The following is a 144,179-nucleotide window of genomic DNA, read 5'->3' as shown; positions in this document are numbered from 1 at the left end:
TATACAATCCAAAAACACAGGTGGAGCAGATCAATGAATCTAAGAGCTGGTTTTTTGAAAGAATAAATAAAATTGATAAACCCCTAGCCAGACTTCTCAAAAAGGAAAGAGAGAGATGGGGCGCCTGAGTGGCTCTGTCGGTTGAGCGTCCGACTTTGTCTCAGGTCATGATCTCACGATCTGTGAGTTCGAGCCCCGCGTTGGGCTCTGTGCTGACTGCTCAGAGCCTGGAGCCTGCTTCCGATTCTGTGTCTCCCCCTCTCTCTCTGCCCCTCCCCTGCTCATGCTCTGTCTCTCTCTGTCTCAAAAATAAATAAAACATTAAAAAAAAAAAAAGAGAAGAGAGAAACTAAACAGATCAAATCATGGATGAAAAAATAGAGATCACAACCAACACCACAGAAATACAATTATTAGAGAATAGTATGAATAATTATATGCCAACAAACTGGACAACCTGAAATAAATGGAAAAATTCCTAGACACCCACAAACTTCCAAAACTCAAATGGGAAGAAATAAAAAACTTGAACAGACTCATAACCAGCCAAGAAGTTGAATCATATATCAAAAATATCCCAACAAATAAGAGTCCTGGGCTAGAAGGCTTCACAGGGGAACTCTACAAGACATTGAAAGCAGAGTTAATACCTATTACATTGAAAGCAGAGTTAATACCTATTCTTCCCAAGGTGTTCCAAAAAATAGAAATGGAAGAAATCTCCCAAACTCATTTTATGAAGCTAGCATTACATTGATTCCCAAACAAGACAGGGACCCCACTAAAAAGGAGAATTTTAGGCCAATATCCCTTGTGAACACAGATGCAGAAATTCTCAACCTGATCCTAGCAAATCAAATTCAACAGTATATTAAGAGAATTATTCACCATGATCATGTCAGATTCATTCCTGGGATGCAGGGCTGGTTCAATATTTGCAAATCAATCAATGTGATACATCACATTAATAAAGAAAGGAAATGATCCTATCAATAGATGCAGAAAAAGCTTTTAACAAAATGCAGCATCTTTTCTTAATAAAAACCCTGAAGAAAGTCGAGATAGAAGGAATATACTTAAACATTATAAAAGCCATATATGAAAAGCCTACAGCTAATATCATCCTTGATGGGGAAAAACTGAGAGTCTTCCCCCTGAGATCAGGAACACGACAAGGATGTCCACTCTCACTGCTGTTGTTTAACATAGTGTTGGAAGTTCTAGCATCACAAATCAAACAAAAGGAAATCAAAGGCATCAATATTGGCAAAGATGAAGTCAAGCTTTCAATTTTTGTAGATGACATGATGTTATACATGGAAAACCCAATAGACTCCACCAAAATCTGCTAGAACTGATACATGAATTCATCAAAGTCACAGGACACAAAATTAATGTACAGAAATCAGTTGCATTCTTATACACTAATAATGAGGCAACAGAAAGTCAAATAAAGAAACTGATCCCATTCACAATTGCACCAAGAATCGTAAAATACCTGGGAATAAATCTAACCCAAGATGTAAAAGATCTGTATGCTTAAAACCGTAGAAAACTTATGAGAGAAATTGAAGAAGACACAAAGAAATGGAAAAACATCCCATGGTCATGGATTGGAAGAACAAACACTGTTAAAATGTCAATACTACCCAAAGCAATCTACACATTCAATGCATTCCCAATCAAAATTGCACCAGCATTCTTCTCAGAGCCAGAACAAACAATCCTAAAATTTGTGTGGGACTACAGAAGACCTCAAATTGCCAAAGTAGTGTTGAAAAAGAAAACCAAAGCAGAAGGAAAAAGAAAACCAAAGCATCAACCAATAGAATAGAGAACCCAGAATTGGACCCACAAATGTTTGGCCAACTAATTTTTGACAAATCTGGGAAGAGTAGCCAGTGGAAAAAGGACGGTCTTTTTAGTAAATGATGCTCAGAGAACTGGACAGCAACATGCAGAAGAATGAAACTGGACAACTTTCTTACATCATACACAAAAATAAACTCAAAATGGATGAAAGACCTAAATGTGAGAGAGGAACACACCAAAACCCTACAGGAGAAAACAGAAAACAACCTCTTGACCTTGCCACAGCAAATTCTTACTTGACAGGTCTCTGAAGGCAAGAGAAATAAAAGCAAAAATGACCTCAACAAGATAAAAAGCTTCTGCACTTCAAAGGAAACAATCAACAAAACTAAAAGGCAACTGACAGAATGGGAGAAGATATTTGTAAATGACAAATCAGATAAAGGGTTAGTATCCAAAATCTATAAAGAACTTACCAAACTCAACACCCAAAAAACAAATAATCCAGTGAAGTAATGGGCAGAAGATATGAATAGACACATTTCCAAAGAAGACATCCAGATGGCCAATAGACACATGAAAAGGTGCTCAAAATCACTCATCATCAGGGAAATACAAATCAAAACCACATTGAGAAACCACCTCATTCATACCAGTCAGAGTGACTAAAATTAACAACTTAGGAAACAACAGATGTTGGTGGGGATGTGGAGAAACGGGAACCCTCTTGCACTGTTGGTGGGAATGAAAACTGTTGCAGCTCTCTGGCAAACAGTGTGGAGGTTTGTCAAAAAATTAAAAATAGTATCACCTTGCTACTCAGCAATAGCACTACTAGGAATTTATCCAAAGGACACAGGAGTGCTGATTCATAGGGACACATGCACCCCGATGTATATAACAGTGCTTTCAACAGTAGCCAAATTATGGAAAGAGCCAAAATGTCCATCAGCTGATGAATGGATAAAGAACACGTGGTTTATATGTACAATGGAATACTACTTGCCAATGGGAAAGGATGAAATCCTGCCATTTGCAACAACATGGATGAAACTCGAGGGTATTATGCTAAGTGAAATAACTCAGTCAGAGAAAGACAGATATCATTTCTTTTCACTCATATGTGGACCAAGGGGGAAGGGAAGTGGAAAAATAGTTTCAAACAGAGAGAGAGGCAAACCATAAGAGACTGTTAAATATGGAGAACAAACTGAGGGTTGATGGGGGGAATGGGGGAGAGGGGTAAATGGGTGATAGGTATTGAGGAGGGCATTTGTTGGGATGAGCACTGGGTGTTGCATGTAAGTGATGAATAATGAGAATCTACTCCCAAAGCCAAGAGCACACTCTATACACTCTATGGTAGCTAACTTGACAATAAATTATATTTATAAATAAATAAATAAATAGCATCATTTTAACTGAAAAATAAAAAGAAAATAGTGAACTTGATTCATATGGGCTAACTATACAGATTATATAATTAAGGTTACCATATATAAGCTTGATTTTTTTCAACAACAGGATATTTCTAGATATGTAATCTGAACATTAGTGAGACTGAATTTTTTTTATTTCTCTTTTTTTTTAATCAAAGAACACAAAGATACCAGGGAGCACCTACTATATATTTGGGTGTACTATGTATTAACTTATCAAATCACATGTTTGTGACCTTCCCTCCTATTCTAAATATTTCTGTTAATTGTCTTAAAAAGAAAAAAAATTCTTTGTTTCCTTAAATATTTAAAAGGAAAAAAAAACATGTTAATGTAATTATTTTTACAGTTTTTATTTAAATTGTACTTAGTTAACACATAGTGTAATATTAGTTTCACATGTAAGGTATAGCGATTCCAGTGTTCATCACAAATGCACTCCTTAATCCCTGTCCCTATATCCTCTGGTAACCATCAGTTTGTTCTGTCTATTAAAGAGTCCATTTGTTGAGTTGCCTCCTTCTCTCTCTTTTTTTTATCCTATGCTCATTTGTTTTGTTTCTCAAATTCCACATATGAGTGAAATCATATGATATTCGTTGTTCTCTGACTGACTTATTTTGCTTAGCATAATACTCTCTAGCTCCATCCATCTTGTTGCAATGGCAAGATTTCATTCTTTTTTATGGCTGAGAAATATTCCTCTGTGTGTGTGTGTGTGTGTGTGTGTGTGTGTGTGTATGTGTGAATGTGTGTTAAACATCTTCACATCATCTTGGGATGCCTGTGTAGCTCATTTAGTTAAGCTTTCAACTCTTGACTTCAGCTCAGGTCATGATCCCATAGTTCATGGGATACAGCCTTGCTTGGGATATTCTCTCTCCCTCTCTTTGCCCTTTCCTTGCTTACACGTGCCCTCTCTCTCTCTCTTTCAAAAATAAATAAATAAACATTTAAAAAATCTTCTTTATTCATTCAAGAATCCATGGATACTTAGGCTGTTTCCATAATTTGGCTATGATAGACAATACTGCTATAAACATCAGGGTGTATGTATCCTGTTGAATTAGTATTTTTGTGAATGTAATTACTTTTTAAGAAGAAGCAAATATGACGTTCCAAGAAGCCCAATTAAATAACACCTACAAACACACAGGTTACACACGTACACTCATTTAACTCTGTTTATTTTACTGGTAATCATAACCTAAACTTTAGGTTTATGTTACATTTTAAACAAATTTTAACTTAATGACAATAGTTAAGCAACCATTTTTATTATAGCCAGACTTTTCACAGCTAATAAAAATGGTTGCTAGGATAATTTAATAGAATATTAAAAAAATTTTTTTTTAATTTATCCCAATAATCATTAAGCCTTGTTAATATTTTTCAGAATATACTGTACAATCAGGATCTAGGATATGTCTTAGATCAGATAATGTCACGGCAAGACATTAAAAAGACAATAAAAACCAAAACTTTGAAAGATAATGGCATGAGATAGGAATGAGGAATTCTGCTCCATTATTTATATAATTTAGATCCAACATCGCATTAAGAACATCCATTAGTCACTAAACTTCCACTTTTATTGAATTTTGACAAATTAAATTAAAGGCACATTTCTGAAAGTAATGATAAATTAGAACCTTTATATATTTAAAAAAAATTATGATGCAAATTGACGAATTGCTTAGCCTGATAATTCTTTTACTTCACCCTTCAGGTATTCATAGATTTAGCCATCATGGACCATATTTTAAACAAGTATTATGATAATTTTGTATGGCGCTTTGTCTCTTATCTCCCTTTATCCTTTAGTTTATTTTAGATAAATGATTAAATTATCCATATCTACTTCCTATTTCAAATTGATTATGCTATTACTCAAAATAATATGGTGCTCTCTAAATATAAACTGCAGAAAGAATATTGACAACTGGTAACAGTCTTTTTGAGAATGGTCTTTTTTGAGACTATCTATGGTTTTCATTCTGATAGCGCTCACTGAATGGCGAAGGAATTTATCCTGTTAGGATGTGTGTAAATCAAGAACGGTTTTCCTTTGACACTATCATTTGAGACAAGTAGAATCCTCACAGTGTAAAATGTGTTCTGATTTAAAATGTAGAAGCTTAGTTTAATTAAAATGCATACTTTTTATCAAGATTTGAATAAAAATCTAAAAAACAAAACTAAATACACTAACCTAACATCAATTAATGGGATGTCCTATCGTTGCTTGGGACATTAACACTTAAGAATATGCCAAGTGAAGAATAACATGACAAAAACAAAATAAAACAAAGGAACAGCAATAATTTCTGTGTGTATTCATGTTTGCATGATCATATAGAAAAGTAAAGGGAAGAAACACACAAGGAGATTAATCAGTCATGTCAGTGGAAACAGAATGGAAAGTGTATAAATTTTTTCCTTAAGACATCTTTGCTTGTTTCAATAGAACGAAATTTATCTAAAAAGTAACTTTAAAATAAAATAACATTTGTGTCTGTTTTTATAAGTCAAATGTTCAGGTATTATAGTATAAACCATTATTTTAGCTACAGTTTCAACTTTGCAATTTTTATATAATAGAAAATTCATGTCAAAATGACATCAGTGGAATTTTAGGTCATTACTCTCCCTGTTCCTCTTTTTATTATAAAAATATACCTTGCTACTCTATGTATATCATTGTTTTTAGATTGATCTCACTCTTTGTTAAGGATAATATTTATATTCCATTACACGAATATTGTATGCTTTGTATAAACAGTATTCTTTTGTTGAATACTTAGTTTGCTTCCAGATTTTTTGATGTTACCCAAAGTGCTGCAATGGACATCTTCCCACTTACAAATGAACTTTCTTTAGTAATAATATCAGATGGCCCTCCAAAATATTGCTCTAATTATACTCCTATATCTCTTATTTTTACCATACTGCTATAAAACTTTAAAAAGGGTTTGCTTTTGGATGTCATTAATTACTAATAAATGAAGTATGTTTTCTGATGTTTATTTCTAATTTATTTTGCACTGTTTATGAAACTTGTTAATAGTTTGTACTATATTTTTTAATTTAATTTTTTTTAACGTTTATTTATTTTTGGGACAGAGAGAGACAGAGCATGAATGGGGGAGGGCCACAGAGAGAGGGAGACACAGAATCTAGAACAGGCTCCAGGCTCTGAGCTGTCAGCACAGAGCCCGACGCGGGGCTCGAACCCACATACCACGAGATTGTGACCTGAGCCGAAGTCGGACGCTTAACCGACGGAGCCACCCAGGCGCCCCAAGTTTGTACTATATTTTTAAAAAACTGAGTTGTCAATCTTTCTTACTGATTATTGGTATATTGTAAATTATTCTTTTGTCCGAATTGGTGGCACTTTTTGTTTTAAAATAATTTTCCATTACTATATGTACTAATGTTAATTAAGCATTTCCCTTAAGACTTCTGCATTTTGGTCACATTTTGAAATCATCATTGGCAACGTCTGTTTTCCAGATTTTTGAAGGGACCAAATACACTTCTATAGAACATAGCAAGAGTGAAAATTGTTCTGTTCTCCTTTTCAACAAGTGTCATTTAGACATCAATGTATTCCCATAATAGTCTTAAAACCTGGTTATAAAATGCTTAGGTCATCATTCCAAAGTCCTTCCTACTAACTTAAAGGTGACATTTTAAAAATTTTTTATAGTTTTATTTATTTATTTTGAGAGACAGAGAGAACGAGTGGGGTAGGGGGAGACAGAGAGAGAGAGAGAATTTTCCAAGCAGGCTCAGAACCTGACACAGGGCTCAAACTCACAAACTGTGAGATCATGACCTGAGCCCAGATCAAGAGTCAGACTCTTAAATGACTGAGCCACCCAGGCTCCCCAAAGTGATATATTATTTTTAGATACAGCTGAGTAAACAAAGTAACTTCATCTTTAGTGTCTCTCCATATGGTGTGTGTAACCATATATATATATAATGTATATATGTATATGTGTATATATATAATATAGATGTATGTATATATAATATATATGTATATATGTGTATATATATAAGGTATACTATTTTTTACACATTATATGTATTTACATGCATACTTCAACTCTAGAGATAATAGACAGCATCCTTTTTTGTTACTGACTGTTTTCCCTTGGAAGCCGAAGTGTTGAATAGATTTCCTATTAGTGAAGTTTGGTCCTTGCATGTTACCCCATCAATTTTGCAAAGACTAGAAACACAACTCTCATAGTTTTTACCCATTTCATCAGAAATACATCTCACGTTTTAGTTTAAAATATCTTACAGACTTTAAATAATATATACGATTCTGACTATATTTGTCTTCTATTAAAATTAACATAGGAAGCATCGGGTATTTACTGAGTTTATTGTAAGTATTTCTGAATAATTATTTGTCTTCCTTCCATAATAATAGAGAAAAAGTGATCTTTGAAAATTTTTATACTAATTTTGCTTCATATAGATTGAAGTATTAAAATCAACCCAACACACTTTATTTTTAAACCTAATGTTTCCACTTAAATTATGTAAACTATCTTGCTGCGACCTTAAGCAAATCTGTTTTATTTGCTATATATTGGAATAATGAGTTATGCAAACAATGACCTTACATTTAGGTTTTTTTTACTTTCTAATTTACAAGATTCCTGATCTCACACCTCCATATCATTGATCATTTTCTCAACTGCATTTTTATGTTCTTTGTGTGTGTGTGTGATTTTAAAAATATGATAAAAGTCACTTTTGTCTGAGCAAGCGAATGACTAAGAATATTATATTTTTTTCATTTAAAAAATCTCATTTGTAATTGTGGCTCATTTATGTATTTTTCTCTAACTTTTCTCTCCCATTTTCTCCAACAGATATTATGTTATATTATGCAATACAATCTGAGTTCAGCAGTATGGTAGCAATCTTTATATTGGGTTGAAATTATTTACTTATGGAGCTCCCTCTTTCATCAGTTAAGACACCAAGTTATTCAAGACTAAAGAACCATAATATATTTCATGAAATGTAATGAATTCTTTAATGGATATAAGATTAACTCTATTCATTAATTTCTTTTGATTTTAAATAAGAGGAAAGAGTTCTATATTGCTTTAAGAAATAAAATAAGTAAATAAGTAAACTGAAACAGCAATAGCAAAGGCATCAATAAATATAATGGAATAATCTAGGATTAGGTGAGCAATTCTAAGGCCTCACTGATTAATCAAACCTGAGAAGACCCAGAAGTAGGCCTGTTCTGAGGATATCAGATAAATTCACCAAGATTCCTTCTAAAACCCAATCATTAAGTGATATAAATCCAAGCTTTGAGTGTCTTGGATTAATATTCTACTTTAATGGAGATGAATAAAAGAACAATGATAAGCATGGTGCAGTATAAATTTCTACTTTTAAATTGTCTATACCTGTGTTTTATCCATATAGTTGAGAAAAAAGCTGCTGGAGGCACTTTCTGGTATATTAAGGGTGATTCCCAGAGAAGATGAATTTGGAATTAAATAAGCAGCCAAACCAAGATGTGTTTAACACGTTTAGATTCCAGGGGATTCCAGTGTTAGTTTTGAGGATTACTAAATGTAATACTAATCAGAATATATTGAGACCAGAATCTGTGCCAGATGATGGATTGGATACAATATCCTGTTAAATCCTCAAAGCCACCTTGCAAGGTAAGTAAGATTACAATAATCTCCATTTTATAGGTAATGAATCTAAGGCTTAGATTATTTCCTTAACAGTGTTCTAATATTTTTCCATGTGCATATTTTCCCCTTGGTTGTCACATTCATATTAAAGAGTTGCACGTTTATTATGATGGATTGGGTTTGGTAATCTTTCAATAATATCATTGTATGGTAAATGATTGACTAAATTTATTAAAAATAAATACATGAAAGAAATTTTAAAGGCTATGCTTATTCTTTATAATGGAAAAATGTACAACGTTGCTTTGACTTGCTTTGATAATTTTAATGATTAAGTAAGAGAATATGACCTTACATTCAGTATGAATCAGTGTATCATTATTTGTATCTATACCTTTGTAGGGGAGGCAGATTTTTCTCTCTACCCTCCTAGGGTTTTTCATGTGTGCCTGAGAATTAAATGGAGATAACACAGATTAACAGGAGAAAAACATACAAATTATGTAAGTTTTACATGACATGGGAGCCCTTATAAGAAATGAAGTTTCAAAAAAATGGTGGAGCCTATAATGCTTCTATAGTAGGTTAAACATAGAGAGGCAATTGGTCTCTTAGAATGGAATTCTCTCTGTCTTTACTTTTTGTCCTTTACAGTGAAAACATTACTGGGGCACCTGGGTGGTTCAGTGGGTTGAGTGTCTAACTTCAGCTCAGGTCATGATCTTGCGGTTCATGAGTCTGAGCCCCACCTCAGGCTCACTGCTGCTAGTGGGAAGCCTGCTTTGGATCCTCTGTTCCCCTCTCTCTCTGCCCCTTCTTCACTTGCACCTCTCTCTCTCTCAAAAAAAGTAAAAACAAAAAACAACAATGAAACAACCTTTTAAAAATATTACTCTCTTCTGGTACAGGGAGGACATCTTTCACATGGGAATCTCATCTATGGCCTCTAAGGGAAAAAAAAATAAAAGGGAAGGTCATAGTTTTGTTTTGTTTTGTTTTGTTTTGTTTTTATGCAACTGCTATTTTTCAAGTGTCTTTAATTCAAAATAATCTTTATGCCAAAGTGGCATATTTTGGCGTGGGCTATCCTGTCACCCTTCACTTACACCTATGCTTATATCTATATCTATGCTCATGCTTATCCATATATCTGATTTTACATCTGCGTCACTATCCATATATATATTAACCTCTGTAATTGTGTCTGTTTATAATTTACTACAAAAAATAAAACTAACTTCTTACTTTTTTCTTGCATCAAAATTTTTTTTAAAAACGGAAGAACTTGAAGAACTCTAAGCTAAGATTATCAGAAAGCAAAAATTCTATAGAAATCTCTGTCGCTTTCATATGTGATAATGTTAGGCATATGTTAGCAATAAGTCTGAGTCCAAAATTGAATATTACCAAAAATATTTTAAATTTTATTTCTTAGTTAGAAAAAAGACTGTGTATGTGTGCATGTGTTCATTTTTGTTTTTTAAACTATGAAATGCAGAATGACATTTTTTTCGAATCTTAAGCTAACCCTTACTAGAATAATAAACGAGTATGAAGTAAAGGATGAACAGCTCACTCTCCAGAAAGTTCTCTTTGCATGTACTATTTGTTTTCTGTATTATTAATTTTTTTACTCCTTAAAGTAATAGCATGACTTGAATAGAAAAAAAGCCTTTAGGGATATGGTATAAGAAAAATCCTCTTAAAGACCTATGTTTTAAAGGGCAAATGTATGCCCTGGTCAAAAATTGTGTAGGTTGGCCTCATTGTGAGTCTGAGTTAATCAAGGATTCTTCACTGCTGCTAAACTATCCTTTTGTTGATGTTTTGCTGGCACTCCTTATTCCATAAATTCTTATGACCTAAGCTCTAATTTACGTTTAGGCAGTATATTAACATTGCTGTTATCTGGAGTTGGGGCATACTAGTTCTTTTAGTTTGTGTGCCTATTACTTCTTACCTATCATATCCTATAGTCCAGATTATGAGCCCTTGTTCACAGTGGTTTTTTTTTTTTTTTAAGCAGAAATACTGAAAGCCCTGCATTGTGGGCATGTCCCTACAGGACAGGCCCATGTACACTAAGAGTCTTACTGCTCTGGAACCAATTTGGCAGGGGGTCGGGGAAGGGTGGATTTATTGTTTGGGGGATTTCTGGAACATAGTATAAATTCCAACCTCAGACCCCTATGATACTCAGTTTAGTAGTTATGAAATCTAAGAATGAATTAACTTTGTACCCATGCATCGGATGAAAGCAGTGAATATTCTTTGTGCCACTGGGCAGATTTTTTTCTCAAATCTAACTTTTCTTTTACGGTGCACCTTTATTTATATAGTGGTCATAGCCCCAAATCCCCACTAATATTTTACCTCCTATTTTTTGTAAGAGAGTATATAAGTATGTACCATATATGTTTCCATATATACACTCCATTTTCTGTAAGAGTCTATATAAGGAGTATACATATTTAAGGTATATAAAGTATATAAATTATAATTGTTTGTTTTAGTAAATACTGGGGTTTAATAAAATTTTACAAGGCACATATAATTATAGCCTTTTTCTATGAATATTGGAATTTTCATCAAAAGAAATGACATAATATCAATACTGTGAATGTATGTAACAATGCATGTATGTATGTATATAGTAAGACTCACTTTAGTCCCGTACCCCAAGGTTTGTGATAGCTCAGAGTTCTTCCAATGATTTCTAGGAGTTCCACGACTTCCTTCATCCTGTGTTTTCTGCTTCCATACTCAGCAACAAAGTCGCGAGTCCAGTGCAAAATCCACTCCTGCATCACTTCCCATAGGCGATCCATTCAAACTAAGCACTTCTTTAAATTAACTTCACTGAATATTTTGTCTTTCCCGGCAAAGCTTCAGATCTCTAAGTGGGCAGGCTACCAGCCATCTTGCAAATCTTACTATCCTACTTCCTCCTTCTTTCTCTCCAAGTTAGAACACAGTCTCATCACCCACCACACTCTTGTCTCCATCCAAGAATTATTTTCATATCTAGGCCTCATACAGGATAAGTTTATGTGTCCAAATGTTTTTCAGGATATTTGACAAACAAACACAGATTTGTAAGACGAATTCTAGTGACAAATATTGATGGGAAACAATTTCTCACTTCTGGCAAGTGTACGTACAGGTATTTTTTTCTGTTGTCTCTTTTTCTTCTTCCTAGGAGCAAAGAAAGGAAAACCCAGTAATATGAAGGTCATTGTGGTTGTTAGGTTTCAATTTAAATCAATAATATATTTCAGTAAGTGGTGTTGTTCTAAGACTAATGCAATCCCCTGCTTCCTCTGATGCCTGATCCATCTCAACCGATGATACTAGCAATGTTTTTTGATAGTGAATATATCTTTGTTGGTAGAATATTATTCTCAGGCACAGTGGTAGACAAATGGAGGAGGCTTTTCCCCATTAGCACATGGACCACAACTCTGAAAACTGTTGCAAATATGCAAATAATCAGGATAGTAACTCCCTCAATCCAAATTTGTGCTGATTCAGTAAAGATTAGCATTTCCTCCGACCGTATTTCTAGATATAAAAGAACAGATGGGAATGTGAGTCACCCTAAACCTTCTAGGGTAATTTTGTGTATGAAGGAGATGTATAACCCATTTCTGGCTTCCCAGTTTATGATTCTGTTGCAATTTGGGGTGGCACACATTTGTTCCTAAATTTACCATGTTTATTTACAGAGTTATATTCTGCTTTAAAATATATATAATCTTCATTTACCTTGGAGTGATTGCTTAAAAGAGTAATGTTAACAAAATTAATAGAAGCTGCTTTGACCATTGTTTCATAGACATGGCTTTCTTAGGATTGTATTCCTTTTCTAGAGATTAATGTAACTAAACGTTTTTAATCTGAAACAGTAAGAAAATAGGGAAATGGAAATTGTAGTTTATATCACATATATTAATAAATCCAATAGAAAAATATTTCCTAACATGATCCTACAATTTTTTTAAACAAGCGATTCTGTTATATTTGCATTTTACGTTCTGAGCAAAATGTTACCGCTTGTGTCCAAAGAGTGTCCTTTGAAAGGTGTCATTGTCAAAGAAAATTAATTCATGGCTCACACTATGCACTGTCAGCATCTATTGTTATCTTTTTTCTTCCTCCCTGTCATTCAGATTAATAACATAAGTGGTGCTATATGCTTACAGCTTTCTTCCCCTTGTCATTTGACTCAGAATCTCCTTTGCACAAGTAATTTTTCTTCAGCGAATTTAAATGTACTGCAATATATCTATGTTTGGTTAAAAGTGCTATACAATCATTTCTCTTCCGACTACTCTTATTAAAACTAATTTAATAGACCTCTTCATGTTGTAGGTTTTTATTTCCTAAACACTTCATTGCAAAATAACTTTGGGGTCTTACAACCATTTTTGGTTATAGTTTGGGACTAAAAGTATTTTAACATTGTTTATGACACCTTTTAAAATGAGCTTTTTATTAAAAATATTAAATCACTAACAACATACACAATAGAGCCACTTTTCTTAGTCTCATGGTTATGAAATTCTTGCCAGCTATTTATGGAAATCATCCACACAATGTGAATTCATGCATAAATAGAGTGAAAGTGGTAAATTGTTCTATATTGAAACATAAATGTAATCTAAGATGTTCAATGTTTAAATGTGTAGGTTTTATGCTCAAAAGAAATTAAGTGCTTGTTCCAATGAACAAAGAAAAGACCATAAACCTTGGAATCATCCTTGCTTATAAACCTGGAAGCTAACAAAGCAAGGCAGATAAGTTCTAGAAGATTTATAGGTTAGACTTGCATTTTGAAGATGCTTATACAAATTTTAATGCAAAAAATAAAAACCTCAATAGGCATTTCAAACGCATTATAATTGCTGGAAGATCTGGGTTTGAAGTCAGGTCGCTGCCACTAGGTTTCAGGCTCATGCCATCGGAGCCATTGCTGCAATTGGAAATCATCAAGCAGCTCCTGCAACCACTTAGGGTTCAGGATGCTGCTGGAAACCATTGCTAATTTCATAGCTGCCCTACACCCATAAGGCTTTTCTTACACATTGAAACATAGAGGCTTCCGTTCTACGAATTCGTATCACTCTCCACTGCAGCTTGGGGATGAATAGATTCTGCCTTCGCAATCTGGCACCCGCTTGATTCCTTGGAACAACCTGAATCACATCTCCAAGTTAAATGGAAAGAGAGTCTGGGATTGTAGTTGATTGCGTCAGTACTTGCAGTATGGCGAGAGTAGGAGGAAGGGGTGGTGACAAATGCTGTGTGTCTGTGACAATAACTAGTATACTAGCCAGTGTTTCACTGACACACAAGATACTGTTAGTTGAGGTGTTGAAAGTGTCCACTTTACAGCCTTATAGGTTGGGTATAGTTGGAGTCATAGGATGTGTTCTTCAGCATTATATTGTCTTATCCTTCCAATTACCCTCCTCACCTTCATGTGAATATTCTTCCCTAGAGAGGGAAATGAAAATTTGGACATCTAAGCTATTTCATCAGGGTCCTAGAGAGAGGGAGCTGAGGTGTTTGATCTTTACAGTTCTGTATTGTGTCCCAGAGCCTGAAGAGCCCTGGTTTCCCAGAGCAGGGAAGAATGCCAGAGTACTTGTTGGTCCCTCATAAATCCTCCTTGGTGACACCTGGGTTAGACAGAGACACATATTGGTACTCACCTTTACTCTTTTGTAAAATCTTCACTTTTGTGTAGGCAGAATCTGTGACTTTCTTTTAACCAATAGAATATGGTAGAAGCGATTAGATGTCATTCCAGTGATTACATAACATTACATATCAAAGGTGATAGGCTATCACTCCCACGATTATGTTATGTTACACACAATTCCATCTTGTTTACTGACTTGCTCAATAATCTTTCTCTCTCCTTCTATTGCTGACTTCGAAACCTCAAGTTTCCATGAATTTTTGAGTTGCAGAAAATGAATCCTACCAATAATCTGTATGAGTTGGAATTGTACCGTTCTCCAGTCAGGCTTTCAGATAAGAACTGAGTTCTGAGTGACACCCTGTGGAAAACCCAGATTGGTGGCCCACAGGTACTGTGGGGTACTATAGGATGTTTTAAGATGCTAAAATTGTGGTGGTTTGTCATATAGCAATGTAAAACTAATTCAGGGGATATGGAGAATTGTAAATATACTAGAAAAAGAGCAATTTCAGAAGAGGAAAGCTTCAGAAGAGCACATCATCTTAACACAGTAAATAAAATACAGTGAGTGGTGTGCCTGGTGGCTCAGTTGGTTGGGCGTCCGACTTCAGCTCAGGTCGTGATCTCACAGTTCGTGAGTTTGAGCCCCACATCAGGCTCTGGGCTGACTGCTCAGAGCCTGGAGCCTGTTTCGGATTCTGTGTCTCCCTCTCTCTCTGACCCTCCCCCATTCATGCTCTGTCTCTCTCTGTCTCAAAAATAAACCTTAAAAATTTTTTAATAAAAAAATAAAAAATAAATAAAATAAAATACAATGAGTAAAAAAGTATTATATAATAATTATATAATAATATCTAAGTTATGACATTGTGAATAGCAAACTCTTCACCTTTTCCCCACAATCTCTTCTTAGGGCAAGATAAGGGCCAGAGATTTTGACATTAGTGAAAGGGATGATATCATGGTCTTTGCCCTTAAGGAATGAACATAGAATCATTTGGAAGAGCACAGAGCTAAGTGTGAATATTACCACAAAATGTTAGGCCATTAGCATTGACCCTATAATTGTTTGCTTGTTGTAATTTAAGTTAACTTAATGCTTAGTCGAATGAAGGATTTAATCTGTGCTGATTGAAATTAAGTAAAAAATAATAACAAAATTTTGAAAAATCTATACCATTAAAAGTTACAAGTGCGTCAGAAAACATTTTGGGGGTATTAAAAATAATAGGTATCATGTAATAAAACTATGCTTATTTTAATAGTTCAAATAGTAACAATAAAAATGCTAAAATTATTCCCATTTAAAGGTGAAGAAAGTGAATTTAAGTAAACTGATTTTTCATTTTCTACAATGTATAATTTAATATTTTAAATCTCACTTAGTCTCCAAATTGTGCTTTATAAAATAAATTTTATAACGTAAAGAAATTCCTTAATCACATACACTTGGTCAACACAAGGTTAAACTGTTTCTGTCTGTGTGTTTGGTTGTGATGTTGTCGATAAAGTTGTTGCTGAATTATATATTTGATTGTTTTACCCCCAGCAAGGCTCGGTGAGCCTTGACTATGCTTCAAGAAGGGTGAGCTATGTGAAGATTAAATTTCTCAAACTTATTTGACTAGACCAGGTTTTGATCACAGAACACCTACTATTACATTAGAGCGAGAGTTCACCAAAAACATTTCTGGCAAATCCTTTGCCTACATAAATGTACAATTAATTCTTTCCAAAATTCCTAGAAAAACTTAAAGATTAAAAAAAAATGTATTAGGAGCACCTGGATGGCTCAGTTAATTGAACATCCAACTCTTGATTTCAGCTCAGGTCATGATCCAAGGGTTGTGGGACTCTGCTTGGAATTCTCTCTTACTCCCTCTGCCCTCTTCCTCTCTACGCAGCTCAGGCTCTCACTCTCTTTCTCTCTCTCTCTCTCTAATATATATGTGTATATATGTGTGTGTGTGTGTGTATATATATATATATATATATATATATATATATATATCCTATTTGCCTAATTAAATATAGAAACAAGCAAGGCAGTTTTACTACCATGTGCATCAAAGCTATATAAAAACTATACATATTTATTTGGTTACATGTAGTGAAAGCCATTTATTCAACGAAGACAGATATATGTTGCACATGTATGCATGAAGAGTTCGGAATATTGATGATAAGAATATAATGCAAGTTATTTTTCACATTTTCTATACACATATGTGGAAAATTAATATAATATTCCTACAATAATATTCCTCTAGTACAATGGTAAATTTATTTTGAAAAATTTGAGATTAAAAATAGAATAATACAATAAAATATACTATTTCAGTTATTGTGTAAAATATGCCTTGAATGGCATGACTCGGCTCACAGTCTATACAAAAATCTAACATAAAACAAAATAAGTTGCATTACATCTTCACTTGCTTAATAATTTTAGAGCTTTCTGAGTTTTTATATATTTAAGATTTTCCACCCACCTTAAATAAATTAGAATTCATATTGATCTGTGTTACAAATGGCTAACTGAAACTGAATATTATACCATGGTGTTTTTTGGAAAAAAAGGCTAAATATAAAGGAAAAATACACATAATACAAAGGGTATAAAAGAAGCAGAAGAGGAATGGGTAGCCATTATTAATAGTTATGGAAAAATCAGATCAATTTTATAACTGTAATGATGCCCACTCAACCCTAAAATTGAAGTACATATAAAAGCTTTTCAGTTCTATGTATTATTTTTATCTTAGGTTTTATTATATATTGGTCAGTCTGAGTTATTCTGAACAAAAACAACAACAGAAGTTAATCTCTATACAAGCCATTGATAATTTTCATTTAAGTATGTTTATATTGAAGACATTTATCAATGAGAGAAGTTTCCTTTCAGTGGAGCTAAGGGACCATCAGGAAGCTTTGTTTTTTGTTTTTTGGTCTTTTTACTAATCAAATATGTAGTTTTGCATATAATCCAAAGCTCTAGATTAGCATTTCAAGGAGGGAAGGCTATACAGAGTGCATTATGACATTTTATTGCAAAATTATGTCTTAGATATTGACACTGACCATCCCTTAGAAGAGTAAATGTATGGGCTTTTAAAACACAAAGATATTACTAAGTGAGAATTTTTGGATTCTGAAAAGTAAAAGATATTTTTTGAGTAAAAAGACCCACCACTGAGTTCCCTTCAGGTTGTCTCTTCCATTTTTTATAAAATATTGGTTCCACTGAGAATATTTCTACAGTTTTCAGAGACTGGTTGTCATTTTATTCAAATTAGATGCAACTCTAATTGCTTGGAGTTAAAACTCAGTTAACAACATAGTGAGCACATTAATGATTCTCTCTTCAGGGAGTTATAAAAATTAACATAATACCAATAACATTAATAATAATAATAATAATAATAATAATTTTAACACATTAATATATATTCCACCATATATAAGAATATCTTTAATAGTGCTGAATTAGTGAATGAATGATTTTCTTATATGAGTTTTGTTTTGAACCATTATTTTAAATTAAGACTATTTTGCATCTAAAGGATATACTGGAGGGCAATTTGAATTCCTAAAACTGATTATTCCTACTGTATCTCTCAGTTACAATCTCTGTGTCTTCTTCTATCCTTTCATTTTTATGGGTTAGGCCCACAGCTAGTAGATTGGCTTGTGGTTTATGAAAGATTGTGATAAAAATATCTGTGTAAACACAATAAACTCTGTATTGGGAATTTGATTAAAACACAATGAAGGAATCTGTTAAATAGTACTGGGATATTACACAAGAGTAGCTGATCCACATTAATAACAATGTAACAAAATTATAATTAATAAGTAACTTCTAGAAGTTTCCTCTAAAGTGCCCTGAATTCAATTACAGTCTGTATGAATCCCATGTATAACCACAACCACTGCCCTCAAGCTCTAGTGAGAGACTTGTCTTTTTTTTTTTTTTTAAGTTTATTTATTTATTTTGACATAAAGAGAGAGAGGCAGAGCACACAAACAGGGGAGGGGAGAAAAAGGAGAGAGAGGGAGAATCCCAATCAGGTTCCATGCTGTCAGTGCAGAGTCCAAAGTGTGGCTCAAACTCACAAACCGTGAGATCATGACCTGAGCTGAAACCAAGAGCTGGAGGCTTAACTGAGCCCCCCAGGTGCTCTGAGAAACTTATCTATCTTTGGTAATAAACACCTCTTTTCTGTAACTAGTCTGATGCTTACAAAAAAATAAAAATAAAAAATAAAGAAGCAAAACCCATAGTAAAACATTTTTAAATCTCACCATAGCCAATTACTGTGTGAATCTTGTCAGCGATACGTGCTATGTTGTCCTACCCGACTACCAAATTGGATGATACTAATTTTTAAAGTTCTTGTCTAGTATCTGCTTGAAAAAATAAAATACTTTGAGAATTCATTGAGGAAAGATTTAAGAACTGAACATTGAACATGGAGTTCCATAAGACACATTTATAAGATCAAATTAGTGGAAGTCTAGTGCAGTTTACTTTGAAATGAGTGCTTTGTCAGGCATGTTTATCTGTTATCTTGTAGCACAGCAATTGTGAAACAGTAGGTATTTTGGTCACCGTATTACTGCAAAAGGGAAAACATCCAATTAACATTCCACGGAAATGTGTTTTACTGCTGCCAAGAGCTAACACAAATGTATAATACTGAAAATAATTTTTCAAGATTTTTCTAAGGCATTCTGTCTCTAAAGAGGACAGAAATCACTTTGCCATATATTAATTTGCTAATTTCAGTTTCTCCTGCTACTCGTAGTCATTATGATTTGCTATTCTAGTGAAGCTGATTAGGTTAGGTGGCTCAGAGCCAGCAAGCTCTATGAGCTCTAATTTCTCCTTGTCTCAGTTAGATTCCTTGGAAGTTAAGTAGGGAGACCTGATGTGTGTTCTCGCTAATGGTACTTTCAGAAAATCAACCAATATGTTGCACTGAATTTTTAAATTTAATTCTGCCATTCCTTCTGTCTAATAGTTAAGAATTAGTCTTGTAAAAAATGAAATCCTTGTCTGACAATCAATACAGTGGTGTTTCGGAAAACTGTGAACCAAATCTCATGATACTGCTCATCATGATCCACATATATTATAATTTAGGGAATTTAACAGGCTGTGAACAAACATAAGATGTCCAGCAAAATATATTAATTTTTCATAATGTATTGGGAGAATTATATCAGGTAGCATTTAGAAAAGTACTTATTTAGTACATGTAAAATAAATGTTTATTCTCATTTCATATTAATCAACATGCATCTAGGTTATTACTTATTTTAGCTGAACTCAGTGAAGAAAGATGTTTTATTGGAACAAAAAGGTCATTTTTATCACTGTATAGATATTTACTACTATTCCATGGAAGAAGAGCTTTCCATATAAGCCATCTATTTTTATCTCCTCACTAAATATTGTATAGATAAAAACCGTGATCTCACATGAGATTTGAATTCAGGCAAATTAACATTGCACCCTTCTTTGCTACATAGAAACAGTGACTTTGAACCAGCCTCACATCCAAATTGCACTGAGCCCTGCATCCATATGCAAAGAAAAATTAGTAAATGTTAAGATGATTATTATAAAAATTGCACAAAATGATATGACGCAAACAAGGTACTGTGTACATTGTGTCTCATGGTAAAGGTTCCCAAAGAATTTTCTTTCCCCATATGTACACTTGACTTGTTCTCTTAATTCCTTCAGCATACTTCATCTCCTTTCCTTACTTTACTTTTCTCCATAGCTCTTACCACGTTCTGACATACTAGATAGGCTCATTGTAACTGACTTTATTGTCTGATTCCTCCCAGTAGTACATGAGATCTGTAGGCATATTGTTGTATACCGTGATGCATGCTGTGTCTCTACCACCTAGGGCAGTGCCTAAACATAACGGATATTGAATGGTCATTGAATCAGTGGGTAATATTTCTGAACATCTTTTTTATTTATTTATTTTAAAAAAATTTTTTTAATGTTTATTTTTGAGACAGAGAGAGACAGAGCATGAACGGGGGAGGGTCAGAGAAAGGGAGACACAGAATCTGAAACAGGCTCCAGGCTCTGAGCTGTCAGCACAGAGCCCGACGCAGGGCTCGAACTCATGGACCGCGAGATCATGACCTGAGCCGAAGTCGGCCACTTAACCAACTGAGCCACCCAGGCGCCCCTGAACATCTTTTTTATTGTTATTAAACAAAAAATTGTTAGATGAATTTCATTTATGTGTTTCCCATTCTCAGTAATCCAAATTGTCTAAATGTATAACCCAAAATGCCAATCCTGTTTTTAGACATAAAACTGTTTTAGACATAAAACTCATATGAGTTATGATTTTTAAAACTCTGTATCTAAATAATAATTACCTAAATCTTATTTGCCTTTATTTGAAATTTGGATAGACTAAAATATACTAACTGCAGTATGCTACAGCAAATATCCATGCATCCTAAATTCATACAAGCCTTTCTTGCAGGCGCTGGAAATATAGTAGGTGCAAAAAAATTTCCTCTCCTTGCATAATTCACATTTTACATGGGAGATGAACAATAGACAAATTAAAATACAAAAAAATTACATAAATACAAAAGAAGATTTCAGGGGGTTAGTAGTGATGGTAAATAAAACAATTAAGGAGATAAACACTGATGAGCCACTTTTTCATGTGGATTGTTCAGGATTGATCTCTCTGAAGAGGTGACAATTGAACTGAAACCAGAGGAAAATGGGAATGTTATCTCTGTGAATAATTAGTGGGAATGCTTCCTGAACAGAGGGATCAGTATTTGTAGAGATTCTAAGGTAAAAACAAAATAGAGCAGTTGAGAACATTAATAAAATTATTTTGATTATAACCAATTGAAGAAAATGAAGTTCAAAAATTGCTGAAGAGATTTTTTGGCATTGTGAACAATTTCAATTTCATTTTGAGTATAGTAGGGAATCAATGAACATTTTAGTTCAAGAAATAAAATCATGTTTATTTGTTAGGAGTGTACATTTTAGGAGACAAGGATAAAAACAGAAAGATTAGCAGGAAAGTACTGCAGTAGTTTAGGTGACAGATGACTGTATCTTGATTTGAATTTTACGATTGATTTGAGATGGACTTAAAGATAAAGTTGAAAGGAGTTACAAATGAATTGGATGGAAGCATGAGAAAAGAAAGGACATAGTGAGAATCCTCAAGGTTTTTAAGCCAAGCCATTCTGTAAATAGTGTCACAACTGTGGTGGTCAGGGTGGTGGTAGTTGAAATCCAAGAGTTCTTTTTGGACATATTAAATGTGATAAGCTTTTAAAATTTCCAAAGGAGATGTCAAGTATTCAGGTGGCTATCTTATTCTGTGTCCAGGACAGAAATCGGGGCTAAAGGGTAACGTTTTGCGAGTCACCAGTAGAGAGACATTATTAAAGCTGTGGAAGTGGATGATATCACCTAGAAAGTGAGTGTAAATAGAAAAGGCAGAAGATCTAAAGACTGTGCCTTAGGCTATGGCAACATTTATACTTTAGGAAGAAAAGGAAAGACCAGCAAAGGAGACTGAAAAATAAAGGCTAGAGTAATAGCGCCAAAACCAGGGGTGTGTGTTCTATAAACTCAGTGCTGGAAGTGTTTCATGATGTAGGAACTGATCAGATCCACTTTATGAGACTGTTGAGGGATTAAGTTGTATAATGACTAAAAATTAATGTTTGAAATTTTAAAATTTAGGTCAGATTATCAAAGGCAGAAACATTTAATTGGAGTAAGTTAAGGAAGTATTGTGTGTGATTAAGTATATATATTTTAGGCAATGATTATAGACTTTTTTTTTTTGGAAAGACATATAGACATTGGGCAGAAGGCAGATGATGACACACTTTAAGTGAGTTCTTTATTTTATTTCCTTTAAACATAGTATATAATCCAGTATGTTTGTGTGCTAATTGGAGTTGTTGAGCAAATAAAAAATACTGTAATATATAAAAGAGAGAAATAAGGACATGGTCTTTGTCCTTACTGTCTGGAATGGAATAAAAGCCAGTGTACCTTAGAAAGGTTGGTTTTGACTCGAAACACAGGTCATTGTTTTTATAGTTTATATATATATGTATATATATATATATATACATATACACACATATGAAAGATCCACATAACATGGATTGAAGTTCAAGTAGCCTTGGGACACCTGGATGGATCAGTCAGTTGACTGTCCAACTTCAGCTCAGGTCATGATCTCACAGCTTGTGAGTTTTAACCCTGCTTCAGGGTCTGTGCAGACAGCTCAGAGTCAGCAGTCTGCTTCAGATTCTGGGTCTCCCTCTCTCTTGTGCTCTGTCTCTCTCACTCTCTCAAAAATAAATAAACATTTGAAGTTCAAGTAGGCTTGCAGATTAGGAAAAAATGGTGATGATGATGGTTATGATGATGATAAGCACTACTGCACTTTTCTTTTCTAAGTGATGTAAAAAGAAAGATAATTCCCTGGGAGTCAAGAAGGGAGAGTTTGATGGTGGTATAAGGGGTCAAAGATACTTTAAATAGTTGAGTAATTGAGTAGTGAGTAGGAGAGTAAGATCATTTGGAAAAATAAAACAAAACAATATTACATAGGTAACTTTTCCTAGATTTTTTAGCTATTTGTAGGTGGAAACTGACGTATAATCATGGCTGGAGTCTTAACTAGATAAGCATATGAAGGGTAATGACAAGTGAGTTTTGAATATGTGCTGGAGTGATTATATGATAATGGGCTTTGTAATCTAATGTGGATAAGAAGAATAGAGATAGAAGTAAAGCCATGGAGAATGGAGAGTCAATTGACAGGATATCCATGTAGGGTCAGAGAATGTTTAGGAAGAGCTAATAGCGGCAGAAAGCTGGGGTTGAGAGAAAAAAGTTATTACAATTAATGCAGTAGTTGAAGTTGACAAGGTCTAATCTGTTGCCTGAAGTTCATAGAAGAAATAGATTGTTAAGAGTGAGGAGGTCAAGGGGCGCCTGGGTGGTGCAGTCAGATGCTGGGCATGCTCAGCTCAGGTCATGATCTCACAGTTTGTGAGTTCGAGCCCAGCATCGGGCTCTGTGCTGACAGCTCAGAGCCTGGAGCCTGGAGCTTGCTTCAAATTCTGTGTATCTCTCTCTCTGTGACCCTCCCCCACTCACACTCTCTCTCTCTCAAAACTAAAGATTAAAAAATAATTTAAAAAAAAAAGAGTGAGGAGGTCAAGGAATTAAAAACCCAGGTCTTGGATAAACTGACCATGTGATTGAGGAAGCTACAAAGAATAGGTGGTAATAGGATATGATGGAATATTCCAGCATCTATTTAGGAAAACTCAATATTTCTGGAGACAGATCTAATCTAAGTTTCTATACATCATTCTCATTCTCTTACACTCCTTTATTTTCCCTATTTCCTAAATAATCACCATTTATATGACTTAATAATTTCTAAAACATACTTTAAATACATTCATTTATTCAATTTTTACAACAAACTTACTTACAAAAGAGCTAATATATTAATTTTAGAGAAATGAAAATTAAGACTGAGTATTTGACTCTACAGAGGCGAATGTAGTTTTTTTTTAATGACTATCTATTTTTGAGAGGCATAGAGACAGAGCACGAGTGGGGAAGGGCAGAGAAAGGAGACACAGAATCTGAAACAGGCTCCAGGCTCCAAACTATCAGCACAGAGCCCTATGAGGGGCTCAAACCCATGAGCCATGAAATCATGACCTGAGCCGAGGTCAGTCATTTAACTGGCTGAGTCACCCAGGTGCCCTTAGTTTGTTTGTTTTTAATCTTTGTAGGTTACCTGCTTCTTAATATGCTATTGCTTAGTATTCCCATGTTAAGGTGTTATCTTTTAAAGAATCATGTTATTTTGGATATACTTTTGCGGGATGGTGCTAATTAAATTAATCTAATCAAATCTTCTCCAAACCCTGAACTCAAATTCCTGCTACTTTCTTTTTTTTTTTTTTTTCATTTTTAAAATGTTTTTATTTTATTTTTGACAGAGAGAGACAGAGCATGAGCAGGGGAGGGGTAGAGAGAGTGGGGGACACAGAATCTGAAGCAGGCTCCAGGCTCTGACCTATCATCCCAGAGCCCGATGCGGGGCTCAAACTCACAAACCATGACATCACGACCTGAGCCAAAGTCGGGTGCTTAACTGACTGAGCCACCCAGGTGCCCCAAATTCTTGCTACCTTCTTAACACCTCCACTTGCATGTATGCCAAATCTCAAACAGTAGGTGTCCCAAAATGCAAATATTTGCTCACAGGCTTTATTTACCATCTACCCATTTCTTATCCCATTTTAAGAAGCGCATCCTCATTTACTCTTTTGTTCAAGACATAAGTCCAGGAATCATCTTTGATTTCTCCATTTACCTAGCTTTCCACTCAGGGTCTGTTCCAAAAATACCTAAACTTAGATAATCTATCTGCATTGCTACCATCCTAGGCTGGGCCCACATAACATAATTTCTGTATTGTACAACAGCTTGCAACTGGTCTCCCTGGTTTCCACTATAGTCCATTCACCACTCATAAGTCTGAATGAGCTTCTTAAAATGAAAATTGAATTGTGTACAGTTAAGATAAAAATTAGACTCTTTGGGGTGTCTGGGTGGCTCGGTTGGTTATGTGTCTAACTCTTGATTTCGACTCAGGTTATGATCTCACGGTTGTGAGACTGAGCCAAGTGATGGGCTCTACGTTGGGCATGGAGACTAAAATTCTCTCTCTCCCTTTCCTTCTGCCCTTCCGCTGCCAGCACTTTCAAGAAAAAAAAAAAATCAAACTCTTCACCATGGTCTTAACGTCTTACATAATCTGACACCAATTCTATAAACTTTGCTTAGAAAATTGCTCCTCACTCATCAGCCTCCACCTAGATAGGATTTAAATTAGTTGTTCAAACATATCTTTGTACCATTTTAAGACTTCTTACATTTTATTCTCTACCTAAAATTCCTTCTTATTTTATGTTATTTGAATAAAATTTTCTCATCTTTGATGTCTGCCCTTCAATATCATCCTTTTAGAAAAGCTTTTAATACCCTATTTAATGAATTCCTGTAAGCATCGATCTTTATCACAAATATAAAAACACAATAACATAAAGATCTATAAAGAAGAAAGAAAATTTATCTATAGGCCCACTACTCAGATAGATATTATTGATGAATATCACTCTATACACAGTATCTTTTAAGAGGAAAAGCATAGAAAATACACACAGATTTAATAGACATATAATATGCTATATGGACATTTTGTTCACTACTTACATAATTCTACATTTTTCAACCTTCAGAAATAAAAATAAAAATCATAAAAGACAATCTATAGAAATAATAATCCATAAAAGCAAATTTCTATTTCAAGAGACACACAAAGCTTTGGTCTCATCTCTAAATTTCTTTTAAGAATTTTTGTAACTGGGTTGCCTGGTTGGTTCAGTCATTAACTGACTCTTGGTTTCAGCTCAGGTCATGATCTCATGGTTTGTGAGTTGGAGCCCCATATCAGGCTCCTCGCTGACAGCTCAAAGTCTGCTTGGGATTCTCTCTCTTTCCCTCTCTCTCTGCCCCTCCCCCCTCTCTCTTAAAAGAAATAAACAAAATTTTTAAAAAATTTTTGTAATAGTCTATACAATTATGAGTTAAACCAGACAAAGACTCCACTAAAAAAGAGAACTACAGGCCAATATCTCTGATGAACATGGATGCAACAGTTCTTAACAAAATACTAACAGATTAAATCCAACAGTACATTCAAAGAATTATTCACCACAATCAAGTGGAATTTATTCCTGGGCTGCAAATGACATTCAATGTTGACAAATCAGTCAACATGATACACCACATTAATAAAAGAAAGGATAAAAATTATATGATCTTCTAAACCAATGCTGAAAAACATTTGACAAAGCACTACATCCATTCTTAATAAAAACCCTCAACAAATAGGGATAGAGAGAACATACCTCAATATCATGAAGGCCAGATAAGAAACACCATAGCTAATATTGTCCTCAATGGTGAAAAAAAACCCATTTCCTTGATGGTCAGGAACAAGACAGGGATGTCCACTCTCACCACTATGATTTTGCATACTACTGCAAGTCCTAGCTTCAGTCATCAGACAACAAAAAGAAATAAAAGGCATCCAAATCAGCATGGAAGAAGTCAAACTTTCACTAACACGACATGATACTCTATGTGGAAACCCCAAAAGACTCCACAAAAATTGCTAGGACTGATACACAAATTTGGTAAAATCATAGGATACAAAACCAACGTGCAGAAATCTGTTGCGTTTCTATACACACACTCATGTGCACTTTGAAACATTGATTGTAATGAATCCAGTTCTTAAATTTGGGAGCCTTTAAAGTCTTCTTGTAAAATCATCTTTCACACACATATCCCCCACTGTATTATGGGAAATATCATCATGTAATCATCCTGAAGGAAGAGGATAAGGCATACCACTTCCAAGGACTAAACATTGCATACACAGAGAGGTCTCCTATTTAAAATGTCTCTATCAATTGGGGGCACCTCGGTGAATCAGTTGGTTAAGCATCCAGCTTTCTTGATTTCAGCTCGGGTCAAGAGCTCATGGTTCACAGGATTGAGCCAGTGTTGGACTCTGCACTGACAGTGCGGACCCTGCTTGGGATTCTCCTTCTCCTTCTCTCCTTGCCCCTCCCCTGCTTGTGCTCTCTTTCTCTCAAAATAAATAAATAAACACACAGAAAATTAAAATGTCTTTATTAGTTGAAACTAGATATTCTCCCTTCACTGACACCAGTTCTGCTGTTTGGAATGCTACAAAATAAATCTAAACTCCTTCTCTTTTGGGAGAATTTTAATTATTTGAAGAGATATCATGCTTCTGTATGTATAAGTCTTCTCTCTTCCTTATTATATATCATCAGGACTTTAAACATTTGCTTATACATCTTGTTTTACAAACTTATCATTGTTCTGACTCCTCTTCTAATAATACAGATTAAAAAGTTAGTTATTACACCTCAAAGTAAATTTGAAATGGTAAAAGATAAAATTATGAGAGTCTTTAGGAATTGTACTATAATTTTGGTTGTTCAAAACACATGACATTTATTTTGGGTTCTTCTATTCCAAAAAGAAAAAAAAATTCCAAACTTCTCCTAAAGGGAGAATTCTGTAATAAACAGAATGATAGATGGGGCGCCTGGGTGGCTCAGTCGGTTAAGCGTCCGACTTCAGCTCAGGTCACGACTCGCGGTCCGTGAGTTCGAGCCCCGCGTCGGGCTTTGGGCTGATGGCTCAGAGCCTGGAGCCTGCTTCTGATTCTGTGTCTCCCTCTCTCTCTGCCCCTTCCCCGTTCATGCTCTGTCTCTCTCTGTCTCAAAAATAAATAAACGTTAAATTTTTTTTTTAAATAAACAGAATGATAGAAAAGTCAAAAAGTATACTTATTAGGTGCAAGAAATACCCACCCTCCTGGGTACTTAATGTTTTCTAAAAGTAGGGGCAAAGTATGTATAATTCTAAATAGCAAGGAAATTTGAAATAAGAAACATCTGTGTTCCGGTAACTTAAAAGATTCCAATTGGAGTAATTTACTTAATATATTTCTCAAACTCTCAACATTTTTATGGATAAAATGGAGGTAATAAGAGAACCTAATTGGTAAGATTTTTATATAACACTCAGCTCCCTGTTTTTCACAGAGTATGCAGTAACTATTGAATATTTTTATTATGTTATGTGATGTTATGTTATATTATGTTATGTTATATATTATATTATTGTATATTATATATTATTATATATTATATAATAAATGCACCACACTGGCATTCAGATTCTTTTTATTTAAGTTTATTTATTTATTTTGAGAGAGAAAGAGAGAGTGTGTGTGTGTGTGTGTGTGTGTGTGTGTGAGTGGGAGACGGGGAGAGAGAGAATCCCAAGTAGGCTCGATGCTGTCAGTGCAGAACCCAACACAGGGCTTGATCCCATGAATAATGAGATCATGACCTGAGGAGAAATCAAGAACCCAATGCTTAACTGACTGAGACACCCAGGTGCCTCTAAATTCTTTTATGGGAACTACAGGTGATAATGTGGGCTTGTACTGAGTTCCAATACTTGTTAGAAACTTTTATTATGAAATAAATATTTATTGATATATTCTGGATGATAGAAATGTGTCAAGCATTGAGATTGCAACAGTGAGCAACATAGACATTACATTTGTGAAAATTGAGTCTCCCTATCCTAATCATTTCCTTATTCTTAAATATTCAATTTAGATATCATCTATATTTCTAAACTTATTTTAGTGTTTTCAATATTTCTCTTCTTTCTGCATCTCATTCTGTTTTTAATTCTTTGTTCTACTTATTCTGTAATACAATTTAGTTATTCTCTTTTCATTATATCTGTTCACATTTCTACAATTCTGTTTGGTTCTTTTCTTGTATTATTTTAATGTTTATTTTTGAGAGAGAGAGGGAGAGAGAGAGAACTAGTGGGTGAGGAACAGAGAGAGACGGAGACACAGAATCTGAAGCAGGCTCCAGGCTCTGAGCCGTGGGCACAGATCCCCATGCAGGGCTCAAATTCACCAGCTGTGAGATCATGACCTGGTCTGAAGTCAGAAGCTTAACTGACTGAGCCACCCAGGTGCCCCTGTTTGGTTCTTTTTGAAATTCATTTGTCCTCTTCTCCTTTTGTCTTACTCTTATCTTATATTTTTTAATTTATTTTTCTATTGAATATTTAAAATGAATTTAATTTAACTTTCTGTTAGATTATTTCATAAACTCTGATTTATGCTCCAAAACAATGGCATGAGTATAACATCTTTTTAATAGTTCAACACCATGACTACAATTGGCAATTGCTATTAAATTTCTCCAGATTCTTGGTATTATAACTATAACCTTAGATTCAGATATTCTTAATCAGTTTGGTTCTGTCCACTATGTATTCTTATGTGCTTTATCACATTCCTGGGATCCCTGAAGTTAGACTAGAAAGTGATAAAATTTAACAAGAGTCTGTGTGGTGGTTAATTTTATGTGTCAACTTGACTGGTCACATGGTACCCAGATTCAACATTATTTCTGGGTGTAGTTGTGAGGGTGTTTCTGGATGAGATTTGTATTTGAATGAGTAGACTCAATAGATGGTCCTCTCCAATGTGGGTGGGCATCATCCAATTCATCTAGGTGTTGAATAGAACAAGTGGCCGAGGAAGGAGAACTTTGCCCCTTTTTGCCCACCTGACTCCAGCGTCCATCCTCAAAATGGAATGTACATCATTGGCTCTCCCAGTTCCCAGGCCTTTGAATCAGACTGAATTACACCACCAGATTTATTGGGTGTCCAGCTTGCAGAAAGCAGATAGTGCAGTGAGACTTTTCAGTCTTGTATCATGTGAGTCAATTTCTCATAATAAATTTTGTTCCTCTGCTACGGAATAGAAACACAATTATTTTTTGTGTTTACCTTGTTCTCTGCAACTTTGTTTAAAGTACTTATCAGCTCTAGAATTTTCTTGTGGATTCTTTTCCATTTTCTATATATCAGATCATGCCATGTGTAGAGATTTTAAAGAATTTCTTCCTTTATAATTTGGATATCTTTTATTTCTCTTGCTTATCTAATTGCTCTGGCTAGAACTTCCAGTACAATGTTGAATACTAGCTATGGAAGAGGATATTGTTGTCAAATTATTGATCTTAAGGGAAAAGCTTTCAGTGTTTCACTATTGAGTATCATGCTAGCAATGGGTTTTTTCATAAATACCATTTATCATGTGGAAGTTCTCTTTTTTTCTTAGGCTTCTGAGTGTTTTTACCATGAAATGTTGGATTTTTTTTTTCAAATTACTTCTTCATCAGTTGAGATGATGATTTTTTCCCTTCATTCCATTAATGTGATATATTACATTGTATTAACTTTCTTACATTGAATCACCCCTGTAATCTTGGAATAAATTCCACTTTGCCGTGGTGTATAATAATTTTTGCATCCTATTGGATTTGGTTTGCTAGTGTGTTGTTGAAGTTTTTGACTCTGTATTCACTAGGGAAAAGGTTTATAAAGTTTTCTTCCTAGGTAATGCTGGCTTTACAGAATGACTTAGGAAGAGTTTTTTCCTCTTCTAATGTTTTTGGAAAAGTTTGAGAAGGATTGTGGTTAATTTTTCTTTAAATGTTTAATAGAATTTTACCAGTGAAGCCATATGGTCCTGAACTTTTCTTTGCTGGGAATTAATGGTTAGTGATTCGATCTGTTTAGTTGTTTTAGCTCTGTTGAAATTTTCTATTTCTTCTTAAACCAACATGGGTAATTTGTGTATTTCTCAGATTTTTTTCCATTTTATCTCGTATGTCTAATTTGTCATCATACAGATCTTTAAAGCCTTTCAATAGTGTCTCACAAACCTATCATCAGTTCCATCTTTGTCATTCTGTTTTTCCTGTCTGTGATTCAGTTCAGAAAATTCTTATCAACCTGTCTTTGATTTCACTGATCCTATGTTCAGTGTTCTGCTGAATTCCAATTAAGTCCTAACAATGATTTCTTGGTTTCAAATATTTAATTTTTCAATTATAGAATGTTCTTTTAGTTTTTTTCAGAGATAATTTCTTTGTTTAAATGTATCCTTTTATTCACTCAGACTAATATCATTTATTTGTTTGTTTGTTTATATTTTACTAATTCCAACAATTTGGCTATCTTTTATCCTGCTTGTGTTGTTCTATTTATTTCCGGTATTCTGAATCTCATTTATTTATTTCTTTATATGTTAACCTGTCCATATGAAAGAATCCTGGCACCAAATTTATGTTTTTTTTTTCTTTCCACAGAGAAGGCAAGGGTCTTTCACTATTAGAAAAATAGAGTAAGGGCTGAATACTTAGATCCATTTGGAATTGAACTAGGTCAGGGCTGGGATGTATATTTAGTTGACCTAAGTTCACTTGTGATTTTAAATGTCTTGATGACAGAACTGTTGGATAATTGTCTCTTCCTCTTCAGCCCAGTGTCTACAAGCGTCACCTAAGCACTCAACAACATTGTCAGGGTGAAAACATTGGATGGGGAAACCAGTCATGTGTTCTAATCTGGTTACAAGGCCATTGAAACTTCCCTCATTTTATTTTCACCAACCCAGTTCTTTTACAGATGGCAACCCCATCTTCCAAGAGGGCTTAGAATCACACATGCTCATAAACAGGAAAATAGCTACTGCTCTCACTGTGTGCAATGGTCTGGTGCAAATTTCCACATCCTGAACAGAAGCAGAACTCCTTTTACTTTTCTCATATCCATTTTTTTTTCATATTGTAACATCTCTGACCATGGGATACATCTGAAAACTTTGGCATTGCACAAGTATTGTTAGTTGTCAGCCAGAATATAATTGTATGAGCCATGCATGCGTACAATATACAAACTTGACCATGGCTTTTCATATTTTTGACATTTCAATTGAATTATGTTATTGTTGTTATACATCTTCTGTATTTAATTGCTTTTCAAATGTCTTTGAAAGGATGACATTATAAATTAGATTGAGATACTAAGTCATTTTAGTTCAGAAAGGCACTAAAACAGAGAGCAATAACTTCTATGAGTGAAGCAAATAATCATTGTCAGAATAATAATTACAATTTAATTATTTATTTCAAGGAAACAACCAAGTGCTTAATGAAAACCAAGGACAATGCCTGCAAGCAGATAAAACTTTGTTATATTTTGCTACTGAGGTATGTGCAAAAATATGGATAATTACAAACTGAGCAAAGAAAGTCAAGACAGAAGAATTGACCAAATCCCACAGAAGAGATGAAAGGTATTTTAAAGTAATGAGAGGCTGGTCACATATTGTTCAGTAGCATTATGAAAACATGAATATCAATTTGTCAGAGACTTCCTATGCCTTAAACAAACAGGGTTTAAAATTTAGATATACGTGAACTTACTGAGAGAAAGATGAAAGGTCATTTCAGAAATAAGGAAGGAGCAGCAACCAATTTATAGAATAGGGGTCAGTGTCTTGGAAAAGCATTCTGGAAAAAGAATAGATGGAACAATATTTCAAGAAATGCTATATCATCAGCAGGTTTTCGATTGTGCAAAAAAGGATTGTGCCAACAATCCGTTGATGCTACAAAAGATCATATTGTGTGGGAAAAGATGTTACTGATGACAATAAGTAGGAAGCGACTTAGAAAAGCCAATTTAAAGAGTTGCCATTTAATGTGTATATGCGCAGGAGTTACATGTTAAACAACTGTCTAAATGCATCTAAACCACTCAACAGTATGAAATAAAAATTTTAAATAATAAAAGATAGTGGTAAAGTTTAACTTATATACATTTTATTTCTTGGTGTATAAAATAATGTTAACTCTTCATATTTATAGCATCAGAGGATTGATTAAATACTGTATAAATTAACACATTAAATACCTAAAGAAGGTTATTCCAACATCCTTGATAATGTGAAATTATCTACTAAATATATAATATTGTGCATATACATTTCATATTATCTTCTACAGTTAAATTTCCTATTTTCTATTAATGTCCATCTCAACTAACTATATAACTTATATGACCATAAGCTCTGTGAGAGTAGAAACGAAGTGAAAATATTACCATTGTATTGTCACCATATTATCACTACGATTTAGCACTTTTCTGGAACATTGCAGTTTCTTTGTAAATATGTATTTGTTGAATGACTATACATGTTAGAGAGGTTTAAAGAGGATGGAGAGTCACTCATATGGAGGGAAAAGTGAGAATAAAAATACAAATTTAGGGGATAACTGGTTGAGTACTAGAAATTGAGAAGCTGAAGTTCAGAAACTCTAGAAGATGTTGACATGATGACTAAAAGCTAAAATTAGGGAGAATATGTAGAGAATGAGGTCTTAAAACAATATTTAAATTTTTAATTAAGAAAATAAAATTATTTCCTAAAATGTAATGCATATATGATGCATGTATGATTTTAAAACCAGTCTTTCCAAAAAGTGTTACTAGTAAATTAAAATCATTAATCTGTACTCACATGACTATAGAAATTACTTATTTATTATTGCCTCAAAATTCCTGTAAAGTTTCACAGTAGTTTAGAGATTGTGTGATTTCATTGGGTAACCTGACAAGGAGGAAGATCTGTTCTGATTCCTAAAATGGAGGTTCTAATGCTGTTTGAGTCAAACACTTCCCTTTCTTTTTTGATGAATTGCATCAAATTTAATTTCATGCAAAACCATGATGCATTTATGTATCTGAACCGGCTCATATTTCATTTGTTCAATAGGCTTTTAAAATTAATTCAACAAATATTTGTTTAATACTTATATATCGAGCACAGTACCAGGAACTAATGTTAAAATGCAAAATAAGGAAGACAAAGTTTCTTATTTCATGGTCGTTTTATATTCTTGGGATAAGTAAGACAACAATAATGCCATAAAAGTCATGATACACTTTATTAATGAAAGTGACCAATATCTGAGAAATATAACTGGTAGGTGAGAATCTACTTTACTTAAAACTTATGCCAGAATAAGTCTCTCAATGACATTTTAAATTTCAGCTGTGATCTAAAGGATAAAATGCAAAAAGCTATAGGTAGAGCCAGGTATGGAGTTATTTCCAGCCTCACACAGGCAAATGTCCCAATATGAGAAAAGCCTAATACGTTCAAAGAACTTAAACAGATCTAGCTAGAGAACAATGAGCCAAAGAGACTATCACAAAATTAGTTGGGTTAGGGAGAAGAAAGATAACAAAACAGAGAATCAGATGGTAAAGCCATCATAATGGATTAAAAGTTCAGTAGCACTTCAGCTGCTACTTAATAGGAAAAAAGTCTGAGAAGACTAAAATTTCCATCACTGAAGCATATTTAAATAGAGAAAACTGGGGCTCCTGGGTGGCTCAGTCGGTTAAGCGTCCAGCTTCAGCTCAGGTCATGATCTCACGGTCCGTGAGTTCGAGCCTCACATCGGGCTCTGTGCTGACAGCTCAGAGCCTGGAGCCTGCTTCGGATTCTGCATCTCCCTCTCTCTCTGACCCTCCCCCGTTCATGCTCTGCCTCTCTCTGTCTCAAAAATAAATAAACATTAAAAAAATTTTAAAAAACACTTAAAAAATAAAGATAAATAGAGAAAACTGTCTGAATACAACAAATATCTTGTAAGGCAGCCAGATGCCAATGAGAACAGAAGAAGCTCATTGAGCCAAGTGGAATTTTTTGCACACCACTCTTCCTCTTGGGAATCTGCTGATTCTTCTATGGAGAAAAAGACTGATGAGAATCTGGACAAAGGCTTCAGGGAGACAGAAGCCAGAATTGTTTAGGCAATCCAAGGGGAGATAAAAGTTGCAGTTTAAGGTTATCAAACAGCCAGGTCCTTAGTGACCAAGGCACAGGAGCTAACAGAATGCAGAGAAGTAAGCCTGATATTCAGTATCAGGTTTCCCCTTAGAGTTAGCTGATTAAGTTCCAAAGACAAAAAGTTTAGGATAGTTAAGATAGCTAGAACTTTGCTATTGTGAACATAGAAGTGGTAGTTTGATTTCTAAGAATTATCTGCACATTAATTAGTTGATATATCATGTCGCTGTATATTGATTCACACAGCACTCCTCTGCTATATGTTGTAAGGCTCTCCTTAAGTTTAACTTGCCTGACCGCCTCATTTAAGATGACAACCTTTTCCTTCTGTGCTGTATTTTATTTCCAGAAATTAGCATTGTATAATATACTATGCATTTTACATATTTGTGTATTACTTATTTTCATCCTTTAAGAGTTTTTGCTGATTGTATTAGTGCCTGGAAAACTTTGTGTTCTTCCTGGAACCTTAGAATGTGAAATTATTTAGAAATGCAGTCATTACAGATATAACTGGTTAAGTCAAGATTAGGTTACACTGGAGTAGGGTAGATGATTAATTCAATATCCATATAAGAACAGGAGAAAAGGCACAGGTAAAAGGTCATGTGAGGAAGGAGGCAGAGGCTGAAGTTATACTGCCATTAACCAAGGCATGTTAGCGATGGCCAGTGACCACCAGAAGCTGGGAGAGAGGCATGAAGCACAATATTCTTCTGATACCCCCAAGAAAGAATTAACTCTGCCAGCATCTTGATTTCAGACTTCTATCTTTCAGAACAGTGAAAGAATGTATTTTTATTATTTTAAGCTACTCAAATTGTGGTACTTTATTCCAGTGGGCCTGAGAAACTAATAATACAGTATAAAGTCCTTGAGAGTGAAGATTTTTATCTTTTTTTTTTTCATTGCCGAAACACAACCTTCTAGTTATGGACTGTATTATTATCATTATTACATAGCTTTCACTTCTTGAGATAGTGTCCCAAGAGTTTATTGATACAGTCTTTTAAAATTCACATAACACCTATGAGCTATTTATAGATGAGGAAAATATTTTTTTTGTTTTTTTAAGTCACATAGTTTAATGTTGGTTTATAATTCAAATTAGACTTTATGTTTTTTTTCAAAGTCTTTGTTTTCAAAAAATGCTGAACTATAGTCTTAACATGTCTTTTCTCTTCCTTCCTCCCCATTCCTCTCTCCCTTCCTCCTCCCTTCCTTCCTTCCTTCTTCACTGTCTACTTCCATCTGTCTTTTCTTTTTAACAAAACTAAATAAGAGAAATTTACATTTAAAATTATCAACGAATTACAATCTCTAGCATTGCTGATAAGCTTCAGCACCAATACTGAAATTTTCCTCAATGTTTTCATAGTTAGACAAAAGGCATGCTAAGACCCCCTTTACTCTCGTCAAATGACTTTTACCAATAACATTCTACATAATGAAAGATCCAGAGTTTTAAATTAAGCTCATCACCATCTCAATTATATTTTCTTTTCTTTAAAAAATTTTAAGTTTATTTTTGAGAGACAGAGACAGAGTGTGAGTGGGGGAGGAGCAGAGAAAGAGGGAGACCCAGAATCCTAAGCAGGCTCCAGGCTCTAGACTGTCAGCACAGAGCCTGACATGGGGCTCGAACTCATGAACCTTGAGGTCATGACCTGAGCAAAAGTCAGCCACTTAACTGACTGAGCCACCCAGGCACCCCTCAATTATGTTTTCTAGTAATATATTATTAATTCTTAAAAATTTGTTATTTGAGTAAATGTTAGTGTTTATGTATTAATTATGTGACTATGCCATAGGTTATATTTTGAATTCCTATACATCTTTCCTAGGATCAAAATACACATTTTAAGAAGTGCAGTATTTAATTTTTCACTTTTAATTTCAACACCTTGTCATCTAAAGTATGTAAATGTCTTGTAAGACAAATAGGTATTTTTTCAGAAGTGTTAATGATAAAATCATCATCTGGTTTAAATAGATTACATTTCATTTTATTTAACAACATACAGTGTAATTTTTCAAATTTCTGTTGTGTCGTGGTCAACCAACCAATATTCAAATGTAAACAACCAAATTTATCTTCAAACACACTTAAAATTACAGTACAAGCAATTGACCAAACATTTAAATTGGCCAAGAGTGCATTTAGCAGACTTCTATGTTATCTGGCTAAGCTTGCTCCACCCATTATTAGAAGCAAGTGCTTAGTCATTATGTATGTTTAATTTATTTTTTGGTATTATTTTAGTTGCAGTGAGGCTGCACTATGAAGATAAACTTTGGACATCCTGGCTTATAATGTGCTCTACCTGATTTTTGTATTACCTTTTATGCCTACAGAGATTTGCATTCATTATTATTGTAGAATGCCTACAGATTACCTTTGAATATCTAACAAGTGCTTTTGATACATTATGGGTGTGAGATTTAATAGTCTTGGGAAGCTTAAATTGTATTAAACTTTTATTAACTGAGGATTTTCTCTATATAATTGAATAACTCAAAGCTTGACAGCTAACATGACTTAAAGATTAAATCTTCACATTAAGTTAAAAATAACTTTTATAATTTGAGTTAAGAAAGTAAATAAGTGAAAATAAAGTTTCAGTAAACATCATCTATATTTTTTGCTTACAGTTATATTTACTTATATTACTCATGACCTAAAGAAGTCTTCATAAAAATAAGTTTGAAGATTTTTTTCCCCCGGGTACCTGGGTGGCTCAGTTGGTTGGGTGGGCCACTGACTTTGGCTCAGGTTATGATCTCGAGGTTTGTGAGTTCGAGCCCCACATCAGGCTCTGTGCTGACAGCTCAGAGCCTAGAGCTTGCTTCAGATTCTGTGTCTCCCTCTCTCTCTGCCCCTCCTCTGCTCATGCTCTGTCTCTCTTTCTCTCTCTCTCTCTCTCTCAAAAATAAACATTTAAAATTTTTTTTAAAAAATTAAAGGATTTGTCTTCCTTGAAAATAGTCTTGTATTATAAATTCTGATGCACCATAACATTAAAAATTCATTTTTATTTTATATTAAATCATTTTTTAAATTTTTTTTGTTCATAAGCACATGATATTTGCATACTTCAATGCAAATCATATTACCATATCTTCAAGACTAATTTTTTTGGTATTAGCCTTTAAATAAAGTAATTCAAACATATCGCCTTATTATGTTCATTGACATTACTTCCCTCAATGCATTTTATGTTACTTAAATTCTTATACCGTATGTGCATGAGGCCAGGAAAGCCTTTGCAAAAGCTTAATATGCTTCACTGGCTGATTAATTTCTGAAATTTCATGATAAGTGTAATTTTACTACAAGATATGACTTCTTTATTAATTACTAATTGCCTTTTAGGGATGAGGTGATATAATTTGATACATAGTACAAATCAGGAATTATGAATATCCATGCATATTGTACATATATAAGATCATGAAATCACATTGAAACTACTTCTGTAGTGCTTTTTAATGGATTTAATTTTCTTTACATAAAGATGAAATCTCCCAATTTTTCCTCCTCTTTCTCACTCTCCTCTTAATCTTCATATTTCTCTTTTTTCCTTTTCCTTTGTTTTTAATCTCTTGGCATTTAAAAATTAGCCAGTATTAGCACAGACATTGATGTCAGACAGCCCTGAGTCTTTTCTCCACCAATATTTATCTGTGTAAACTTGGAAAAGTAACTTTATTCCTATAAGATTTGAATTTCTATAAAATAGGAATTAGTATAGATTTTAACCCAAGGTTACTAGGAGGAATATGCTAAAAATATAGGAAGAGTGTATATTATATCCACACACATAGCACTAATGTGTTAATATACATTGAATATATTGCATAATGAAATTAATGTATTATAACATTTACTATGTGTTAACTGGGTTTCAGTGAAACTTATCTGATATTGATGATAGTGCCAATGGGAATAATCACTTTATAGTGATTATTTACTATGAGACAATAATGTGAAATACACGCCACAGTTCAATGTTAATGTTATCCTTTAGAGGCATATATTATGACTATTTTGCGGATGGGGCTCAGAGAGATAAAGTGACCACCTCATGTTATAAAGGTATTAAATAACAAAGCTGATTTTAAGATCTATACTGTATTAAAAATATCATGTTCCACATAGTAAAGGATTTTTAATTATTTAAAATTAAATAGCAATTGGAGGATGAAGAAAAATTATATATATATTCATGGGATATATAACAAGACATTATTGGGCATTGGCCATGTTTTGAATTCTGAGTGTAGTGGAGAATACAAAGACAGTCAAGTTGTTTATTTCTGTGCTGAGGTGGATTAGCAGAGTGACAAGAGAAGAAACTGGAAAGAGACTCAGTTCCAGTGATGGTATGGGCACCAGACACAGACCAATGAAAATGAGATCCATATACAGGGCATAGTGTTCAAAAACAAGATAGTGACAGTTGAAGCAAGAAAGGGGTATTAGAAGGATGAAACCAAAGATAGGGTTCTTGGGTGGCTCAGTCGGTTAAGCATCCGACTCTTGATTTCAGCTCAGGTCATGATCTCTTGGATCAGACCCCACATCAGGCTCTGTGCTGACAGCACAATAGCCTGCTTAGGATTCTCTCTCTCCCTATTTACCCCTCACCCACTCTTTCCCTCAAAAATAAATAAATAAACATTAAAAAATAAGTGTGTTCCTAGACAGATGAGTCACTTAGTGATTGAAATTTCAGGACCATTTCAAAATCAGATATCCAGAAAGACAACTATGCATTTGCAGTTTAGGAAAGTCTTTTAGACGTTAGCAGGGATTATGCTACATGGTGGAGGACACTCTCAGTCTTCTTGAGGGAGAATAGCTTGAATTTAGGAAGTACTAGAAATAAATACCTGGAACACTTCATCCACATGAAGAAGGGAGCATGAACATGGGCAAATGAGGCCATAAATACGGTGACAGAATCAGAGCAAAAGATGGACATCATGTGAATTGACCAGATAATGAAGCTAGCTAAAGTTCCTTGATTTACCCTTCCCTGAACTAGTGTTGGCCTGAAATCTGAGCCTACCCACACAGCTACTTTTCTTTGTGCTCAGACCATATTAACTAATTAAGGGACACATACTTCATTCATTAGTTTTCCATTCATTTATTCACTGATTTATTTACAAATATGTTTTGAATAACTTCTTCCAGTCAGGCATTGATTTACACACCAGGAGCTTACGAATGAATTAAATGCAATACTTTCTTTTAAGAAGCTTATTATTTAATGAGATATTCAGATAAGTAAACAAATCATTACAATATACTATGATGTATTTAAATACAAGTTTTCAGGAAAACTAACTTAATCCAATCTTGAGGATGGCAATGTTATTTGGAGAGGATGAGGTCTAACTTGCCTTGAGAGTAAATTATCAGTTTTCTACTTGAAAGGTCTAGAGAAGTCAACCTTTGAAAACATCTATAAATAACAGAATATACTTATCTAGGAATGCCAAGATGTTCAGTAAGACTAGACAATGGTCTGCTAATGATCAGAGTATGGGTATTGGCAAAGTACAATGATCAAGAACCAAAAAAAGGCCTATTTACCATACAAGTTTTCAATCTATCTGAAAGCAAGGGGAAGTATATAAGATTTGGGTCTTAGAAAGGTTGCCATTACTGATGTGTGAAAGATAAACTGAAGAGGGATAGGATTGAGGAAGCAGAGCAAACAGTATATAGTTACAATCTAAAATGGTGTTTAGAGGCGATGACACTAAATGAGATAGTGAGATAAGTGATTGACAGATGGATGATTGATAGACAGACACAGAGGAATGAGGCCTGTCTGTACAGAGGAATGAGGCCTTATTCCTCTGTGCTGAGAAAAATAAGGTCCCATTTCCTTCCATAACCAAGATATAAATACTTGAGCCTCAGACAGCCTACTTGTCAAAAATAATTTCACCAACACCTTTTACCCAGCAATTTGTGAGAGTTTTCAAAGATTTAGCCTCATATGTTTTCAGAAAAAAACCTTTCAGGTTATTATCAGGCTTTCTCGTCTTCCACAAACTTGATGTTTTTGTTGTTAGCCAACAACCTAATTTCAGCAACCTTCTCTGTAACTACGACTTTCGTCTGCCTGAAACCAGAGGAGAGGCTGCCCTCTTCTGTACTTCTCAGTACAATAGGAAGTCTCTCCTAATTCTCCTAAGCACAAACTGATAACTGCATGTACATTTTAATGAGTATTTTCTTACAGTCCAATAATAATGAGGCACAGTGCAACAAGGACCAGTAGTCCAAGGTCAGCGTGCATAAGAATCGTTAAACAAACATGGAGAGCTCGTTAAAACATACATGCCCAGACCCATTCCCAGCAATTTTGATTCAGTGGGGCTAGAGTAAACTCCAACATATTACATTGCTAGTAAGCTTCCAGGTAATGATGATAATTTTAGTCCACAATTCTTACTCTGTATAACAAAGGTCTATAGAACTTCCCAAACTAAAGCATAACCTCATGTCTCTTAAAAGATCTTGTCCTCTTATTTGCATCTGCCTTTAAATTGCTGACCCCTCTTCTAAATGTAACTGACCCTCTCTATTTTGGAAAGTCCTTGGCGGGGTGGGGGCGTGGGAAGAGCAACCCCTTGTCTTGAGAATTTTCCTCCCATTCCATGCAAAGAATATATCCTCAATCCCTCACATAGAGCCTAAGATTATTATTTAATAAAGAAAAACACTAACAGAATACTTAATTTCCTTTAGGAAAACTTCTTCTAAAAGGTACAGTCTGTTGTCATCAGTACAATTTGTATTCCATTTATTTAAGTATTTGTTAATACTTGTGTGGGACTTACTATGTACTTCTAAACACCATAAAAAGATGAATTAATTTAATATTTGTAAATTTATAGAAGGCATACAATGCTATTAGCCCTCTGTACAAATATCAAAACTGAAATACAGAGTTTAAGTAAATTTCTCATCCTCACACAACTAATTACAAAGAATGTGATCTAGTTATAGACTCCATCCTCCTGGCTACTATTTTGTGTTCTCTCTCCATTTTGCTCTACAGCCACTCAAAATCTGTATTATTTTATCTTTTCATGTCTACCTTGTTTGTACCAGAAGGTAACTGTAAAGTTTGTGCAGAAGGCAGGATGGCAATGGCACTGGGAACAGGGATCAAAATGTTAGAACAAGAGAGATAAGGCCACAAGTGCAACTTGCATCTTTACTGTGTTTCTGGCATTATAAATGTTGATCTTTTCTTTGAAAGGGATCATTGTGACATAGGGGATAGAAAGGAAGGCTGATCTCAGCTTCAGTCAAATAGACACATGTAAGGTCAGAGAATGAATTATAAACCATCGCTAGAAAAAAAATAAAGAATACCTTGGGGTCTGGGTTGGAATCAAAATGGGAAGAAATAGCAGCACAGAACTGAATAAACAGGAAGGAATTTTGATAGAGATTACATGAATTTGTACATTGCTTTAGGTTAAAATGGACATTTTAACAATATTAATTTGTCCAATCCACAAGAATGGAATATTTTTCCATTTATTTGTGTCTTTTCCAATTTCTTAAACTCTTGTAGTTTTCAATATAAAGATCTTTCACATCCTTGGCTGAATTTATTCCTAGATATTTTATTCCTTTTGATGCAATTTTAAATGGGACTGGTTTCTTAATTTCTCTTTCTGATAGTTCATTTATCAGTGTATAAAAGCACAACATATTTTTGGGTATATTTTTATATTCTGCAGCTTTACTGCAGTCATCGATTAGTTCTAACAGTTTTTTGGTGGAGTCTTTAGAGATTTCGATATATGTTACCTGCCGATAGTGGCAATTTTACTTCTTTCTTTCTAATTTGGATGTTTTTTATTTCTTTTTCTTGCCTAATTTATTGGTCTAGGACTCCAATGCTATGTTAAATAAAGGTGGCCAGAATGGACATCCTTGTCTTGTTCCTGACCTTAGAGGGAGAGCTTTTGGTTTTTCACCATTGAGTATATGTTAGCTGTGTGATTGTCCTATATAGCTTTTATTGTGCTGAGGTATAAATTTCTTGATTTTTTTTTTTTAGTTTTACTTTCTAACAGTGTATCTCTACACTGATAATTCAGGGTTTTTTTTTCTTATTTTGTAAATTTTACTTTAATAGTTGCTCTTGGTTAATACTTCTATGGAATATACTATTTCTAATTTTTACTTACAATCTGAGTGTATATTTGGAAATGTATTTCCAGTCTCAAGATGTCTTTTCATAGAGTTTTTACAGCATGTTTTTAAAGTACTGGTATACAAGCATCCATCACTATTTGAATGCATTAACTAATTAGTTTAGATAAGTGGTGAGAGCTAAGATGGAAAATATGATCCGAAAGTAATATCTTACAAGTTCATCTGACTTTTGTATTATTTAATCCCAAGATTGAATAGCCAGACTTTGAATACCAAGGGTTCGGATGATGAAAAATCCATTTTAGTTTTAGTTTACTGTCTCACTAAGTGATTTCTTCTTGCTTTAACAGTTTGATATTTCTATCTCCTTGGCACTTTTTTTTTTTGGATTAAATATTTTTTGTTGCTGTAGAGCTCATTATGGTATTAGTGCTAAATTTTTTTGTTATTCGTCATTATCATGTTGAGAGATTTTCCTTCTACCTACGTGGTGTTGTTTTTTCTAACTATGAATGGGTTTTGATGTTTGTCAAATACCTTTTTTGTTTCTTTAAGAAAGGGATATCATATATATTTTTCTCTTTTATTTACTAAGTAACAAATTACACTGAATAATTTTCAAATGTTAAAACACCCTTTGCATCTCAGATAAATCCAACTTGCAAAGTTGCATTATATTTTGTACATCTAGCTGGGATTAATATGTTATATATTGCCACTTTTGTGCAGCTTAAAGTCAGGGTTATGTTGGCCTAATAAAATAAGCTTAGAGTTGCTCTTTCAACCTTTATTTTTCTTAAAAAAAAGTGTATTTATTATTTCTTTCTTCAGTGTTTTATAAAATTCATAAGTGAAGTGATGTCAAAATGGAGTTGGACAATTTGTTTGTAATGTTTAATTCAATTTCTTCAATCACTGTAGTGGTGTTCAGATTTTCTAATTTTTCATGGTGTTAACTTTGTCTTTTCTTCTTCCTTCCTTCAGTCTAGCTAAAAGTTTGTCAGTTTAATTTTTTTAATGTTTATTTATTATTGAGAGACAGAGAGAAACAGAGCATGAGCAGGGGAGGGGCAGAGAGAGAGAGAGGGGGAGACACAGAATCCGAAGCAGGCTCCAGGCTCTGAGCTGTGAGCACAGAGCCCGACACAGGGCTCGGCTCACAAACCGAGAGATCATGACCTGAGCTGAAGTCGGATGCTTTCCCGACTGAGCCACCCAGGTGCCCCTAAAAGTTTGTCAGTTTAATTGTACTTTTCAAAAACTAACTTTTCATTGCCCGTATGTATATGTGTTTTAAATTCCTTTTATTCATTTGCCTTCCAGTTTATTAATTTCTGCTCCTATAATTATTGCCTACTTTCTGCTGAATTTTGCTTAAAATGCTCATCTTTCTCTAGTTTCTTCAGGAAATCTTGGTCATCATTTTACCTTTTTTCTTTTCTAATAAAAGTATTTATAGCTATAAATTTATTTCAAGCATTTCCTCAGCTGTATCCTACAAATTTTGACAGGTTGTGCTATTATTTTCTGCTTAAAATGTTTTCTTATTTTATTTGAAATTTCCTCTTTAATCCATAGATAATTTAGAATTTTGTGGTTTAGTTTCCAATTATTTGAAAATTTTGTGGACACCACTTGATTATAGGTTTCTAATGCAATTCCAGTGTGGTCAGGGTATACACTCTTTATACTTTCAAACTAGTAAGATGCATTGGGCTTCATTGTTTTATGAACCCATCATGTGGTCTATGTAGTGCACTTGAAGCTTAGCACAATGCACTTGAAAACTATGTGAATTTTGTTATTGTTGAGTGTGACATTTCACAAATGTCAAATGGACCAAGTTGGATGATTGTACTATTTATGTCTTCAATATCTTACTAATTTTATGTCTATTTCTTCTATTACCTTCTGAGAGTAGAGTAGCGATATCTCCAACTGTAATTGTGAGTTTATCTAGTGTCCTTCATTTCTGTCTGTTTTTGCCTTATATATTTTGAGTTACATCCACAGTCATGTCCATATCATTTTGTTAATTACTGCAATTGTTTTATGATATACTTTTAATGATTGTTCTAGAGCAATAGATTACTGGCCTTTCAAAGATGTCCATGCCCTAATCCCTAAAAACGTTGAATGTATTAATTTTCATGGCAAAAGGAATTTTGGTGATGTGATCAAGGCTAAAGATCTAGATATGAGGAAATTAGCCTGGATTATACAGGTGGGCACAGTTTAATCACCTGAGTCCTGACTACTGAGAAACTTCTCCAGCTGGTCAAAGCGCTGAAAAAAAGGAAGAGAGTTAGATTATGTGGATGAGAAGGACTCAACTTGCCTTTGGGCTTTGAGAAAGGCCAAGGAGGGCATAAGCCAAGGAAGGCAGTGACCTCTAAAAACTGGAAAAGACCCTCAGATGACAGCAAGAACATGGGCACTTCTTTTCTACAACCACAAATATCTATAGTCTGCCAACAACCTGAATAGGCAGAAATTAATTCTCCCTTAGAACTCCAGAAAAGAATGGAGTCTTGCTGACACCTTAATTTTAGTCCAATGATACCTGTCCCAGACTTCTGGATCACAGGTATGTAAGATAATAAATATGTGTTGTTTTATAGTTTGTGATTTGTTATGGGGGCAACAGAAAATGAAACATCTTAAATTCATAATGTACATTTGTATCTTATTACAGTACACCTTCAAATGATATTACAGCACTTGATATATAACAAGACCCTTCCTTTGTGCTTTTTCCATGATTTGTCCTATTTTTGTCATATATTCTACTTCAACGTGTTTTAAACCTAGGACACATTTTAATATTTCATTTTTGTTCAATCCATTTTCTCACTCTTACTTTTCATATTTTCCAATGTCTTTTTTAAGTTCACTGTTCTTTTGTATTTCACGATTTATCTAATATGTTCTTAAGCCCTTGCAGTGAGTTTATAGTTTTAAGCATTTTTTTCTTTTATTCTAGAACTCTTGTTTGATTCTTTTAAAATATAAATATATTTCCACTTTTCGTTAATACTTTCTTTCCTTTTTGCCTTTATCTTATTGAACAAATATAATAGATGTTAGAATAGTAAAAATCCTGGCCATTTCATTACATTGTCTTTATCACTTGTTAGTTTTCCTTTCAACTCATTTTATTCCTTGTTTATTGTCATACGTTTTACATATTTGCATTAGCAAAGATTAATGATGGAATGCTGGAGTTGTGAACATTATGCTATTGAATGTTTGAATTTTATTGCCTTCTTAATAGTTTGGTTTTGTTCCAGCAGGTAGCAAAAGCCCTGTGGACCATATTTTGTAGCATATTTTAGAACTGTGTTCATGCATGTGTTGAGCATCCTTTAAGCCTAGATTAGTACTTCCCCTAAAGCATAGCCTTTCTTTAGATTTTACTGAATGCCCAGCTTGTTCAATAACGTCTCTCATTGCTATGTATTGGATAGTATCCCCCCCAAAATTCATGTCCCCCTTGAATTCCAGAAGGTGACCTTATCTGGAAATAGTCTTTAAAGATATAATTAATTAAGGATCGCAAGATTAAATCCTGGATGAGGGTGGGCTTTAAATCCAATGACTGGCATCAGAAAAGGAGAAGATACGGAGAAGAATGCCCTGGTGAAGACAGAGTCATAAAAACAGAGACAGAGGCAAATTGCAATGATATAGCTACAAACCAAGTCATGTCAAGGATTTCCCTGAGCCACTTACAGATAGAGAAAATGAAGGATCCTTTCTCAGAGTCATATTTACATATTTCTACATATTTGCATTGTGGATAGCAGATGATATAGCTTGACTTTGGACTTCTGGCCTCCACAACTGTGAGAAAATAATTTTCTGATGTTTAAAGCCACCAAGTTGGTGGTATTTATTGTGGCATCCCTAGGAAATTAATACAATCTTCTAGCTCAATAAGGCATATCACGCTGATGATATTTGGGTCACAAATGAACCTCTGAGCTGACCATTTCTGAATTTCTAGCCCAAAACTTGTGAGCAAAATAGAATACTTGTTTTAAGCCCTACCTAACTTATACCTTATAGATTGGCTCTGTTAATAATAAACCTTCTAGGAATATTTAAAGGTGTCATATTATCATAGATTTTTAGGGGACCATAGGTAGAGAAGAGCTTTGTTTGAATTGATTTGTATGTTTGGCTTTTTTCTAATAGAGCTCATTATAAGTCATTGATATATAGGGAGCTTCTAATATTTTAAAGGCAATGCATAAGAAAATTGGACTGAACATGACAAAGGTTGTTTGAAATCAAAAGAGCCTTTGTACTCACAACCTGATACAGATAAGGTGCAGACTGAAATATTATGTATCTGGGGGGAAAAAAAAAAGAGTTGTTCTTACTAAAGGAGGACTTAGAGAATGAAAGAAAGACCAGAGGAAACAGCCAAAAGCTGTGGCAAATCATTTCTACGGAGGTGAATGGAGTTCAAATGAGGGAATTGACAATGTAGCATATGCTGGACTGGAACTGAGAACTTTTATGAATCTGTAAACTCTTGAGGATTTCTTTTTTTCCCCTTATTTTTGAGTAGGATCATCAGTACTCTCAAACCCAAGTTGACATTTCCATTTCAAAATAAACATTCTCACACTTTTCTGAGCTTTTAAAATTTTATGTTTGCAATTTGTTTTTATCATTTAAAAATTTTACTTTCAAAAAAGACTCCTCAAGGCATCTGGGTGGCTTAGTCGGTTAAGCGTCCAGCTCTTGATTTCAGCTCAGGTCATGGTCTCTTGGTTCAGGTGTCTGAGCCTCGTGTCGGGCTCTGTGCTGACAGCATGGAACCTGCTTGGGACTCTTTCTCTCTTTCTCTCCCTTTCCCTCTCTCTCTCTCTCTCTCTCTGTCTCTGCTCCTACCCTTCTCATGTTCTTTCTCCCTCCAAAATAAATAAATAGATGTGAAAAAAAAAGAAAACCAAGAATTCTGTCTTAATTACTTTAATGTGTGTATTTGTTTCTATTATATAAGCATAAATATTTTTAAAACCTCTAATATCATTCCTGATTCTAGAAATAAAGTACCTTGGTGAAATTCAGTATTTTTCTGCAGTTGTTTTTGTGTGGAGAAAATATCCTGGTTTAAAAAAAAGCAAAAAAAAAAACTACTGTATTCTAAAGTTACTTGAAAAAAATATTTTCTATATGGTTACATTTTCAGTTTGATTTAGAATTAAGTATATTGACTTCTGTGTACAGTTACAGGATTTGCTTTTGTTATTGATTAATGTTTAATAAGTTATTTGCATGGCTCAAAATCAAAGCTATGTTAAAAAAATCTTACTTCCATTCCTATTTTCTCCATTCAGTTTCCATTCAAAACCACTAGGGAATCATTTTGATTAGTCTCTGGTTTGGTTGTCCGTATTGTGATTACCTAAGATGAAAATAAAATTTGATTATTTAAAATATTTAAATATTTTTAATAATTTAAAATATTTCAAATATTATCCTCAATTATTTATTTTAAAATTAATATTGTAGGGGCACCTGGCTGGCTCAGTCAGTGGAGCACACTGTTCTTGATCTTGGAGTCGTGAATTCAAGCCCCACCTTGGGTGTAGAGCTTACTTAAAAAAATAGTTAAAAAAATAAAAGGAATACAATTAATGTTATAGTATTAATATAACATATTAATATTACACAATTAATATTACACATTTAATATTTAAAATTAATATTTTATTTTGCGTGCATGTGTTTGTGTACACATTAATATGTATGTGTACCTGCACGTGTTATTTAACAAAACTAGAACATCCATATCTACATAACTATATACCTAGATATATATCTTGTTTTCTAAAGAGGATTAATAGGTGATAAATTAAGCAAATATTTTGCCATGGCTTGTCATGAGCTAACACTGTAAAAATCCTATTTTTGTGACTGCATATTGTGATGATTACAGCCATTACTACTTTCATATCTAAACCTGTAAGATAACAACTAGTCTGAAGTTTTCGTTTTTAAAGATCTGCCTCTAGAAAAACATATTGTTTGAAAACCATGTCATTAAGGATTTCCACAGAAAATAAAAAAACACTTCAAATATTTAAGGACAATAATTTTTCATCAATTGATTGATAATGCCCCTGAATAGATGTGTGTGTGTGTGTGTGTGTGTGTGTGTGTGTGTATAGTTACATATATATATAACATATATATATATATATACTGTATTAAAAACAAAACTGAAAAAAAGTAAATATTTTACTCACTTAAAAACAAAAATAGGGGCACCTTGGTGATTCAGTTGGTTAGGCGTCTGACACTTGGTTTTGGCTCATGTCATGATCTCACAGTTCATGAGATTGAGCCCGGTGTAGGTCTCTGAGCTGACAGCGTGGAGCCTGCTTGGGATTCTCTTTCTTCTTCTTTCTGCTCCTCCCTCCCTATGCTCTATCTCTCTCAAAATAAATAAACTTTAAAAATAAACCCATTATATGTCAACATAAAAACATATTTTTAAATAAATGACTGCATTTTTTCAAAACCAAAAAAAGGAATTAATGAGAAGAGTGACATCGCTCCACATTTTGCAGATCTTTTTAACGTCTGACAAATAGAAAGCAGCTTGATAAAAAGGAGGAGTATTATAATAATTTTCAGGTAATTGTTAATAGTTTTGTTACCACACCAAAAGGTGGCAGAAGGTAGGTTCGTAAGGCTTAGCTGTCATGTAGAATCTGAGAATATAACAGTGAACATTTTCTATTCTTACACATTAAAATCCATTGGACTAATTTGAACCCTGAAAAGCCTTTGCCCATATGTACTTTTGTATCTTCATGCAATGGTCATTTGGAAGTACTGGTTCACAGAATTACGGAGATGCTCTGAAATTTGACACGTATAATTATTTAATACAAAAATACTGCCAGTCTCATTAGATGTTTCTTAAGTATTATGAATCTGTCAAAGTTATAGTGGCAGATACAAGCTTTATAGAATTATATTGCTCCTCAAAGGTTGGATTTTACAATCGGCAGCAAATACTGTCAGTTTTCTTGAAGTGGATGGCTTACTTTGTTCATTTTTAAGATACTGCCTAACACCCAAATCTGATAGCTCTATTTGTCACTCATTCTTTCAAATAAAACTGGTGTTTTATGGGGAAAAAAGCAGCTACTTGAGCTTGTAATTCAATCACAAAAATGTTCTTCCTGAAAACAGTCATTGCAATTTTATAAGTACTTATCTTTAGTCACACAGAATATTTCTGTAAAGTATTTCAGAATCAAGATATAAGAAAGTTAATAATTTCACTGCTTCATCAGGGAATTAAATGAAACTCGATCCCCTCACTCTCCCACTAGTGAGTTCAAGATAGTGCAGAATGTATACTGCAAATCTAGTGTAGAAAGACTGCCTTTATTAATGTCAAGATGTAAGCAGTTTTATCCCTGATTTCATGACAATTTTATAAAAATCAACATAGTGAAAAAGACAAATATTGTCTTACTGTTAGTATGAAAATGATCTTGACCTTTTAAAACCCCTGAAAGTGCCTCAAGGAGATCCAGGGATGCATAAACTATATTATGATCCCATGATTTCACTGATTATATTTCTGTGTGTGTATGTGTATGTATGTGTGTGTGCATGTGTGTATTTGAAATCCATTTTTCATAGGTAGCACACTTTCTTATTTCAAACAAAGATTGCCTTACTTGATTTATATGTGGCTTAGTCTCACAAAGTTGTCATTTTTAATTTAATCACTCTCATCTTAAGCTGACAATGATTTGTATAGATCAGTTAGTTTGTCCTTCCCAAAATATTTCTAATCTGTAAAAATTCAACTGCCTATGACCAATTTGAAAGTGTTACTTATTAATATTCCACTAGCAGAAATTGCTGTTTTCTAAAATAATTTAGAATTCACAGAAGCAAGGTGAATTGCAAATTTTCAAGGTTTCTGCCAGAAAAAAAATTAAATTATTGACTGACTTTACTGTATTAAGTTCATAACTATCTTCTCAAAGTCATTGGTTTATCTTTCGTTCTATTACGTTATTGCTGTATGTGTTCACATGAAGTGTATCAGTGGAGAATATTTTTAAACTATTTTAAACAAAATGCTTATGAGAATTAAATCCTTGGGTATATATTTCTCTAACATTAGTCTGTGAAGATGTGTTATTGATTTTTGTGTTGTTTCTTATTAGTATTATGGTTTTAAAAAGCACATGGTTCAATTGAATAAATACATGAGAAGACAGTTCAGGAGAGTCTTATTCTGTTGCCCTGTCCATGTGGATCACAAGTTGTTTCTGCATGAAATATTTATCTCCTATTTTCACCTAAGTAAGCACAAATTTGGAATGCTAATCCTAAATTTTGAAAGCTGATGGAAAACATGGAGGGATTTTTATTACGTGATTGTTTTTCACATTATTATTTATTTAATAATTTTTTTGGTTAATGAGTCATTCAGTTAATTTTAAAAGCTCCTCGTGAAAATTTATGGTCTAGGATTTTAGAATTTAAAGATTGGTCTCTGGAAGAGATTTATAATATACTTTCTGCTTTTTTACTTTAACAGTCATATGTTTCAATAAATACTATTCATAATGTTAAGATTTGGTATAGCTTGAAAAAAAAAGTGTTCCCTAAGACTTTGTTCATAAATTTGTAAATTTGCACCCTATAGTCCGTGAAAGTATTCAGAATAAACTCAATTTTATGATTAATTTTGCTTTTGTACTCAGTTTGTATTTAATGCTGATAATAATGATTTATGTTTATTTTAGATATTAACCCCTTATCTGATACATAATTTGAAAATACTCTCTCCCCTTCTGTAGGTTGCCTTGTTAGTCTGTGACTGCTGCTTTCTCTGTGCAGAGCACTTTACTTTGGTATAGTTCTACTGGTCTATTCTTGCTCTTGTTGCCTATGCTGTAAGTGTTATAATCCAGAAAATCATTACCAAGACCAAATGTCAAGGAACTTTTTCCTCTGTTTTCTTCCAAGAGTTTTAACGTTTCAGTTCTTATGTTTAAGTATTTAAGTATTTGACCCATTTTGTTTTGTTTTGTGAGTGGTTTAAGATAGGAGACTATTTTCTTTCTTTTGTATGTGGTCATCTTGTTTTCCCAACACCATTTATTGAAGAGGCTATACTTTTGCCTTTAAGTATTCTTGCCTCCTTTGTATTATATTAGTTGACTGTATATGCATGAATTTACTTCTGGGCTCTCTATTCTATTTCATTGATCTTTATGTCTGTTTTTATGCCAGTAGCATGATATTTTGATGACTATAGTTTTATAGTATAGTTTGAAATTAGGAAGTGTGATGCCTTCAGCCTTGTTCTTTCTCAAAATTTCTTTGGCTATTCAAGGTATTTTATAGTTCCATATGATTTTCTGTATTGTCTTTCCTATTTCTGTTAAATCTGCTATTGGAATTTCAGTAAGGATTGCATTGAATCTATAGATCACTTTGGGTAATATCAGCATTGTAACAATATTAATTCTTCTAACCTGTCACATGAGATATCTTTCCATTTATTTGTGTCTTCTTTGATTTCTTTTGTACAATGTTTTATTGCTTTCAGAGTAGATATTTCACCTCCTTGGTTAAATTTATTTTATTGTTTGGGTGCTATTGTAAAAAGATTGTCGCTTTTTGGATAGTTTGTTGTTAGTTGTTAAGGTAAAGAAATGCAATTGCTTTTTGGACAGTGATTTTTACATTCTGAAACTTGACTGAATTCGTTTATTAGTCCTAACATTTTACTGGTGGAGTTTTTAGGGTTTTCTTTATACAAGATCATGCTATCTACAGAGACAATTTTACTTCTTCCTTTCTGATTTGGATGCATTTTATTTCTTTTTTTTTTTTTTTTTTTTTTTTTTGCTTGGCTAGGACTTTCAGTACTGTGTTGTTTAAGACTAGTAAGAGAATTTCTTATTCTTAATTTTAGAGGAAATTCTTTCAGTGTTTCAGCATCAAGTATCATGTTCACTGTGGGTTTACTTTACATGGCCTATGTTATGCTGAGATATGTTTCTTCTATACCCAGTTTATTTGGAGCTTTTTTCAAGAAAGAGTGTTCAATCTATTTCTGCATCTATTGAGAGGATCATATGATTTTTATTCTTCATGTCAACATTTTGCAAATGTGTATTAGTAATTTGAAAGATTATTCACATTTACTGTTGAAACATTTTATCTTTTTAATGTTTGTTTATTTTGAGAAAGAGAGAGAGAGGTTGAGAGAGAGAGAGAGAGAGAGAGAGAGAAAGGTAGAGCATGAGGGAGAGAGTAAATCCCAAGAAGGTTCCATGCTGTCAGCGTGGAGCCTGATGCAGGGCTCAGTCCCATCAATCATGAGATCATGATCTGAGCCCAGACCAACAGTCGGATGCTTAACCAACTGAGCCATGCAGGCTCCCCAGTAGATTTATTTTTAATAAGGAAGGAATCCTGAAAAATCCTCAAAGGGGATCCTGCATATTTACTGCTAATAGATGTTCACTTACAGTAAGAGAAATGTTAATACTTTATTTTCTAAAATATCGAAGAAAAGAGTTGTCAGAAATTAACAAAATATTCATAATACAGCACACTGAAGAATTTTATTATGAACCAAAGTATCAAATATGAAAAAAGTCAATAAATGAAATTCAAAATATTATATACACTTTGAAGTTATTGCATTTTATTATTAATTACTTTGCTATAGAATAGCACATTACAATATGCACACAGGACAAATGTTTTGAACACAGCAAAAGATATTGACTGAAATAAAGAATAATGCATTACCACAGAATATATAGATCATTTTGAATGGATCATAAATTGTCAGTCAAATAAATCAAAGCTGCAAACATTTTCTTGGTTTGAAACAGAACTATTCAGCATCCTCAAATGTATTAACCAGAGTTGGCAAAGTGTTTTAATATACCTCTATCATTTATGCAATAGTTATTGTTAAGTAAAAGTCATTATATTATGTTCAACATCACAATTTTAAGCTCTGGGACATCTGGGTGGCTCAGTTGTTTGCGCGTCTATCTCTTGGTTTCAGCTCAGGTCATGTTATCATGGTCATGAGATTGAGTCCCGTGTCAGGTCCCATGCTGGGCATGGAGCCTGCTTGGGATTCTCTCTCTCCCTCTCTCTCTGTCCCTTTCCTGCTTGCACACACAGGCGCTCTCTCTCTCTCTCTCTTTCTCTCTCTCTCAAAATAAATAAATAAACTTAAAAAAAAGAATTTGAAGGTCTGGTATGATTTAGCATATAAAAATAAATTTAATAAATATAACCATGATTTTATTATTCTGTATTACTTTAGTGATATTAAGACCATTAATGCTCATTCTTCCACTTAGGTAATGAGTATATCAAAAAATCATTAAAAATGCCAGCTTTCAAATGACAAAAGAGGTGAAAACATCTTTGAAAAAGACAGATTCTACTAATACAATGTAAAATGAATTGAAAATTTGAACATGAGATGAAATGTGAAATGTTCATTCTTTTTGTTTAACTTACAGAGTTAAATATAACATGTACATGAGATTTTTAGAAGGATCAGAACTGCATAAATGTTAAAATGTATTCCCTCTTGCTTCTCCTGACAAAGCTCGTTACTGCCATGTTGAGAAAATTTATTTTTGAAAATAATTTTCTTCAAAGGTGAATCCACAGACGGATCTTTTCTAGACTTTAAGAAAAGATAAGGAAGTAAATGGGGAAGAAAAAAAAAGACATTCCAAGAGAGGCATATGAAAGTCGAAATGCTTTATAAAAGTTAGGTTTCAGGATCTAGTGTAGGCAAGTTTTATAGGTCTCAGGGGACATTTCTTCAGCCAAAAATGTAGTGGCCTTACACTTTAAGGCTCTAAACTGAGAAGAAAGAGAGTTAATAAAACTTACATTCTTTTTTCACAGATCTTGAGACATTCAATAAGTGTGTACATGTGCGTGTGTGTGTGTGTATGTGTATGTTTCAAGACTTCTTAAAAGTCACACATAAGAAATCAAGCAAAATGGGAGGAAAATAGAGATCAAGGTAGAACAAAATTAGTGTTTGAGTAAACTTACAATGTTGCCTTTTTCTACTATTAGCATAGTACTATTAGCATAGCTTGAAGTAACAAACATTTTAGGAAGTTTATTCATTAACATGAACAACAACAAAGACCAATGCAGAATGACCAATTGGGTCACTGCTGTAAATTTGAATTAAAGGCAAGCTATAGATATTGCTCATCACAGTTCTCCATGTGAGCACTAAGGATAGAGATAGAGTGAATTCTGAGCAAATTAAAGGCACTCTGGGGAAATGATAAAGGAGAAATGGACATAGGTCATATTCTCTTAAAACTTTTTATTAAAGCAAGGGACTTTTGCAAGAAAAATCTATATTTGAGAGAAAGTAAAAAAATACTTGTCCTTGAACTTAATATTTCAACAATGAAATTGGAAGAAGAAAAAGTTTTAGCTTGGCCACCGAAAAAAATCCATAAAATTCTGCTTCAGAGATACAACATTAAACAGCAATTTTGAATTTAAGAATCAGTGTACATGAATTCTCACATGACTTAAACAGCTTAGACAATTGCATCTATAAACTCCTATTTGTCTACAGAGAAATCATCTTTGCATTGAATTAAATAAATTGGAGATGATTTAATATGTTTTTGGCAAAATTTTGAAAGATTTGAAGACTAAAGAAAAACTCATTTACCTGAATATTTCTAGTGACTTGAATGTATTGAACCAATAGAAATTATTACTTTATTATTACTATATATTATATATTATACACACACACATATATATATACTATATACTATATATTATTATTATTGTTATTTACTATATTCTAGGCCCTAGAAATGGAAATAACAAAAACACTTCTCTTGGAGCCTTACCATCAGAAGCAGCGTAGCACAGTGGAATTACCATGATCTTTTTTTTTTTTTAATGTTTATATACTTACCTTGAGAGAGAGAAAGATGTGCGTGCATGTGCATGCACAAGTCAGGGAGAGGCAAAAAGAGAAGGAGACAGAGGATCTGGAGTGGGCTCCACACTGACAGCAGAGAACCCAATGTGGGGCTCAAACCCACGAACCGTGAGATCATTACCTGAGCTGAAGTCAGATGCTTAACTGACTAAACTGCCCAGTTGCCCCAAATTACAATGGTCTTTGAAACCAAAAGAACCTGAATTCAAATATCTTTTCTAAGTTAAATAGATATGAAACCATCAGTTCACCTAAAGTCACTGGGACTTAGTTTGCCTTTTGGTAAATTGGGGACAATAATATGTATCTTTCAAAGTGGTATAGGGATTATATAGAAAACTCTCTTGTGCATAGTTACTGCAACAATGCTATTTCATCAAACTACAGTTGGCTTTTACTAGATTGTGAATATCTTGAAATAAGAACCATCTGATCTTTTATTATCCCTGTGTCTAAAACATTGTTAGAGTATGGAAATGTTTTGAACTTAATCAAGCACTCTATGCATTTGTTGAATTCAATTATTCACTATAGCTTGGTTTTGCATATTACTGGAATACAAAAACGAAGTAAAGAAACCCAAAACAAACTCCAAATGCCATGAAATCTTGGCAATACAGCAAACACGACAAATGACTTACATAAGTGTATGCTGGTTATCTTTCCATGTTTAACTACAAAGACACAGAAATGGACTGGGGTAACAATATTACCAATAACTCTATCCACCTCTAGTCCCTGATTCCCTAAGGGGCAAGCCTGTTACCCAATTAATTAAATTTACAATTAAATAATTATTTGTCTCTTAGAGGAGGGTGGATTGGAGATGATGGACTATCACTTTTAGAAATGTATTATTTTCCAGTCTGGACGCAGAGATAATTATGGATAAATTGTATTCCTTGCCCTGACATTAGTCTCTGTTCTCCGAGAGCCTAATTGAAGTGGCTCTCATATCTTATCTGTGCGTTGTCAGGGAAACTTTAAAAAGTTGCTTTTCTTTCCTTCAGATCAATTAAATAAAAATTTCTAGAATATTAGGATGCTGATATCAAAAGTTTCACAAATCACTCCAGTGGATAACCAGGTTTGAGAATTACTGGACTGACAAAGTCTTCTTTTTCAGTTGTCTCCATTTCTTTAGATGAGCTCAAGATTATCTGGAGAGGTGATATAGTAACAGTTGCTGTCATAACTAAGCTCAATATTATTGATCTTAGTTACCACCGGTAATATAACACTAAATCTTTACTGCCAGTTGAGTCTCACGGTTTGCCTGCCCAACCTTGGTATTCTTGGCATTGTGCTGAATAATGTACTGGTCGCTATGTATGTGTTATGACTTTCATTGACATTGGTGACCTGAAAGTAATGGGTACACTAGATTTCCCAGGAAGACATATGTGTGCCAGGGGCTTTCCCACAATGGTGAAATTTTTAGGAATCAACTGATTTGGAACATTCCAGGATAATTCCCTAAGGGTAAAGGAAGAGTTTTTGTATCTCATACTTCCTACCACTAAGGATGCCCAACAGTCTAAGGGTAACTCTGGATTTTAGAGGCAGCATGACAGCACTGAAAATAGTTCTGAAATCTGTTCATCAGTTGAGGTCACAAAAGTAGAATTTGTAGCATATGTAGGTTAGGGCGAAGAGATTTTTCCACTTTTTCTAGATAGTCTAATATATACAATTATTGAAGATGCTTCTGGTGGATAAAAATGCTTTGTGGAATTTCTAGTAAGTCCTTACAGAAGACATATGGGTAGATCCCAGTGACTCTGGAACAATGCTATGTCATCTGCAGCAGAGAACTACACTCGATCAGAAAAATAGTTTCATAGTGTCATAGGATACCAAGTGACTATATCCAGTCATTAATTATATAAAAAGTTATCTAACCATGAATCATAAAGTCCAGCCAGGTCAATTTAGTGTCATCCTGAGCTGGTCCAAAACACATGAATAAATTGCCTGAAGAAATGGCCTAGACTCCCACATCACCCATCTGTGTGACACTGGCAGTTTTTTCTCAGTCAAGTTCTATGGTCCCACAGGTGATTTTCTTTGATAACAAGGAGGAGGAAAGAAATTGAGCATGTCTTATAAGCAGATTGCTGTAATTCATTAGCATTAGCTGAAACTACACAGTTGCCACAATATAGCCACATTGTGAGCTAGACCTAAAGAGATGTGGTAAAGGGGAATCTTCTCAGTGGGTAGAGCTGCAGGTGGTGTAAAGTGCTTTTCCATTTGTATAAGTGAGATCTGGCCTGACCTGGGGATATTCACTGACTCCTCTGCACGAAAAAATGGATTGGCTGTAGTTCAAGAGTCTGAAAGGAACAAGACTAGAAAATTCAATGTCAAGGGGTCTGGGGAAGTTTCATGTGGGAATTAGGAAAAGTATATAAAGTTTTTGTGTGTCACATTAATGCTTTCCAGAAATTATCCACTGCAGAGGATGGTCTCGTCAATGCAGTGCACATATTAACTCCTTCTAGCAAATCAACCATCCTCCCTCTTTAACAACGATAGTGCTAGTGCACAGGGCTTGTGAAGAAAGTGGCCATGATAGAGACGAGGCTCTTTATAAACTCAAAAGCATCCATTTCTTCCCATTAAACCTCATTTAGCTAAAATAACTGCTCTAAGATTTCTACTTGTCAGCAGCAGAAACCAACACTGAGACCTCATTCTGTCACTATTCCTCATGTAAAACTGCTAGGAACCCATAATGGGTTTACTACACCAGATTTCTTCCATGTTGGTGGGAGAAGTAATTTTCCTTAACAAAATCAATATATGCTATTGACATGGGTTTGGCTTCCTTATGCACTAGGTGTCCACCTACACCAGTACTTGTAGAATGCCTAATGAATTGACTTAGTTTCCCATACAAGTTGGCATCAAACAAAGGGACCCATTTTATAGCAAAGAAGGACTAATATCAATGAGTGTCTGATTACAAGTTCACTCTAATATGTTCTAACACCCCAGCACCGAGCGGTGACCAATATAAGGTTTGTGTTTGGGAGGATTCAGAGTCTGGAAATCAAGGGGTATGGCTGACTCATCACCATTCCCAGTGCAAAGCTTGTGCATACACTTTGTGTTTCTCATCTCCACAACTTGAGGTCTTATGGTGAAGACAACCTGGTTCCTCTTTGGTAAACTGTCCTTCCAGGGGAAATCATGAAAATTTCATTGAACTAGAAGAGACAAATGCAATCTCACCATTTTGAATTCTTTTAGCCAGAAGACTAGTATGCAAAGAAAGGCATTATGGTACAGGCTGGAGAAAATAACTTTAAATACAGTCAGTGTTTAAGTTTACTGATAAATAGTAGGAGCAAGGAGGAATATTTCCAGAACCTAAACAATGCTCTCAGGTATGTTTTTGTACTTATTATTTATGCCTCGCAGTAAGGATGAAGAGGCAACGGCAGTGAGCAAAGGCAGATGGAGTTCTGGGTCATCCCAACCGAGAGATTGGCTGAGGTGGGGTGATGACTAATATTTAAGTTCTTGTCCTAGCAATGATTATATATTAGTTTACTCATCCTTTTCAGTCTTTCAAGAGAATATAACTGGCCTTGATGTTGAAGGATTGCACTTGTACCAACCCTCTTAGGAAAGAAATGAGGACCTCTTGTTCTCATACAACATTCATATATTCTAAAAGGATGTGAGTGAATACAAGCCCAAGGACAAGCTATGATTCACTCAGGATATGCAACATCTTGGGTCTTGAATGCTTGCTGTCCTACATTGCCTAAATGCCATTACCCAGGGCTCACACAGCTTCAGCATCTTAAGAGCCAACTACTAATCAAGGATCCATGCATTCTGCCATCTGATGTGGGGAGGACTCTCTGCCTTTTCATTTACTGGGCAATAATTTTGGAAGAGCAGGCTACCCAGAGACATGCAAGACATGCAAGACATCCATATCCATGGATTGGGCCTTAACAAAAGTTTTTAGGGATCTGTGGGTTAAATTCTTCCCTTGTCTTCCATTTAGATAGACAGTTCTAAGATCTAGTCAGCTCATTTGGCCTCTGAAAAAATGTGGTCTGAAACCAAGAAATCAGTCATTTATTACAAAAATAAGAGAAAACAAAACAAAAAAACCAAACAGAAAACAAAAAAACCCACCTTTTTTCTCATGTGTTTCTTACTTCTCTTTTGCCCTTTTTTACTCCAGGAGATCATGTGCCTCCACAAAGTTTAAACTTGCAAGTTTTTCCTCAGGTTCTATTTTCTAGAGAACCTGACCTAAAACACCAATCATGTACTTTCTCAAAAAATGGATATTTATGAATAAATTATAATCCAAATAATAACATAGAACAAAGAAGTAATTAAAATGTATCTTGTCATTACTTATTGTATTTAATTGGTCTAAAGCAGCTAATATACCTGTATTTAATCCAAAAAATTTAGGAAATCAGTCCTCTATAATTAAGATATTTTGTTTTTCCTCCTCTTTTAGAATCTATATGCATTTTAGGATCTCACTCTCTCTCTCTCTCTCTTTCAAAATAAGACCACATCCCCTCTTCATGCATTAATCACTAGGAGAAAAAAATGGGAGCCCCAAAACACTGAATTGCTGTGTTAGCATCACCTCTCCTTTGTACCCTTAAGATGCACAACCCTGTCACTACTGAGCCTATTAGTAGTAACTTCTTGATAAGTGGCCACAATAAAGCTGGTTTCTCATTGCTGAGACTCTAATTATCATGTGGTCATGCACATCTCCTTCTCTTAACCTATTTTCCAACTGTAATCAACTTTGAAACCTTTCACTGTGCTTTCTTTTGAGAAGAAGAGCTGGTAAATAGTGAATTTCCTTACAACCTGAATATATTCTCTGAAAATTTCCTTTGTTTTCTTGTTTTAACTGAAATGTAGCTTTTCCCAGGACACTGCTTCCCCATTGTCTTCCCAGTGTTGGATGTTGTTACATTCACCCTCATATACATGTGTTGCCGGATAAACTGGGGAGACCACAAGCCCAGAGGCCTCGACCCAGCTCATGCTAAAGATGTTGCTGAAGATTCTTGTCTCCTTATGAGAAAACTCAAGGACAAACAACACAGAAGAAAAATGATACAAATTGGAAAGTTTATTAAAGAGAAAGTACACCCTCAAGATATGAGAGATAGCCAGAGAAAGAGCACACACACACGTGAGTTTAGGGGTTTGGGTTTCTATCTCCTACTGACAATTGTTAACAAGGGGGTGGAATATTCATTACTTTGGAACAGGATTTCTTGGAAGCAAGGTTTCAGGCCTTTTCTTCCTAATTTTTGGTCAGAGGTTTCCTGTCATGGCTGTGGCTATCTTGGGCGTGTCTGGTTTGATCTGGCTTTTTGTGAGATGCTGCCAGAAGGCCTCTGACTTTCCCAATAGCTGACCTTGACTTCTGCTTTGCTGGCCTCCAGGTATCCTGTTAGAACCTAACAAACTACCTGCTTTAATGCTTGGAATGGGGTTGGTGTCTTCTTTAATCTTCACTGCCATTTCCAGACAATTCTTTTTCTCTCCTCTATAAAAACTTCAGGTTTGAATTTTATGACATTAAAATATTTTAAGTGAAGTAACTATTATTCTTAGAGCCACTCCTTTTTATTCCCTCAAGCCTGTAGCCTCTGATTTATAGTCACTCTCTCAATTGCTAAGCCTATAACATCATTTGTGATTTCACTTTCTATCTAGATTCCAGAATAAGCAGGCTTTTCGGTTCTGTGAACACCCAGATGGTAATAGTCTCATCCCCTCTCTCACTTCATCCATTTACCTCTTCAGGCATACCCGAGACTTGTCATTATTTATAAATGAAACTTTATGATTCTGATTTCCAGCATCTCACCCTCTAAGGCAGTGTTCTAGCTTATCCAGAAGTAAATAAAAACAAAGAAAGATATAAAGTTTAGAGGTAAAAACAAAAACAAAACCCAAAATTAATGTCGATCCTGATGGGGTTCTTGAGCAAATGGCTAAGAAAGAATTCTTGAGATGTTTTTGGTGCAAAAGGTGATTTCATTAAAGCATGAGGACAGGACCTGTGGGCAGAAAAAGCTGCACTGGGATTGGGAAGAGGGACTGATTATATACTTTTAAGTTAGTGGGAGTTAGAGATAGCGTTAAGTCTCTAAGGAATTGAAAGCAAGGCTTTCAGGACCTTGAGAGGTTAGATACTGTTAACACAGGGTTACTCTTAGACCCATAAATCAAAAACATGAAGGAAGTAAGGCAGCCATCAGTTGTTTGAGGAAGGTCACACTCTGCATGTTTCAGGTGTCTATCGGTGTGCTACAAGTTGTAAGAAGATTTAATTTATGTTACATTTCTCTTGCCTTTGTTTCCCTCATCGTTTTTCCCCTGGAACTACTTTGACCCTTAAATCTTTAAAGCTGTTGAAGGCAGAAGGTCTCATCTTCTTCTTTTTTTTTTTTTTTAATGTTTATTTATTTTTGAAGGAGAGAGACACAGAGCGTGAGTGGGGGAGGGGCAAAGAGAGAGGTAGACACAGAATCTGAATCAGGCTCCAGGCTCTGGGCTGTCAGCACAGAGCCCGATGTGGGTCTGGAACTCACCGACCGCAAGATCATGACCTGAGCCAAAGTCAGATGCCTAACCGACTGAGCCGCCCAGGTGCCCCTTGAATGTCTCATCTTCTATAGCTTCTTCCTGCTGAACTGGAGCATAAAGATGTCCCTACCAATGGGTCAAGGTTGGTAGGCTACAAATGGGTGCCTGGCATATGGACGAAACTGCCACACCATGCCTTGAAAGCCATTCTGTAGAAGGCCATGCTGTACAAAGCCGTGCCTTAGTTTACTTTGTTTTGAGGAGCATGTCATGAAGGCTATACCTTAGTTTCCTTGAAGGGTGTGCCATTTTTTTTCAATCCTATGGAAAACACTAGAAAAGTTTTACAAGTGGTAATTACCCAATTTTGTAATTTAAGCAGTTAGTAGAGGGCATTGAGAGAAAACAGTAAAGATGGAAATCCATCCCATCATGATCTAAGCAACATTTCAACACATACAGTCTTTACAGCCAACTTCCCTAGGAAACAGTCCCTGTTTGGGGTTTAATTTAATCAGGTACTGGTTTCAGCCGGCTCCCAGGGGTGGTCCCATTGCCAGAAGCAGCTAGACCAGAGATGTGGAGGGGATCACATTAGACCAATGAGAAGGAAACTTCACACGGGAGTCTTAAGATTGACAGCCATGCCAGTCACTTATGTGGCTGTGTCCTGCCCTAGACATATTAGTTGGTATAAGAACAGGAATAAAGAGGGCATCAAGTTTCTGGGTCTTATTACCATTCTGGCCGGGGTACTAACTTCCAGCCAAAAGGCAGGCTTTCTCCTCCCCACAGAGTAGCCACAGGCTAGAGGAATGCAGCCTGACCAATCAACAAGAAAGTGTGCCGATAAGATCATACCTCTTGAAAAACCCGTGAAATGAGAGTAAAGGAAGAAAAGAGAACGTACTCACCAAGTTTGCACCAAGGTTCAGAGTCTAGATGAAAAGACTCAAAGGACCACATAAAGGGGCCAAACTGATGCGGTTCTTGAGCAAACAGCTAAGAAAGAATTCATGAGACATCTTTGGTGCAAATAGGTGGTTTTCTTAAAGCACGTGCACAGGACCTGTGGGCAGAAAGAGTTGCACTGGGGTTGTGAGGAGTGACTGATTATATGCTTTTAAGTTAGTGGGAGCTAGGGATAGCATAAGTCTCTAAGGAATTCGAAAGCAAGGCTTTCAGGACCTTGAAGGACTAGCTACTGTTGAGATAAGGTTAATTTTGGTCTTTAATAAATCAAAAACATTAAGGAGGTAAGGCAGCCATGTGTTGCTTGAGGAAGGTCACACTCTGCATGTTTCAGGTGTCTATCAGTAGGCTGTGAGCTGTAAGGAGGTTTAATTTATGCTACATTTATTTCTCTTGCTTTTATTTCCCTCATCAATCCCAGTTGATGTCATTTTGTTCACAGAAAATCCAAAATAAAATCTACTACCAAATTACTAGAATTAATAAGAAATTTAGGTGATTGGATATGTGATCTTAAAAATAATCAATTTATTTTCTTGGCATTGGTAAGAGTAATTAGAAAATACAGTAAAAATAATGCATATTTATAGTAACATAAACATAAATATTTAAAAAGAAATTTGTAACATTTATGAAGGAAGTTTATGAAGAAAATGTAGTTTTATGGAAAGACATTTTGTCTCTATGAATTGGGAGGCAATAAGGTAAAGTTGTTAATTTCTCCCACATTTATCGAAGTAACTTGCTTTAAGTTGTACATCTCATAAAAGTTGTCCATATTGTATCTACTTAAATTGGATCCCAAATTTAGTCAAAAGGCCAGAAGTCCAATAAAATAATGAAAACAGTGGTTTTGAAAAAACAAGTGGTAGACTATCAGGAGACCTGGAGTTAGCACCAGGATTGTGATCATGAGAATTTTATCAGTGGTGAAAAAATACAACCCCTTGAGAAGAACAGTACATCTACTACATTTCTATTAGTTTCAGCTGATTTTTTTTTTATTACTCAAACAAACTAACAACTCAAGTTATCCAACAAGTAAATACTTTATTTACTTTTAATTTAGTGGCCATAGGAAAATAAACTTTCATTTCATAAAAAAAAATGAAATGCAATACCATGATTTCTTCAGGAAAACTAGTAACATCCATGCAAATTATCCTTTTAATATAAAGGAATTCAGTCTTCATAGTTACAAAGCATAAATGATTAGTTTACTAATATTATAATGTCTTCCTTTACACTTTTTTTAAAAATAATCAGTTCAGGTTGGTAAGAAATTACGTGCATTTTTGTCATGGTTTATTTACACTGCTATGGAATATACATGCAGGGAAAATAAAATATTAAGTGATACTGGTTTCAATTTAACATAGTATAACTCTTGTAGATGGATGATGTAGCCATTATTTAAATAGATAGAATAAATGAATATTTCCATTCCTAAAAATGGGGTCAAGCTCCATATATAATGTATAATTTTTAATATTGCAAATGACCAAGTCATTCCTTGGCCAGTTTCTATTCTCCATCAATATTATGATGTAGCATCCTAATAAATCATTACTGAGACACTGCTCTGAAGATATCCTATACTAATGCGTCATCAGAACTACTGTGATAAAAGCAGCCCTTGTGGTGGCACATTGGTCTGACTCATACACACCCATTTAGAACATACTTGCGAAAATTAGAAAGGTTTTTTAAAGAACCCAAATCAGCAACGTGCATAGATGATAAGGAATACTTCATGTGCAACTGCTGTACAATTATTCATGCAAACAATAGCTGAGTAGAGAGATGACTGTATAAGGGCCATTGAAGAAAAGTTCTCTATAGTGTGTTTTCTGAATGAGTCACATTTAATTTTTTTTCATTTTAAAGATTACCAGGAAAAAAAGAATAGAAAAATTTTCACTCAGAATATTTCCTAAGGCCTCAAAGTTTCTAGCACCTAAGAAGTCTATTAGATATAAGATAGTTGACTGATTCATAGATTTTGTTTCTTCTACAATATTTAAACAAGTTAGTAGATCATTTGTCAGTAGCCGAATCATGATTCAAATAGTGGTCAATCTAAATCCAAAGCCAATACTTGAAATGATTACTCCCTAAAATCTGTCAACAGCGTCATGTAAAGAAACATAAATTGCTTCTGTTTTGTGCTTCCCAATGGAATTCTTTATTAGTGCAATCTCTGGAGGACATTATTAAATCAACTATCTCAGCTTATTAGAATCTCAACTACTTGCTTAATGAACTTGGAATATAATAAATATCTTTGATTTTTTTTAAAAAAAATTTAAACATTTATTCATTTTTGACAGAGAGAGAGAGAGAGAGCATGAGCAGGGGAGGGGCAGAGAGAGAGGGAGACAGAATCCGAAGCAGGCTGCAGGCATCGAGCTGTCAGCACAGGGCCGGATGCGGGTCTTGAACTCACGGACTGCGAGGTCATGACCTGAGCGGAAGTTGGTTGCTCAACCGACTAGCCACCTAGGCGCCCCATTATCTTTGATTTTTAAGTAGGCTTCTTGAGTGGTAAGAATTAGGGGAATATTCACATGTTATCCTTTCTGCTTAGATGTCCCATCTCTTTAGAGATACTGCTAGCAAGATTAAAGGGTAAGAAATTTAGGAAATTTGTCAGTTTTCTGAGAGGTTGATGCTAACCAACCTCATAGTAGATCTATTCCCTCCATTATTCTGGTAAGTGCTTGCTTTTTGGTTGATGAAAGATTGTCTAAATCCTTCCTTACTTTACTTAAAATGTTTTTGAAACATTTTCTATATGCCAGTAAACATTTTCTATATGCCATTTTCTATATCTCAGTATATGAAAAGCTGAGAATAGCAGAATGGAATGAACTTGGTTCTTTGCTTAAGGGTCTCACAGTCTATAGGAAGGAACAGATAAATAATTCCAGAAAAGTCAGAAACTATAAAATGAACACTTAAGCATTAATTAATACAAAGACTTTTGCTTTCCAAAGGTTAAATTCGGATTTTTTTGTAAATAAAATTATCATATTTTTCTTATTTCAATATCAGACATTAAGTTTACTGTTTCAAGCTGGGTATTTTTTTTCTACTGTAAGAAAAATCTAACTTTTACATTTTTGATAACTTGGTCCTAAATTTCTACAAAGATATTAAAACATTATTGCATTTTTTACTATTACTATAGGATGTAGTATATTCACCCATAGGAGTATAGAAACTACCTCCATAGGATAAGGAGACAGACAAAGACTGGTTACCTTTTTTCAGTTTACTTGTTCTTCTGCTTAAGATGGTCCCTATTCTGTGCTTGGAAATAACTAATCCAAATGTTTAAACTATGTTTTTGCTGCAGTTATTTTTGTTACTCTTTATCTTTAGACTTAGTTCCCTATTCCACTCATGTCCTTTGTAGTCCCTTCCACACACAGCAGACAAAAATGCTAAAGTGTTAAGTGAAATTGTATGAGGGTCCATGGCTCACTATCCTCCACCATTTCCTGTATTGCTCAGGTTAAAGCAAATACTCTATAGTGGCCTCAAGACTCCACGTGACCTCCTATATCTCTAACCTCATCTCCTATGATGCATTCTCTTGCCTTCAACATTCCAAGAATACTCCCCACTTCTTCTTCTTTCATTATTCAAAGTAAACGTTTTTCTCAGTGCCTATGCCCTTGCCATTCCTTTGACCAGGGAGAGGATATGAAAGAAACTTGGTAGGAGTTTTCCATAATCAAGTACTACCAATTACATATTGTGAAACAAAAAACACTTTTCTAAACTAGCAATTAAAAAATAAATAAAGTTTCATAAACTATACTAGGGAAAAGACAATTATTTTTCTGTCTTTCAAGAAAATTCTATAAAATTTTTAATCAGAATAAAACATATGCAACAAGTGTTTTATTGGTTCAACATACAAACAGTAGAGAGTCAAAAAATGTACAGAATAAGTATTATAGAAATGCATCAGGCAATTAATTATAAATATTATAAATATAAATTATATCTACATGCAAATCTATTCATAACATTTAAATTCATAAATATAGTATGCTACTTTTCTGGATTTTGACATGTCTGTTATTTCCAGCTTACTTAAATTTATAACTGGCTGTGATTTATTTTCTCTATCTAAAAATTTGTTTACTTTGTGACTAATTTTGTGTTATTTTTCTTGGAAAGAATTTCTATAATTGCCTGAACTTCAAATCCCATGACCCTGAGACCTACCCTGCTTTTAGCCCACACAGAGGCAGTAACAATCCTTTCAATTCCTTTTTAATTAAGGTTCCTGAACAGCCTAAGTAAAAAATGACCCTCTCTCACTTGTGTGCTTTCTATCTCACCCCTCATTTTCTTTTTCTGTTACTTTTATATTTGAAAATCCTATAAATCCAATCTATGGCATATTATTGGAATTGAAGCTGAAAAATACTTTCATAAACTGTGTAAAACTAACTTAGAGATATAAGGCAAGAAAGAAGCCCCAGATATTCTAGCCATATTTGTTTTCGAGAAAAAATGAACATGATGTAAACATACCATCTGTTTCTTCCCTTAAACCTTACTGTCCATATTGTGCTATATTTGGCATAGTAGTCACATGTATGGTTAAGATTTTAGAGACAACACATTTATCTTTTTCTTCTTTGTAATACTGACTTTCCTAATAATTGCCAATCATGTCTTCATATTTCGCCAATTACTTTCAGAGGGCACAGAGTTCTAGTCAAAAGACATTTTTTTTTTTTTCAGTGAAACAATGTGTATACTATTTGGCCCTTGGTTAAGAGGCACTTGTATGGTCACATTAATCAAGCCCAATTACTTCATAAAAGTTTCCATGCTAAACCTCCCGAAGAGAGAGAGCTAAAGGAAACAGGAATTCATTCAGTGTCAATATATTAAATGTTTGCTTTTAATTAAATGTTGTGTCATTTAGCATTTGTGGAATGAAAAATGCCATGGCAAGTATAAATCAATAAAAATAAATAATTTTTTTATTCTCTCACAGAATGCTCACTGATAAATTAAATAAATATGAACTAGAAATAAAAGCTTAAAAACACATTTTGCCATTTAGAGTAAAACCAATCCATCTGGCCAATGAGAAAAAAGTTTTTTTTTATATTATTTATTACAGTTTTCTAACAAATTGCTGCTTTTAGAATTTGACTCAGTGATCATAAGAAATTAAAATGTTGCCATGATATCATATTATACTGATGCTTTGCTATTCCCTCAACTCTTATTTGAATAAAACAATAGTTCAGCTATAACAACGTGCCTAGCTATGATTTAAGTTTAAAATTCATGTTGAGAATTTTATGCTAATATCTACTTTTTAATTGGTTTGCACTATTTTTCTTACTTCTTATACTGTATACAATGTTGAACTTTACCCAAGCCCTTGACTTTGGAAAACACCTATGGTTAGAGAATCCCCCTCCCACCACCCTTTTGTGTTCCAGAAAATGACTCACTACAAAGAACCACCCACATTCATAAGACTTGGATAAAACTTTACCTGTGACAAGGCCAGACATGGTCCCTCTAAATTCCCATTTGTCACCTTATAAATTATTAGATGAACTGTTTTGCCACTAGTTATCAGTCAGAACTAAAACCAAAGTTAAGGATCTTCTTCTTCCCCTGGGATCCCTGAACTTTGGTCCGCCCTCAAACTGACTCACCACAGAGCCTTTCCATAAGGGCCACTCTGGAGCAAGTGCCTCAGCATCAAACATTTTTTCATATAATTTCCAATTATACAACAGTTTCCTTTTACCCCTCAACCCCTAGTTCTTTCTAGCCTTGTTTACTCTCTATAAAAGAAAAACCCTTTTGCCCAACTCTTGTGAAACTAACAGATCATATTTCAGAGTGTTCTCATTGTTCTTTTTCAAATGAAGTCCCTCCTCATCCAAGTCTGCATGTATTATTAATTTAACTTTATATAACATATTTACTTTAGAATTCTGTGAAGGGTATGTGACGTCAAACTTAAAAGAAAAACAGCTAGTTATTTATTCAGGAATAGGAGGGAAATCGCGATTTGAGACATGCAAGATATGGCCAAACCATAGGCAAGCCCAGAGATCAAAGGAGTGAAATACTACCTTATCAAGAAAAGAATGAAGTTGTGAAGAACTGCTTTGAATGAAAATCCATTGGAAGAAAAGGAGAGTTCAGGGTAGTGAGAGTTTCTTATTGGCTGACTTGCGGTATTTCTTATTGGCTGTGCTTGTTGCTAGGCAAGGAGAAATTCTTCCTGTTGTTGGAGTACTGAAGCCTATTTCTCCCTGTTGGGAATGTGGCATGCCCCTCTTGTCGGGGTCTGCAATTGAGGGGAAGTGGTAGTGTGTAAGAGCTTTTCCTCTGGCCTCCCAAATCCATTTCAAGCGAGGTTTCCTTTATTCAGTTTTACAGTGGGGACTAAAAGTCCTTGTACAATCTTTAGATCTCTTAAATTTCTTGAAAATGAAAAGTTAAAGAAACCAAAGTACCTTTTTCAGTGTACACATTATAGACCTCTTGGAACTCATTTTATGAAACTGATAAGTTGATAACTGCTGAGGAAGAAAATACAAAGAAGTCAGTTTAAAACATGGCTCTTGCTATTTATTCAGCGTCTGTGTAAAGACATTAATGAGCGGAATGGTTGAAGCAGGCTTCTTGGAGAATCTCACCTTAGTTCTGGACACATTTGTATTACAGGTTCTCTTTTCTCTTTTGTATATTTGTACATACAGAAAGAGCACTCAAAAATCATGACCAAATGATTGAGCCCTTATATCCCATCCTGAGCTAGGAAAAGGGTAGGGCTCTGCACTTCGAATGGGAGAAATACAATTCAGGAAGGAAAGAGGAGAAGTTTAGTAAACAAAGTTTGTCCTGCCATGCCGATAAGTTTCTTGGGTGGAAAAGTGATATCTGATACTAACTCTAGTCCTGGTACAAGCTCCCTTTCTAATGTAAATTTCCCTTACAGAAAACAGTAACTTCTATTCTGTTTTCAGAACTTCTGTGTCTGTAGTTTCTCAAAATAATCAGCTCAAAATAACCCCATGCCAAATAGCCAAATTTTGGGGAGGCATATTCTACTACCTTTCATTAGTTTCTTACAAAATTAAACACACTTTCCCATCTTACCATATGATGCAGCAATCATGCTCTTCGGTATTTACCTCAAAGAGCTGAAAATTGTGTCCAAACAGGAACCTGCACACAGAAGTTTATAGGAACGTTTTTAATAACTGTCAAAGCTTGAAGCAGCCAAGGTGTCCTTCAGGAGGAGAATGGATAAACTGTGGAATATTCGGACATTAGAATATTATGCAGCACTAAAAAGAAATGAACTAAAACCCCATGAAAACACATGGCGGAAACTTAAATAGGTACAAGCAATGAAAGAAGCCAATCTGAAAGGCCACATAGGGTATGAGTCCAACTGCCATAGTTCCACCTCATCTGCAGTTTCCCTGTCCGAAGTTTCAGTCCAGGAGCCAAACCTTCCTGATGTATAGGTGGAAAGTTAGTAGTAGCCAAATGCTGGGTCTCAATGCCTACGTCACTCATCTCACTTCATCTCGTTACATAGGCATTGATCATCTCACATCATCATCAGAAAAAGCATGAGTACAACACAATAAGATATTACGAAAGAGAGAGAAAGGGAGAGACCACATGCACTGCACATGTTATTTTAATAATTATTCTTTTATTATTAGTTATTGTTCTTAATCTCTTGAAGTGCTTAATTTACAAGTTAAACTTGATCATAGATGTGTATGTGGAGAAAAAACAGTATATAGAGGGTTCTGTACTATCTGTGGTTTCAGGAATCCACTGGGAGTCTTGGAACATACCCCCAAGATAAGGGGAGACTACTGTAAATAAAATTTTGGAAAAGGCAAAACTATAGAGACGGTAAAAGATCAGCGGTTGTCAGGGGTACATAAGGAGATAGGATTGAATAGGCAGAGCTCAGGGGATTTTTAGGGCAGTGAAAGTATTGTGTATGAATCTATAATGATGGGTACTTGTCATTACACATTTGTCCAAACCCATAGGATGTACAACACCAAGAGTGAGGCTGTAGGTAAACTATGGACTTTGGATATTAATAATGTGTCAGTGTGGGTTTGTCAATTGTACAAATGTACCATTGTATGTGTAGTGTTGATTGTAGGAGAGGCTGTGCATGTGTGAGGGCAGGGTATATATGGGAAAATCTCTGTACTTCCCAGTTTTGTTGTGAACTTAAAACTACTATAAATTTAAGTCTTTAAATATGAAAAAAATCAATTATTTTTAAAGCGATAGAAATAGCAAAAAGTTCCAACCACTGCTATGATTATAGAATTTGTATTCTATGTATTTCTTAGCTACAATTTGTTTTGAAATATAGGTGATTTTGTTATTGTTGCTGTTCAGAGCACACATGGTAGATGCTAGGGAGATTTTCTTTAACACAAACCAGATAAAAATGTTCATTACGAAAAGAATTTAAAGGAGTTGTTCAAATTTGAAAAGCTTTCAAATGTCACACACAGTTTACATGAAATCATGAAAGGTGATTTATATTTTGCTATTGTTACATCACTAGTCACTTTATTTTCTTAAGAAAACAGGATGATCATAAAAGCAAAAGATCTACAGGCTGTGACTGGCAGACAAGAGGCAAGTTGACAATGAAAATTTGAAGTGGAAAGCAAACGGAATGCCTGAGGCTAGGTCCCAATAATACCCGAAGTGAGAAATTTCAGAAAACGTTATTTAATATAAGCATGCCAGGGTTGAGAGCCTCTAGAGGTATGCTTTTATGTCAGGCTTGAGGTACTTCCCCAGGGAATTCCCTAGAAAATTTAACAGTATTTTAAAGCTTAAACTGGTAGTCATTTAACTCAAATGCCCCTAAGCCCCTAAGGGAAAAGGAAATTTTTTTTTTAATTTTTTTTTCAACGTTTTTTATTTATTTTTGCGACAGAGAGAGACAGAGCATGAACGGGGGAGGGGCAGAGAGAGAGGGAGACACAGAATCTGAAACAGGCTCCAGGCTCCGAGCCATCAGCCCAGAGCCCGACGCGGGGCTCGAACTCACGGACCGCGAGATCGTGACCTGGCTGAAGTCGGACGCTTAACCGACTGCGCCACCCAGGCGCCCCGGGAAAGGGAAATTTTAGGAATCAACTTGTGCGTAGTGAAAGGAGACTCAGGAATTAAAACGTTGAAACTTATTCAAGACAATCTAGCCCTGATCATTGTTCAATACATACTTCTAATTAAATGTCAACAGTGGCATTCCAAAACATCTTTGTGGGATATCAAAGCATATAGGAACAAGGCAAGAGGTTGTCTGGCCAGTGAAGGGTAGTAGAATATGCCACTCCAAATGCCATCTCTGTAGGCCTGCAGCACATGCTAAAATGAACCACTTTGTCATGTTGATTATTTTGAGCTGTAGGCAACTGAAAAACAGCAAATGCAGGGAGAGGCTTTCTCTGAACTCCCCTTGTCTGCCTAAAGACACATCCTCCAAAAGGAACTCAACTGTCATAAATCTCCTCTGCAGGAGATTCATCAACCAGAGAAAACTGACTTTTATCACAGGAGAGGAGACTAGATGTCTGCACCACACCCTGACGTACTGTCCCAATCTATTCTACCTCCCATCTATTCTAAGGGCCTATTCATCTTCTCTGAAAATCATTCACTCTTCCCTAAGAAGCCTACATCCTTCTCCCTTTGCCTCTTAAGATAGTATTTAAGCCTGAATTCTAAGCCACCTTGGGGAGTTACTCATTTTCTTCTGCATAATTCCCATGTACACATGAGGTTCCATGTTAACAAACTTTTGTTTTGTGGTTTTGGTTTTGTTTTCTCTTGTTAAGCTGTCTTTTATTACAGGAGTCTCAGCTAAGAACTCAGAAAAGTAGAGAAAAATTATTTCTCCTTCCCTACACCATCAATCATATTTAAAATCTAAAATTTTAAAAGTTTATTCACCATTTAAAACCAAATGTATAAGAAGGTAGAGAATATGAGAAAAGAGAAACACATATACCAGAGAGTAATTTTTTTAACCATACAAACACAATATTAAGTACCGTTGAAAAGAAGAATTGTAGTGAGCCATTTTTGTATTTCTAAGAGCTGCAAGCTGAATAAAAGTAATGTGAAACTATTAAATGAGATGACCTGACCTGCTAAAAGCAATTTAAATCTCACTAAAGGAAACATTCAGCACTTTTCACATGTAGATAGAAATAGTTGTCTTCCAAAGGGTCAGTTATGTTACAAAGACTAAAACATATGGGGGAATATCAGAAAATTGCCCTTTGGATACTTAATGGAGAACATTATAAATGACCTTGTGCCTAGCGAACTGAGTCTGAAAAGATTCAATCAGCTGGCACTGGTGAGCATAATATAATTTTTTAAAACTTTAATACCTAGTTATTTTCAGCCAGAAGGCAATTATTTTTTTCCTAGTAGAGTAGGCATTTTGTGGATCCTGTTTTAATTTGTGACTCCAGAATATATCAGTTTTTTGAATTCCAAATTTGACCAAAACCTGTCATGAATAAATACATTGATATACTTACCCTGAATATATCATAGCTTATACATAGAAATATATATGATGCAAAATTATATTGTTTTGTGTCAAGTAATATATGATAGTCTATAATTCAAATTATGAGAAAGTAGTGTTCATTAAAAATTTATTCTAAGGGAAAGGTAAAATAATGGGTTGTAGTTGTAAAATACATAATAATATAGCTACTCAGGACAAGAATCAGAAGGAAAAAAAAAAGAGCAAGAGAAATGAAAACATTTCTTGACAAATACCTATTTCATAGTGGATCTGCAAAGCTAATTGTGAAAGCTTTCTTCATCTACATGAAAACAGCAAATATCAAATACTGGGTTTCTCTATTTTACATGTCCTCATATTTTATGTATGGCAAAGTATGCAATGTGAAATACATTTACCCCCTCTGAGACATGTCTAGCTCTTTCAAGTTCAAATATGCATCCTAGATTATGTTTCTAAAAGTGTTTACTGTTTTGAACTGATTCATGTGATATCTTAAAACAAATGTCACTTTATTCAGGATACCAGACTATAACCTCTTAAGGGCAAAGTATTTTGTACATATCCAGGAGATGTGGGACACAGGAGGCATTCAATATTTATTGGTTGAATGTAAACAGTATATTAATTAATTTTAAAATATGTAAAGATTGTCTTATAATATTAATGTTTCTATTTTTACTCTGAGAGTTTATCTGAGAAGATATATCATCATGTAATAACAGAAAAAATGAATTAGGATGGTTTCACTCCTGATAATTATTACCTAGGGGACATTGGGCAAGTCACATAGCCATTTGAATTTTAGTTTCCTCATTTCTAAAATGTAGTTCGTATTTATTTTTTTTAATTCTATTCTGTCTTCCCTGGGTTCTTATGGGTATATGTGTAAAGTTACCTTTTAACCAAAAGCTCCAATATTTTTTGGAGAAAATACTCAATTTGAAGATCTTTGAAATTAAAGCTTAAAATACAAAATTTTTGAAAATCTTCATTTTTTATTGCACAGAATAATTACATCTATGTGTTATGTAAAATTTCTTTTTACCAACTATGTTGCCTGGTATAATTCTGAATGTAGTTATTTATTAAAAATATGCTTGCTTGGCATGTCTTCGAATGTTTGCCTGAGATTCAAAAGGCTGTTTTAAAACTAATTAATTTTATATACTTTCCCACATTTTGCCTCATCATGACTGATGTATTTGATAGCAGTTCCACAGTTTGAAGAAATAATGCCAGATAAAATTCTAGTGTTATTATTCTGCCAGGTTATTTAGTACATCATGTACAAAATCTAACATTTTAGTTCCTGAAGTAACTTATGTAACCTTACACCCATAAACTTTTTTTACAAGCATAAGTACATAGAGACAAGTACATATTCATTCTCTTAGTTCTGCCTTTAAGTGACTGTATTCTTCACACAGCCCTGTGATTTTCTTTTATGAACTGCTATCCTGTTTGATTCTTAAAGACTTTCATACACAATAAACTTATTTGTTCCAAAATTTAAGCATGCTTTTGTAGGAGTTCAATGGAAGGGAAGATAAATGTCTGTGTTGCAAGAACAAACTTATCCATATCTCAATGAAACCTTAAAACTCATCAATCTGAACAAAAACATCTTCCCCTCCCTCTATTAATGGTGAAGCTCTTGGAGGCTTGGAGGGGGTTTAATTATTGCACTGCTGACTAAAATAGTACATTTGACTAGTAATTATTCATATAATTATATTTGTTGAGTATCTTCTGTAAGCCAGACACAGGGCTAGCTGACAGGAGTAGATTGATAAATGAAAGAAACCTGATCCCTACCTCAAATGGTAACCCATAGTTTCCTGTGAAAGACAAATAGTATGCAAAGAATTAAACAACTAGCTGTAACTGTAGTAAATTCTATAAAGGACAATATTACATGCTTAGAAAATGTGTATTAGGACCATATGGCCTAGTCCTAATAGCAGGGAAAGTTTTCGTGGAAAAGTGGCATGTAAATTAAGATTTGTATTGATTCTTATTTTGTGATGGAGATTATTACAGATGCTTCTTTTAAAATGATATGTCATTTTCTTCCTCAGTTTTAATTGTTCTTTTATCCAAATTTAGTTATAAATAAATAATTTAAAAATATTATTATTTAGGTAAACCTTTAAGGATGCTATAATACTTTACAAAAGCATTAAAACCTCCATTCTCAGGAGCCAACAAAACAAAGAAATTTAAAAAAAGAGGCAGATAAACTGCACCAGATTTGGTGTATTATTACAGTGATGGACTTGGGAAATATCCTATTCCTGATTGTGAATCTAGACCGTTAACCAATACAATGATTCAATGATAATAATCAGCAGAAAGACCATAGATATTTAATAATTGACTCATTTAAATGTGTGCACCATTGGGGCGCCTGGATGGCTCAGTTAGTCAAGCGCCAGACTCTTGATTTCCACTCAGGTCATGATCTCATGGTATGCAAGTTCGAGCCCTGCGTGGGGCTCTGTGCTAATGCCACCCTGCTTGGGATTCTCTCTCTCTCTCTCTCTCTCTCTCTCTCTCTCTCTCTCTGTCTCTCAAAAATAAATGAATAAACATTAAAAACTGTGTGCACCATTAACTTTACATAACATTTAAGATTAATTTTTCCTCTTTATCCTCAAAGTTAATTCTAGTTCCTGAAACGTGTGCATCGTATCTGTTTATGTACTCTGTTTGTAAATTGTTCTTTGCAGAAAACATACATTTTCTACCATTTTAAGTGGATTATATAGTTGTACTGTCTTTGGATTTGTTCGTGAATGGTTTATTATGTGTTTGACAGTTTATATCCTTAGGACTATATGTTGACTTCATGTATTTAACATGAAAATCAAAATATTAATTATTTTATTTATCTAATTAATTATTTCATCACATGGATTTATTATATTCATTAAGAATTTGAACTCACTAAGTATGAATTAATTGGAGTTAACATTTGGATAATTTGCAAATCAAATTGTTTTATTTCACATGCTTTTTATTTAAGAATTTTAATTTTACATTGAAAGCGCTGGTGAAAAGCTTAACTTTTAAAATTAATTGATTTGCTATTATTTTAGAATAATCCAACAGAAATCTTTTTTTTTAATTTTGAAAGCCTTCACATAATTAATAGCTTTAGCTAATGGGCACGAATGACTAAAAATGGTTTTTCAAGTAAGTGCAGCAGTTAGGTGAGAAGACAGGAATAGCTTGAAGCACATTTGCATCTGGACGGAGAAAAAAATTGATTCATATTCTCTGCACTTGTTCTAATTCCTCATTTTCTCCTCCTCCTATATGAGGTTGATTAAATTATGCCCTAGTGACAAATAGTCTCTTTAAGCCGTCATTCATTTAATGGGATAAAATAGTCCTAATAAGGGATATGGGTCATTTGTCATCTTCTCCAAACTCCCATCTGTGTGAGGGGCTGTCCCGTAGGATCTGCATGCTTGTGAGTCCTTGTGATGAAGGGAAAGTGCAGGCTGAGAGAGGGTGCTGGTGGATTACTCTTAGGTGGCTGACGGCATTATTAGAGAATATCAACGAATATGGTCAGGCTCTGTCTCAACCCTAAGACAGAGGAAGTCTCTGATCAAACAATCCATATGTTTGGAGGCTCTGCTTTCAGACCAATGGACTGGGAGCACTGCTTTAGGAGTCAAAGCCATTTGCATGGATTTGAGATATGATTTTTAGTGAGTGGAGAAGGGTGGATTCAGTGCTTAGTTAGAAACATACTTAAGACAATAAATAGGAAAAAAAGGAACACAAAGAATTAGATAAAATGAGAGGAGATTCTAAAATCAATGGCAAATTTTGATGACCTATTATGTTCTCTGAATCAAGTCCAAGAGATTTTTAACTCAAATTAATTTTCATTGGATGTATACCATATACAAATAACTATAATAAGCATACATCTATAAAACAAACACAAAGCATGAACTCTCCTGGAGTTTATGATCTGCAGAAGAAAGCATACTTACAGAATAATCATTAGGCCAGAGTAAGAGCTATAGAGATTTACGCAGAGGCCATAAGCTTCATGATTATAGGAAATATGTCTCTTTGGTCATCAGTGTATCTCCAGGACCTGGCACTCTTTGGACTTACAGTGATATTCACTGAGTTAAAATGAAGATATTTGGGACACATTGTGATACCAAACTTTATACCATGCTAAGGAGTAATAGTAGGGCTGGGGATGGATATAAGAGATGGTACTTTTTCATCTTTTGAATATACAGTCAATTCAAAGGTGGCTTCTGAAGGCTTGACTGACACTGCCAAGCCCCCGTTAATGTCTGTTGTGCAGGATACTGCATTCGTGTTGACACATGCCTTCTTCCTGTCGTGTGGTGTCACTAGAGTAATCCCTGGTGTTATTCATAGCCTTGAGCTGACTTCTTTCATTTGTGGGTTCGTAAGACCACTCCTTTACCATATTTGGCTACACACTTTAATATAGCTCATAAAAATTCTAATTTATCTATCAATTTTATACCAATTTTTATAACAATTTTACTAACAACCTCATTTTTGTTAAGTCCAATTGCTCAAGCAAATGTTCTTGAGCAGGAGCTGAGAGAAAAGCGAAGTGATAGAATCAGAGCCTTGCAGAACAATACGATCTGAAATCAGATGTTCCTTTGCATCCTCTTTGGTCTTGGGTCCTTCCATTTGTGTTGTTTTATCTATTTATTTATGTATTCATTCATTCATTCATCCATTCATTTTACTTTTCCAGGACAAAAATTATTTATCTTGTCACCATGGGTGGGCGATAGATGGTCCATGAACACTTTGAAAGATACATAGAGATTAATATGAATATTTTATGAGGAAGAGTAGACAAGGATATTATAACTTTCTCAGGATTTCTGTGATTCGAAATTTAAGAAGTAAAAGGAATGAAGGAAGAAGTAAAGGAAGAAAAGGAAGAAGGGAAGGGAGGGGTGGTCCAGAAAAGAAAACAGCCACAGAATATAAGAAACCCTATACAGGATAAAGTAAACATTTTAAAATATGATGTGATCAGTTATAGCAAATATCTCCAAGTTTTAGCTAAATCTCAAGTAAGAAGGTTATTTGTGAAATTTAAAGCAATTTCACCAAAGGTGAGAGGAATGTTATTGAAAGGAATTTAAAAATGTAAGTTATTATATCACTTTAAAATATCCCTTCAGTCACTTTTTATTATTAAGAAATAGTTCAGTTATGATCAGGTAATTCCCATTTTTTTGTATAGGAAAACAGCATTTTAGAAGAGTTTAAAAACTTATTCAGGATGTGTATGAAAATGTAAAGCCAGAAACAGAACTCTAGTCATGTGACCAGCAATTTCTTACTCATATCACTACAACTCTCATCCTGTTATTACAGTTAAATTTGGTTTATTCACATTTTTCTTTGGTTTAATTCACTTTACTTAAGTTCACAGTAACTTTCACTATTGGGAATGTGTGCCAAAAAACAGTCCACTTTTTTGGCTGTACCGATATGAACAGACTGCTTCTTTGATAAAACAGAACAAATCAAAAGAAAAAAAAAAAAGCACGACTTGATCAATGTACACTTGGGAGAAGTTCACAGTGCACAAATATAACTTTAAACCAGGTATTCAAACTTGTACAAATGAAACCTCAGTAGCATTCACTCCATTGAAGATAAAAATCAATAAAATATGTTTAATCTGGAAGAACTGTGCCTCTTTGATTGTGTTACTTCAAAAGGTGTTGAAATTATGCAGAAGCAACAGTTTCATACATTTTTAAACTATTTTCAGAAGTTATGCTCTGGGATTATCTGTTCTTCTTCAGGTTTTTTGAATCATTATCCAAAATGTTTAGTAGTTTTCATCTTTCATCCTCCTGCCATGACAGTTACTTTATGACATAGTTAGACACCTGCTCCAGGCATGGCTTTCCTCATGAGTAAGCTGACACCTAAGAATTATTTTAAAGGTAACAGGTAGGCCATCTTTGTTTAAAAAAATATCTTCATTCCTTGTGACAAATACTTGGATTCCATTAAATCATTTACTCAAATTAAACATTGCTAGAAATGAAAACTGATGGGCACATTTACAAATCATTTGTCCACTAGCATGAAAGAGTACACGTATTTTTCCCTGAAAATGTATCTTTTATAAGAATTAGGAGGCCTGGCATATGTGGAGAATGGGGTTGGAAGTTATTTCAAGGTTTAGTGTGTTTTTGAAAGCTATGAGGTATCAATCAGCCACACACACAGACACAAACACACATACACGCAAAGTCCACAAGACATTACGTGGAACAGGAAATAAAATGAAAATGAAAACAGAATATGAACCGATGTTTTGATAATCTTATTATCATTTTATTAAAATTTTTCTAGTCTCCCCAAACTCCAAGAATTCGTTTCTTAAGAGCAATAAGCAATATCAACTCTATGGAAATAAGCAGGAAGTCAAGCATAAAACAGACTTTGGATACACCCAATTTGTCAGCATTAATCCATTTTTATATAACTTTGTCAATTTAACTCATACACAAGATTTTTCAGAAGCTATAGAGTTTGCAATCCACGTTACCCTCACATTCTTCAGGACAGTACTGCAACACTGGTGTCATACCCCATTCTTTTTCTACTTCAGGGTTATCTTTATTTGGGTGTAATACCAGGCAGGAATGCTTTAATCACAAGTCACAGAAGAACTGAGTAACAGAAACTCATGATTTCCTCATGTAGGGAAGGAAAAACAGTTTTCCCTCACTCTTTTTAATTCTTAGCTGTGAAACCTATAATAAAACCAGATTAACAAGAGAAAAGCAAACAGAAGATTGTTAACATGTACACCTAATGTATACACAGTCAATATCCAGAAAAGAACAGGTGTAACTCTCTGAAGTGACTTACATTTAAGTTTAAATATCATCTTAAGAAGGACAGGGGGGATGGGAGATGTACATAGACCTCTTGGGGGAGAGTAAATGATTTTTAAGAGACACAAATCACCCTCAGAAAGCAGATGGGAGATATGATGGCTTGTGACAAAGTCTGTCTAAGTGTGGTGTCCATTTCTGGTATCCTAGAAGCTGACTATGATGAGAGTCAATCTTCCCTGGTTGATGAAACTCTTGAGGAGGGGATTTATGACAACTTAGTTTCTTTTGGAGGATCTGTTTTTAGGCAGATAAGGGGTATTCAGAGAAAGCCATTTGCTCCATTTTTTTAAAGTGCCTACAGCTCAAAATAATCAGTACACCCAAGCAGCACATTCTGGGGGTGGGAGGCACATTTTCCTACCCTTCACTCACACAAAATTTTCAGGCAGTTGTTTGTAGTTTGGATGCAGCAGCCTTGCGAAGTAGTTAAGGTACCAGATATCCCGTATGTGTTTATTCTGAAATCTTCAGAGACTTGAAATTTGTTCTATTATTTCACGATCACATGAACATTGTAATTATCCTCTGTTATTGCATCCTTAAACAGTGTTCAAAGAGAAGAAAAAAAGTGGACTGCAGAAATTATTTATCCTCATGATATGTCTGCTATCAGAAAGCAATAACTTCCTACAAACCACTCTCTATGCCCTGCAGATTTCCCTTTATGCTGTATTTGCCAGAACTTGGTCACGTGGCCACCCCTGGCTATAAGGGAAAGTGGATACATGAATATCTGGTAGAGGAGAATGGGCTTACTATAATTGCTCAAGATTCATCAAGATATATCCCTGTGGTGAGGGAATTAGTGACCTTAAATGAAACTGGGCTTTAGTTGGCAAGGAAGGGGAGAGAGAGCAGCTTAATGTTTACCACAAATGAATATAATTCTTTAGAGGAAACTGATGGTTTTCCATTCTAAATATTTGTGATATATTACTCTGTTCTCTTGAAACAAATATAAAATATGAATAAATACATTGTCTCACTAAAATTTCAATGGTAAATAAAGCTGACCTAGTATTGAGGCTGTGGCAGGAGTGTTCTGCCATATCACTCCATCGCATTCCTTCATGGAGTTTTATTTCTTTGAGATGAGGAGACATCTGGATATATGCATTTCAACCTAGAAAGGAGAATGGTATTTATTTGCACCTACAATTTGTCAGCCAGTAAGATAGTAACTTGAACATATGTTTCACATTTAATTCTCAAAATAATAAGTTAGACATTTATGAGCATACACATTTTGCATAGCAATAAATTGAGATTCAGAAATGTTAAGTAATGCATCCTTATGTAATGTTTTATGAGTAAAAACATCAACAGACCTTAGAAGAGTTTCAATACATGAGTTCTTCTCACATCATTTGGAACACTTTCATATCACTGTACCAGATTTCACATTAATAGAGATTGTTTTCAGATCACACGTTTAATGATATCTGCTAAATGAATTAAGGTACGATTGGATATTGGTGCATAAACAAATATGAGCAAATAAGAAGATACGCTCCTTTGTTCATATGATAAATGACTTTTGAGCATGTAGTCGACTGTTTTAAACACTCAAAATACTAAAAGCAATAAAAATATATTTGATAAAATCCCTTTTCCAAAAGGCCTTCAGGTTAGAGAGGTAGACAAAGGGCACTGCCATTTTTCATAAATATTATGGAAGGTATGTTCTCATGGTAGCATCAAAACAATGAGAGTACCTTCTAAGCCTGCCATGTGGTTCTTGGTTATTTACATATCTGAACAGAGACAGCTCTGTGTGTGGCAAGGATGGGGTGGGGTGTGGAGTTGCAGGTGGGAGAGGGCACTATAGTGGTATGTCCTGGCCATGGCAAGAATACTTGAAAACAGAAAGAGGCTGGAGATTGCATGGTCTAGAGACCAAGAAACATTAGGATTTAAGTACAGCTCAAATATAACTGTACAAATTTTGTACAAAATTTGTACAAATAGGGATATGAGTATGGACAGGCATAGACGATCTAATACACTGTGTAGAGATTTTGGACTTTTATTTTTCAAGGTTATGTGAAATCACAGGAGTGAGCTCTATTATACTTGTTTATTAGCTAGATTATTCCTGGTGTTTAGTAGAAAATTGATATGTGGTTAATAAGAATATAGGCAAGGAGACCAGTTGCAGAAAAGTAGATAAAGGCTGTTGAAAATGACATGTGTGGGAGCGCCTGGGTGGCTAAGTGGGTTGAGCATCTGACTTCGGCTCAAGTCATGATCTCACGGCCTGTGAGTTCAAGCCCTGTGTCGGGCTCTGTGCTGACAGCTCAGAGACTGGAGCCTGCTTTGGATTCTGTGTCCTTCTCTTGCTCTGCTTCTCCCCTGCTCATGTTCTCTCTGTCTCTCTCTCTCAAGAATAAATAAACATTAAATATTTAAAAATAAAGAAAATGAGATATGGGGGTGGATTCAGAGAGGGTAAAATGTCTAGATATAGGAGATTATCTCCACAACTCTATTATGCTTATATTTATTATTATTTTAAAATATGTGTTATATGTGAGTTTATAACTCTACACTCTAGCACTGTTATTGTTCTTGCATTAGCCCTAGCTCAGAGTTCCTGCTCAGGATCCTATGTGTGACTGAAACATAAGCAGTCACATCTTCATTAAGTTCTGAAAAATTCTCAGCCTTTAACTCTTGTAATGTTGTATTTCCCTCATTCTGTTAGTCTGAAATTCCTGCTCCACAAATTTTTGACAGAGACATTATGAGGCTTTCTAATCCTGCAGTAGATTTTCATAAGTATACTGTGATAAGCATTGAAATACCAAAATTATTTTTTAATTGTCAAGCGGGTAACTCTTGAAGAGGTGTATATTTTGATAATTTCTATTCTTCCCCTTTATGATAATATTAGGTCCCATATAATTTGGAGAGAGGTCTAGAAGAGTTAGCGTTCTAACTTTTATTAGGAATTGGATTAACACAATTTCAGCGCTTTGTAACATATAAACAATGGGCCCTACCATTATTTGAGCTTCTGCATAAAGGATATAGATCACGAAAATCTGACCAACTTCATGTCTACTTGCCTGGGGAAATAGTTTACATATATCAGAGTTGTGTTATTAGTGTGGTCATCCATTTTATTCTACTTGGGTCTAAGACCAAGTGCTAGTTCTGAACTAGTGCTGAATGTGTGGGTTCTTTTATAATCACATATGCAAATTTATAGAAGTAATTCACAACATTTCAAGTTTACAAATATCATGTAATCAAGATACATACAGATTTCTCTACTCGGAATGAATAATATCAATCCACACAATTATTATAATGAAATGTGGTTTAAATAGTAGCCTCCAGAAAAGAGTTTCCAAGTGCTATTACTTGATATCCACCAGCACCACTACTCAACACCAATACTATGTGCTTCACCAAGCCATGTGGTTTTAGGGTTAGAACATTCACCCGACATGATTTTATTTTTGTGAGTGCCAGACCCCTTTGCCTCTTCCTGAGATTTCTGTAATTTTCTGCAACCATAGGAAGCTTGGTATGGTTTTCTTTTTAGCTCTAATATGTTTGCATATAATCTTTTGGTTTTCTGGGTCACTTATATTTTTCCCAGCTCTCTGGGCCTAAGAGCTAGCAAGAAGCAACCCCACTCCCCAACCTCCCCACACCCATACACACATGTATTTTCCTTGAAAGCCTATAGAGCCAGGGGCATAGTTTCCAACCACTGAATTAAGTCCTCTGTAATAGCCACTATTCTCTAGTAGTACCTGACAGAAAGTCGATGCAAACTAGCTCAAGTTCAAAATGAGATTTATTGGTCCACATATCCAGGAAGGGCAAAGGTGATACTGAGGTTGAATGGAACTGGAAAACTGAATGTCTTCAAGATTCTCTCTGCATTAGTCTTTTATGATTTCCTTCCTAGGTTATTTTAGCTGTATTTTAGAGCAGTCAAGGCTATCTGCATTAGGATATGTTGCTGGTAGTTCTGAATTCACACTAACAATTTCATGGCCTGCCAGGAAAAACCTTTCCCACTAGTTGTACTCACTAAACCTCGGAGAATGAATCAGGTATTCTAGTTTGGATCCTGTTCATCTCCTGAATTCGAGAAATGGTTGGCATTTTTTTAACAGAATAAGAATGGACGACACGTGAGACAAACCACACAAACACACAAGTGCACACACATGTGTGCTTACATGAGTTCAAGAAATCTCCAGCTCCATACTTCCAGAAATTATCAGAGCTTCTGTGTCATCACCTTATGTTCTCTGGTTTGGTTTTCAATTTTCATTTACCTTTTGCATGTGGTAATACAAGTATTATAAAGGCTGTCTGTGGTGTGGGAACTTGTTTCAATAAAACATACCTTTCAGGAATACTGCTCTTAATATTAATGCTTCCTCAAACAATCCTTCCCTTTTATCCTATCATCTGTTACAGTGTCTTCCACGTAAATACAAAAGAGACTTGACTTTTGTCTACTCTCTTATTACTGACATTCCTACATACAAGGGTGCCAAATATATCTGTGCAAGTTGGAAATGCCACATTTCTAGGGGGTGCTATTTACCTAGAGTATGAAGTAACTGGTTTCTCCATGAGTTCAAATATAATCAAATATTTATCCATTGTTATTGAAAATTGTTTAGTACAAGAATATAATCAACTCCAAATGTTGGGTATTTAAGCTTTCTATTGAACATTCTTAGCCTTTGATACTCATGATACTCAAAGTAAGTTAAAAAGTTATTTCACTTATTGCCCAGTATTGGGTCTCTCATTCTTATAATATGCCCAAGGTTAAGGTCTTACACTTGAGTTCTTGGGTCATACCTGTTAACAGATACAAACCTTGTAGGAATTAATATTAAAAGTATGAAGGCTAAAGAAATTCTTCCCAATCTTTCTTTATTTTCATAAGGGATAAAGGAACAACCAGTATCATCAGGAAATTCTACTAAGGCTGTGTTCATTTTTCTGTATTTCTGAACATTCAGTGAAACCCTGGGGATTTAAACATGAGTAGTGTTTTTGCTTTGTTTTATCAGCAACCTCAATATTTTCCAATGGCACTATAAAGCTAATAAGTAACTCAAAGAATACTCTGGAATATTTGTTTTCTCTGTTGTTATCATTTTCCTACTTAATAATGTAGCTTTTGGTAATTAGAACGTGGTGAAGATATGCACCATATAATTATTCAAAAAAGTTCTAGATTTGTACCTCAAATTTACCTGTATAAAGTTTTCTGATCCAAAGATTGGATAGTTCCTTTATGTTTATTTTAAGAATTAGCCTCTTCAGGGCGCCTGGGTGGCTCAGTCGGTTGAGCGCCTGACTTCGGCTCAGGTCATGATCTCACGGTCCGTGAGTTCGAGCCCCGCGTCAGGCTCTGTGCTGACAGCTCAGAGCCTGGAGCCTGCTTCAGATTCTGTGTCTCCCTCTCTCTCTGACCCTCCCCGTTCATGCTCTGTCTCTCTCTGTCTCAAAAATAAACATTAAAAAAAATTAAAAAAAAAAGAATTAGCCTCTTCAAAAAGGTCAGATATTGACAAATGTCAGCAGGTATATCAAAGGTGTTCAACATCACAACTCATCAGGGAAATGCAAATTGAAACCACAATGGACTATCACCTCCTACCTGTTAGGATGGTTATAATCAGAAAGATAATAGATAACAAATGCTGGCAAGGATGAAGAAAAAGAAGAATTCTTATACACTGTTAATAGGAATGTCAATTGGTACCACCACTCTGGAAAGCACTATGGAAGTTCTTCAAGAAAGTAGAATTGAATTGCTATGTGATCCTGCAATGTCACTTCGTTCGGGTATTACATCTAAAGGAAACAAAATGTCTTGAAGAGACATCTCTTATGTTGAAGAGATATCTCTACTCCCCTGTTCCTACTCAATTGTTCATAACAGGTATGGTATAACCTAAGGATCTGTTTATGAATATACCAATGAAGAAAAAAAAATATATATATACACACATACATATGTAATGAAATGTTATTCAGCCTTAAAAAAGAAGACTATCTTGCCATTTGTGACAACATGGATTAACCTGGTGGGCATTATGCTAGGTGAAATAAACCAGACAGGGGAGATAAATACTGCATGGTATTGCTTATGTGTAAAGTCTTAAAAAAAAAAAAAATACAAGGGAAATAGATGAAGTGTTGGACATGTTAATTAACTCTCTGGAGAAAATCCTTTTATAGTGTATGGATACATGAAATCATCATGTTGTAAACTTTAAATATGTTATAATTTTATTTGTCAAATATATCTCAAGAAAGCTGAAATAAAGAAACTGAAAAGCAAAAAACAATGCATAGCAGGTAAGTTTGGAGAATTTTATATCTAAAATATCTTCATTTTACCTTAATATTTGATCAATGATTTAGCTTCTGGGTATTCTGAGGGTAGGTCAAAGGAGACTAAGCATGTCTGGCCACCTATTTGTGTTAAAAAGGGGTTTTCCTTGTTCATATGGAAACAGAAAATGATGGAGACCTCTGGGACTCTTAACTTACAGCGTTAGAGTGCTTGCAAGGAGGACTTTTAGAACCTTTGGGTCTGGAACATTGACATGATCTTTGTTATTCTTAATCTATCATTTCTATGTTTTAGTTTTCTCTCTTTAATGATTTAGAAAAATATTATTTTTCTCCTACAGTTGGGTTGATTATGAAGTAGGATCATATTTGGCACAAACATAGCATAATTGGAGGTTGGAGGGATATTGGTTAAGAACTTGGGTGGAGGAATCAAGATTTCTGGATCTGAAACTCAGTGCATCATGTGCTTGGTTGTTATGAAGTTTGAAAAGTTACATAACGTCTCTAAACCTCAATTATTCACCTGGAAAATGAGGATAACAGTAACTTCCTCATAGTATGGTTGCAAGGTTTGCATATGAAATAGAATTGTTTATAAAATATTCAGCATACTGCTGAATATTGTATTACCCACTATTACCATTTATAAAAGCAGTCTAGTCAAATATTGAGGAGATTGACATAATCACTCAAATATGTGAAGTTTTTGGAGTTCTCACATTCTATTTGCTAATATTTTAAGTCCCATGGCCATAACCTAGCTAGGTAACATCCAAGATTTTTTTTTTTAATGGTGACATTAATTGAAACACTGCTGTGAACATTCTTGTCAGTATTTGATGTGGAATAATATCAAACGGAGAGACCATTTCAAATGTTTGAACCAAATATACCACCAGAGAGCTACATTAGACATATATTGCAAGCAAACTGTAGCATTTCATGACTAGCATCATGGAAAAACTATGAAACTGGTTTTTAACTACCCGTCATTATATAGTTCTTTTTCGAGGAAATTGAAGACTGACAACCTTGTTTCCATCTGGAAACATCTAACATCTGTGCTTATAAACATCAAAACACAGCTGTTGTAGCTCTGAGTAACCACTCCAATTTATTTATTTTTGACTTTAAAAAATCTTCAGTTTTCATCAAACATCACAGTTGTTAAGCCATGTTCTTACAGCGGGAGGAAAAACAATTACGAGAAATCACTATATCAAACATTTTAAGAACAATACTCTTTCTTCTATTTCATTTAAAGGAGATACAATCTCCCATCAATTAAAAAATGTATTTTTTGTGGGTGTGCCTTTTTTTGGAAACCACACTATTTAAAGCCACCAGGAGGTCAGAGATCCCAAGTGCATTTTATGGTTAAAATATTATAAAACGTTTTCAGTGGGGCCAAATTGGGCAACTCGAAGTCAGGTGGTGACAAGACCAAGAGCAAAAGAATCTTATTCTAGTGTTTTTGCATATAATACATAGGTATGCCACATTAATTTTAATAAGGTAACTTTTTACTAAAAAATAAGTGCATTTTGGTATAATACTGAGTTTTAGTTGTATATGATTCTAAAAATGATTTCATATGAAAAATATGTTAAAGTTAATTTTCCTATATTATACGTGTGGAGAGTATTAATAACACTAAAACTTGAATTGTTTTTACAATTGTTAATCATAGTTCTAATTCTGTTTCAGCTACATTAGCTCCCTAACTGCTCGCTCACCATCTGCAGCCAGTGAGATGGGGAAAAATGTCCTTCAGCTATAGTCCTTCCAGGATGCCCACTGGGTTCGATTTCCCACTCTCCCATCAAAGCCATTGAAGGTGTGAGGTTTCTGATGATATCTTACCTTATGCATTGCCTCTACATTTAAGTCCAGGCTCTTCAGATGGATTCCTTGTTTGGACTTCCTATCTGTTTTGCTTCAGTCAAGCATACAGTCATCTCAGGCCGCGGGCGCCACAGTCTGCAGGCAGGCACCACCACATCCAGGGCTCAGCTTAAATTCCTGTTTCCAGGCTCTAGGCTGCATACTAGCATTTGTCTGGAAGGGAGAAAGGGGTAGAATTTTCTTAACTTGAAGAACTTGGGATCTTTTCGTTGTTTCCCTATTTAGGATACAGTTGAATAGTGACACCAGTCCAGAAAATATGGGTTTTGTTCACCAGAATTATTAATTTAGAAGTATGCAGAAATTATTTCCAAATTTTGCGGTATGGTTTAAGCCTCTGTCCTAACCTTTGAGGCTCATAAGAAACCAAGTTTAAAGCCAGAAAGTTTCGTCCTATGGTGCAAGAGTGCCTCCAAGCGGCAGAAAATTAAGGTGCGTTGGGTAGCCCTGAGGATTAAATGCCATGCTAAAGTCACCTGAGTGCCACTAGCCTCTAGGCATTAGTTATTCCTGACACAACTAATATCAGATAAATTTTTATGTGATGTAATAGTATTTACCCCTATCTCAGATTTTTAACTGTAATTTTTTTTGGCATAATAATAATATGGTAAGAATAATATGCTCTGTATAGCTAGTCTCAATCTTCATCTGTAAGATTTGGACAATAGCTATTAACTCGTAACAATATTGTAAGAAATTAAATGAATTAAAATGCATATACAAGTGTCTAGTGTATATAATATGAAATTTATAATATATATCATATTATATGTGTCATAAAATATGTTGCATACATTAAATTGTATGATATATAGTATATATTCCATGTGTAAATACATAATATGTTACACACAATATATAGTAAAGATATGTGGTATTTGTAGTAGGGAATATAATATGTAACATACAATTGATACTATCATGAATTGCAAAATGTGCTTTTTCCTCCTTTCTGGCTGGAGATTGTGCTACAAAAAGCTTTGCCTTTTCTTTGAGAGATGTCCAATGGAGCTGTCCATCAGCAGAGATAGATTCAGTGACCCAATAAATTATGGAGCTTTTTTGAAATCTTAACATGGAAACAAAGTGGCATTAAGGTGACTTTCCTGTATAGCTAAAGATCCCAGGTAGAAGCCCAATGTTATGCAATGGCAAAGATCCAGAGCCCTTCCTCTCTGGATCAACATTCCGGCAGACTAAAAGGAATTTTCTCAAATCTCTTGGAGACATGTGGCACCCCTGTTTCTCAGCTGTGGCCATGGATGAATGAAAATTTCTGAGGCTACTTGTCTTTATCTACTACCCAGTGGCAGCAATAAAGCAGGAGACAGCTGGACTGAGTCATTATGCTATCTGTGCTGATTCAAGGTTGTCACTAACACATGGATAACCAGTTTGTGAAAGCCCAACTCACATTTCCAGGTGATACACTTGCTTTTATCTTATATAAAATTCCAGTTCTCAGTTCTAAAATCAGTATCTGTGACCAAGTAAAACAGTTATTCTGTTATTTATGGAAAATTGAATTGCTGTTTTGGATTGAGACTATACTAACTCTCTGGGCCTCAGTTGACTTCATAGACGTTCTTTCTTTCCCGTACCCCACTTTCTCTAGATTAATACTTTTCTGATGTGGTAGATATTGATGGTAGACAAGCTATTTTGTGAATTTGGGAAGAGGAGAATCACATCATGAGGATATGATTATCTAATTCTGTAGACTAATACTCTGTCACACTAGAGCTTAGTCTGTGTAGAGTCCTAATTTGGCTCACTGTTCTGAAATCCCAATAGATTAAAAATTCCTATTCTTTATATTTTTAAGAGCTTTATATTAAAAGCCATTTGATTTTATTGGCCTATGTGGGTAGTTTAATTTCAATAGAAACTCTGAGGTTAAAAGGAAGACATGGATTTTTGTCTTAGGACATTTAGAAGTTACCACCAAAGCTCTGTTTAATAAAAGAGGATTAAAAATTTATGGGAGTAATAAAAATAAAATTATAAAGCCTATCCTTCATTTTAATTATGTATTTCACTTGAAAAATATGTTTGTTTCACTGGAATAAGTTGCTCTCATTAATTCAATTTCAAATATTGAAAATTTATTATTGATATGCCTTTTTCTACTAAAGCTGATTCAATAATTTTAAAAAACAGAAAATGAAAGAGAAGGTTCCCCTTGTCAAAAAAAAAAATATTTGCCTTACAAAGAATTCACCTTGGAATTCACTATAATAAAGGATCTAGCCTTTAATTTAATATTCTTTGTAGTAATTTAATAAATATGTACTATAGTTTCCCATTTTGTACACCGAAGAGCAGTGATGCGTGAAATTGAAACAGATGTTGGATATTAAATAACAATCCATGATATACTTTACAAGGAAGGGAAAGAAATAATATTTATTGAATGCTTACATGGCACTACATAAATAGCAGTGCCATTTAAAGCTCACAACAACCCTATAAAGAACATGTTATTATCTGAGACTTTCGGTGAAAGAAACTAAAATCCAAGGAATGCAACTTAGTCCAAGGTCAGTCAAGAAATTTTAGATGGTTGAAGACTCCCTATCATCTGTCCACTACACCCTTCTATTTTATATCAGAAGGGAACATTCTTTTCTAAGATAGTAGCACAAAGGATAATAATAAGGAATATTTTAGGTATGTAGTGACAACAATGTTGCCACTAGGTGCTTCTGTTGGTGGCATGTTGGGGAAAATTTGGTTGTAATGAAGACAGGTTCCCAAATTTCAAGTTATTAATTTGGATGCTACTTCCATAAGAGTAATGAGAAAAATTTGACCTTGGAATTCAATTTTTGAATTTACTAACTCGTCAAACCAATGCCTTCTAGCCTAATAGTTAAGAGATTAAATACTTGAGCCAGTCTTCCCCAGTTTAAATCCTAATTCTACCAGGTACTGCCTGTATAATTCACTTAAAGATGTGTGGAGATTATAAGGATAGAAGTTATTATTCAGAAAAATGTAAAACCTCTGTTTGCTACATGGTAAGGATATACATGTTATCTACAATTAATATTTTCATATTTTATGCTTAGAGAAAACACCTTCTGATGTTGATTCTTAGGTGCAAGGTGTTTAATATAATCATAGTTCTACAAAATAGCGAATTTGATTTTAGCCTTGACTTCAAGAAAGAAAAGGCTAATCTGCAAAATATCTACCATGAAAGAGAGAACATAATAAAGTAGATAGCACAGTACAGCAGAAATCATAGATCCAATAAAAATAGTAAATGTGTAAGAAGGAAGCTGTAGGAATAAGCAAGTAATAAATAAGCTTTAGGATACATATTAAAGACATTAAGAGTAATTCATATAGAATAGCTGATTTGGAGAGAAGTAGTTCTATTAAGAATACCAAAAATAAACTTTGACCATTAACAGGTGAAAAAGTCTGAGAGTTTAGGAATTTAGGAGGAAAGCAAAATTTCACAAATGTAGATGTGGAAAAAGATAAGAAACAAGGAAAAGGTGATTAGCAAAATTACAATAATGAAAAAGACAGTGCCATCCAGATGATTGTATTTTGAGCCATAGTACCAACTGGCGGGTGAAATGTTATTCATGAAAAAATATTAAAAAGATGTTTGAAACTTAACAGAACTGTACAATGACATGTATTTATATTTTGTGCTCAAATTAAATTTTGGTAAAATTTATAGTCAAGAAGTCAATTATATCAGAACTCGTGAAGGTTTTGAGATCTTATCCTACTTGCAAACTAACATGATACTTATGAAACTCTTGGATCAGAGAGGAAAAAAGTACAGAATAGCTAGGAGATATGCATATATGCACTGGTTACCTTGTCCACCATGTCTATGGAGTGATTTGATGGACCCCAGTGCAGGCCCCCCACTTTCCTGTGAGTTTTGGAATAGCTGAGAAACTCAGGGTCAAAAGTCCACCGGTTTTAAGCAAGCAGCCTACCCCAGAGCAAGCAGGAAATAAGTGAGTCTACTTTCCTCTGGAGAGTAAGCAGCTCTCACTGTAGTTGTCTTGACCTACTAGATGACTATGTAACCAGGCACAGAACTGTTCAGTATCAGAGGACAGAGAAACCTGGCCATCTGGCACACTCCTCAAGGCTGTGCAGGGCCCATGGTAGACTGCCTCTCCAAGCAAATCATATTCAGTACTTACTTTCATTACCTTGTTGAAATAGGGAGTTAAAGACCCCTCAAAGAGTTGTCAAAAGCGATGCATCAGCATTGATCGAACCTACAGTTAAGAATTTCATTCACTGCAGGGATAATAGGAAGAAAACCACCAACTCCCCAAATTTGATTTAACAGACTCTTATTTTTCCTTTCGTGAACTACCTATTACACAGAGAAGAATCCTGAGCTTTAGCATAATTCAATAGTCAAACTGATTACGCAAAATCAAACAGTGACCCTAATCATATTTTAATGATTTATTCTTGTCCTCATTTTACTACATATGTTCTAATATTGAGGCAGAGGCTGGATCTGTATTCATATTCTATAAAGAAGTAAAGCCTTTATAAACATGCAAACTTAATTTTCATAACCCAAAGGAATGTGAACATTTCCCATTGTCTTCCTCCTTTCCATTCTTTGTGATTTCTTAAAAATACACATTACCAACTTTCAGTACACATCCTTGCTTCATCCCTTATAATTGAAATGTGTACTACTTAATCATATTGAATATCACATCTGTGAGCTCAGCCATAGTACAAATAGTGTGGCAGTTATTTATGTGAAGATAATACATTCAGTAAGAATCACTCACTCTGGTCATAGAAATTTACTTATTTTGTTTATAAAGATTATAAATGCAAATGTATATATTTAAATAAGCACATATATCACTATAGGATAATTTTAAAGCTTAAAGAACATAATTCATAAATAAAATATCTGATTTCGAGAAAACACTTATGAGTTCATTGTGAATTATGACTCCAAGGGAGGTTGAAGATACAAATTTTTGTGAAATTACATAAATAATGCCATGTCATAAATTGCATTGCTATATTGGTATAGTTTTCATAAATTGTAAATATCATTGTCATTTCCAATGAAAAACAGTGAAACAATAAAATAATACAGCAATTCAAAACATTTTAAGTGTGAGTTCTAGTTCAATTTTTGTTAATGGATGTATATTATAGTATGTCATAATTATTGAGAATTTACTATTGCTTACACAGGTAGATAGATTCGTGAGAAATCTGGAGATTCAAAATCCATATTTTCTATGTGCTTAAATACGTCTTTTTTTTTTTAACATTTATTTTTTTTTTGAGACAGAGAGAGACAGAGCATGAACAGGGGAGGGTCAGAGAGAGAGGGAAATACAGAATCTGAAACAGGCTCCAGGCTCTGAGCAGTCAGCACACAGCCCGACGCGGGGCTTGAACTCACATACTGTGATATCGTGACCTGAGCCGAAGTCGGACGCTCAACCGACTGAGCCACCCAGGCGCCCCTTAAATATGTCTTAAAATACATATTATACAAGGTAAAATATATATTTACTATATACTTACATGAATGGTAATAATATAGTCTATTAATATTTATGGCAATATTAAAAGTAATAGTGTAAACTATTGATGGATATTAATAATATCAATAAGTTATTTTAATTATTTAGAATAATAAACTATAAAATACTTTATATTATATTTTATGTTAATATAAAATGTAAACCTCAAGTTTATATTAATATCAATAGGAATTATAACATTTAAATTCTGTGCGTTTTTTCCCTAGTTTTAGGCTCCCCCCTTCCCCATCTAGAAACAATCATTTACTCAGAAGTATACTTAGAGCAAAAGCTTGTACCACAGAGGTGTTTCACCGGTGTTGATAGGGGACTACTCAGTAGCCATGATATAACACATTGTTGACTTAAAAGAAATCACCTTAAAGATTAAGGATGTTTCGGGGTGTCCTTAACTTTTCCAGATTGATTGGCTTGCGTTCTTAATCATAAGATAGCAACTTTTCCATAATATTTAAGAAATGTTTCCCTGTTATAATTGCCAAAATGTAAAAATGGTAAGTGTTGATTATACTATTCCACTTTACAAATGGATTTATATTATGTAACTGGGTATACTAATATGAATTATTTTATTAACATATTCACTTATGGTATAATTATATGACTGTAATATTATCAATGCAATATATATTAGTAAATGAAATATTACCTGTTTATATTAAGATTAATTATTTTATTCATATTATATCCAGGATTTATTTATTTATTATTTCTTTCCAGGATCTATTTAAACTGCATTACAGTATACTATTAAATTATAATAGCTTATTATATTAGGAATAAAAACTTATTAAACAACAAGTAGCTTTGATTATTCAACATGCCAAATAATTGTGGAGAAAATCAGTATTCATATTGAACTTAAAAAAAACTTACATTGCTAGAATTGCACATCATGTAATATCCTTAGGATAATATGTTGCAAGTTTGGAAGTTAAGAAAAACTATAGTATAGCACATCATGTTATTTAGTAAGATTTATTTTTGATGAAATTGCATTAGGAGAACAGTGATTCTTTTATGAAAATTGTAATGATTTCTAATGTAATATATTCTATCTGAAAATCAAATTATTGCTGTATAAAACAGAGAAAACAATCCTAGTCTTTTTAAATGAAAAGTATTGACATAATATATTGGAATGATTTATTTCATTTCATGGAAATTAAAATACAGCACATTTAAAATAAAAATGACTACTTACAGAAGTACATAATAATGTTAGCCTCAAGAAACCATGTACCAGGGCCCTAAACACATACCAGGCCTCTGTGCAGTCTTCTTAATATGCCTATGGATTAGAAAAACTATATATGATTACTTTCCCTACAGACAAAGAAAATAAAGAAAAAAATAAAAAGAAAAGATTGAAACACAATTGGGTATTATTTCAAAACGGCATTGAAACCAAATATGCTAATGAAACAACAGAAATAGATGTCACTGGGCATAAATTTGCACCAGTTACTTAAGCCGTTATGATTGTTCCTATTTTTCTATCATGTGGCAGTCTATAAATATGCATAAAGAAAATATTGTTACATCCCAATTAAAAAATAACTCATTATTGGGGCACCCGGGTGGCTCAGTCAGTTGAGCGCCTGACTTCGGCTCAGGTCATGATCTCGCGGTCTTTGAGTTCCAGCCCCGCGTGGGACTCTGTGCTGACTGCTCAGAGCCTGGAGTCTATTTCAGATTCTATGTCTCCCTGTCTCTCTGCCCCTCCCCCGCTCATGCTCTGTGTCTCTCTGTAAAAAATGAATAAACATTAAAAAAAAATAATGCCTTATATATGTTAGCTAGTCTGGTAGAGGAAGTTAGTTTTTGAGTATTCATAGTTTCCTTCTATTTACTACATATGTATTCCTGATTTCCAAATAATTTTAGCACTGTGAAGTATATTAAATACTATACATGTATTGTACTGAATTTTGTATTTTAATGATTTTCAAGGTACGTATCTCAAAACTCATTTCAAAATTGATTTCCTACTCTGGATACTTCCTAAAAGTTTCACTTTTTTGGAGATCTTTTGCACACGAGCAGTTTCAACTGTCACCTCTATGTAAAATATTTCTCATCAGTGTATTCTGTCTTTATCTTTATTACAGGCCTACTCCTGCATTTCTAACTGCCAAGATTTCTTACACCTCAAATTTAACATGAATTCATAAAATGACAATCATCCTTATTATCTTATAAAATATGTTCTCCAGGAAAGTTGATCAAAGATGTCATTTTTAAGCTGAACTGTGAAGACCAAGAAGTGTACAGCAAAGTGGAGAAGAGACGAAAAGACATTTAAAAACTGAGAAAAATACAATTACAAAGAGAAATGAGATAAAACAGGTATTAAAAATAAATGACATATTTAAAAACAGGTTTGGGATTTTGAGTAATTGAGACTTTCATGATTTCCCAGTCCTTTGAGAAAATTTCCTGTGGGAAATTCAGTGCCCTTCCCCGGATACCTGAGGATATTTGGAGCTTAAAAGAATGTGACCATTTCTGGCTCTCAATTTTCTCCATTCTCCACTTAATTGTATTTACTGTGTATTTCCACAGCTTCTCTGTCTCCTTGTTCTCGACTCAGATACAGGACAAGGATCCTTTCTATTAATGTTTCCCCACATCATTCACTCAGGCATATATGTAGCAAGACATGCACCAAAGAAGGTGATATTGGAAAAATAAGAAACTCTTAAAATGTAATAGTTTTACAGAAAACTCTGATCTTTGGAGTGAATTGGAAACTCTGCAACTAAAACTTTGTCTCTTGCCATATTTTTTATCAGGCTTCATTTTATTCATTTTTTATCTTGCCATGCTTTCTCACTGTACCTCCTTCTGTCTCCTTTCTCCTCTCTCTGTTCTTCCTCCTCCCCTCCGTCCTCCAGTCCTTGGTGATCTTAACATGTCCATAACACATAAAAGGTAACCATTTGTGTATGATTGTGGAACTACCCTTTATTTCACTGTGTTCTTAAAAACTTTATTGGAGTCTTACCTTCCTTAAGAGTCATTTGAAAGCTCTGCAACTGAGAAATTTTCCCTAGCCATACTTTTCTTCAGGGTCAAGTTCTCTATCATGCTCTCCCTCATGCTTTCCTATAGCGTACTAAAATAGAGATTGAAATTGCATACAGTTTATATCTAAAATAAACTGCAGTGAAAGCTATTTAAATAACTCTGTGTGTGTGTGTGTGTGTGTGTGTGCGCGCGCGCATGCGTGCAAAAACAAAAAAAAAGTTACCCTCACTTTTAAAGTTCTAATCTTAATGTATTGGCCCATAAATTTGAATCAGGATCATCCAATGTCATCAGGACTCTTCCAAAGAAAATATTTGCTAGTTCTTAATTGAAAGTTAGGGAGGCAATGAATAGACAGCTTAGAGAAGAGCTGGGCCAAATTAAAGAAAGAAAGAAAAAAGACTAGCAGATGAAAATTACTACTCAACAGACAAATTTTTAAAAAACCAAGTAAATATGCAATATAGTTTCATATTCTTCAGAATATCAAAAATTATAATTATTAATTTAACATGATTTTCTGGCATCTATGTGAGAATAAGTTACCTTTGTATGTATTGGTATTTTTGGATGGGTTGCAGCTTTTCAGAAAGAAGTTTTTTATATTTCTTTAATATTTAATGAAATTAACTTAATAACATCACTGTGTTAATAATATATAATATCATATTATTATGTGATATATATATATAATTATTATGTGATTATGTATAATCTCCTGTAACTTGACTATCTCATACATGTGAAGTATCCCATAGAGAGATTCCTGATATTCAGGGATCCATAGAGAAAGATATATGTCTTAGCACTCTTTAAAGTATCTAACAACTGAAAAATCTCTTACTGCTACTATCTAGCTTGAGAATCCAGTAATAGAAATTCTAGAGATTATTATCTTCTCTCACTCTCTCATTTTGAAGCTCAAGAAATGAAGATGAGATATTAAAGTCACACAGCTGGTAATTTGCTCAGTCATCTGGAATAGAAATCCATTGACACACAGTTTCATTTTTACTGACAAGGAATTTATGTACTGACATAAAATTCTATTTTCAAAAGTAATCTCTGAAGGTCAATGAGACATATACACTAAGGATTCTTATCAGCATCTAGGAGAAGAGAAGATGTGGGGTGGGGGGACAGCGCTTCCTCAGTGTGAGAGAAAGTACTTCCTTTCCATGCCACGTTAGTTAGTAAGATGCACAGATCATGCATGCTTTCAGAAAATAGCTGAATAAAAATATTTTATAATAAATATTTTATTATGAAAATAATATAGTCTTAATTAGGAACTTTGAGAAATACAACAACGTGAATATATTTTAAATATCATGAATCATATTTGGTTAGGGATAACTTCATAGATAACTACTGTTAAAATGCTTTAATGTATGTGTGTAATTGTTTTACTTAAAAATGGGCTCAGGGCTCCTGGGTGGCTCAGTCTGTTGAACATCCAACTCTTGATTTCAGCTCAGGTTATGGTGCCAGGGTTGTAGGATCAAGCCCCACATCTGGCTCTGTGCTGAGGGCAGAGCCTGCCTGGGATTCTCTCTCCCTCTCCATTTGCCCCTCTACCCTGTTTGCTCTCTCTCTCTCTCAAATAAAAAATACTTTAAAAAAATGGACTCATGTGCTATCTACCAAGTTTTTCAATAAGTTCTGATCATTTCTTCATACTATTAAATACTTTTAATATTTTATGTGAATAGTTACATAGTATCTTATTGAGTAGCTGAGTTTATTTATTTATTAAATAAATCATCCATATTTGAAATTTACATATTTTCCAATTGAAGTAATTCCCAAGAATACATTGCATCTATCTATTACGTCTTCAATATATATCCATAGAAATAGAATTTAAGATGGGAAATCCGGGAGTTTTGTAAGTTTCTTTTGTTCAATTTTAGTTAGTTTAATTTTAGTTTTCAAAAATACAAATTTTACAAATTTGTTTTTCAACAACTTTGTTTTTTATATTTTTTGTTTCAAGTTTTTATTTAAATTCTAGTTATTAACATATAGTAGTAATATTAGTTTCAGGAGTAGAAATTAATGATTTTCTAGCAACTTTATAAATATCTGTTTATCCTGAAAATACACGAATCCTACTTATTATTAAATAAAAATGTGTCAGCAATTTGATAAATGAACTGTGATAAATCATTATTTTTTCCTATCTGCTGAGATTGAACACTTTAAAGTAATGTATCTATCTGTATCTGGTCTGTGCTTCTTGCAATTTTATTTTTGGTAACAATTTTATGCTTTCCATATTTCACTCCTATTTTTAAAGTTTAACATTAATCACTTCTTGGCCTTTTGGCTAAGATCAAGTGTAAAGTTTAACATTAGTGTTAGTTTTTTCTTTCTTTTTTTTTAAGTTTATTTATTTATAAATAGAGAGAGAAACCATGTGAGTGGGGGAGGGGCAGAAAGAGAGAGAGAATCCCAAGCAGGCTCTGTGCTGTCAGTTCAGAGTCCGTCACGGGGCTCAATCTCACAAACCAGGAGATTATGACTTGAGCCAAAATCATCAACATCCAGGAACTCAACTGACTGAGCCACCCAGGCACCCCAATGAAATAATCTTCTTAAAAGATATCATTATGGAAGAGTTCTATCAATAAGATAGTACAATAATATTTTGAAATTACCTATAATTTAAAATTAAACAAAAAATTCAAAGTGAGATGAGCTCATGTCTGTAACAAGGTGAGACAGAAATAAAGCATTAAATAAAAACAAGATTTAAAATACCTGGATCCTACCCTATGACCCAGCAATAGCACTGCTAGGAATTTATCCAAGGGATACAGGAGTACTGATGCATAGGGACACTTGTACCCCAATGTTTATAGCAGCACTCTCAACAATAGCCAAATGATGGAAAGAGCCGAAATGTCCATCAACTGATGAATGGATAAAGAAATTGTGGTTTATATACACAATGGAATACTACGTGGCAATGAGAAAGAATGAAATATGGCCTTTTGTAGCAATGTGGATGGAACTGGAGAGTGTGATGCTAAGTGAAATAAGCCATACAGAGAAAGACAGATACCATATGGTTTCACTCTTACGTGGATCCTGAGAAACTTAACAGAAACCCATGGGGGAGGGGAAGGAAGAAAAAAAAAAAGAGGTTAGAGTGGGGGAGAGCCAAAGCATAAGAGACTCTTAAAAACTGAGAACGAACTGAGGGTTGATGGGGGTGGGAGGGAGGGTAGGGTGGGCGATGCGTATTGAGGAGGGCACCTTTTGGGATGAGCACTGGGTGTTGTATGGAAACCAATTTGACAGTAAATTTCATATATTAAAAAAAATAAATAAAAATAAATAAAATAAAATACCTGGATCATCAATAAATTTACACCAGGATAGTAGAATTATGGCTTATATATTTATATTTTCCACTTTCCAGAAATGTATTTAAAGTCTAAATTAATAAATAAAACATTCAAACTAAATCAATTTTTCAACTCACACTAAATTAAAAATTCCTTTAAAATACTGGGAGTTAGATATCAAATTCAAAACTTCCTTCAGTATTGATTTCACTCATGTGGAAACATCTAAGTAAGTGAGGCCAGGATAAGAAATTTTATCTATCTATCATCTATCATCTATCTATCTATCATCTATCATCTATCACCTATCTATCTATCTTTGGCTTCTAAAGAACTGAGATTTATTTCTCACAGTTCTGGAGGACTGACATCTGAAATTAGGATCCCAGCATGGTCAGATTCTGATGAGGGCCCTCTTGAATGTGCACACTGATGACTTCTCATTGCATCCTCACACGCTAGAGAGAGGGCTAACTTGTTCTCTGGTGGAGACAGCTGCCTCTTCTCTTTCTTCTTACACTCTCCTCCTCCTCCTCCTCCTCCTCCTCCTCCTCTTCCTCCTCCTCCTCCCCCTCCCCCTCCCCTCCCCTTCCTTCTCCCCCTTCCTCTTCTTCCTCCTCCTCTTCTTCTTCTTCTTCCCCAGCTTTACTGAGATACAATTGACCCAACATATTATATAAGTTTAAGGTGTACAGCTATTGATTTGATGTATTTATATGTAGCAAACTTATTACCGCTAGCATTAGAAACCAAATCCATCCCATTACATAGTTAACAGTTGTGTGTGTGTGTGTGTGTGTGTGTGTGTGTGTGTGTGGTAAGAACAATAATGTCTCCTCTCCCCAACATTCAAGTGTATGGTACAATATTATTAGTTATAATTACCATGCTGTACATTAGATCCCCAAACTTGCTAATCTTATACTGCGAGCTTGTATACTCTGTCTAAGATCCAGCTTCTTTCCCATTTTTCATGGCTCCATTCCCATTTTCATGGCACTATTCCCATTTTTCATGGCTCCACCCTCATGATCTGATTATCACTCAATGGGTCCACTTCTGAAAACCATCATAATAGGATTAGGGTTTCTTTCAACATATATATTTCAGAAGGCACAATCAGTTCATTGCAAACTTTGAGGTACAGATTTTACCTCACATGTCTAGAAATGTATTTTTGGATCTGTAGGATTCGTTGTAGATATGTGGCTTAGGTTCTTGCTATATATTATTTGCTCCTTAGAACATCTGGTGAGGAAATTAGGGCAGATGAAATCTCATGCAAATGCAATATCAGTTTCTCTTTCTCTCCCTCTATCTCTCAGACATTGAGAATAAAATGCTTTGTCCAATATCACACAAGTGGAATATTGAAAAGCCAGAATTGTAACCCAAGATTCCTAAGATTCTTGATTTTAAGTTAAATGTTATTTCTAATATACTGTATTGACTTCTTGTGATTTTAAAAATCTCTATTAGAGGGGCTCCTGGTTGGCGCAGTCGGATAAGCATCCGACTTCAGCTCAGGTTATGATCTCAAGGTTCATGGGTTTGAGGCCTGCATCCGGCTCTGTGCTGACAGCTTGGAGCCTGGAGCCTGCTTCGGATTCTGGGCCTCCTTCTCTCTCTGCCCCTCCCCTGCTCACGCTCTGTCTCTCTCAAAAATAAATAAACATTAAAATTTTTTTTAAATACAAAATCTCAATTAGAAAAATATTATCCAAATATGTATCCTGATGTTGCACTAAAACTATATCATTTTTATATCTCATCATTTTTAAAACATCTTACCTAAGAAATTTGTAAGAGTTTTCTTCTTTGACTTCAAGATTTCTCCACATAATATTATTCTTAGTATTATTCTTTTTTTTTCAATTTATTTGAGCTATAATTGACATATAATACTATATTTCTTTCAGGTGTACAACATAATGTTTGATATTTGTATATATTACAAAATGATTACCACAATAAGTCTAGTTAACACCTGTCATCATATATAATTAGACAAAGTTTTTCTCTTTTGATGTGATCTTTTAAAATCCACTCTCCCCATAATTTTCAAACATGCAATATGGTATTATTAACTATAGTCACTGTGTTGTATATTACATAGCCAGGACTTTATTTTATAACATTGCATACCCAAGGATATTTACTTTTTAGCTTCAATTCTGTACTTTTCGACCCTCTTCATTTTGCCCATTCCCACCCCCTGCCTTTGGCAACCACCAATCTGTTCTTTGTATCTATGAGCTAAGATTTTTGTTTTGTTTTGTTTTTAGATTCTGTGTGTGAGACCCTATGGTATTTGTCTCTGTTGACTTATTTCACTTACTGTTGTGCTATCAAGGTTTATTCATATTGTCACAAATGGCAAGACTTCTTTCATTTTAATGGATGAATAATATGCCACTGTGTGTATGTATGTCACAATTTCTTTATCCATTCATCCATCAATGGACACTTAGATTATTGTTTATCTTGGCTATTGTAAGTAATGTTGCATGAACATCGAAGTGCATATATCTCTCCAAGTTAAAGTTTTCTTTCTTTATTTCTTTTCTTTCTTTCAAGTTAAAGTTTTCTTTGTCTTCTTTCTTTCTTTCTTTCTTTCTTTCTTTCTCTTTCTTTTGAGGCATAAATACCCAGAAGAAGAATTGCTGGATCATATGATAGTTCTATTTAAGATATTTTACAGAACTTCCATGATGTTTTCTACAGCGGATGCACCAATTCTCATTCTCACAAAGAGTACACAAGGGTTGGTTTTTTCCACATTCTCACCAGCACTTGTTATTTCTTATACTTTTGGTAATAGCATACTAATGTGTGAGGCGATACCTCAGTGTGCTTTGGATTTTCATTTCACTGATGATTAGTGATGTTGAACATCTTTTCATTGGACTGATAGCTATCTGTATGCCTTCTTTGGAGAAATGTTAATTCAGATTTTTTTGTCCATTTTAAAATCAGATTATTTGTTTTCTTGCTGTTGAATTGTATGAGCTTTATATATTTTGGACATTAATCCTTTATAAAGATTTGATTTACAAATATTTTCCCCTATTTGGTAGGTTGCCTTTTCATTTTTTTGATGGTTTGCTTTCATATATAGAAGATTTTTAGTTGGATGTTTTTGTTTATTTTTGGTTTTGTTGCTGTGGAAACAATTTTTAAGAAATAAAAATCTGAATGTTGAAATTGAATTAATACTTTTTGCATATGTTAGGGGGAAATTATTCCTGGCTCAACTTTATAAATTTATAATATAAATTTATAAAAATAAATTTATAAACTTTATAAATTGGGTTTGAGTTAAAATTGTCTGATGTCCTTCTCTCCCATTCTCTCTCACACATAGCACACACACACACACACACACACACACACACTTTTTTCCCCCTTATAATTTCATGAAATCTTCTAACTTTTCTATTCATTGTGGTTACCTATTTGCCTCATAGTGGGTCTGGGATCTAGCCTTCTTCTGAGATATTTCCATCTAGTTTTTATATTTCAACTCTAGCTCAAAATGAACTTCCCTCCAAGAATCATGATCCCAAGTGTAATGCATTCCATACACGCTTCACAAATATAAGCCATTAATACCTAGAGAAACCTGCGCCATTGAACCTTTCATGATTTTATGATAACATGATAAATATTTTTTTGAGCTGGGTTGAGTATATACACATAACAGAGTGAAAAACAGTCAGTTGATGAGTGAAAGATGGAGACTGTGGACTGCATGTCCAAGGTTGCTTTAATGAATCAAATATCAACAGATTATATAATAACAACATATTTGGAAAATTATAAACAAAACATGTAGAAGTTAGAAAAAATGTTTAATATTTGTTAAAAATATTTTTCAAAATCAGTAAAGAGGTGAAATTAGGTTGAAATATGCTAAACATTTTATTACAGAAAAGGTGAAAGCAATATGATTGCAAATAATTATTTATGTATACCTGTGAATGATCAGTGATCCCTTAAATATGCCTATATTTAGATTATATAGAGTCAAATGGGCTACAGTGCAAAACTATTATTATTTAGTTAGTTATTTTTGTTAATCATACTCAGAATAAATATTGTAACACAACCCAAAGGAATATATCACAATTAAATTGTATAAGCGTACTGTGTTCTGATTCAAAAGGAATAGTAAAAATGTCCTTTATGTAAAGAACTTTCAATCTATAATATCAGTAGTATAGAAGAACAGGAGACAGATGCATATAACTAGATTACTACAACAGGTAGAGAAAAATACGTAGGTATTCTAAGAGAATATAGAGAAGAGAATTTAACCCATCTTCGGTATTAAACTCTTTGACAAGTGGCTGTCTGTAGATGCTAGAGTATAAGTTTGATTTACATAAATCCATTTTCAAGGAGTTTGTTCATTTTGTACCATCAAGGTCATTGAGTTGAACAAGATGTTAACTCGGTAGGTTACAGGCCATATATAACAGTGATCTATTTCCACATAACTGTGTCAAGTGAGGACACAACTGTGAATGGTATTAGTTGCAGTTAATACAGTACTATGAAATGTGAGAACTGCCTACACTGTATAATAGATTATAATTCTATATTTTTATTATATAAAATTTTATTATAGTTAGAAATTTCCCCATGGTTTGTTAGAATCAATATATATTATGTGTATGAGTGGGTGTTTACTTTTATGGATTCAAGGACCACATTGTCCAAAAATAACTCTCTGGAATTACTTTCTTAAGAAAATTATCATTATGCTCTCTAGCTTGCTATTATTCTGAAGAACATTATGCAGAAAATTGTCCTATCCATTTCATGGATATTATGAATAATTGGAATCTAACCAACAATAACATTGATTTCCATAGAAATTTTGTGTAATAGACTGGTAAGAACTAAATTGACCCACTTTCAGCTTATGTCATGTGTGGCCAATGCCTTCCAGTGTTCTGTATTAGCAAATTTTAATAAGGCCAAATGTGATGCTCTGTTGTAATATTCAACTAACTGATAGGGCATTTTAAACACAGCCTAGCTTAATAATATTTAGCCCAGCAGCCAGTATTCTACAAGTGCTGTGCCAGAGAACTTTCTAATCCAGGATGCTTCCACCAGATGGTATTCATCCTACCATATGTTTCAATGCCTAGATAAGCATAATGGTACAATGCCTGCTACTTAATTCAATAGTGAAATTGCGTGAATTAATACATGCTGAGGGTAAATGATAGAAGTAAAGTAATAAATATGGGAAGAGGGTAATAAAATCAGCTGACAAATAATGCCAGTAATTTTTTCTACTCTATGCTTCTCTATTCAGGGGAAACAAGATTGAAAATATAAATTAGGATTAGTGGATAACATTTTGTGCTTTGTTAACTTCTATAACATTATACATGTCTTTAAGTACTCAGCAACTAAATTTTTCGATGTATAAAATTAAGACAGATATAGATTATGACTAATTTAAAATATTACTAATGCCTTAAATCTTACAAAGTTTCTGAGTTTCCTTAGCCAAGGCCTTCCAGTGTCTGACATGGCCACTTCTTCTCTATAACAAAATTAACCCTGAGTTTCCATCATTTTTTCTAAAAATTTTACAGCTAGTAAAGTACATTTTTTCCATCACTAATACACTGGGTATTGCAAGGAACTCATAATATTCTAGTTAGAGATAATTACTCAATAAAATTTTTATAACAGAGTGAAATAATTTTATTATGAAAGAAAGATTTTACTATACAAAATAGTTGCAAGTTAGTAAAACACATATCTGGTTTAATATCTCATAATAATCTCATATGTGCCTGCTCTTGTTTATTCTCAAACAGCAGAAGGTACTCATACAAAATAATATTTATTTTCCATAGAGGATAATGCGTTTGAATTTTTCAAGCGACTTTCTTTCAAAAGTCCTTTTTTCAGCCAATGTCATGTCTTTGCATGTAAGTTAACCTTGAATCATAAATATATTCACTCAAGGGTGCCTGTGTGGCTCAGTCATTTGAACACCTGACTCTTGATTTCCATTTAGGTCATGACCCCAGGGTTATGGGATCAGGCCCCACGTGGGGCTCCACGCTGAGTGTGGGGCCTGCTTGGGATTCTCTTTCCCTTTTTCTTTGCCCCTCGTCCATTTGCACTTTTTCTCTCAAATATAAATACATTTATTAATTCACTGAAAAATGACATCAGCAAAATGGTAGAGTAAGAGATCCCATCCTTCGTTTCCTCACAGAAAGCAGCAATTACACAGCTATCCACAAGTGAAAATAGCTTTGTGGGAGCAGAGGAGATGAGTTAAGAAGGTACAGCAACATGGTGTAATGAAAAAATGGAGAATCACCACACAGAAAGGGTAGGAAGAACAGTTTCACTTGACCTGCATCACCCCACCCCACAGGCCAGCACAGCTCACTGGCAAGAGGAACTCCCAAACCCAGAAGTGCCCCCCATGGGGAGGAGAGCCAGACAGGTGAGCATCCAGCTTCCTAGTGTGGGTCTGCAATCTGCACTCCACGGTGGCTCTATGAGTGCCCCTGCACAAAAATCCACTGTCACAGTGGGCTCACCTGCTCACTGAATAGTGCAGCCACTGCTGCAGTGAGCATGCCTGCATGCTGGACTCGGGGGTAAGAGGAACACCTTTGGTCATGGTTTTCCCCCATAGTGGAAAAAGGGAACAAAAGGACCCTAACAGTCCACCAATGAGAACCCCAATAGCCCTCACTGCCACTGTGGACACCCACAGCTTTGGCTGCTGATGACCTGCACCATTTTGCCAATGCTGAACTCAGCTGATTGATCCACATGGAGACTATGCCACTGTCCCTCCCCAGAGCTGGAACCACTGCACCTTACCCAGCTGCCACCCTTCCACCCACACATAGCGGAAGGTTTTTGTAATCATTCTATAAAGTCTGGAAGAGGTAACTTATTTCTCAAATGCATAGATACCAATTCAAGGCTATAAAAACATGAAAATCAGGAAAACATGGCACCACCAATGAAACACAATTTTCTAAAGAAATGGAGATCTCCAAGTTCCCCAACAAAGAATTTTTAAAAATCATCTTAGGGACCCCCAGGTGGCTTAGTCGATTGAGCATCCAACTCTTGATTTCCACTTAGGTCATGATCCTGGGTTCATGGAATTGAGCCCATGTCAAGCTGTGGACTGAGCGTGGAGCCTGCTTAAGATTCTCTCTCTCCCTCTCTCTCTCTCTCTCTCTCTCTCTCTCCCTCTTCTCTCTCCCCCCACCTGCATTTTTTCTCTCTAAAAAGTTAAATTAAAAATCAAATTAAAGAAGGTCAATGAAAAAGATGATTATTTCAAAGAAGCTCAATGAGCAAGAAAAACAAAGCTGGAAGTGTCACATTCCTTACTTCAAAATATACGACATAGCTACAGTAATCATGAGAGTATACTGTGGGTATAAAAACAGGAATATAAAGCCCAGAAATAAATCCATGTATTTATGGACAAGTGATGTTTGACAAGAGCACCAGGTACACACGACTGGGGAAAGGATAGCTTCTTCAATAATTGGTGCTGGGAAAGCTGGATATCACATGCCAAAGGATGAATTACACTCTTATGTCATGCCACATACAAAACTCACCTCAAAACAGATTAAAGACCTAAACATAACATATAACACTATAACATTTTTACAAGAAAGCATAAGGAAAAAGCCTCCTGATATTGGTCTGGGCAATGATTTTTTGGGTATGACACCAATAGTATAGCTAACAAAAGCAAAAATTGATAAATTGGATTGGATCAAGTTTCTGTAAAGCAAATGAGTAATCAGCAGAGTGAAAAAGCAACCTACAGAATGGGAGAAAACATATTCAAGCCATATGTCTGATAAGAGATTAGTATCCAAAATATATATATAACTCATACAACTCAGTAGCAAAAGAAACAAATCACCGATTAAAAAATGGACAAAGGACCTGATATTGATGGAGCTATGTTAAATGAAATAAGTCAGACAAAGAAAGAAAAATACCAATGATTTCACTCATATGTGGAATTTAAGATACAATACAGATAACAAAGGGGAAAAAAAAGAGAGAGAATGAGAGAGAGAGAGAGAGAGAGAGAGAGAAAACAAGAAACAGGCTTAACTATAGAGAACAAATTAATGGTTACCAGAGGGGAGTGGAGGGGGTATGGGTGAAATAGGTGATGGGGATTAAGGGGTGAACTTGTCCTGATGAGCGTCTGGTGTTGTATAGAAGCTTGAATCACTGTATCGTATACCTGAAACTAATATCACACTGTATGTTAACTAACTGGTGTTGGAATAAAAACCGAAAAAAAAAAAAAAAAGACATAAAAAGATGTAAAAAAAGACAACAGGAAAAAGTAAAAAGGCTCCTCAATTATGAGGAAATGCAAATCCAAATCACAATGAGATATCACTTCACACAAGTTGGGATGGCCATTATGAGAAAGACAAGGGGTAACAAATGTTGCTGAAGATATAGAGAAAAAGAAATCACTTGTATATGGTTGGTAGAAATGTAAATTGGTATAACCATTATAGAAAACCATATGGAGATTCATCAAAATATTTAAATAGAATTATCATATGATAACCATCCATTTCTGGGTATATATCCAAAGGAGAATATGTAATCAGTATCTTGAATAGATACCTGCACTCCCATGTTCACTTCAGCATTAATAACAGCCAAGATATGGAAACAATCTAAATGTCTGTCAATGGATGAATGGATAAAGAAAATGTAATACACACACACCCAGAAATATTATTCAACCTTAAGAAAGGAAAACCTGCTATTGGCAACAAAATGGATGTACCTGGAGGATATCGTCCCAAGTGAAGTAAGTCAGACACAGAAAGATAAATACTGCATGATATGACTTGTATGTGGAATCTAAAAATGTCAAAATCAGAGAAACAGTGAGTAGAATATTGTTTACCATGGGCTAGGGAAAGAGGGATATAGGCTGATGTTGGTCAATACGAAGTTTCAATTAAGCAAGATAAAAAATTGTGGAGGTCTAATGTACAATAGTTTGACTATATCAAATCATCAAATTGTGCACTTTAAATATATATAATTTTTAATTGTCAGCTATACCTCAATAAAGTTGGAAAAATAAAATAAAAATAAATAAACATATTGGCGAATTATAAGTGAAGATATATTATCATTATAATTAATTATTATTATATATTTTGCCAACATATAATTTATGAGATTCTGAGACTATTCCGTAACACAGATCACTATTTTATGTAGGTAGATACTATGCTTATCATTTCATGATTTTGTAAAATCATATTTTCAGAAATATTCAGTCCATACTGCATCCTTTCATTTTATTTCATTCATCTTTCATTAAAGAAACGACAAACTTATGATTAACATGTAAATCAGAAACAAAATCAGCACACTTTTAGGGTGACTTTTATAAAAATATTAAATGTACTTTTCAGCAAGAGAGTTTGTCATGGTGAACGTGATACTCTTTCAACTATGGTAGTTATTTGCAAGCTGTGAAACATTAATATCAAATATTCAAAGGAGACTTTTCACAGCTGCCAAGTTAATCTCTTCTAAACCTAAATTCTGTTCATATAACCATGTAATCTGCTCAATAACCATGATTTGCTCCCCTGTTGCTTACCAAATTAATTAAAACTGAGACATTTTGGTATTTAAGACTGGAGACCATATGCCCTCAATCTGCCCTTCTCGTATTCTCTATCATAGTTCCTCTAAATTGTAGTATATATTTTAGCTAATGTAGGGTACTTATCAACTATAGTCCATGATCTCTGGGCTTGCCTACATTTGAGTGTCTTTGGGTTGTTCTCTCTTTCCATTGGAAGTTCTCTTGCCATCATAAACCGCCAGTAGAAATCCCTCAAAAAATATCTTAAATGTTAGATCCAGAAAATCTCTGTTATCCTACACATGCAATGTAACTTTCTCTCAAGGAGACTTCTGATAGTTGCTGTTCTGCTATGGCATGGGCTGGCATAAATTTACACTGTATTTCATTCTATAACTTTCATTCTCTGTACTCTAGCACACTATTCTATTGGATGCCTAATTAATTATAACTAAATAAATCCATCTGAACTTTCAACTACAACTTTCTACTCTAGGTCAATTCTATGTGGCCACCCTAGCTGACTCTTCATGACTGGCTGCATGTGTCAGTGAGATAGTGCATCCATCATTCTCTCTCTCTCTTGAGATTATAGATAAATATTTAACTCTGAAGGTCCCCTTCATTAGCTGGATGCCTTCCTCCTTTTTCTAGTTCTTGTATCTGATATCTCCCATAGAATCCAGGATTTCCTCTTTGATTTCCAACTCAAAGGATACTGATATATCATTGCTTAGAATCTCATCGCCTGATATAATCTCATGACTCAAACTTGCTGTATATATATGCAAACCTGCATTAGATGAATGTATTTTATTATCTCTTGGTGGATTTGTTCAACTGATGAATTTTCCTTTAAAAAAGGATTATCTTCCAATTCTGACCAGTTCTACATCTCTAACCTTTAGTACTTCATTTAATTCCTTCTAGAGAATTCACGTATCCACCATGCCTAGAGTTTCACCAAACACAACAGTGGATTTCAACTGAGAGGCTGTTTATTTATCCTTCACTTTAGTGGGAACATCAATGTAAAAGATATTTTATAAGGACATAGCACCCTGGAACAAGCTCATATTAAGCTGACATTCCTTGGGATGACACAAGCACTACTCTCTTTGGAAATTGGTTGTATTAGAATCCACATCTGTGTTGCTATAAGATTGCTCTAACTTCTCCTTACTTTAGTGGGTGAACAAACTGTGTAATGCTGAAAAAGTCATGTAGACAGTGTTACAATCTCCTTCCACTGCTACTAAAATGATTTTCACCAACCCCTTTCTGTGACCTAATTGGCTAGCTCCTACTGGATTTTCAGGATTTGGTTAAATATCATCTCCTCTAAGAGTTCTCCTTGACAATTTCATTTTAAGAATCTGCCTACACATTTTCATCATGGTAATCTATATTATTTATCCATCAGATTCATCACATCCTGAAATTAATTGTTCATATATTTATTCACATGTAAGTATTCAAAGATTATTACTTAAATAAATAGAAAAGCTGACCATTATGCTATCATTGTAAATACTGTTCTGTAACAGGTTGTTAATTCTGTCTAGGAAAGAGAAATACTGGGGAAATCCTTGGAAAGATGGTAGGCATTGAAATTTGGCCCCAAAATGGGTAAAATTTGTTCCATGTGGATAATATTTTTAAATACTATTTATACTGGAACTGACTTTATATGTAAGGGCTGTGATATAGTGCTCTTTTGACATTTTATATGATTTATTAATCACTTTTAAAGAATTTTTTAATGTTTATTTACTTTTGAGAGAGAGAGAGAACATGCACTAGCAGGGAAGGGGCAGAGAGAGGGAGAGATAGAGAGAGAGATGATCGAAGCAAGCTCTGTGCTGACAGCAGCAAGCCCGGTGTGGGGCTTGAATTCACAAATCATGAGATCATGACCTTAGCCAAAGTAGGTCGCTTAAGCACCTGAGCCACCCAGGCACTCCTCAAGAAATATTTTTTATAAATGCTTTTATAAATGTTCCTTTTGAATTCTTAGTAAGTTTGCAAATATGAAATCTATTTTGGGTTCTTTAATCTTATCATAACAGAGTGATCCAATATCACTACAAATTTACATTTTTAATTTTAAACCTGTCCAGTTATTTTTATGATTTTTGTATTCTATGTATCCTTTAAACATTTTATCACATTTTAAATATTTAACATTAGCAGAATAAAGAGTAAATAGATTCAAACTAAAGTTAAATTTCTGAACTCGTTCTCATATTCAGAAGCAGTAATTCTCTCATCATTTCATGTCTGCTTCTATTTTTATTGGTCTGTTTTTTTATCTCTAGCTTTGATGATCACTAGAAGTCTTTGCCACACTTTTGTCCTACTTTGTAATTACTTCAGACAAACTGCAGCTCTAATAAAATAATCTGTTTTTGGGGCGCCTGGGTGGCGCAGTCGGTTGAGCGTCCGACGTCAGCCAGGTCATGATCTCGCGGTCCGTGAGTTTGAGCCCCGCGTCAGGCTCTGGGCTGATGGCTCGGAGCCTGGAGCCTGTTTCCGATTCTGTGTCTCCCTCTCTCTCTGCCCCTCCCCCGTTCATGCTCTGTCTCTTTCTGTCCCAAAAATAAATAAAAAACGTTGAAAAAAAATTTAAAAAAAAAATAATCTGTTTTCTTCTCTTCCTCCCTCTTGCTTCCACCGTGTTCAGCTCCTCCACTGTCTAAGATTAGAGGTCAATGTCATTTCTAAATCTAAGATCACCCATTCTATTTCACATAGCAGGGCTTCTTTCACTTTGTCTGTAGCCATTACTTTTCTCAATATCCAGTTAAAGAAACAGAAATATAATGCCCATGCTTTTATCACATTTTTATATATTTTGAAACCATCACTCAGTTCCTGGCAAATTCTTATCGCAGCCTTTGACTTGCTGTCAGTGTTTTTCCTCACTGTGGTCAGATTTTTAAAAATTAATTTTGGTCAGTATCAATTTTGACAAAGATCTTTCAAATGGAAGTGTTTTGTTTTTTTTTTTTTCTTAAGGTAACATATAGGGATGCCCATGCGGGGTGATGAATAATAAGTTATTTTTTGCAACATGCACACACACACATACACACACATTCATTCACTATTTTAGTTTTCTTTATATATATTCCATGATTACAACCAAGAGGGAATGTAAAAAATTAGAGCCTGCTTGAAATTCTCTCTCTCTCTCCCTCTGCTCCTCAATCCAGCTCACACTGTCTCAGAAAAAATTAAAAGAAGAAAACAATCAATTAAAGTACAAATGTATGTCTCATATTTATCATCTTATACAAATAGACAGATGCCCCGGAGCAAATGAGAAGTTACCAATTTATCAAAGTTAACAGAATCATAATGTGAATCCCATGATAGAGTCAATTGAGATGTTCCATTGATTACACACACACACACACACACACACACACACACACACAGAGAGAGAGAGAGAGAGAGAGAGAAACCTAGTTTTATTAAAATGACATATTTATTTGGATAAGAAAGTATTGAACATGTTCATTCAAAATATCAGGTACATAGTGGTTTGTTATTTACACTTTTATTTCTAATGAGCTTCTATTAGTATTATATTCTTAGTATTTTTTGTATTATATGTTGAAATGATTAACAGTGTAGTTAGTGATTATGTTTTTATTCATAGAAAAAGTCAATATTTTCATGAATGTTTCTAGTTAATGTGGAAGAAAATCATGAAGTGATCAAAATCTAACTCTTGTTTGGAAAACAAAATTTTAATTTAAAAAATTTAATTAGTGGCTTGAGTATGTAATTTTACCTCTTTTTCCTTTGATAGACACATATACCAAAGACTTATATTAAGGAGAGTTGGGTAAAGGCAGGGAAGAAGCTTTCAGAAGGGGTATGGTATTTACTCTTGCACAAGGTACACACAGAAGCCTTTTCAATAAATTTTTACTTGATAGAGTCCTGATGAATGGGGAAGGTTATTCTAGGTAGAGGGAAGAGCAAATAAAAAAGGCTGAGGAGGAATTTCCTTAGTGTTTTCTAAGAAGGAGAAACAGACAGTATCCCTGGAAATAAATGAGAACAACCAAGATTTCTGGACTGGGCAGCTAGAAGGATTTAGTTGCCATTCACTCGACTGAAAGAAGAATGTAGATGAAGCAAGTTTGGGAGTGGAGGTGAGCATGGTAGGGATATGGGCATGTTAAGTTTGAGATACGAGATCGATACTAAAATGAAATTTCAAGCAGAGAGTTATATATGTTTGGAGTTCAGAAGGTTAGTCAGACTTGAAGATATAAATTTGCAAGTTGTTACAGAAACTGGACAAAATCATAAAAGGAGGGCCTATAGAATGAAAACAGGTGAAGGCTAAAGCCTGTGCATTTGGGAACTCCCCTAAAAGAGAGTAAGTAGAGGAACCAGCAAAGAGATTGAAAAAAAGGGACATCAAGGCCAAAGGGAAAAAGACAGTATGCAGTCAAAGAGGAGAGAGCCATCCATTCTCTTGAATAGTGCTGATACATTGTCAGTAATTGGAATGAGCAATGGGAAAGTAAGTTGAGGTTCAAGTCAGACTGGTGCAGTTCTGAGAGGAACTGAAAAGTGTTTATAGGCGATTCTTGCTGATTTTTTACTGGCAAAGAAATGGGCCAAGTAGCTTGTGAGACAAATGGAATAAATAAAGCTTGCATCTGTGTTTCAAAAGGAAGAAATGAGGAGCACCTGGGTAGCTCAATCAGTTGCACACCTGACTCCTGATTTTGGCTCAGGTCATGATCCCAGAGTCAAGGGATCCAGCATTGGGGGTCCATTCTCAGCACGGATCTTGCTTAGGATTCTCTCTCTTTCTCCCTTTGTCCCACTTCCCTGCTCTCTCTCTCTCTCTCTCTCTCTCTGTCTGTCTAAATAAAATTAAGAAAGAAAAGAAGAAATTATATTGTGTTGGCATTGACAAGGATATTTCAGGAGCTAGGGATCAGGAGATATTCTAGAAGGGAAAGAGTGAACAATGGAGTGGTGTCCTTGAGTAGACAAGAAAAGATAGGACCTTGGTCACTGCATGGGTAGAGATTGTTCATTTATGGCTATAGGGAGAGAAAGGCATGTGGGTACAGTTGCTGATAGGAAAGTACCATGCGCTATATTAAGGAATGAGAGCAAGACCTTGAGCCTTAGGGCACTAGAAAACATCCTTCTCTGACATGGGTATCATTGGCATGTGTGATGTCGGAGTCAAGAGGAGATGGAGTTTTTAAAAATCTTTGTGACTCTTTGCTTAATTTTCTGACACCCCCCTCCAGTGTGATTTTAACTTTATAGTTAGGGATTCTTGTTACCAATTATTTTCTTCCTTACAATGCTAATTAATTAATTCAGACACAACACAAAATATTTAATCTAATGTTACATACTTCTGTGTTTTTCTTACTAACATAGCTAATGTTTATTTGGGACTAAAATATGCTAGACATAGTTGTAAGCACTTTACATATTATTATGTATTATATTATTTTTTGAAAACTGATGTGTATTTATTAGCATTCATTTTAGGTTAGGGAATGTAGTGCCTGAGCTTATTTTCTTTTTCCATTTTGTGTTCTGTCTTTGTATACTGGGATTTGGAGAATTGGAAATCAAAGTCTTAGTAGTCCCTATGTCAATATTTCTCTCCTACCACTCTATATCAAGCAAAATGTCTACCACCTTTCCTCAAATTTTTCAAATCCTACAAAGATTAGGGGGGAAACGAAAAAGGTTTTGGTTTGTTTGGGTCAGAAGAAGATAGTAATTTCCCATTCAAATAAATTGTTAAATACCAGAAATATCTAAGCCATCACTTTGATTTTAACTGAATGCCATCACTCTGAATCTTATCTTGCCATATGGCTTCTTGTGGATTAAAAAACATAAAAAAAACTTTACCTCTTATTATTTTTAATGTACGTTTCTTCTTGCCTCTTTAATTTCATTCTATTTTATTTTTAAAGATAGTGGTATGCCAAATTTAATAAAAACTGGATTTATAACCAATTTTATAAGAATGTGATTGGATTTAAACAATAATTAGATGAAATATCCCAGTAAGTAATCGTGAACTAATAAGAGAATAACAGTAGAATAGAAATCTTTATATGGCATTCTATTGAGTCCTCTGGACTTTTAGAAATAGCATAGTTCACAGAAATAATTTATATTTCATATTAAATTCAATGTTTATGCAATTTCAAAAGTAAATAATTTTGTTTGTATAGTATATTGGAATCAACATACAAAACAGGTAATGATAAATATATTGTTTTAATTTGAGTGTGGTTATTTAAAATTCTATCCAGAAAATATTTATTATAATATTCATAATGTTATTAATGAGAAAATTCTGGACTTACTTTGATTTTTTTTAACCTGGAGAAGGTGAACACTTGGCAGATAAAATGTAGGTTGATTGTTTTTAATTCTTTTTTTTTATTTTTTATGTAACATAAGACAAATAGTAAGACTACTTGGATGACTGATTAGAAATAGATATTATTTCTGTATAATTCTCATTTCTAGAAGTTCAGTTTGGCTAGCATAATCCTGACAAAGACAATAGAAACTGATAAACACTTAAAACACCTGAAATATTTTGCTTCCATAGAGAAATCCCCCAACAAATAGTCATTTAATAAAACTCTCTGATTAGCTACATGGATTGTGTTCCAGTCTGGAGTTTGGGGACAAAAGATTGATTGAGAAGTATATACGGAATTAGTTCAAAATAAAAGGGTAGGGGTTGTATAAAAACTAATTAGTTTCTAAATCTGGTTAGGGTTAACAGTGATTTATCTTTTACATCCTAACAGAGAACAAAAGAATAAGGGAATTAGAGAAGAGAAACCTGAACCTACAGCAAAAGAGGAAAGAAAACAATAGCAAAATACACCAATGATGAAATTCAAGACTGCTTTTACATCTATTTGAGTGCATGCGTGCGTGCGTGCGTGTGTGAATGTGTGTGTGTGTGTGTGTGTGTGTGTGTGTGTGTTTGTGCGTGTGTGTTAGGGGAGTGGTGCATCCACTATGAAATGTACCTTAGATCATTCAGAAATCAATGCTGGCCAGTAGGTATTGGAAATGGGTACTTCAATGATGTATGTGTATCTATGTGTCTGGGTTTTGGAAAGGGTGTTATCTGCAATGAAAGGCATTCTATAAGGAGCTGAGAACACAATGCAATGCTAGTGGGATTTGAGAGGGGACTGCTCTGATGCTCAATGAATCATGCAAGGGAAGTGGAGGGAACAAAGAGGAGGCGATGAAAGTTTCTGGATATGAATCATGTGAAGTTTTATTATGGTGACAGTTATTTGTATACGTGGAAAACGCAAAACTTTACTTTCCTGTTATAAACACAACTTGAACTTCAGGCCTTCAATACAAGTACCTGATGTTTTGTAGTTCTGGAAAGCAATGTATATCGTTAGTCTCTATAAATAACTATAATTATTAAATTAAAGTGCCTTTGCATACTACATAAAGAAAAGGAAGAGGGTGATTTTTTGATCTATGCATTATTTCACCCTAAAGAGGCTGCAATGTGGAGTGGGTGAGAGGTGGGATCTCTAACCAGGCTGCTGCAATTCTACTCCCAGCTGTGAAACTTACTGGTCATGCTACCAGACACACAGCCCTTAGTCTTCTTTTTCTTCTAAGACTTGATCAGTAAAATGGGTACATAAACAATATCAATTTCACAGAGACGGTGTTAAATTTTAATATACAAATACTTGTAAAGTGCATAAAAAGTTCCTGACATTAAAGAATCCAATAAATGTCCAATCTCATAAATGCTGGTGAATGGAAACGTGACTTTAATGTGAAAGATAGAAAAGGACATTTATAAAGTGTCTGTGCCATAATTTAAGCTAAAGATTGGGGAAATTTGCTACTTACGACAATCTTTCAAGTGTCAAAATACGACAAGATTTTTCATTTAAATACCATTTCCATTTTCTGTGCAAAGTGTCATGGTTTTTAATGTAATGGTGTGGAAAATTTTACCTGGCACAAAAATTGCCAATGGGGGTTGTTTATCCCTAAATAAAATTTGTTTTAGATGGTGAGCATGATGCAGGTTAGGTTATCTAAAGCAAAGTAGAATAACCTCAAGAGCTTCCAGGAAGATGGTGGCATAGGAGGACGCTTGGCTCACTGCGTCCTGCTGATCACTTAGATTCCACCCACACCTACCTAAATAACCCAGAAAAACACCAGAAGACTAGCAGAATGGGTCCTCCTGAGCCAAGTGTAGACAAGAGGCCCACGGAAGAGGGTAGGAAGGGTGGAGAGACTGTGCGTGATACATTCACTGGCGGGAGGGAGTCAGGGCGGAGGGGCAGCCTGCCAGCAAAGCAGAGCCCCTGAGTCTGGCTGGCAAAAGCAGAGGGGCCAAACAGAGTGTGTTCAGACAGCAAGAGGGACTTGACATCTGGAAGGTTATAAGGTAACAGCTCTGCTCTGACAGTGGGAAGGCTGGAGGACAATGGGAGGGAGAGTTGTTGAGCCCCGGACGACAGAGCACAGCTTGGCGGGGAACAGAGGCGCTCACAAGCGCCATCTCCCTCACCCATCCCCCAGCCAAAATCCCAAAGGGAACCAGTTCCTGCCAGGGAACTTGCTTGCACCATGCAAACACCCAGCACTGTGCTTCTGAGGATCCATCCCTCTGGTGGCAGGTCTGACTCCCTCCCACTGCCGCAGGGCCCCTCCCAAAGCAGATCTCCAAAGGAAAAGTGAGCTAGGCCTGCCCCTCCCGCCCCTGCACCTTGCCAATCCACCCCAGCTAATATGCCAGATCCCCAGCACCACAAGCCTGGAAGTGTGCAAGTAGCCCAGACCAGCCACACCACCCCACAGTGAATCCGCCCCTAGGAGAAGGGAAGAGAAGGTACACAAGAGTCTGACTGTGGCCCCGCCCACCAAGCAAGTTATTCAAGACAGCACAGGGGAAATGCCCCACAGTTCCACACCACTCCAGGGATTATCCAAAATGACAAAAAGGAAGAATTCCCCTCAAAAGAATCTCCAGGAAATAATGACAGCTAACGAACTGATCAAAAATGATTTAAACAATATAACAGAAAATGAATTTAGAATGATAGTCATAAAATTAATCGTTGGGCTTGAAAACAGTATAAAGGACAGCAGACAATCTATTGCTATAGAGATTAAGGGACTAAGGAATAGTCAGGAGGAGCTAAAATATGCTATCCATGAGCTACAAAATAAAATGGAGACAACCACAGCTTGGATTGAAGAGGCAGAGGAGAGAATAGGTGAACTGGAAGATAAAATTGTGGAAAAAGAGGAAGCTGAGAAAAAGAGAGATAAAAAAAAAAATCCAGGAGTATGAAGGGAAAATTAGAGAACTAAGTGATGCACTAAAAAGAAATAATCTACGCATAATTGGTATTCAGAGGAGGAAGAGAGAGGGAAAGGTGCTGAAGGGGTACTTGAAGAAATAGTAGCTGAGAACTTCCCTGATCTGGGGAAGGAAAAAGGCATTGAAAGCCAAGAGGCACAGAGAACTCCCTTCAGACGTAACCTGAATCGATCTACTGCACGACATATCATAGTGAAACTGGCAAAATACAAGGATAAAGAGAAAATTCTGAAAGCAGCTAGGGATAAACGTGCTCTAACATATACAGGGAGACTGATAAGACTCGTGACGGATCTCTCTACTGAAAGTTGGCAGGCCAGAAAGGAATGGCAGGACATCTTCAATGTGATGAACAGAAAAAATATGCAGCCGAGAATCCTTTATCCAGCAAGTCTGTCATTTAGAATAGAAGGAGAGATAAAGGTCTTCCAAACAAACAAAAATGAAGGAATTCATCACCACTAAACCAGCCCTACAAGAGAGCCTAAGGGGGATCCTGTGAGACAAAGTACCAGAGACATCGCTACAAGCATGAAACCAACAGACATAACAATGACTCTAAACTCACATCTTTCTATAATAACGCTGAATGTAAATTGACTTATATCAGACAAACTAGACTTTAAATTAAAGGCTGTAACAAGAGATGAAGAAGGGCATTATATAATAATTACAGGGTCTATCCATCAGGAAGAGCTAACAATTATAAAAGTCTATGCACTGAATACGGATGCCCCCAAATATATAAAACAATTACTCACAAACATAAGCAACCTTATTGATAAGAATGTGGTAATTGCAGGGGAATTTAACACTCCCCTTACAGAAATGGATAGATCATCTAGACACAAGGTCAATAAAGCAAAAAGGGCTCTGAATGATACATTGGATCAGATGGACTTGACAGATACATTTAGAACTCTGCATCCCAAAGCAACAGAAGATACTTTCTTCTCGAGTGCACATGGAACATTCTCCAAGATAGATCACATACTGGGTCACAAAACAGCCCTTCATAAGTATACGAGAATTGAGATCATACCATGCATACTTTCAGACCACAATGCTATGAAGCTTGAAATCAACCACAAGATAAAGTCTGGAAAACCTCCAAAAGCATGGAGGTTAAAGAACACCCTACTAAAGAATGAATGGGCCAACCAGGCAATTAGAGAAGAAATTAAAAAATATATGGAAACAAACGAAAATGAAAATACAACAATCCAAACGCTTTGGGATGCAGCAAAGGCAGTCCTGAGAGGAAAATACATTGCAATCCAGGCCTATCTCAAGAAACAAGAAAAATCCCAAATACAAAATCTAACAGCACACCTAAAGGAAATAGAAGCAAAACAGCAAAGACACCCTAAACCCAACAGCAGAAGAGAAATAATAAAGATTAGAGCAGAAATAAACAATATAGAATCTAAAAAAACTGTACAGCAGATCAACGAAACCAAGAGTTGATTTTTTGAAAAAAATAAACAAAATTGACAAACCTCTAGCCAGGCTTCTCAAAAAGAAAAGGGAGATGACCCAAATAGATAAAATCATGAATGAAAATGGAATGATTACAACCAATCCCTCAGACATACAAGCAATTATCAGGGAATACTATGAAAAACTATATGCCAACAAACTGGACAACCTGGAAGAAATGAACAAATTCCTAAACACCCACACACTTCCAAAACTCAATCAGGAAGAAATAGAAAGCTTGAACAGACCCATAACCAGCAAGGAAATTGAATCAGTTATCAAAAATCTCCCAACAAATAAGAATCCAGGACCAGATGGTTTCCCAGGGGAGTTCTACAGACATTTAAAGCAGAGATAATACCTATCCTTCTCAAGCTATACCAAAAAATAAAAAGGGAAGGAAAACTTCCAGACTCATTCTATGAAGCCAGTATTACTTTGATTCCTAAACCAGACAGAGACCCAGTAAAAAAAGAGAACTACAGGCCAATATCCCTGATGAATATGGATGCAAAAATTCTCAATAAGATACTAGCAAATCGAATTCAACAGCATATAAAAAGAATTATTCACCATGATCAAGTGGGATTCACTCCTGGGATGCAGGTCTGGTTCAACATTTGCAAACCAATCAATGTGATACATCACATTAATAAAAGAAAAGATAAGAACCATATAATCCTGCCAATTGATGCAGAAAAAGCATTTGACAAAACTCAGCATCCTTTCTTAATAAAAACCCTCAAGAAAGTTGGAATAGAAGGAACATACTTAAAGATCATAAAAGCCATTTATGAAAAGCCCACAGCTAACATCATTCTCAATGGGGAAAAACTGACAGCTTTTTCCCTGAGATCAGGAACACGACAGGGATGTCCACTCTCACCGCTGTTGTTTAACATAGTGTTGGAAGTTCTAGCATCAGCAATCAGACAACAAAAGGAAATCAAAGGCATCAAAATTGGCAAAGATGAAGTCAAGCTTTCACTTTTTGCAGATGACATGATACTATACATGGAAAATCCAACAGACTCCACCAAAACTCTGCTAGAACTGATACATGAATTCAGCAAAGTTGCAGGATACAAAAATCAATGTACAGAAATCAGTTGCATTCTTATACACTAACAATGAAACAACAGAAAGACAAATAAAGGAACTGATGCCATTCACAATTGCACCAAGAAGCATAAAATACCTAGGAATAAATCTAACCAAAGATGTATAAGATCTGTGTGCTGAAAACTATAGAAAGCTTATGAAGGAAATTGAAGAAGATATAAAGAAATGGAAAAACATTCCATGCTCATGGGTTGGAAGAACGATAGTCAAAATGTCAATACTACCCAAAGCTATCTACACATTCAATGCAATCCCAATCAAAATTGCACCAGCATTCTTTTCGAAGCTAGAACAAGCAATCCTAAAATTCATATGGAACCACAAAAGGCCCCGAATAGCCAAAGTAATTTTGAAGAAGAAGACCAAAGCAGGAGGCATCACAATCCCAGACTTTAGCCTCTACTACAAAGCTGTCATCATCAAGACAGCATGGTATTGGCACAAAAACAGACACATAGACCAATGAAATAGAATAGAAACCCCAGAACTAGACTCACAGAAGTATGGCAGACTAATCTTTGACAAAGCAGGAAAGAATATCCAATGGAAAAAAGACAGTCTCTGTAACAAGTGGTGCTGGGAGAACTCACAGCCACATGTAGAAGGTTGAAACTAGACCACTTTCTCACACCATTCACAAAAATAAACTCAAAATGTATAAAGGACCTGAATGTGAAGCAGGAAACCATCAAAACCCTAGAGGAGAAAACAGGAAAAGACCTCTCTGACCTCAGCCACAGCAATTTCTTACTTGACACATCCCAAAAGGCAAAGGAATTAAAAGCAAAAATGAACTATTGGGACCTCATCAAGATAAAAATCTTCTGCACTGCAAAGGAAACAATCAACAAAACTAAAAGGCAACCAAGGGAATGGGAAAAGATATTTGCAAATGACATATCGTGAATAGACACTTCTCTAAAGAAGACATCCGGATGGCCAACAGGCACATGAAAAGATGCTCAACGTCGCTTCTCATCAGGGAAATACAAATCAAAATCACACTCAGATATCACCTCACGCCAGTCAGAGTGGCCAAAATGAACAAATCAGGAGACTATAGATGCTGGAGAGGATGTGGAGAAACGGGAACCCTCTTGCACTGTTGGTGGGAATGCAAATTGGTGCAGCCACTCTGGAAAACAGTGTGGAGGTTCCTCAAAAAATTAAAAATAGACCTACCCTTGACCCAGCAATAGCACTGCTAGGAATTTACCCAAGGGATACAGGAGTACTGATGCATAGGGACACTTGTACCCCAATGTTTATAGCAGCACTCTCAACAATAGCCAAATGATGGAAAGAGCCGAAATGTCCATCAACTGATGAATGGATAAAGAAATTGTGGTTTATATACACAATGGAATACTACGTGGCAATGAGAAAGAATGAAATATGGCCTTTTGTAGCAACGTGGATGGAACTGGAGAGTGTGATGCTAAGTGAAATTAGCCATACAGAGAAAGACGGATACCATATGGTTTCACTCTTATGTGGATCCTGAAAAACTTGACAGAAACCCATGGGGGAGGGGAAGGAAAAAAAAAAAGAGGTTAGAGTGGAAGAGAGCCAAAACATAAGAGACTGTTAAAAACTGAGAACAAACTGAGGGTTGATGGGGGGTGGGAGGGAGGGGAGGGTGGGTGATGGGTATTGAGGAGGGCATCTTTTGGGATGAGCACTGGGTGTTGTATGGAAACCAATTTGACAATAAATTTCATATATTGAAAAAAAAATTTATGTATTAGGATTTCATATAGAACTTGTGATTTCAGTTTTTATTATTTTAGCATTATGGTGAGCTTTAATAATAAATATTTAAAATTGCTTAATAATTATTTCATAAAAGGTAAAAGTGGAATATAATAGTAAAACAAAAGATATAATGTATTTTTTTAGGAATAGTAAGTTGCTTCTCCGTGGCAAGATGAGAAAACTGGCCCAGAAGAAGAAATAAACTATATGTCAGGTTATTTATATTTATTATATTGTGGTTACCATTGGTATTAAAGTAAATATAAGATAAAAAGCAATTAACATTAGAAGTCAGAATGAGATTTATATATTTCAAGTATATTGAGAAAATAAAGGTGAAAAATGTGGTCCCTGTAATATAAATAAAAGAAGTGGCTGAAGGGACCAATTTCCAGACTCTTGGTAGAACTATGAACTGCGATGTGTTTACTAACATATATTAATTTTTTTTTTAGATAAAAGAGTGTGTGGAGTGGACAGAGGGAGGGGAAAAGAGAGAATGCCACGCAGGATCCTCACAAATGGACACGGAGACCAATGTGAGGCTCAATCCGACCAACTGTGAGATCATGACCTGAGATGAAACCAAGTCGGAGGCCTAACTAATTGAGCCACTGAGGCTCCCCAACATACTTTAAAATTTTTAGGAGGCTTTCCACTTTTCTATTAAAAAATTATAGTTTTAGGAATTTATTTTTAAGCATACTATTGAAGCATGATTTCTTAAAGGTATAATTTTTCTACTTTCATCTGTAATAGTGATCATTTAAAAAACAAAGACCTGGGGCATCCGGGTGGCTCAGTCAGTTTAGTGTCCAGCTTTGGCTCAGGTAATGATCTCACAGTTCATGAGTTCCAGTCCTACATTGTCAGTTCTCAGCACAGAGCCCACTTCAGATGCTCTGTCTCCCTCTCTTCTTGCCCCTCCCCACTTTTTGTTCTCTCTCACTCTGAAAAATAAACATTAAAAAATAAAGAAATAAAAATAAAAAACAAAGACCTAATATATTATAAAATACTAATACAATGAGCTAATATAACACTTTTACAAATTAAGTAGTAAAGAATCTCTCAAATTTCTAATGCAATATATTAAGTAAAAAAATCTTCAGATTCTAAAAGATTATTACAGAATAGTCTATTCTTTCACAGTAATGAAAAAATAACTTTAGAGAGATACTCTTTTATTTAGGCTTACTAGGAGGTTAATCTTTTTTGTACTTTCTAAATTTCTAGGGAACATATAATATCTTTATGTTTAAAATACATTGCCATCAAAAAGTAAATTATATACCAAACATTTACGTTGATCTCAAATCAATAAAACCATCAAATCAAAAGCAAGCTCAGAAAGCCTTTGAGAAAATAGATTTTCCCATTACAAGTCAACATTTAGAAATCATAAAGACTATACTACAAAGAAAATTTTAACATACACACAAGTTAACTGGAAAAACTTGTTATATATATGCAAGGAAATGTCATTTATTTTTTTATATGAGGAAAAAATTTAATTTACCAAAAACCTACCAACAATATCTCCTGTCTTCTGGTAGAGATGGGCAAGAACAGGAGTACATAGTTAACAGAAGTAGTAGAGGGGCACCTGGGTGTCTCAGTTGGTAGAGCATCCAACTTTGGCTTAGGTCATGATCTCATGGTTTGTGAGTTCAAGCCCCACATCGGGCTCTGTGCTGTCATCAGAGAGCCTGCTTCAGATCCTTTATCCACCCCCCTCTCATTCTCAAAAATAAGTAAGCATTAAAAAAATAAAAAAAATACAAGTACTAGAAACTATAAGGTACTGTATTTACCTTAAATCTATTTTCAATATTCAAAAGAGAATTTGAAATTAAGATAATGAAATAAAAATTTTTAATGCCATTTAAATATTTCAAAATAATTTTGACATTTTCATATTTATACAAACATTAAATATAATTTGAATTTATTAATAGTGTATGTGTATCAGAGAATTAAAAAATATAGAAAATATAGTAACTTACTTCTCTTTTTATATTTCGATGTTGTTTAAGTTAGCTACAATAGTATACTTTATAATCAGAAAACTAGGGTAATAAAAGAATATATATAATATTAAACAACATATTTATTCATTTTGAAAGAGTTATTCAAGAAAATTTCACATATTCTGGCTATTCCTGAGTCTAATTCTAGCCTAGGAATAACTGATACCTATATTTTGCTTTTGACAGACTAATTGTAAAATACCACAATACACACTAGCGGTTTTCACTTTGTGTCTTGTAAAATTGTGGTGTATCTCCTTTTTTCTGTTCTTTTTGATTTTTTTTATTATTGAGACATTAAAACATCACATTTTCATTTATGACATTAATATATATTAAAACTACATTGTATTTAATTACTTTTTGAGTTATTAACTCCTGCCGTATGGTATTTCTCAACTCTGGCTGCTATAATAAAATGCGGCATAATGGATGGGTTAAACGGGAATTTATTTCTCACAGTTCTGCAGACTTCCAGGAAGTCCAAGACCAAAGTGCTAGCCAATTTGCCTCCTCCCTTGAGGGACTTATTCCTGACTTGTAGACAGCTGCCTTCTTGCTGCAGCTTTACGTGTTAGGAAGAGAACACACTGTGTCCCCTCTTTCTCCCTTTATCAGGACACTGCTTCCATCATGGGGGCCTCGCCCTACTTTCAAGCACCATCACCTTGTGGGCTTTAATATACGAATGTGGGGGGGAGGGGACACAAACATTCAGACATGACACATGTAATCATTTCCCATAAGCCTTTATATAATCTAGGCTTTTGCATACTGCTAGTTACTTTACTTGCTTTCAGTGATTAGAATTCATTTACACAAATTTATTTATGAATTTGCTAAATATTTGACCTACAACTACAAGGTATCTTAACCTAATTGTGCTTTTTGAAATGATCTCAACTGATGAGGAAAAAAAAAAAATATGGGAAACTCTTCAAAGACAAATAGTTAATCTTTGTAATTTCATTTATTGTCTCATAAATAAAACACAAAGAGTTATCTTTGTAATTTCATTTACTGTCTCATAAATAAAACAGTAAACTATTCAATGGGATGTTGTGTCATCCTGGTGGAAAATCCTATTGTACGAGACATTGAGTTTCTATTAGAAATACAGAAAGTAGGAAACGGTATGCACGTCTATTTACTGAATTTTCTCTTTTGAGGACAGGAATATAACTGGAAGGATAAAAAACACAGGGGCTATGCTTAGATTCATGCCAAGTGGCACAGCTTGAATCTCCCGAAAATAACCCTTGAATTAAAAATGAATTAATAAATATTAGTTATAATAATACACCAGATTCCAAGGCATTTAAAAGAAATTTTTAAATGTTTATTTATTTTTGAGAGACACAGAGACAGAATGCGAGTGGGTTGGGGCAGAGAGAGAGGGAAGCACAGAATCCGAAGCAGGCTCCGAGCTGTCAGCACAGAGCCTGGCGCAGGGTTCGAACTCACGAGCTGAGTTGAAGCTAGATGCTCAACTGACTGAGCCACCCAGGTGCCCCTGGATTCTGAGGCATTTAAGAGCGAGGATTTACAAATGGAATACTATTCAGCTATAAAATGGAAGGAAATCCTGCCATTTGCTAGAACATGGATGGATCTTGAGGGTATTATGCTAAGTGAAATAAATCAGAAAGATAAATACTGAATACTCTCACTAATATGTAGAATTTAAAAATAAGCAAAACAAACAAACAAACAAAGAAACTGAAAATAAAAATTTAAAAAAAAGAGCAGGGATTCTTAATCTGGACACTGATGACACAAGGTCAGTAGCTAGCACTGAATATTTCTTTGTATTATTTTCTAAATACCTTCAAACTGGGAATTCCAGCAAAATTATCAAAACCAATCTTATCATTTAAGAATTAGAGATGCACTTTAATTAAAGGGGAAAAACGGAAGAAGGGTGAAAGTTAACAAGCAATTGATAGTTATTATAAGAACTATTTTGTTGGTAAGCAATTAAATAAAAAAGAATTGAACTAGAATTGTTAGTCCACTTTAATTCCCCCATCCACTTAAATAAATATGTATCATAGATAAAGAAATACAAATTCAGAAAATGTGCAAGACATTCCCCACAACTGAAATCTAACTGAACAATATGACTGTAGCAATAGGTGTGTGATACCTGTTCCCTTACTTTTACAATAACAACAATAACAGCACCAATAATATTAGGCAACATTGGGCGTTTATTATGGGCCAGGCACTATTCTGTGCCTTTTATATGTATTAATTCATTGACTCATTCTCAAAATAACCCAGGATTTTTTTTATCGGTTCCATATTTCATTCTGTTCTTATACAAATATGTTTTGCACTGTAATTACTTTTTATTCCATTTCTGTCAAGGGATAAAATAAGTACATCACAATTCACAAAGAGCAAATGTCTCCAATTACTAAATAATGAGGTAATTATGAAAAATATTTTGCTTTTCTTAACCACTTCAAGATACTAGAATATTGGTTAGTCTCTCCTGACTTTGCATTTATCTGCTTCTCTGGAACAGTTCCTAGTCCTTTAGCAGAATTGAAATGCTATTACAAATTAAAATGTTACATAACATCTAAACCGGGCCTTTATCCGTAAGCTAGGTTTTAGAATTAAAAGAAAAAAATAAGCTAGAGCCCTCAAAGTTTTTCCAAAAGAAAAATACCAATCACATCATTATCTTTTTAGGGAACAAACTTCTCTTCATTTTTATAACTACCACATCCTTTTTCCCCACACAGTACTTTTTGGTTAATGATTGTGGTTCCATTTGATATCATTAGAAAATTCATAGATCTTTTTCAATCAATAAATTTCAATATATAAAAATATAAAAAGTTACCTACCATGTGTTTTAAGGTAGTTGGCTGCAAAATTAAATGTCCATTGAGATCAGCACGTGAGGAATAAATGAGAAGCATCAGAAGCGCCCATGCAAATATCGTACTGAGGGAGCGGTGTCCTAGTTTCCGCAGATCCTTGCTCCTTAGAACATTCTGCAGAGGCAGGGTGGAACCCACTCAAAATCTGGTTTGTATGTCATAAAATGATGCTGCAGACACACACAGAAAGGAATAGAAAAGTTTATTACTAGCATAATAAGAGTTTTGGGGGAGAGCAGAGTAAGCCTCCTGAGTGAGTCTGAAATGGTTTGTGAGAGTCTGAAAGGAGACTGGCTTGGGGTTTTTATCATAGTGAGGGTGTGGGGCTGGACACCACATTTCTAGTTGTGGGCACAGGTGTCCCAGTTGTTTCTGGGATTTGAACCTCACACCAGGTGAGGGAGCACATAGACGTTGTTCCCAGCCTGTGCAAACGTAGGCCAGGAAGTGAAGAGAGAGTGAAGCCTGAAAATATATAGCACCCAAATATTAAAAACTGAAGTCAGACTAGATTACATTTGTTATGTCAGTATTTTCTCCAAGTACTGTCACATTTGTTATTAACACAGGAAATCTATCAGTCTTTATATATTTGCTTTAATAAAATAGGAAAACTATATAGATGAATCCAACCCATAAGCACCCTTGTTTCAAACTACTACTTGCCAGTTTGTGATCTGTGTACTAATGGTACATTGAGAGTTCTTTATGTCAGTAGATATTTTAAAGGAGATATCCTCAAATAAAGGAATTTAGTCTGCAAAAAGGAAGATTCTGACGATACAGTAGAGGTTTTAAATGGTGGAGAATGACAGGTCAAATTAAATTGGTGATGAGAAAGGAAATAAATGTCATCAACAAAGGGAGAAAGTAGAATGCTAGCGTTTAAAATGTCCATGTTAGGAAAAAGCAAAACAGATCAGAAAATTTAAATATAAATCATGAAAAAACTTTACAATAAAAACTATCCAGTTTCATGGAGGAGGAGCTGGACATCTTAAAGAGATACATTTTCCTGGGGGCTGATGAGAATGTGAAATAGGTAAAACATAAAACAGGAGCAGAAGAAGGGATTTGCCTTCATTATATGCACACATACATATCTATTCTTTTATGTGTGTATATTATTTCTAAAGTACCTTTATTATCTTTGTCTATTTTTAATAATCATATTGATTCATTTTTATAATTCTCATAGCATATATTAAACGTATCTTTCTTCTTATTATTAACAGAATGCTATATTTTCCTGAAGTTCATTATTATTTTCTGTGTTTTTTGCTTAAAATTCTGCTTTAAATCCCTATTATCTACTTGCTTATCACTGATTTTCTGAATCGCCTTTCCTTACAGGTATCAACTACTCATACTTAATTGTCAGTAAGTGCTAACCTTATTACCTCTATTGTTTGTTTTATTAAACTGTCTGTCAGCCACATTATGCAAACATGTTTGAAACAGATTGCGTGCTGTTCTGTTGTGTTTTCAACAGATGTCTATTTAATTGGAATTTCTCATAGTTGGACTGATTGTGTTAGCTTTCTAGAAATATAGAAACACCACAGCACATACCTTTTCTGTTGGAAGGAAGCCATATTTGTTTATTTTGTTTTGTTTTTTTAGTTCAACATTGACTGCTCCCAATTGTACACATTTATTTAATAATCTATACATATGTCTCCTTTTACTAAATGTAAAACACTTCATTGGTTGTTGTCTTTAACAACTATGTAGGTGAAAAGTAGCCCCGTCCTGAAGGAGAGTCATGGAAATACCAAAATGCAAAGGAAGGCAACACTCAAATTAACTATATGATAACACAGCAAAAAGGGACCAAAACTAAAATGTATTGGTTTCTAATAGCCACTGATGTATGGAAAGGGAAAGCAAACAATTGAGCTCATCTCCTATATGGTAAACTTGGGTTTAGATGTAGAAACCATGTTTATCAAATTTGTAAATGATACAGCTTTCTCACATAGATGTCACAAACCAGAAATCAGTATTATTTGCTGACCTATTATAATGGTATAAACAAAATTCAAGGAAATCCATTAAATTTATATTTAATATAAATGAAAAAATAGAATTTATAATTTTAGCAGATTATATTATATGTCTATTCCCAGTTCAGACCTCTCATTTGAACTCCAAGTTTGCAATTTTAATTGCCTCCTCATTCCAACGTGGACATCACCCTTCTGTTCAAAATCTTACAGGAGTTTTCCTTTTTACTCTAATTGAAAGCATAATGTATTACAGTAGCCTACAAGTTCTGTGCCATTAGGCCTCTATTATTCTGTTGAACTCTTTTCTTGCCGCTCTCCATAGCACAAACCATGGCTCTTCATATATATTAAACATATACTTGTGTTTGTGTGTGTTTTGATTGCAAAATAATAGCAACTTTCCATTCAACCCTGTATCCATGCTTTTTGCAATGTGACCTTGCAGCTTCTCTCTTTAAAAAGTAAAACCTGTTTATCCATGCCTTGTATCTGGACTGTTCCTGTGGTTTTCTTTAGCTTCATAAAATATGTATGGAGTGATGGTGTGCAATTTATGGGGCTATGCCATAAGTGCCTTGCCCACTTCTGTTATCTCTCATACGTACCTGCCTCCCTTATGGGAAGAAATTAATCTGGGCTGATGGAAAATAAGAGACCATTTGGAGAAGAACCTGTTTGTCCCAGCCAGGGACCTTCTAGACCAGGCTATAGTCAGCCAAGCCCCAAATGTGTGGAACACAAAAACAAAAACCCCAGACTAATTTAACAGAGTTGCTTACTTGATCCACAGCCAGATGAAGATACATGGGGCAGTCCAGGCAAAATTGGAAAAACTACCCAGATGATGCATAGACTCAGGAGCAATATAAATGCTTATTGTTAAAAGGTTCATGACAAGTTTTTGTTCGGTTTGGTTGGTCTGTTTATTTGACTTGATTGTTTTTATCACTACTATTTCCCAGCATATAAAATAATGTCTGACTCATTTTAAGTGCTCAATAAATTATTATCTATGTTTTGGATTCTTTTTTAAAGCTAACTAGAATATTTTTCCAATTGAATATGTGGCTTCTAAATGGTATTTAGTATCCATACTGAAGCATGTTTTGTTTTGTTCTGTTTTTTTTCTGGATATATATTGAGTTTACAAACTTCACTTACTATCAGGAAAAATAATGCTTTGTATAAATTATAGAAACTTTAATAGACATCAGAATGGTCAGAAGTAAAATTTCATAATGTGAATATAGGATACAGAATCCCCATTGCTTGCTGAATTGAATGTAGACTGATGCAGATATCCTGGAGGTAGGAATGGTGGTAATAAATAAAATTAAATATAGTTGTTATATACCCCAGCATTACTTCTAGATAAATATCCAAAATAAAATCTTACACCAGTCCCTAAAAGAAAATTTATTGGAATATTCACTATTGTTCTATTTGTGGGTTAAGTGGTTGTATAGGCAATGGAGAGACTCATCAGTACTGGAATAAATGAGTAGCCTTTGGTAGAGATGCACTCTTGAATAAATGGCATTTAGAAGCAACACACAAGATGAGCAGTCATAAATAAGAGTAGAGCTTAAAATCATGGTTCCTAAAAAAAAAAATAGAAAGAGAATAGAGTCTATGTAACATTATCATTTTATTTTTATATTAAAATTTAAAACCATAAAATAAAATTATACCTTCTGTAAGAACACACACAAGTGAAAGGATTCTCATCAAATACATCAGAATGGTTTATTGTGCTGCAAGTAGGGAATGGAAGGAGTGAATGGAAATAAAATGGGATGAATGAATAGATCAATAAAATAAGTGAGGGGTTGTGCAGACCAACCAGTGCTGGTATTAGGCCATATATAGACTATGACTAATTCTCTATATCTGTAGTTTAAAAATATATGAAATAATAATAATAATAATAATAATAATAAGTCTAAATGGGAAGATAAACTCAGTCAATTTACACATTATAGATCTATTTTTTGAGAAGAAATAACAAAGAATAATTGATATCTGTTTCTACAATATTTGTTGAGATCTGAGGGAGAAGAAGTTTAAGACTCCACATTTTGGAAGAACAATTCATTCTGTTATTTTTTGGCTTTGTAACTTTAAATTGCTGTATATTATTAACCTTTGTAATTTATCTCAAGTGTGTAAGTGATTTTGAACAATTAATTGATTAAAGATTTAATGGGAAATCTTTATTACTAATTCAGGGACTTAGGACTCAAGCACCTTCAAGTATTTTAGAATCTCTTGACTACCAATATTTGATATTTAATTTCAGACAATTGCTCTTTGTCTGCCAAATATAATATACAATACTTTTTTCCTGGATTGATTTGTTTTCTTCTGATTATACTTATTGGATTTAATCTAAATTAAATGATATTTTCTATTTAAAAATACTATAATTTAAAATGTTCAATTAATTCCATTTGCACTTTCTGTCTTCATCATGCTATTTTTTTTTTCCATGCTTATCACCATATTTTCAATATCCAGGTCATTTTGTCTGATCATTTTGTTAGTCTACTCAAGTGCTGTCAAAATAGTTGTTTCTCTACTGTATTTTGAAACAGTTTTTGCTTTCACTCTGAGGTCATTGGATGTTCTTTTGAATTCTTTCTATTCTTTTTCCTTAATTGATCCCCTACTCTCAACTACCTTTAGGTATAGAAGGGTTTAAGATTCAGTCCTGGGTCTTTACTCATTATTTTCAACACCTCCATGTAGATTTTGCATAGAAATTTCTTTTTTTTTTATTTTGAGAGAAAGAAATATATAGACAGAGAGCAGAGGAGGGGCAGAGAAGGAGGCAGACAGAGGGAAAATCACAAGCAGACTTCACACTGTCAGCACAGAGCCTGATGTGAGGCTCAAACGCATAAACCATGAGATCATGACCTAAGCAGAAACCAAGAGTCAGATGCTTAATTGGTTGAGCTGCTCAGGTGCCCCTGCATAGACATTTCAAGCATAAGTTCAAATGGATATTTGATTACCACCTCTACCACCCATATCTGTTAGTAGCCTTCTGTATCTTAGATAATTTATCAGTATTTACCAAGTTCCATAATCAAGTGATCTTGATTATTTTCCTTCTCCTGCAACTTTCACATAAACAGATCTTAACATTTCTAGCTCCAAATTATTTCTCAAATGCATTTGCTTACTTCATCTTTACTACTAACATATCCCAGGTCACTACTGTCTTTAGCATCAAGTATAATACTTTTCTCATTTGTCACATAACCTCTTCTGTCTCCAAACCTCCAATTCATCACACTTAATATAAATAACTTCTCCCTTAAAACCATTAATGACTTTCCCATTGCTCCTCATCAACAGTATTAAGGAACTGCATGATCTAGGCCCTTTTTTTTTCCTTCAACCTAATCTAACCCCTTTTTTTCCCTGTGTTATTATTATCCAGCCATACTGATATATTTTTTCTTCCAATACTACTAATTTACAATCTGTCTACATATTTGTCCATCTTGGCCATCTTGTATAAATGGAATCATGTAATATGGGCTTTTTGTGTTAATTTATTTTCATTCAGAATGTTTCGAAGTTTATCAATGTGGTATGTATCAACATTTCATTCCTTTTTATGCACACATAATATTTAAATTCTTTTTTTAAGTTGATTATTTATTCAGAGAGAGAGACAGGGAAAGAGAAGAGGGTAGGGCCAGAGAGAGAAAGAGAATCCCAAGCAGGCTCCACACTGTAAGTGCTAAACCTGGTGCCGGGCTCAAACTCACAAACCACGAGATCATGACCTGAGCCGAAATCAAGAGTTGGACGATTAACCAACCGACTGAGCCACCCAGGTGCCCAGTACACACATAATATTTAATTATTTTGAGCCAATGTTCCATTTCAAATAAATTACTAACATGCTTATATTTGCATAAAAATAGCATCCAATGTTTCCTTATCACAAGTCATGGGAAAAACCTAGATCTATCTAAAGGAAGGTGGAAAGGAACCACTTCCCTGATGGTGTATTAAGGACCTCAGGAAATCTTATCTCCCATAAAAGGAACATGAATCCTGGGAAAATTGTCAAAATAAAGTTTTTTTTTAACTCTGGAAATTAATGAAAGGCTTAAAAAACCTGAGAAGTTATTTAAGAAATATATCTGATTGTCAGTATGAATGGCAACTTTCTGGGATTTTAACTTGTCCTGTTCCCATTACTTCTTCCCAGCTTTTTGGGAGCTTTGAAAACCAACAGTTAGCTTTACAGCGAGGTAACTGTGAAAGCCAACACAATATCCACTGAAGAAATCAGAATGGGTGTGTACGTCCCCCAAAACACTCTCCCTAGATAGTTACTATCTGAATAATGAAGCATAATTTAGGGCTATGAAACTATTTTGTATGATACTATAATGGTGAGTACACAGCAGTATGCATTTGTCAAAATGCACAGAAAGACACAGCAAAAAAAGTGAACCTTAGTGTATAGAAATTTTTTTGAACATTAATTATTAACGTTAGTGATTCCAGAATGGAATATAGACTGTGACAAAAAAAAAAACCCCACAAAACTGTGTTTAAGTATTAAACAATTTAATGGAAGCAGTGGGGGGAAATATTACTGATCCAAGAGACTTTGGAAATGAGTGGTAACTCTAAGAAAAAGACCAAACCACTTAGGCAGTGTGCACTGTAGTTAGCCAAGTTGTTTCTCAGTGGGGAAGATTAACAATTCTGAAGCTACTACACTTGCCACTTGCGTACTGGGATTGAACAAATAAATAAGTGGATGGTTGATGGTGAGAGCTAGTTTTCTCGCTGTTGGAGTGGAAAGTCATAGACAAGAAGCACTGGGGAGGCTATAATGAACCATGTGATGGCAGGTTAGAGTTGGTCACATAAGTATGAACTCATGTTTAGCTCAATGTAGATACAGATGAATGAACACGAAACTGAGTTACACGCGTGCACACACACACACACACACACACACATTTCCAATAGCTGTTTGCTGAGAGAGCCTAGAAGCAATGATACTCTAAGACCAAGTACACTCAATAGTCAATTACTCAGATCTTGTTTTCAAATGCTAATGTAAAAAGGAACCAGGGATCCTTGGGGAAATTACAGATTTTAAGATTGGACCAAGGAATATACAAGCTGAGCCTGGAGTATCCTGTATACCTGAAAGTAAGGATATGCTAAGAAATTCAAACTGGTATAAATATGTCAAAGGAGCACAGGATCCAATTAAAAGAGCTTCCAATGGCTAAAGTTGAAAAAATTTAAGCGACACAAAATATAAAGTAATATTGAATTATAAACTAAACCGTAAATAGGTACTTACAAGTCCATTCTAATATTAATGATTAATAAGATAATAAATGAAGGATAAATAAAAATCCCATTCATAATTCTAAATAATTTATATAGATACTTTCTTCTCAAGAAAGTAAAACATAACTCCCCACTTATTATGTGTGTGAAGCACATAGTGATTTCCTCCCAAAGAGTACTGGATGGAAAGGGTGCATAATAAGTAACTACAGTAGACATCTTGATAAACACTGTCTCAGCCAGGTGGACAAGGTCAATATCAACAGTCATAAACCATGCCCAAAGTACATACTCAGGATAGTACTTGATGAGAATGGTTCTTTCACTCTGTTTCTTCCTCATATAAACGCAAAACCCAAATCTAATTATAAGAAAGACATCAGACAAACCTAAACTGAGAAAAATTATACAAAACCCCTGACTAGTACTCATCAAGCCTATCACAGTTCTTAAGAAAGAAAGAAAGAAAGAGAAAGAAAGAAAGAAAAAAAGGCTGTGAAACCCTCAAAACTAAAACTAAGGTGATATGTATGATTTAGTATGATGACTAAAGGTAATATGGTATTCTGGATGCAGTTCTAGAAAATAAAAAAGATACTAGTTAAAAACTAAAGATATAGGAATAAAGTATGAACTCTAGCTAATAATAAAACGTCAATATTGTTTCATTACTTGTGTTGAATATATCATAGTAATGTAAGATCTTAACAAGAGGGGAAGCTAGGTATGGGATATACAAGAATTCCGTACTAACTTTGTAGAATATCTTTAAATCCAAATTATTCTTAAATGTATATTTGAAAATATCACATATTGGGGAAAAATAGAGATAAATATGATTAAAGAGAATGTAAGATAATTAGATTATACATCCAGGGATATATATACATATTGTATATTTATATATTATATGTAATAATTATATAACTATATGATATAATACAATAATTAAAATAATATAATCATATATAGAGTAAATACATAGATACAATAAATATACACCGTATGTATAATAATATTATATACTGTATACTTGGGTATATATGTAATAATAAACTGAAGATAGATCTCAGGCTTTGGGAGAAAAATATTTATTTGGCACCTGACAAAATTTAGGAAATAAGTGCAAAACATGTAACCTGATAACATGTTTGAATTTCCAACATCAAAGGAAATGTAAAGAAAATATAAAGACAAATTATCTCTGTGATGCTGGTAGTGTCTTAAGAGTCACAGAGAAAAATATTAGTATTAAATATTCACTGAATCAAATGTTCAAGGTATTTTAATAAGAGTCTTCTCTGATTTCTACATCATCAATCGTAATCATGGCCATCTTCTCATTATAGCTAATAATATTTGAATGCTTGCCATACACAAGTCATTTTCTCAGCTTTGTAATGGATTATGGTGTTTAAACTTTTGAACATTCAATTCTTATTATTTCTGCTTCACAGAAGAGCAGCATGAGGCTCAGATGGTTTGGTAACTAACACCAAATCATTACACATTTAATTATTTATATCTACATGTGTTTAAGAGATACTGCAGACAGCTGAGAAATTTACAAAATTTAAATATTCAATAATTGACAAATGTCTATAAATCTGTAATCAGTTATATTAGGATATCTGAATAGTACTTGATAATATGATTTTGAAACAGAATTATCAAAACAATTTAAGTTAAGCTTTTTAAAAAATTCCCAAGGTTCAAATAAACTGAATCTACACTTCTGAAAGAAACATGATATCATTTTTTTCAAATGTCTGGTATTATTTGTGTGCATTAAAGTTTACTAGGTCATATGATGTATGTGCTGGGTTTTCTGGGGGGACTCCATTCCATTTCATGTTCCATCTCACTTAGTTGAGAATGTTGGAAAATTAGGAACTATATTGCCCAAGCACTTGCACCTGGGGATTTCAACTGAACATTTCATGTACTATTTTGAGACTGGGAAGCAAAAATTAGTTACTGGTCACTTTACTGCAGTACCTGACTGATGCTAGTGGCAAGCAAGGACATGGAAATATGAGCCATCCCTGGGACATCCTTCCTCTCTGGTTTTGTCTCCTGGGTGTGAGAGGTAGCTATGGCAGCAGCAGTGATTTTCTGCTCCTGGTTTAGCCCCATGCAAGTAAACTGAAATACAGTACAGTTCACTCATATCTGTAATGTTCTTGAGGGAAACTCAAAATAGAGCCTGTTTTTCAGTTCTTCCATCTATTTTGTAAACACCCTAGATTAAATTCCTTCCTATCTTAATTGCCTAGACTGTTTTCTTTCCTTTACACAACTGATACATTGCATATATTTTTTTATACTTCTACAGTTGCAAATAAAAAATAATGGTATATATCAATGTACACAGTAAAATCCCCTTACAATTTTACAGATCACCACCCACTTTTGCTGCTGTGGAAGATGTCACTCTAGGAATGCACCCTTGGATTCTATCCACAGAGCAGAGAAAAAATAATTATGCTTTTGAGAGTCAGAAGAATTGGGGATCTTTTGTTGAACCAGAAACACCTCCTGGCTCAGGAAGAAGCCTGAGTTCCACCTTGAACGCGATTCGGAGAAACAGAGTGCTCAAAACACTTGTGTTGTTTTTTATAGCAATTGCTATTTTCTCAAGATCATTCCTGTTGGTTACCCTCCAAACTCTCTAACGATTGTGACAAGAACTCTCTCTGACTGTAAAATTCATTAAGTCTCCAGTTATTTCTGGCCTTCTGGAATGACCAGTTTGATATTCCAGATGTTAGCATCTATTCCTCACAATACCTACCACTCACACATGAAAGTATGTACAAGTCGAGTAAGAAAAGGAATTTTCTTCTATCCCCTCTCAAAGCATCATGATTGCAGGTGTTATAATAGGTGCTGTGTAGAAAGACAGTGCATATTGTCTCGGGATGCAGAGGGAAGACGTATAGCAGAGCCATTGTGCCCTCAGCCAGGTAAAAAATGCTTTCAATCACAGTCTCAGACACAGAACATAAGAGAAGGTCAGGTATATTTTCTTGCAGTTCACTCCGTATTTTATAGAAATTCAGGTTTCAGGTTTTTAAATATGTCACTCATAATCTAAATGCCCCTTCCCTTTCTTATCTCATTGACACAATAATAAAGAGAAAAAAGATAATATGTTTCTTAGCTTGTTCCTGAATGGCTTAATAATTATTGTTATTCATAAAAACTGATAGTCTAGGAAACCAGTCTGCAAATCTTATTTGTATTACTTTATAATCATTCATCTGAATAAACAGGTGTGAGCTAGTTAAAAAGAAAAAATAAAACTTAGAAATCATCACTCTCTCTCTTCCCACTGTCACTAATCTCAAAAGAATATTACAAATTCACATCTCACAAATATATATTTCTTAGAAAATATAGGTACCTATTCATTTGCATGACAGTGGTTTTGGTTCGGATTTGTGCTTGGAGTATGTGTTCATTTGTATTTTCAGGATAAAATTCCCTTCAGTTCATGATGGGAAAATTCATTTGACACGGTGATAGTATTTAAATTACAGAATTTGTATTATAAATTATTAAGGATGGATTCAGCCTCAGTGTTCTTAGAGTTACATCACTCAGAATGATTTTATTCAAGAATCTCACTTTGAATGATTGGTTAAACTTGATGATTTTGATAATAAAGAGTGTTTCAAAAGCAGTTAATGGATGAAAATTTCCATGGTATTTCAAGTTTTTGCCCCAGGTTAGGAATTTTCTAAGATAATCCTTGGTATTTTAAGACTGATTGTATACATCCTATTTTGCAATGAAAGGGAAGGTGAAATAATCAATATACTTTTGAATGTGTTCATTTAATGTATTTCTTTTGCAAAATTTTACCAACGTATTTCCTGTGATCTTCATTTTATGTGTGAAAAATATAATTATAGTTATTTTTGTGGTTTAGTAGTTATATTATTGTGTGAATTTACATTAGTAATTTTATATAACTCAGAGGATTAATAACGTAAGAAAATATTTTTGTCATATGAAATTGAAAATAACCTTTTGAAAATTATTAAAAAACACAATGAGATTTTGAAACTACTGCAGGTAGAAATAAATACATACATGCATGCTTATATATAGACAGGCATACACACATCACATTCTAATGGGAGTTACTTAACTATCACATGACTTAACTGTTCGGAGAATGACCATAGCTGCGTCATGGTTAATCAGCACCACACTTATGACTAGGAGCATGAGTTTTGATTCTCATACAAGTATAATTTTATTTGGAGTATTTTACTGCATCTTCCTCCCTCCTCATTTAAGAAGAGTAAGATAATGTGTAAGAGCATTAGCAGTTTGGCACTCTGTATGTCAGTGTAGCCCTAAACTGAGATATCCTTACTGATAACTCAGAATCATTCCACCTAGGCTTGGCAACATTGTTCAATCTTCCATAATAGTAGTGGCTGCTCCAGAATGTCTCTAATGGAAGAGAATATGATTGAAAGGGGCAAAAGGCCAAGGGAAGTGGTTTGCATGAAAGCATGATTTCAATTTGGACTACGCATGTTGGAGTATTATGGTGGGGAGAGGAAACAAAAAAATCAAATGTTGATTAAATCACCCTTCAAGAGGTGATCTAAAAATAAACCCTCTCCATTAGCTAGTCCTGCTACTAGGTGATTACTTCACATTCTAAAACAGTTATGTTTTCAGGCTGACTTTTAGAAGCCTCCTCATTTGTAACATTCTCTATTCTCAGTGAATTGATTTTTTTTTTTTTTTTTTTTGCAGGTCTTTTCACAACAAGCTGATTGTATCAAAGCCTGGGACTGCCTCATTCATTTTTATATTGCAGCATGTGGCAAGTTTTAGAGCCTCTGGATATGCTTTCCATTGGATGAAAGACCGAAGTATAAAATGAAAGAGGAAGAAGAAACATAATAATAGATGCTACCACTCATGCAAAAAAGTAGCTTTTTAGCAGTCATCTAATTATTAACTTAAAATAATAATACTACTTTTTATATTTATTACAATAAATACTTATAAAATTTCAAAATTTCAATGGAATATTAAAAGGAACTAAAAGAACACTTATACTCTTTTCACATATAAATACCAAATTTGAAAATATATCTTAAAAATAATGCTGTATCCTGTATTTCTCTCTCAATCGATTCTTCTTTATAAAAATCAAGCACACTACATATTTCTTTGGATCATCTATAGAGGGGATGTGTGAGGAAAAAACCAGAATATCAAAAATATTAGATAACCAATAAAACAACTTAAAATTTTTGATTTGGGGTAATTAAGTCTTAAAAATGCAATATGTCCCCTAATCTTGAATAATTCTTCCATGGCTATTCTGCCAGCTAAGCCTTCCCTTTGTTCCTGCAGGCCCCAGGCAAACAATCTGTGTCTTCTTTTCTCCTCAGCCCGCAACCCATCCTGCTCCCACCTGGCCTCCTGTTTTGCTCAAGCCTGCAGCAGACTAGAATCTGTGTCCTCAGCTTGTCTATTTTTTATTAGTTCGTAAAGATAACAAAGAGACTATTTTAGTTTCAAGCAGTTTACTATTCATTCTAGCCAGAAGATAGGGGAAAGAAACACAAATAAACTAGCTTAAAATATAAGCAATATAGAGGGAAATTTTAAAGGGCCCTGATATCTAACAAAACTCTCATTGCTTCTTTCTATAGCTTCTAGTCCCTGCCTCATTTTTATAGACAGTCTCCTGAAAGTTTCAAAGATTTCTTGATGCCATTCGACAATAATAGGTTCAAATTTTTTTCTCCCTTGTCAGTACCTCGCAGGCAGAATTCTAAAGCTGTTCCTCTCCCTGGAAGACTGCTTTGTCTTTGTTCCATCAAAAGTGAGTCTAGATACTGTCGGGAGTGGCTTTGTAGATGAGATTATGGCTACTAGTCAGCTGAGAGTAATATAGGGAAATTATTTTCAATAATCTGAGTGGACCCAGTTCAATCACAAGGGCCTTGAAAAAGCAGACAGGAGCCAGAAGAATCCGCTCAAGATTCAACTACAGAAGTCAGGAGAGAGGACACAGGAGAGGAAGATGCAGTTGGTGAAGGGGGCGCTTGGGAAACATGAGAAGAAAATCATGTTTCTGAAGCAAACAGCAGTGGAAATGGAAACCTCAGTCCTGTAACTGCACAACAATCTGGTCAACAACTTGAATGAGCCTGGGGACAGATTCTCTCCAGCATCTTATGATAGGAGCACAGCCAGCTGATACCTTGATTCCATCTGTGAAACTCACAGCAGAGAAACCAGCTATGCCAACCTGGAAGTCTCATTATTCAACTATGAGACAATTCATCTGTGTTATTTGAAGCCACTAAGGTTGTAATTTTTTGAATGGCAGCAATGGAAATCAAATACCTAAAGTACCTAAGTCCTTTACTTAATTCCCTGTAAACTATGTGAGCCTGTTCGTCATGAATTCTTAAGTATTACAAAGACACACACACACACACACACACACACACACACACACACACACTGAACTAGAAACATTTAAGTTAGAATTTGTAGATTCAAATATAATTGTTCATTTATGCAACAAGATAGGAGGTTGCCAGCAGATGGCACAGACTTGTTTCAAGACGACAGATGCACATTTTTTAATACTCATTTTTTGTCTTATTTTTAATTAGAAAGTGACACTTCAGACTGAAGTTCCTAGAAACCCCCATTAAGTCAAGGAGGAAAAGAAAGAAAGGAACTGGAAAACTGGAAAAGCAATGGCA

At 34.6% G+C, this 144,179-nt stretch overlaps 1 long non-coding RNA gene and 1 other non-coding gene across 2 annotated transcripts; one reads left to right on the top strand and one right to left on the bottom strand.

Moving 5' to 3' along the window:
- Positions 1–32,652: 32,652 nt before the first annotated feature.
- LOC132681931 (uncharacterized) lies at positions 32,653–130,174 on the bottom strand. Its single transcript, XR_009611333.2, has 3 exons — positions 130,037–130,174; positions 89,713–89,907; positions 32,653–32,786 (listed from the first exon to the last, which is right to left on the bottom strand). It is a non-coding gene; the product is annotated as an uncharacterized LOC132681931 (long non-coding RNA).
- LOC132682647 (U2 spliceosomal RNA) lies at positions 100,670–100,862 on the top strand. The gene has a single exon (XR_009611806.2). It is a non-coding gene; the product is annotated as a U2 spliceosomal RNA (small nuclear RNA).
- Positions 130,175–144,179: the final 14,005 nt, after the last annotated feature.

The sequence above is a fragment of the Panthera onca genome, chromosome A1 (assembly GCF_046562875.1).
Source record: "Panthera onca isolate mPanOnc1 chromosome A1, mPanOnc1 haplotype 2, whole genome shotgun sequence".
NCBI classification, from domain to species: Eukaryota; Metazoa; Chordata; class Mammalia; order Carnivora; family Felidae; genus Panthera; species Panthera onca.
This window is presented reverse-complemented; position numbering and strand designations above follow the sequence as displayed.